At 41.0% G+C, this 144,179-nt stretch overlaps 2 protein-coding genes across 2 annotated transcripts; one reads left to right on the top strand and one right to left on the bottom strand.

Moving 5' to 3' along the window:
• Window positions 1–52,778: 52,778 nt before the first annotated feature.
• Window positions 52,779–89,524, top strand: TSPAN13 (tetraspanin 13; the record flags this gene model as incomplete). Its single annotated transcript, XM_080701950.1, has 6 exons — window positions 52,779–52,841; window positions 78,453–78,620; window positions 79,722–79,802; window positions 80,432–80,545; window positions 82,239–82,352; window positions 89,450–89,524. 6 exons carry the CDS (start codon window positions 52,779–52,781, stop codon window positions 89,522–89,524), a joined length of 615 nt encoding a protein of 204 aa, XP_080558076.1.
• An 8,433-nt stretch (window positions 89,525–97,957) lies between these two features.
• On the bottom strand, window positions 97,958–107,833 carry AGR2 (anterior gradient 2, protein disulphide isomerase family member; the record flags this gene model as incomplete). Its single annotated transcript, XM_080701100.1, has 7 exons — window positions 97,958–98,007; window positions 102,099–102,182; window positions 104,479–104,542; window positions 106,612–106,685; window positions 107,195–107,247; window positions 107,365–107,428; window positions 107,695–107,833. The coding sequence occupies 7 exons, from the start codon at window positions 107,831–107,833 to the stop codon at window positions 97,958–97,960; spliced, it is 528 nt and encodes a 175-aa protein (XP_080557226.1).
• Window positions 107,834–144,179: the final 36,346 nt, after the last annotated feature.

Raw genomic sequence — 144,179 nt, 5'->3', positions numbered from 1 at the left:
AGGAACAGTTAAAACTTACTGATTACAGGAATGTGTTGGGTATGTATTGTTGTTTCTTTGAATGTCCTTTTAAACTGTCTATCTTTAAAATGAACGTGTTAGCTAGGTGTGGTGGCACACAGCTGTAATCCCAGGACTTAAGAGGCTGAGACTGGAGATCACGGGTTCGAGAAAAGTCTCAGCAAGTAGTGAGACTCTCAGAAACCTAGCAAGACCCTGTTTCAAAATAAAAGTAAAATAGAGCTGGGGGTGTAGCTTGAAGTTAGACTGCCTCTGGGTTCAATCCCTAGGACCACAAAATACAAATTAATTAATTAAAATTAATGTGTTAAGTCAGTGATCCTGATACTTGGGAGGCAGACATAGGAGAATCCCCAGGTTCGAGGCAAGCATGCCTTAACTTAGCAAAACCTTGTTTGAAAGTTAAAAATAAAACATAGCTGGGGTAGATTGCCCCTGGGTTCAATCTCCAGTAAAACACACACACACACACACACACACACACACACACACACACACACACTTAACATGTTACTGGGGTTTTTTTTGTTTGTTTGTTTGTGTTTTGCATTGGTTAATCCATCTAACCTAATTGGCACATGCAGGAGGAACTCAGCTGTGTCTTCCAAGGCAGCTCAGACAGTTCAGTTCTGCCTTCCAGGGTTTCAGTAAGTTGCAGAGGGCCTAAATAGTAACCAAGGACATCAGTTGGTATCACACACACACACACACACACACACACACACACACACACACACACACAGCTAAATGCAATGCCCTGGCTAAATGTACAGACCCCACAAAGACGGTGAGTGACAGCCCATGTCAGAACAATTGCTGAATTCGCTTCCTATTGGCTCTGTAACAATCACCACAAGGGAAGGTGCACACAAATGTATTATTTTGCAATACTGGAAGTCAGAGGTCTGAAATAGGTCAACCAAGCTACATTCCCTCTGGAGGCCTAGGGAAGTCTAAGTCCTTGAATCTTCTACTTCTACTGGCTGCCTGCATCCCTTGACTCCTGGCCCTTTCTCCATTTTTCAAGCCATCAGCACAGCCTCTGCTTCCAATGGGATCATTCTCATTCTCTCTTTCTCTCCCACTATGATTACACTGGGCTCCCCAACAAATCTAGGGCACTCCCCACATCCCACAACCCTTAACAAATCATATCTGTGTAGCTCCTTTTGTCATGTAAGGTCACATTCCACAGGCTTCAGAGATCAGGACGAGGACATCTTTCGGGACCGCTATTCCATGTTTATTATAAAGGTTTATCAGACTATAACAAAGTCTGAGCTACATGTGATGGTACACGGCTATAATCCAAGTACTTAGGAGGCTGAGAGAGGAGGACTGCTGGTTTGTGAAACCAGCCTCAAAACTTTAGTGAGACCCTGTTTCAAATAAAAAATAAAAAGGGCTGGGGGTATAGTTTGGAGGTAGAGCACTCCTGAGTTCAATTCCTAGTTACCCCCCAAAAAGGAAAGAAAAATAATTAGTATATGGAAAGCTGATGATTCTTATAAGTTGATTTTGTATCTAGCTACTTTGCTGAATTTGTTTTATCAACCTAGAAGTCTTTTAGTTAATTTTTTTGGATCCTCTAAGTACAGGATCATGTCATCTGCAGAGATAATTTCAGTTCTTGTTTCTCTATTTGTGTTCCTTTGATTTTTTTCCACTTGTCTTATTTCTCTGGCTAGAATTTCCAGTACTATATTGAGTATGAGGGGTGATAGTGGGCATCCTTGTCTTGTTCCTGATTTTAAAGGAAAATCTTTTAGTTTTTCCTTATTCAGTATGATGTTGGCTTTGGGTTTATCATATATTGCCTTTATGATGTTGAGGTAAGTTCCATGTCTATTTTCTTAACATGAATAAGTGTTAGATTTTGTCAAATGCCTTTTTTTATCTACTGAGGTAATCATGTGATTTTTGTCTTTAATACAATTTGTGTAGTGAATTACGTTTATTGACGTACGTATCCCAAGCTAGTCTTGCATTGCTGAAATTAAACCAACTTGATCATAGAAATTGGGGGGGGGGGTCTTCTTGGAGGGGTGCCCTACCACTGAGCAATATCCTCAGCTTGTGTGTGGGGGGATACTAAGGCTTGAACCAGGGGAATTCTACATCTGAGCTACACCGCAGGCCTATCTTATTTTTTATTTTGAAACAGGATTTCACTAAGTTGCAGAGAGCCTCACTAAATTGTGGAGGGCCAAGCTAAATTGATGAGGATGGTTGAAGATCTGTGATCCTTCTGTCTCAGCCTCCCAAGTACTGGGATTACAGGAGTGTGAAACCACATCCAGTGGCCTCGAATTTATGATCCTCTTGCCTCAGTCTTCCAACTTGCTGAGATTACAGGTGTGTTTTTATACCCAGATACAAAATAACCCTGAATTTTAAATTATAATCTCATATTTTAGTCTGCCATCTTTAGAAAGACTACAATTTTTTAAATCAACATTTTTTCAAATATTTCCAAATATGTGCACAGAAATTTAAAGTCTTTTAAATAATGTTCTTTTTGTTTCTCTTTTTGGTGCTAGAGATTGAACCCAAGGGCTTTCTATCTCCAACCTACATCCCCAGTCCTTTTTGTTTAGTTTTATTTACTTATTTTATTTTTATTTATTTATTATTTTTTGCGGGTCTGGGGATGGAACCCAGGGGCATTCGACCTCCGAGCTACACCCCCTGCTCTATTTTTTATTCTTTATTTTGAAACCGGGTCTCAGTAAGTTGCAGAGGGCCTAAGTAGCTGAGGCTGTCCGCAAACTGTGATCCTCCGGTCTCAGCCTCCCAAATGCTGGGATTACAAGTGTGCGCCACCGCGCCCGGCCATTTTTTATTTTGAAACAAGCTCTCACTAAGTTGCTGAGAGTCTTGCTAAGATGCCTCAAACCTGCAATTCTCCTGTCTCAGCCTCCCAAGTGTCGGGGCCCACTCGGCAGGACCGAGGTGGCACCCAGGCTTGCTGCCAGCGTGGACTCAAGATGGCGCCTGGGCTTGCAGCCAAGTCACGAGGCTCACGAGGCTGGCGGTGCCCTGAGCCTGCGCAGTGAGCCCTATCAGGCGCCTTACGGATGATTAGTGACGCAGCGCCTCGTGCTACCACCTGCCCGCCCAGGAGAAGGTTAAAAAGCGCGCATGCCCTAGCGGGCGAGAGAAGAGGGTTGGTGGACAGGAAGAGCAGTTCCTTGGCGGACTGCTCCGGGCTCCGAGCTGGGACGGACATGTTCACAAAGCCACCACTGTGACCGGTGTGTGCTGCAGCAGAGACGTAGAGTGCCACGGAGGAGGGTTGGTGGAGTGATGAGGGAGGAGAGACTGATGTTGTTTTTACCTGAGAGGGCGTTGAGAGAGCATTAAAGAGGAAGGAGCTTCATCAACAGAGTCGGCGTTCGTGTGTTTCTTCCCTAGGCTCTGCTGGTCAGAGCCCTAGGGACGCGACACCCAAGTACTGCAATTACAGGCATGTACCACCATGTCCAGCTATGATGTTTAGTTTGCGTGTAGTGTCTATACTACTGAAGATATTAAAACTCCAAGCTGAGCTAAGATATTTTTTTTTTTACACTGTGCACATAAATCAGAGGTTTGGGTTTTGAGGTTGGAGGTGTACCTAGCCTGAGTCCCTAGTGGGCCACCGAGTTTCATGCCACCAACCACTCCCCACCTGCCACCCCCACAGCTACACCTGGAACTATTTGATTTGCCTCTGAGACACCTGGAATACAGCTCCTCCAACTCTCCCATGGGCTCCTTGTTCCTGCAATGTGCCCCTCTGTAGCTGTCCTAGAGTTGACACCAAGTGCAGAATACTTCTTAGATGCCCTCGGGGTATTAAAGAAGAGCACTGAGTGTCCCAGTGGCTTATTTACTCCTTGTTCTGGGGGCCATAGAGATGCCTTTAAGCTCTTCTCCCTCAGGAGTCCCCAGGGCAGCTGCCCAGGACTGGACTTTACTAGACTGGGGGCTCCAACACTCTCAGAGCCTGCCTGGTCACCAAGGAACTTCCAATGGCCAGTTACATTATATAACTACATGTCTTCTTTATTAGGCTATGATGATCACTTAGTTCTTAAAAAATTTGTATTATCAGCCTAACTGTGGGCTGGTTAAACTTTCAGAGCTTCAGATTTCTCTAGGCTTTAAAGTAAGTATTCAAAAATATCTCCAGCCTCTCTTTGACTTTTGGTCTCATCAGAGACTAGATTAGCCAGCAGCTTTCTCTAAAGGCTAATGGATGGCTAGAAACGCAAAGAAACAAAGTCCTAATGGCATTCTGCATTCACTCTGAGTTACTATATGCCAATGAGCCCAAATATGTAAAAGGTTACATTGCTAATTCTTTCTAAATCATTTGATTACCCTGAGTGGTACATAAATAATTAAGTAGTGACCTTTAATTAAGGCTCTGTAACTGAAAGCTGCTTTATGCAAAATTAAATGTTTTTCAACAGATAATATTAGGAAAAAAAATTTTTTAACCTGGAAGGACCATACCAAGAAACTGAGAAAATTGAAAATTTTATTTGAGAGGTTTGGATGAGGTCATGAGGGAGGGGCCTCCATCTTGGGATTAGAGTCCTCATAACAAGGAACACCTGAGAGCTGGCTGTCTGCAGAGACACAGCAAGAAGGCTGCTGCTGTAAGCCAGAAGAAAGTCCATGTTGGCAGCTGGGTCTTGACTTCCAGCCTCCAGAATGCTGGGAAAGAAACATCCATTGCTTAATCCACTGGTCTATGGTATTTTGTTGCAGCTGCCTGAGCTAAAGAACCAGTTAAGAAACTAGGAATTCCACATGTCTCACAGTTTAGCAGTGGTCACCAAGCTGGTTGCTGAGGTCCAGTTTATATTAAAATTTATTCTAAAATAGTTGAGATAGGTGGGAGTGGTGGCACACTCTTGTAACCCCAGTTCTTGGGAGGCTGAGATAGGAGAATTGCAGTGTTTGTACAGCCTCAGTAATTTAGGCCCTGAGCCACTTAGTGAGATTCTGTTTCAAAATAAAGAATGAAAAAAAAAAAAAAAGGATAGGGGGTGTACTTCAGAGGTAGAATGCCCCTGGGTTCAATTCTTAGTATCACAAAATAAATTAGTTAATTAAGTAGTTGATAGTTATGACAAAATGTAAAATTTGTAAACCTTCTAAACTTGATCACAAATTGCCTTTAAAGACAGGTAAATATTTAAAATGCTATTAAATATGTAGTGTTAATATTGCACTCAAGAATGTTTCGATATTGGGACTCTTTCCACTCAATATTTAAATATAGGCCAGATTATATCAATCAAATAAATGCACAGTCTTCTATAAGTGGGACGAGGCAGATATAATTGGCATTTCAGTAGTTATGTTTAATTCTCTATGGCAAAAAATTATCAGACTATTTTTTATCTTCAAGACAACCCTGTAGAGCCATTATTGATCAGACTTTACAGCTGATAAACCAGCTGAGCAAAGCTGAGTTACTCACCTTTTTTACAGATAATAAGTCATGGAATTCTGCTTCCAGGCACGGGTACTTCAGTACATGTTGTGCTACACTTAAAGAAAATGCATAACTTTCTAATACAAGTTCTGGGTTTGTTTTGCAGGTCTAACGTTGTTTTTATAAAATGCTGCAAATAGCCAGGCGTGGTGGCTCACGCTTTAATCCCAGCACTTGGGAGGCTGAGACGGGAGGATCGCACAGGTTCGAAGCCAGCCTCAGCTACTTAGTGAAGCTCTCAGCAACTTAGTGAGACCCTGTTTCCAAATAAAAAATAAAATAGGTCTGGGAGTATAGTTTGGAGGTAGAAAAGCCCCCTGGGTTCCACCCCCAGTACCACAAAAATATAATAAAATAAAATAAAAAGCTACAAATAAGAATTATCCTCGAAATTTAACATCTCTAAACGTTTAGGCTGACTCTTTGAGGCATGTGATTATATTAAAATATATTTAAGTTTCTGAGGCTGGCCTCAAATCTAGAATCCTCCTAAAATAAACCCATTATTATGATTTTTCTTTTGGTACTGGAGATTAAACCCAGGGGCATCCTACCTCCAACCTATACCCTCAGCCTTCTTAGTTTAATAATTTTGAGATAGGGTTTTACTAAGTTGCTGAGGCTGGCCTAAAACATGTGATCCTCCTGTCTCAGCCTCCCAAGTACTGGGATTATAGGCATATAATCACCATGCCTGGCTAAAATACATTCAAATATATTACCACAGTACATTTTCCCCCTCAAGTGTAAAGAAAATATTTAAACTCATTATTAATTGAATTTTTCTTGTAGTTTTAAAAAATGTTATTTATTTATTTATTTATTATTTATTTTTGTGGCATTGAGAAAGCCAGACAAGCAAATGTTGGCACTGTGAGGCTTTGCAGTTTTCTAGAGGGAGTATACCAGAGCAAGTGGAAGCACGGAGAACCTGGGTTAATTTGGAGATACCATAAAGGCATAATATGCACCTCTAATTTCACTGTTTCCCTTTTTTATTGGTGCATTGTAGTCATACAGCTTAAAGGGGTACAAGATGGTAGAGGCATACATGCACTCATCACTCATTTCGCTCTCTCTTAATTTCCACCCCATTTTCTCTCCCTTCCCTTCTTCTCATGTTTGGCTTAGTGATTTGACTTTGATATGTTTGTGAATGTACATCATGTCCATTCGGGAATTTCCCTCTTCCCCCCTCACATCACCCTCAGTTAGGTCACCTTATATGCTCACCTATGGTTTCTCCTTCCTCATCTAGAGTTCTGCCTATGACCCATTTTCTCCCTAGCTTCCGTATATTAGGGAGAGCGTCTGATTTTTTTACTTTTTGTACTGACTAATCTCACCTAGCAAAATGTTCTCCAGTTCCATCCATTTCCTTGCAAATGAAATAATTTTGTTCTTTTTTATGGCTGAGTAAAATTCCATTGTGTACATATCCCATAGTTTTGTAACCCATTCATCTAATGATGGACATCTTGGCTGGGTCCATAGTTTGGCAATTGTGAATTGTGTGGCTATGAACATAGATATGCAATCATTAGTTTGATAGTTCTTTTGGGTTTGTAGTTCCTTAAACATACTTTGTTCCTTAATTTTTCTGTCTAGTATTTGGAGAATTACATACACTGGAATTAAGGTGTGGTTTTGTAAATTATAAATTGCTATTTATTATGAATGGTACAATAGAATATGAATATTAATACAGAAGTCTTCAATCTTATGTTCTATTAAGATTTGTCTTGGAGACTTCCGGGAAGATGGCGACCGAGAAAAGCGGGGCTTAAGAGCCCCGCTAACAACAAATCTCCATTACCACAAAATCAGCGCCTTTCAAAGCCAGAAAACAACATCACCAGAGAAACAAAAAAAATCACCAGGCTCCAGAGAGAAAGCGGACTGAGAACAGAGCCACAGAGGAGATCCTCACGCCTGAGGATGCAGCTTCAGGCCCGAGGACGCGGCAGCAGCGCCATACTGCTGGCGGCACCGGCGAATTCACGGGACGGCCAAAGCAAGCCGAGGGGATCCGCTGCGGAACAGCCAGGCGGGATTTCTCGGCGCAGAGGGCATCTAAAGCTTCCAGTGGCTGAGCTCAGCACACGCTGCAGGGATTCAGAGTGGAAATCAAAACCAAGAAAAAAAAAAACGCCAGCCCCATAGCCGAGGGCGTAGCAGCGGCGCCATATTGCCACCGGCGGCAACAGCACCGAATTCACCGAATTCAGTAGAGCTACATCTGCGTACTCAAGAACAGTGAGTCAAATTGTGGGCCACAGCGGAGAAATCCCAGTACTGTACTCACTGGGACTTGACCCAGTGGGAGAGGGGCGGTGGCAGTGATATCACACCATAGGAGAACGTGCAACCTGGCACCCCCCACAGTCTAAAGCAGCCTCTATCGACTCTCTGGGTCGGAGACTCTGTGATACAACCCAGTAAAGGAGTAGTGGGGTCTGAGATACTACTGACTCGAGATCCAGAGCACCTTAAGTGAAGTCATAGTGACCCAAGGGAAGAACCCAGAAAAGGCACAAACTTCCGAAATCATGGGAAAGAGGAATAATACTGGAGCAATGAATGCTCACAACCCCACAACATCAGAACCCGATATACAGAAAATCAGAGATTTCTAGAAGATCAAATCAGGAAAATAACTGTAGAAATAATAGAGGTGCTTCGAAAAGAACTCAGAGAGAGCCAAAAAGAGATAAAGGATGCAATTAATGAAGTAAAGGCCTCAATTCAAAGCACAAACAACCGTTTAGAACACATGGAGAACAGAATCTCGCTCTTAGAAGATGATCATTCCAAAAATGAACGCATAGTTTCTAATCTAGAAAAAAATATCCGACAGCAGGAATCTGATATTGAAGAAATATGGGCCCATTTTAAGAGAGCTAACCTAAGAATAATTGGAATAGAGGAGGGAAAAGAAAGTGAAACCAAAGGGATCAACAATCTCTTCAAGGAAGTAATAGCAGAAAATTTTCCAGACATAGAGCAAGAGGTCGATACGCAGGTCCAGGAAACGTATAGAACTCCCTTTAGACAGGATCTGAGAAGAGGATCCCCACGCCACATAATTGTCAAAATGACCAATGTGGAAGCCAAGCAGAGAATCTTAAAGGCAACAAAAGCAAAGGGCCAAGTGACATTCAGAGACAAACCAATTAGAATCACTCCAGACTTCCCAAACCAAGTTATGAGAGCCAGAAGGGCTTGGAGTAACATATTCCCAATTTTGAAAGAAAACAACTTCCAGCCAAAAATTTCCTACCCAGCAAAACTTTCTATCAAATTAGATGGAGAAATAAGAAGCTTCCATGACAAACAGAAACTGAAGAAATTGATGTCTTCAAAACCAGCACTAGAGAAAATACTCAAAGAGATTAACTACAAAGAAGAAATAGGTAACACACATCAGAACTAGAGAAACAAGATTTTCCATCCAACAGACAACTAAGATTGGTTATCTGTGGAGATTCATTATTTATGTTAGTCTTTTACCTATCTCTAAAGGGTATTGTTTGCCTTTATTGTTGTTAATTTTTAGGATTTCTAGTTGGAATATTAATATACCTTCAGATATAGCATTTGGAAATATTTTCTCCCATTCTATTAGTAACTGTTAACTCTGTTTACATTGTTTTTGGATATACAATATGTTTTTTTATTTTTTAGGGAGTTTGTATACTCTTCTGTTGCCTGTGCCATTGAAATCATAACCAAGAAATCACTGCCAATTTCAGTGTTGTGAGGTTTTATGACCCAGATTTTCTCCTAAAAGTTTATAGTCTTAAGATTTATATTTAGGTCTTTTATCTATTTTGAGTTAATATTTGTATATGGGATTAGGTAAGGGTCTAATTTTATTCTTTTCCATGTAATTATTATTTTTCAACAATATTTAGTTAAAAGATTATTATTCCCACCACCAAATGTTCATGGAAACCTTGTCAAAAATAACTTGACAATATAGGGAAGAATTTAGCTCTAGGCTTTTATTTAACTCCAATGGTTTATATATCTGCCTTTAGAATAGTACTACACTGTTTCAATTATTGTAGCTTTATATGGTTTGAAATCAGAAAATATACATCTTCTAGCTTTGTTCTTTTTCAAGATCGTTGTGGGTACCTAGAGTCCATATTCCATATTAGGATAGATTTTTTCTCTGAAAAATAAATATATAAATATATGATAGTTTCACCTAAAAAATAGAAAAAATAGATTCTCTGGTAAGAAAGAAAGCAAAAAGAAATATTGAAATGTTATCTTTAAGTCATCAAAAGCTTGGTTTCAGACAAATGAAACTGTTATGTGAGATTATCATTTTTAATTTTTGATAAATTGCTATAATACTAGATGTCAATCACTAAGCCAAGCATGGGAGGGAGGGATAGGGAGAGAATGGGGTGGGGATCGGGTGGGGGCTGACTGGGCAATGTGTGCATGTATGTCTACAAAAGTATGTATCCCACTATGATGTATGAATACAGTGCACCAATTAAAAATAAAAAAAAAATGTAAAGATAAAAGATAAGATTTGTCTTTCTTTACCTGTTATACCGCAACAAATTCCTCTGCTCTCATTTGCCTAGGACTTTGCCACTTTATTACTTTTCCACAAGTGTTCCCCTCTACTCCTTTTATTAATATAGGTATAGTATTATTTCTTTAAAGGCTAATTAACCTCTCACAGTTTTTCCATCACAATTGAATGAGATGATTAAAGTTATTTCATAATACAAGTTATCTCATATGCCAGTTTACAGAAGTTGGTCTCTCACATAACTGGTCACAATGAGATAGTCTCATTCTCCAGGGTACCACCAGGACCAGAGGACTGGTCTCCAGACTGACTATGAATAGGCCCATCTGGTGACTGCCCTGAGATCATTTCCTCTGCACTCATTGCCAACTAGAAATGCTGAATAAGTTGAAACATCTATTTCTTATGAAGATGACTGAGCTCACAATATTGAAGGCCTAGAATATTTAGGATTATGAGAATTTATGCTGGATGGCACTTCAGAAGTCCCTAGCAATTTCCTTGCTGAGTTCTAGAGCCTAGTTAACATGTCAGACAGAGGCAAAAGGTGGAAGCCAGAAATATAGGAAGTTATGTCTGTGTAATCTTCTTTCATGGCGTTATCAGCATCCAAGGTTCATGCTGCTGCTCAAGGAAAACTTGGACACAGAAATTGGTGGAAGGAAACAGTTTTATTCAAAGCTGGCTTTGAAGAAGATATAGCTAACTTCTCCAACTCAAATTTCTTACGAGGCTATGGAGCATAAAGGGCTTCTTTAGGAGAAAAAGGACTATGGTGGGACAATGGGCAGGAAATCCACATGCTGGGCAGGGCCTTCCTCTCCATAGCGTACACCACCAAGTCTCCAGTCTGTCTCCTCTTCTTCCTTCCCAGAACATTTAAACAGACCTAAATCGCTTGGGGCCAGCATCCCATTTTCTTTTCTTATTGACACATTACATTCTGCAAGTCAGTTCACATGAGCTAAAGAAAGGGAAGGTGGTAGAGGGTAGGGAGTTCTCTTTTTAGAATAACAGGTGAAAGGGATGGGGCCTTAAAATATTAGGGAAAGCATTGGAAGAAGTAGAAATAATTCCATTGAAGATGGCTTCCAGAGGGAGCTGCTCTTTCACGAGAGCTCTGGGTACTATGATCTCACTATTTTTTTTCTTTTTTATTGATTATCATAAAAAATAGATTGGTAGCCAGGTGCAGTGGAGTACACTTGTAATCCCAGTAGTTAGGAGGCTGAGACAAAAGAATCATAGGTTCAGTGCGCAGTAACCCAGTGACACCCTGTTTCAAAATAAAAATTTAATAGAGAAGGGGTGTGACTCTGTGTGTGGGGTACTGGGTCAATCCCCAGGACCTCACACCCAGAGACAAAGTAGACTGTTCTTTTTGTTTATGAGTTGTTGGAAATTTAACGCAGGGCCTGGAACATGCTAGGCAAAGGCCTACCACTGAGCTGCTTTCCTAGCCAATAAGTTGTTTTCTTTTTACAGTGGCAATTAGATGATTAGGTGATTTCCATAAAGATCCCAGGCAAAACTTAAGGGTAGATTGATTGATTGTTGTTGTTGTTATTGGGGTTGAACCCTGGGGCATTCTACCTCCAACCTATATATCCTCAGCCCCTTTATTTTTGAAATAGGGTCTTGCAGGTTGCTGAGGCTGGCCTTGAATCTGTGGTTCTCCAGTGTCAGTCTTCTAAGTGCTGGGATTACAGGCAGCACCACCATGTCCTGAAAGGAATCGATTTCTCTTTGAAAGTTTTAATATCTGGCACACATCCTTGAGCCAAAACAAGACTGGCAGAAACATTTTAGATTTCTTTTTTTTTTTTTTTTTAAGGTGGTACTGGGGGTGGAACCCAGAGGCTTTCTACCTCCGGGCTATACTCCCAGACCTTTTTTAAAATAAATATTTTATTTGGAAACAGGGTCTCACTAAGTTGCTGAAAGCCTCACTAAGTAGCTAAGGCTGGCTTCGAACCCATGCGATCCTCCTGTCTCAGCCTTCCACGCGCGGGGATTACAAACGTGCACCACCATGCCCGGCTAGCATTTTAGATTTCTGTGAGTAGTCTCTGGAACAGAAAGGATTCAACTGGTGGAACTAAATAGAAATTTTGATGAAATAGAAATGTCCATGAGGTAGAGGTAACAATGACACTGGATTCTACAGTTCCTCAAGATGAGCTGTGGGAGCAGGGGAAAGGGTCAGAGCAGGTCAATGGTTTAACTGGAGTCTGCAAGTGACTCTGATGGAATTCTAAGCTGTCACATGTTTCCATTTCTCATGGCCCATGTTCTGCATCACACTCTCCAGGATAAATCTCTGCTTTAGAGACATTCTGCCTTAGCAATCATTTGGGATCCCTTGGATAAGCACATGCCTTCTCTCACCAAGGAAGACAATATATCACCTAGAGCCTGGATTCAAGGGCATAGTAGTTAACTAGGAAACTTGAGTGCTACAGCTTCCTAGTTAGCATCCTATCTAGAGTTCTTTACAAACTGATTTCCTCACCCTCAGCTCCTTGCTATGAGGGAAGCAGAGCCAAAATTCATGAGCACGTATCATTTTCCAGAGTTACACTAGTCCCATGGGTAGTGACAGCATAGGAAGGGGAAGATGTAATTTTAAAAAATTAATTATTCCAAGACCACGTGCCTGTATGTCATTGTCAACATGATTTATATTATGATGTGAGAGTATAATTTACTGATTAAAGCACAGAGGAAATTGATTATTATTTTTATTAGGTATTGAATTTATTTATTTATTTATTTATTTTGAGGGTCTGGGGATGTAACCCAGGACCATTTGACCTCCGAGCTACACCCCCTGCCCTATTTTTTATTCTTTATTTTGAAACAGGGTCTCACTAAGTTGCGGAGGGCCTCACTAAGTAGCTGAGGTTGTCCACGAACTGTGATCCTCCGGTCTCAGCCTCCCAAATGGTGGGATTACAAGCGTGCACCGCCATGCCCGGCTATTTATTTATTTATTCTGCAGAAGTCGGTATTGAACCCAGGAACATTCTACCTCCAAGCTGTACCCCCAGTCCTATTATTTTTCATTTTTTTATTAAAAAAATTTTTTTTGCAGTACTGGGGATTGAGTCCAGGGCATTCTACCTACGAACTATAACCCCAGCTCTATTTTTTATTCTTTACTTTTTTGAAACAGGGTCTCACTAAATTGTGGAGGACCTCACTAATTAGCTGAGGCTAGCCAAGAACCTGTGATCCTCCTGTTTTAGCCTCCTAAGTACTGGGATTACAAGCGTGCGCCACCACGCCTGGCTATTTTTCTTTACTTTGAAACAGGGTCTCACTAAGTTGCAGAGAGCCTCACCGAGTACCTGAGGCTGGCTGTCAACCTGCAATCCTCCTGTCTCTACCTCCCAATGAAGGGTCCAAGAATTGCCCACCAACCCAAATATCGAAGGACTCACAAGAGATGTAAGAATGCAAGCGAGGTTTATTGTCCCGGCTAGCCAGGGGTCAAAACCAAGACACTATGGCCGAGGTTCGACCCCTCCCCACTCCACGCTCTGAATTTTATAACCCTAGGAGGGAGTGGTTACACATGAGGGAGTGGTTACACACGTCAGAGTCCGCCAACCTTAGAATACAACCAATCAGATACAAGGACAAACAAGTACAACCAATCATTTTAAAACATGCATCCACACACGTCAGAGCCTGCTCTGCCTTTCCCACCCACCTTGGCTGGGCCAGGCTTATCTCTGCACTGAAGAACAGATTATCTCTGCACTGGAGAGCAGATTAGCCTGGCCTTGTTTGCTGATCTAGCTCAGAGATATGGGGATGGGGTCCCATTTACAAAGACCTTGGCCAGCAAGCTGGAGATTAGAGGCTTTGACCTTGTGGATCCCCTACCCTTGTCCTTGGATGGATCTTGATTTTATTTCCAATCCTACCCTACTTCTATCTTAACTATATTTTAATACCTTATTTCTAATCCTAATATGGGAGAAGACTTCTCTAGTTAACTTCTCATATAGGGGAGGAAAGTACTTCTTCCAGCCTGCTTTCCAGCACCCCTACACCAAGTACTGGGATTGCAAGTTTGTCCTATCACACCCAGCTCTAGCCCTTTATATTTTGAAATAGGGTCCTGCTAAGTTGCTGAGAGTCTCACTAAATTGCTAAGGCTGGCATTGAACCTGTGATTCCCCTGTCTTTATCTCGCTAGGACCCAGTACTAGAATTACAGGTGGGGCTAGAAATAAATTTCTCCAAAGTAAAAGCAACAGAACATAAATAACAGCTGATCCTAAGCAGGTGGAGAACAAGTGGTGAAACTTCAGGGGATTTTCACATGATACTGATGATGATGTTTAGTTGCAGTGATAGTGTTTACTTTGAGGAGAGAGAAGACATTGAAAAATGCTCACATAAAATAGTCTACCTAATTAAGAACAAAAACCATTATATTTATTTGGGGCTAATTAGAATTGGGATTGCAATGTGGGAAAACACAGATTCAAGCAATCCTAAAAATGTGGTCTTAAGTTTTACAAAATGTCAGCTGTGTTTATAGTGTTATGGTATGAGACAGGTGGAAATCACATTACTTGTTAGGAATTATGATTGGTGCTGGTGGAAATAAGCTGTCTTGTGAGGAAGGGCCTGGGTGTGGCCTTAATCTCTGGGTAGGTTGAGGGAAGAGCTCCATTGTGCAGAAGGTCAACAGAGGTTAACAGTGTTCCCAAGGCTACTTGCATGAGAGGGGGATGTCTGCAGCCTAATTCAAAGGTTCAGCTGTGGACATTTCTGACATCTGATTAACTAACAGTGGTCTCCCAATTCCATTTTGAGTGTCTCCAAAACTAATGCTACTCTTTTTTTCTTCCTTGATGAAAAGAAGGAAGTTGAATGTTGGGGGTGGGGGAAAGGATATAAAAATCAAGAGTTAAGTTTGAAATAAATCAACACATGAAATTAAAAGTGTGAAAGTCGCTGGGCGTGGTGGCACACACTTGTAATCCCAGCGCTTGGGAGGCTGAGACAGGAGGGTCACACAGATTCAAAGCCAGCTTCAGCCACTTAGTGAGGCTCTCAGCAACTTAGTGAGACCCTGTTTCCAAATAAAATATAAAATAGCTGGGCATGTGATAAGTTGGGTCCTGCACTCATGTGACTTTGTATCACATGACCTCTGCAGGGCAAGGGAGGGGCTGAACCTCCCCCCCCCCCCCAGAATTGGGCGTTCCCGCGAGTAAACCCTCCTCTTGCGAGATGCATACCTTGAAAAGGAGAGCCCGCGTCCTCAAGCTTTGGACAGGCGTGCGGGCCCCACGGTGCCTCGCCCTGATCACCGGGAGAGCCGTGCCATTAAAACTTTACATGCCACGTGTACCGGACCTCTCTCGTGTTTTTAACACTCCGCCGTACTCACATTATTTTTTATTTTACTCGCATTAATTTTTTATTTTACTTATCAGTGTGGTGGTGCATGCTTGTAATCCCAGCATTCGGGAGGCTGAGACTGGAGGATCATGATTCGCAGACAGCCTCAGCTACTTAGTGAGGCATTCTGTAACTTAGTGAGACCCAGTTTCAAAATAAAGAATAAAAAATAGGGCAGGGGGTGTAGCTCAAAGGTCGAATGCCTCTGGGTTCCATCCCCAGACCTGCAAAAAAAATAAATAAATAAAAATAAATAAATAAATAAATAAATAAATAAAATATATATTGTATAAAATATAAAATAGGTCTGGGAGTATAGCCTGGAAGTAGAAAGGCCCCTGGGTTCCACCCCCAGTAACACAAAAAATAAAAATAAATAAAATAAAGTGTGGAAGTCAAAACAAAATTTTGGTCATGTAGGCAACTGAAGACCATCTAGGGCAGAGGTACTTATTCTTGGATGACCAATAAAACCAGCTGGAAAGCTGGGCGCAGTGGCACAGGCTTGTAATCCTAGTAATTGGGAGGTCAAGTCAGTAAGATTGCAGGTTAGAAACCAGCTTCAGCAGGTTAGGCCATCTGCAAATTAGTGAGACCCTATTTCCAAATAAAATAATAAAATAGGTCTGGGAGTATAGCTCAGAGGTAGAATGCTCCTGGGTTCCATCCCCAGTACCACCAAAAAGAAAACAAGAAAAAATAAACTTCTACAAGTTGTACCAGTATTGGAATGGCCTAGGAAGATTTGGGAAAGCTCTGATTATTAATATATTTCAAAAGAAAATAATTGGTATATTTCAAAATATTTGTGTCAAAATGGCGGCAGACATGGGCAAAGAAAGAATTTGACTTCTGCCTAAAACAGGCAGCTATTCCAATGTAAATTAACCTAGCTCAAAGTAATTAACCAGTCAATAGGAGAGGAGAACTAGGCCTTTCTCTATCTAAAGACAGATCTTAAGAGAGGAGAACTAGGCCTTTATCTAAAGACAGATCTACACGATGATCTAGGGAGGATGGAGCAGGGTTTGACCTTGCCCTTTATGAAAGGAGACACCTTGCCACACCTTGCTGGGGGAGGTACCTTTCAGGGTTAAGGGGAGGTACCTTACAGGGACGTTCACTACGTCAGAGTCACGCAAACCAGTTGGAGGTCATTGGTATAAAAGGCCGAGTCCACGTGTAATCCCTTTGGTGTATTCATTTTGAGTCACCCCCTCATGCCATTTTGGCATGGGGCTGTATTTCTATTTTCTGTATTTCTATCTTTTAATAAACTTCTTTAAATCTTCAGCAACTGTCCAAGCTATGCATATTTATTCTTAGCTTAGGACAAGAATCCACGGGTTTTTTTCTTCTGTTTGGGGTCGTTTGGGGTTTTTGTTATGGGTTGGGGGAAGGTGTGTCCGGGACCCTAGCAGGGGTCCCTGGGGAACGGTTTCCGTAAACCATATTCTCCCAATCCGTAACAAAGTGATTATATAAATGATCAAGATTAAGTACTATTGCCAGGAGTGGTGGCGCATGCTTGTAATCCCAGCTCTTGGGAGGCTGAGACAGGAGGATCGCACAGGTTCGAAGCCAGCCTCAGCTACTTAGTGAGGTTCTCAGCAACATAGTGAGACCCTGTTTCCGAATAAAGTATTTAAAAAAAAATAAGTCTGGGATCATAGCCTGGAGGTAGGAAAGCCCTTGGGGTTCCACCCCCAGTACCACAAACAAACAAAAAGATTAACTACTATTAGCTAAGATGTGCGTGCGCGCGCGCGTGTGTGTGTGTGTGTGTGTGTGTTATTGGGGAATAAACCCAGGAGCATTCTACCTCTGACACCCCCATCCTGATTTTTTATTCTTTATTTTGTTATTTTATTTTATTTTTGTGGTACTGAGGGTGGAACCCAGGGGCTTTTCTACCTCCACGCTTTATTCCCAGACCTATTTTATACTTTATTTGTAAACAGGGTCTCACTAAGTTGCTGAGAGCCTCACTAAGTAGCTGAGGCTGGCTTCGAACCTGTGTGATCCTCCTGTCTCAGCCTCCCAAGCGCAGGGATTACAAGCATGCACCACCATGCTAGGCTCTTTATTCTTTATTTTGAAACAGGGTCTCACTAAGTTTGGGAGAACCTCACTAAGTAGCTGAGGCTGTTTGCAGATTCTTCTGTTTTAGCCTCCTAAGTACTGGGATTACAAGTGTGTGCTACCACTCCCACTAAGATTTCTTTTTTAAAGCTTAGATTATTGCTTTTCACTCTATTATCAAGTTTTCTTTTGTTCTCATGAATCTCAGTGCTCATACCACTTAACCAATGATTACTGATTAATGCCACTCCCTCTCCCTTTCTCCTTATACCCAGGTTCTTACTGTTCCTTATTACTGAGGAGATAGAAAGGAAATAAGCAGATAGGGAAAAGGCTTCGGTAGAAAAAAGTTAATTTCCCGAGTTTCCTGAGCTTCCTGAGGGGCAACAAATACCTGAAATTCCAAAGGCTCAGAGATAAGGCCAGAGCTTCACAAAGCCATCTGTTTACTAATCAACAAACCCACAGAGCAAGTCTTGCACTCCTGAAAGGAGACCCTTCAAAGGACTTGCAAATACCCTATGCAAATCCTGAGAGCTGCTTCCCAGAATTTCCAAAAGTCACCCTAACCAAAAGCGGACTTGCAAACGGTCAGGCCTTTGTCTGATCGGACAGCAAATTGGGACTTTCCCTCTTGAGACCCCCTCCTCTTTTGGGGAGCTGTTCTCTCTCTTGCAGGTCGTCTTCTTCTGAGAGAAGGCAGAGTGCATCTGAGGGCACATGGCTCGGCCGACTCTCAAGTAGTGACCTGAAGGCCTCTGCTGGATGTCATGGCTGACCAGGCCCCTAGGGGTGACCTGCACCTCTTTTCTCGCAGATTGCGTGGACTCTGGGAGAAAGTAGTTTGTAATTGATGGCACTTGGCTTGGGCGACACTCAGGTAGAGACCTGAAGACAACTACTGGACACCAGGAGACCTGACAGCCCAGAGTGGTGTTCTGCCTCTTTTCCTATTGCCTTCTGGCAGATCGTGTGGACTCTGCAAGAAAGCAGCCTGCACCTGAAGGCAATTCGGCTTGGGCTACTCTCAAGTATTGTCCTGAAGGCAGCTGCTGGACTCAGAGTTCCAGCCCCTTTGGGGTGTTCAGCCACCCTTCCCCATTCCCTGCTGTTTCCAATAAACCTTTTACTCCCCTTCCTGAGGTCTGCGGGTATCATTCTTTGCTCACCGTAGACAAGAACCTGGTAAGGAAACGTCGAGTTCCTTCTTAGGAAACTCCATTTCATCTCGAGGAAACGCCGGGTTTTCTCTCAAGAAACCCCCGTTTCATTACCAGGATAAAATCTCCAGAATTAGGACAAGAACTGTTATAGTACCAAAAAACGTTATGGTATGATGTATCATTACAAAGGCAGAAAAAAGGGACAGATTAAAGCCCTACACCAGAGGTAGCATAGGTGGGTGACTTGAAAAGAAGTTACCAAAGGTTTTTGGATACAGAACAGTTTTCTGACCTGTCTAGATCTGCCCCTTCTCCAGGGGCAGGTCTTTTGATGTGGGGATTCCTTCCTGTAGGCCTGCCCTGTCTGGAGCCCAAGCCTTTTGTTACACCCAAAATATGTTAATTGATTATTGGAGTGCTGGATCTCTTGAAGGCTCATGGCATCTCCCCAAATCCTTGGGGATGTTTGCTTGTCTTAGAAATGTAAAAGACCCTGGGCTTCCCCTATTTTCTTGCTAATCACTCTTGGTGGCTGGAATTCTGCAGGTTCTCTTCCCTGCCTATGTTGTCTCCAAGCTCTGGCTTTCTAATACTGTAGGGGTGCTGGAAAGCAGGCTGGAAGAAGCCCACCCCCCCCCCACCCCCAGCGTGAGAAGTTAACTAGAGAAGTCTTTTCCCATATTACGATTAGAAATAAGATATTAGAATATAGAGTTAAGATATAGAAGTAAGGTAGGATTAGAAACAGAATGAAGATCCGTAAGCCCAGCTGCCCAGGTTGCAGGATTCAAGGACCAGGGCAGGGGACCAACAAGGTCAAAGCCTCTAATCTCCAGCTTGCCGGCCAAGGTCTTTGAACTTGGGCCCCATCCCCATATCTCTGAGCCAGATCAGCAAACAAGGCCATGCTAATCTGCTTTCCAGGCAGAGTCCTCAGCACAGAGATAAGCCTGGCCCAGCTAAGGTGGGTGGGAAAGGCAGCCCTAGGGAACGAACACATACCATAAGGGAGATAAGCAGTCTTTAGCAGGCTCTGCCGTGTGTGGACGCATGTTTAAAAATTATTGGTTGTACTTGTTTGTCCTTGTATCTGATTGGTTGTATTCTAAGGTTGGCGGGCTCAGACTTTTGGCAGGCTCTGATGTTGTAACCACTCCCTCCTGGGGCTATAAATCCAGACTGTGGAGTGAGCCCTGGGTCGAAACTCGACCATAGTGTCTTGGTCTCGACCCCTGGCTAGCCGGGACAGAGCTTCAGCACAATAAATCTTGCTTGCATTTTACATCTCTTGTGAGTCCTTCGTTATTTGGGTTGGTGGGCGATTCTCGGACCCTTCAATACTAAAGTTATTTTCAAATACATTTTGAAACCATTTCCCAATACCGGCACAATAATACCAAAGCTATTTTCAAAAACATTTTGAAGCCATTTCACAATACTGGCACAAGAACAATAACATTTGGTAAGAAAAATCAAGAGGGGAGCCGGGCGTGGTGGCGCACGCTTGTAATCCCCGCGCTTGGGAGGCGGAGACAGGAGGATCGCGCAGGTTCGAAGCCAGCCCCGCGCGCTGGCTTAGGAGACCCTGTTTCCAAAAATAAAAATGTAAAAATAGGTCTGGGAGTGTAGCCCGGAGGTAGAAGGGCTTCCAGGAACCCCAGTACCACCAAAAAAAAAAAAAAAAATCAAGAGGGGAGACATCAGCAATGGAACAATTGAAGGTTCAGGTATCTCCTGAATAATTAATATGCAGAGGCCTCCTCTGAGAAGGCATTGCTGGATGACCTTATCAGAACAAAAGGAGCTGGAGGGAGCAGGGAGAACAATGCTGCTTCAATGCGCTGTGCATCTCTTTTCAAAGCTGGGGCATCTTTTACTTTTTCTACTGAAAGGACAAGGCCTCAGGCTTGGTAGGACCACCCGCCCTCCATCACCTCATCTTTCATTGTCAGTTCAACCAAAACAAGCCCCATGAATTGTGGCCAGGCTCTTCTAAGGTCTCTAAAATTTTGAGTATAAATAACTTGGGGGCAAGTCTTTAATCAATTAATTAGCATTTCAAAGATCAGAAATAATAGGCCTCCAGAAGTCTCTCTGGTCTCTACAGAAGTGTCAAAGTGCTCCTCAGATAATTTGGGTCTCTCTCTTCCCACTTTCTTCAAGTTTTAGAAATATGCTGTCTTGTTTCTTTTTCTTGGTGGTTATTTTAGGACTTGCTGTCTTTTTCCATTTTTTCCCTGCCTGTCCAGTTATTCTTCCTCTTGTATCTCTTCTGACAAAAATTAACTCAACTTCTACTTTGTTCTAGGTTCTGTACAAAATTCTGGATATTTAGCAGAAAAAAACCAAATATGATTGTTGTTTCTCATATGTATACATATCATATTGTGTTGCCACCCCCGCCCTTTCAGCCTTTACTTTTCCTTTCCCTTTTTCTACTTCTTTGACCTTGTTAAAATAATACATAAATATATGTATGCTGAAAAAAAAACTTGTTTTAGTATTGGGAATTGAACCTTGGGCACCCTATTCCTAAGTCACATACCCCTGGCCCTTTTTATTTTTTATTTTGGAATGGGATCTTGCTAAATTGCTGAGAATCTGGCTAAATTGTTGAGGTTAGCCTTTAACCTGCAATTCTACTCTATCGGCCTCTCTATATGTTGAATTTCATCTTCCCACCCTACATTTTAATGTTTTTTTTTTTTTTTACTTCAAAATTCAAAGTGAAAGAATAGCTAAAGCCAACTAAGCAGTCTGGGGTATTGTCCACATGTCACGGGGCTATAAGTTTCCCTCATTCTTATCTCCCCGAAAGAAAGCATTCTTTTTGGGGGTACAGATAAGGTAGGCATAAAAGGCTTTACTGGGTGGGTTTCACAGGAGAGTCCAGGAGTGGAAATGAGAAAGGAAGGGAAGGGCTAAGTCGTCCGCATGGTGTGTTTTAATACTGTGGTGTGTTTTAATACTGTCCAGAAATCCCACTTCTCCTCATGCATAGTAATTTGGGGCAGTGACTGCTTAGTGAGACTGCATTAAATTCTCATGCCAGATTTTCATCTGGAATCTAAAGCTGCACTGTAATGGCTCCAAGTCTGTGATCACAGCTGGGCGGGGCCATCCCCATCTCTTCTCAGGAAGGTTCCTCCCTGTCCCATTTCCTTCCCGGCCCTGCTTATAACTACCTAACACACATATTCAAGCACAGTGGTAATTTTCAGCAAAACGTATTAAGATTATTCACAAGTAGACTAAGGACTAAGTCTGGTGTCATTTAAGGCTCAAATTTGTAACCAAAAATCTCAGTGCTAGACTTATAAAAAAACTTTATAATTCTCAGAGCTTTTTGTACCCATATTGGGAATGGCCTAGGAAGATTTGAGAACGCTCTGATTATTATATTTCAAAAATCTTTGAAAGGACTTGGTTTCTGCCTAAAAGCAGGCAACTATTCCAATGTAAATTGACTTAGATAAAAGTAATTAACAAGTCAATAGGAGAGGGGAGCTAGGGCTTCCTCTTTCTAAAAGACAGATCTACACAATCTAGCTAGGATGGTAGGAGGGGTCGACCTTCATGAAAGGAGACACCTTGCCACACCTTGCTGGGGGAGGAACCTTACAGAGACGTTTACTACGTCAGAATTACATAAACAAGATGGAGGTCATGGGTATAAAAAGTCTGGTCCAAGTGCTGTATCTTGGGTGGGGCATTCACTTGAACCCACCCCCATGCCATTCTGGCATGGGGCTGTAACTATCTTCTGTATTTCTATCTTTTTAATAAACTTCTTTAAATCTTCAGCAAGAGTCCGGGCTAAAGTGTATTTACCCTTAGCTCAGGACAAAAACCCGTGGTTTTTCTGTTTTTTGGGTTTTGTTGTGGTTTGAGGGTAATTGTGTCTAGGACCCTAACAGGGGTTGCCAGGGACAGTTTTCCCAAAACCATAACATTCCCACACTGTAACACTTTATTTTTGAATGAGGATAAAATATTTTGACTTGCCAAGCACAAACCTGAAACATAGTAGGCAATCTTAGAAATATTAATTGTATGAAATTTCACCTACTATATTATCTTGGTATGCAAAATCAAATCAAAATATTAATGTGAATCATATAAGGACCAATATACTTTATTTTTTTGAAAAAGAGGTTTAATTTTTCCTTTTTTTAAAAAAATGTATTGGTGCATTGTAGTCATACATCTTAACGGAATACAAGATGGTAGATGTACCGGTATTGGGAAGAGGTTTCAAAATGTATTAATGTACCAGTATTGGGAAAAATTTCCAATTTTAAAAATATATCCTTTGTAGTGAAGAAAGCCGGGGGCTGTTGGGAGAAGGGCGGCAGAGGCAGATTTCTCCATGGATAATTAGCAAAAGAATAGAAGGAGCCTAAAGCCTTTTTACATTTCTGAAGAGAGGCAGAGTTGCTCAAGGATGGGAGGAAATCCCATATCCTCCCATTTGTTGGGGAACTTAACACATCTTTCTTTGGAGTGTAACAAAAGGTGTGGAGGTCTGTGCCTGCCTCGGAGGGGGTGGATCTGGCTGGGATGGAGACTATGATACCTGGGCTAGGGCAGCATATCTACATATCAAAGGACCTGCCGCAGACTTGGTCGGGATAAGAACACTGAGCATGCAGGGACTTTTGGTGTATTCGCTCGAAACACCCCCCTGTGCCATTCTTGAATGGCGTGGGGCTGTAACTATCTTCTGTACTTCTATCTTTTTAATAAACTTCTTTAAATCTTTAGCAAGAGTCCGGGTGAATGTGTATTTACCATTAGCTCAGGACAAGAACCTGCGCTTTTTAATCTTTGTGTGCTTTTGTCGGGGAATTATTTCTCCCCTCACACACACTGCAACATATTTCACCCTAACAGTAGAGGCATACATGCACACATCATTCATTTAGCTCCTCCCCAATTTCCTTTTGAAAATGGGAAAAGATTTCTTTCTTTCCCCTCATTTTGGAATGTCTTGGAACATTTGCTTGAGAAACTTGTAACTGGAAATATTTTTTTTTTCTGAAATGCATATAAGTCCTTTGAAAACTAGATTGCTCTGTCCTCTTTATGAACTAGGTATGCCTCTCTCAACGACCCAGGAGAGTGGGCATGGTGGTGACTCCCCATAATCCCAGGGACTCAGGCAGGAGGTTGAGGCAGGAAGATCATGAGTTTGAGGCCAGTCTGGGCAAAAATAGCGAGATCTTGTCTCAAGAAAAATAATTACTAATTTAAAAAATGAACCTTGAAGCCATGTTTATGAAGTACAATTATTATGAGAACAGTACTGCATACACCAGCTGTTATGTTGCCAACTTTAATGGAGGTCGTTTTGCAACTTGAGGTTGCAAAACTACCTCCTGTCATAAAGATAGGAGAAGTTTGTTTTTCCTCTGGATAAAGCCATTTGGCCAATGTAAATGGTCACTAATAGTTTCCCCCAACTGCCAGGTAAGGTTAGGATGAACTCTGCATGCAAGTGGTGTTATAGTGCTTGGGAACTGGCTATTGTTACTCTTGAGAACGTGTATGGAATGAATAGTACTGACTTAGCTGCTGTGGCCATTCAGATGTGGTCTATGTTCCCAGGGTTCCCTTGTGGGAAGTTTGGTCCTCAGTGTGGCAGAGTTGGGATGGTGAAAATTTTAAACAGCATGGGAAGTGGTCAGGTTACTGGAGGTGCTGCCCTCTGATCAAGGAAGGTCTGGTGGGACCTCCATTAATTTCTGTGAGAGTGAGTTGTTATGAAAGAGCAAGCTTTATCCCTGAATTTTGCTTTTGTTTCCTGTCTCACCATTAATTCCTCTCGTACAGGTTTCCACCATGACACTATTAGATATTATGCCCTCAACAGAGGTCAAATTAATGAGCCTGCCCCATCTTGAACTTCGAGCCTCTGAAACTGTAAATAAAATTTATTCTTTATATATAACCTAGCCTCAGGTATTTTGTTGTAGTAACATAAAATGTACCACTATAGTTAAATTTGGGGGTAATATTTCTTTCTGTTTTTGCAACCTCTTAGCAGATTGCCAGTAATGTATATTATATTCTGGTTTATTGCTTATTTAATAATAAAAAAGTTTTATTTTTCTACTACCACTATGGAGGTTTGAGAAATTTTGCTTTAAATTCTATTTTCTCATCAATTTACCTATGATATAGTAGCTACAATTTAAGGATAATATTCAAGAAGCTGGGTATGGTGGCTCATGCCTATAATCCCAGTACTTAGAAGACTGAGAAAGGAAGATTGCAGGTTTGAAGGCAGTGTACAGTAACTTAGCAAAAACTTATTTCAAAATAAAAAGGACTGGGGTGGGAAAGGGTGTACCTTAGAGGTAAGATGCCCCTGGGTTTAATCCCCAGTATCAACACACACACACACACACACACACACACACACACACACACGCACACCACACTATTCAGTTCATTTTAATTTTTTCCTGGTATAATTTTTTTTTTTTTTTTTTTTTTTTTTTTTTTTTTTTTTTTGCGGTACTGGGGATGGAACCCAGGGGCATTCTACCTCCAAGCTATATCCCAGCCTTATTTTTTTATTCTTCATTTTGAAACAGTGTCTCACTGAGTTGCAAATGGCCTTACTAAGTAACTGAGGCTATCCACGAACTGTGATCCTCCTGTCTCAGCCTCCCAAATGCTGGGATTACAATTTTGCACCACCACACCCGGCTCTTCCTAGTATAATTTTGATTTGCTTGTGATAATTTTCAGTTACTGTTAAATTAACTTTTGCTAATTATCTTTATTTACTATATGCCATATAGTAATATGATATGTATAGAGACCTTTTATATTCCATGGACTAAAAGTGATATGTTGGGCATCTTGACCTCAATTTACCATCATCAGGTGGTTAATAGATATCATTTGTAAAAGTAATATGTGGAGCATGGAGGCCCATGCCTGTACTTGGGAGCCTGAAGCAGAGGGTCACTTGATCCTGAGTCTGAAGCAACCTAGTGGGGCCAAATCTCAATCAATCAAACAATAAAGGAATATTGTAATTTGTGTGTGTGTGTGTGTATGTGTGAGTATATGTGTGTGCGTGTGTGTGTGTGTATGTGCATATGGTACTAGTGATGGAACCCAGAGGCATTCCATCTCCAAGCTACACCCCCAGCTCTATATTTTATTTTTATATTGAAACAAGATTTCATTAGTTGAAGAGAGAGTCCCACTACTTGTTGAGGCTGTCCTCAAACCTCCAATCCTCCTGTCTCAACCTCCCAAGGACTGGGATTATAAATGTGCACCACTATACCCAGTTTAGGTGTAACTTTTGCGTATTACTACATAAAATAGAAACTTTAGGCAAGAATAGTATTTCGTAAATTAAAAAATAAGGAAATATTCTAAAATCAATATCAAAAGCTATGGAGAAAAAGGAAATATTTCAGAGTTGAGAACTTTGAGAGATTCATTTATTTATTTACTAGGGACTAAACCCAGGATATTCTACCCTGAGCTACACCCCCAGCCCCTTTAAAAGCTTTTCTTTTTATTTTGAAACAGGCTCTCTCTAAGTTGCTGAGGGTCCTGTTAAGTTGCTGAGGCTGGCCTCAAACCTGTGATCCTCCTGTCTCAGTCTCCCAAGTACTGGGATTACAGGTGTGCACCACTGTGTCTGCCTGCAATCTTTTATTTAATAGCAACCACTACCATGCTCTAATAGAGTCACCGATTTCAACTCAGTTAAGATCACAAACACATGTGCTACCATGTAAGTCTGGTTTTATCCAGACCTTTGAGTAAGGTACCATTTGTCACTTCACAGCAGATAGTTGAACTCAATTGGAAAGTTGTACATCTGCAGGGGTCTTCAGGGTTTAGGTCTTTACTCAGTTAAAATGTTTTCAGCTGTCCATAACCATCTCATGCAGACATACTGACTCATCTATCTGCAAGTTTATAGGAAGGAGAGGGCATCATCATGATTGGCTAGATCCAGTAGCGTGAATCCTGCCCCTCTTTCCTCCCATTGGCTGAGCCTTCTTAGTGTCCCCTCATTCTCAGCTGGCTCTTTGGTTGCATGCCTCCTGCCTGACCTCTGTCTACTGTGAAGGGAAGGAAACCTTTCCAACACTCCAGGAGGGCTGGTGAGGTTCACCTTGATCAGGTCACTTGGTTTCCGCATCTCCCTTTGAATCAAAGCTGTCACCAAGGATAGGCCACTAAGCTGCCGCAGGCCCATCTTAGAGACAGAGTGGAATGGGCTTCTTCTGAGTTGCAAGTCCTCTGGGAAATGTTGTCTACTCTTAGCAAGTGAGAAGATGGTAGTGTGAGTAAATGAATATTAGGTAGGCACTAACCCTTAATGTGCAGCATAGGTCTGTGAAAATCACACAACATATAACTTGATAGCACACCTCAGTTGTTTCTAGTAGATGCTGGAGAACACGGCTTGTGCCTGCTTGGCATGTTTTCTCACAATGATGTTATGCTACCAGTGACAACTCGTTAGCATGTGAAGCATGGAATGGGTGGGGGGTGTGACTGGGGGGATGAATAGTGTTCTCAGAATTTGATCCTGAGAAAGACTTCACAGACCCTTGCCATAACCACTTCAGAAAATGAGCTGGCTGTGAGAGCTGGACTTGGTAGCACACCTGTAATCCCAGTATTCAGAAGGCCGGGATGGTTGTGAGAGCTGGACTTGGTAGCACACCTGTAATCCCAGTATTCAGAAGGCCGAGACAGGGGGATTGTAAGTTCAAGGCCAGCCTTGGAAATTTAGCAAGACTGTTTTAAATATATTAAAGAGTGCTAGGGGAATAGCTTGGAGGTAAAATGTCCCAGTACCACAGAAAAGGAAAGAGAAAGAAAGGAAGAAAAAAGGAAAGAGAGAGAGAGAGAAAAGAAAGAAAGAAATCCAGTGAATTGTGAGGAGTGACTCAGACATTTAAAAACAGGTGCAAGTTTTCTTTTTTTCTTTTTTCTTTTTTTTTTTTTTGGTGGTACTGGAGTTCCTGGAAGCCCTTCTACCTCCGGGCTACACTCCCAGACCTATTTTTACATTTTTATTTGGAAACAGGGTCTCCTAAGCCAGCGCGCATGGCTGGCTTCAAACCTGCGTGATCCTCCTGTCTCTGCCTCCCAAGCGCGGGGATTACAAGCGTGTGCCACCAGGCCCGGCAAGGTGAAAGTTTTCATGTTCCTTCTTTCTGTGATACAATAACCTTAGGAATCATACTGAGATATTGTCACTGGATGGTAGACCTGAACCTGGTGACAGTGTGGACAGAACATGCTGCCATCCCTGATGAAACAGTGTAACCAAGAAGTAAACTTTGGTTCTATTAATCCATGAGCTCTCTGGTTAATATTACCACATCATAACCTAGCCTACTCTGATCAGATTATTTTGGTCACATTATTATATCACATCTGGGGTTATTTGGGCACTATTGTAAGTCTTAAATTTTTTAATCTAATATTTATAAGATGGTACATTGGGGGAGGGAGGGAGTGATTGCTGATTTATTAAAACATTTTCCCTTCATGGTCCAAATGTTCAAATCTATAAATTGATATATAAAATATATCTTTCCTAACCCAGCCCTGCCACTAGACCTGTAGGTTAGCAACATAAATATATACTTCCATTATGAGTAAAATTTTTGGCTTATTAAGAAGTATCAGCCTTGTACCAGTATTGGGAAGAGGCTTCAAAATGTATTAATGTACATTTTCAATTTTCAAAATATATCTTTGGTAGTAAAAAAAAAAAAAAAGCTGGGAGCTTCAGGGGAAGGGGTACAGGATTCCAGGCACCAAGCAGGATTAGCAAGACAAAGGAGATAGTACCAGGCCCTTTTTTTCATTGTGAAGATAAGATTTCCCAAGGATGTGGAAGGATGCCACAAACCTTCAGGAGATCCCAAATGGGAGGAGGCCATAAACCTTCAAGAGATACCAAAATCCGATGATCAATTCACACATTTTGGGGTATAACAAAAGGCTTGAAGTATGTACCAGAAATAGGACAGACCTACAGGAAGGAATCCCCCACATCATAAGGCTGGCCCCAGAAGGGGGGGTACCTAGTTGGGTCAGAAGACTGATTATAAGAATACTCTGTGTCCAGGAATCTTCCGTGACTTTGTTCTGAGTCATCCCACTAGGTCACTCTGTGGCGTAGTGCTTTATTCTAAACTCTATCTTTCCCTCTTTCTAATGGTGCTATAACAGTTACATCCTATATTTTTTATCTTTGTAATAATAAACTCATTTAAATCTTCAGCAAGACTCCAGACTTAGTGCATATCTATCCTCAGTCTGGACAAGAACCCGCGGTTTAAGGGAATAATTTCCAGGAGCCTAACAGAGGTCCCCGGGAACAGTTCCCCCCAAACCATAATAGTTCAAACCGTAACAAGCCGTATGGTTAAATATTCAAGAAACTACTATAAACCAGGTGTGGTGGCGCACGCTTGTAATCCCAGCATTTGGGAGGCTGAGACCGGAGGATTGTGGTTCGCGGACAGGCTCAGCTACTTAGGCTCTCTGCAACTCAGTGAGGCCCGGTTTCAAAATAAAGAATAAAAATAGGGCAGGGGGTGAGGCTCGGAGGTCAAATGCCCCTGGGTTCCACCCCCAGACCCACAAAAAAAAAAAAAAAGAAAAAAAAGAAACTACTATAAAAAGGTTCACTTTAGTTCAGAATTTAGTAAAAGCACAGATAAGCTACATTGAAAATAAAGCTTTATTGAAACCAAATTAAGAATTTTTAATAGAATACCAGGCTTGGTACTATAATCCCAGTACTTGGAAGACTAAGACAGGAGAATCGCAGGGTTTGAGGCCACGCTCAGCAACTTAGCAAAACCCTATCTCAAAATTAAAAGATGAAGCCGGGCGTGGTGGCACACATTTGTAATTCCAGTACTTGAGAGGCTGGGACAAAAATATCACACAGATTCGAAACCAGCCTCAGCTATTTAGTGAGGCTCTCATCAACACAGTGAGACACTGTTTCCAAATAAAATAAAAAAATAGGCCTGGGAGTGTAGCCCAGCGGTAGAAGGCCCCTGGATTCCATTCCCACTACTACATACACAAAAATACAAACAAATTAAAAGATGAAATAAAATAAAGGGCTGGAGTGAGACTCCAGGGTAAAATGTCCCTGGGCTCAATCCCAGTACCTCCCCCCAAAAAAGAATTTTTAATAGTGTTTTGTGTTCACATGTGGCTTTAATGTTTCCCTATTTTTCATATCCCTTTTTCTCCTAACTCTGACATAATGAAATGTTAGAAAAGAGATTATCCCTGCAGGTTAGAGATGAGCAAGAGGAGGGTCAGCTTTACCCAGAGCCTCAGCGATTGCTAAGAGAAAGATTTACTGACTCCCAAATCAGATTTGTGTCATGATGCATGCCAGAACTGCTTTTCTGAATAAATATAATAGACCGCCCTGCTAAAGTTATGCCGTGTTTCCCATGATTTTCTAAAAAGATGAAAATATGATCACCCTGTCTTTTTGTAAAATAATAAATTATAAGCTGATTTTCTGCACTTTGCCTTAAGATAGTGTACTAGTATTGGGAAGAGGGTTTAAAATGTATTAATGTGTCAGTATTGGTAAAGATTTCCAATTTTATAATATATCTTCTTTACTAAGAAAGCCAGGGCTAGCTAGCAGGAAAGAAGGCTGGAACCAGGAGAAAAATGTGTCTTTGCATTCCTAAGAACAACTTCACACATTTTGGGGGGTAAAACAAAAGGTAAAAGCCTGTGTTTGGAGACAGAGATGCCTCCCCCTTCAGGCCATAAATGTGGCTGGAGAGATAACAGAAGCAGAGCTGGAGATAAGGGATAACATTATCTCCAAAATCACAGGGACCTGCTGGACTTTGACAGGATAAAAACTCAGTAAACTGGAGTTCTTTGGCATTTTCATTCGAATTGCCCCCCTGTGCCCCGCTCCGGGCACAGGGCTGTAACTATTCCTATATTTCTATCTTTTTAATAAACTTTAAATCCTCAGCAGCTGTCCTCAGCAGCGATGAATACTTATTCTTAGCTTAGGACAAGAATCCACGGTTTTTCTGTTCTGTCTGTGTGGTGGTGGGGGGATTACTTCTCCACACACACACACCACGCACATCCCCCCCCCCGCAACAATAGTAGGTCAGAGCTGGATATTAATTTGGTGCTTGTCAAGAAGCATGAGAATGCTTTAAAACTCTTGTGTCATTTAATAAGTTCTTTTAACCAACTATCAATCTAACACTATGTGTTTCTGGAAAATAGCATGGGAATATTTTGTTATAAAGAAGTTAAGGTGCTGGAGGGTACCTGAGGGGTAGATTTTTCTTTTAACTGAAAGCTTAAGTTTACAATGAATATACTTTGGAACCCAGAAAGGCAAGAAGCGTATTAGAGATTGTCCTTGGGAGTCCACAAGTCCACTCTCAGGCTTGCTGATTTAATAGGACTTACAGGACTCAGAAGAGCTGACACATGCTTGGTGACAGTTCATTTGAAAAGGTATAGATAAAAATCAGCATAAGAAAGGTGCACAGGAAGTGTCCAGATGTCACCAGGTCAAGTTTCTGTGCCCTCAAGGGGAGGCTTATGGGGTGAGCGTAATTCTCCTGGCAATCACACAAAATTATCAAGACTGGGAACATTCAGCCTGGCCTTGATGATATCCAAGGTTTTATTGGAGGTCAGTCATGGATCCTGGCAGGACCGATGTGACTGAACACAGCTGCTCAGATTCCTATCCCTTACCAGGGCAGATAGCATTCACCATAAACACAGCATGGTCCAAGGCATCAGATACACAAACACATTTAATAATTGTTTATGTAGAACACTCTGAGGACTCAGAGGTGACTACCTGGAAACTGGCCAGGAGCAGTCTTGCAGATTGGTCTTCTTTGGACTATGTGGGGTTTAAGCAATTCAGGTTGCTACATTTACCCATTTCTGCCCAAACATAAAATGAGATCCATTAAATTAAAAGAAAGCAACTTTGCTTCATAACTAGTAAGGAGTCCTCTGTAATCTCTAAGCTTCAACTTCACAATATTTAAAATGAAATTAATAATATAAGAAACCATAATGATCTCATAGGAGTATAATAAAATAAGTAAAGGCCGGGCGTGGTGGCGCACGCTTGTAATCTCTGTGCTTGAGAGGCAGAGACAGGAGGATCACACAGGTTCAAAGCCAGCCTCTCTGTCTTAAGAGAGACCCTGTTTTAAAAAAAAAAAAAAAAAAAAAAAAAAAAAAATATATATATATATATATATATATATATATATATATGTATGTATATGTATGTATGTATAGTAGGTCTGGGAGTGTAGCCAGAGTTCCATCTTCCAGTACCACCAAATAAATAAATAAATAAAATAAGTAAAGGAATGTATGTCAATGATTTCATAACTTATTGAGGTGATTATGGAAAGTTGTAGTTGAGCCTTGCAATTAACATTTGATAGCTTAAAATTTTTATTCCTTTATCCATTCATTAAACATTCATTGGCTGCCTGGAACGTGTTGGGTTTCAGGAAAAAACAAAATGTGTAGATAAATAAATATACTTCCTCATCTCACAAAACCTAGTATATATTAATAAAGGATAGATAGTAAAAAAGACGTAGGCAACAGGTGTGATAAAGGTGATGGCGGGGTTGGTAGAAGGTGTGATGAGAGTAGCTTAGATGGATAATGTGACCAGGTCTGTGGTGGTCACAAATTAGTCTACCCACTGGCTAAGGGATGGCGAGCAGAAGTTATAAAGAGTTTGTACCAGTATTGGGAATGGTCTAGGAAGATTTGAGAAAGCTATGATTATTAATATATTCCAAAAATTGGGTGAGGGGCAAATCTGTGAAAGGACTTGGTTTCTGCCTAGAAGCAGGCAATTATTCCAATGTAAATTATCCTAGCTAAAGGTAATTAGCAAGTCTATAGGAGAGGGGAACTAGGACTTCCTCATCCTCATTCTTAAAACAGGTTTACATAATAATTGGATAATGTAGCTAGGATGGGAGGAGGGGTCGACCTTCGTGAAAGGAGACACCTTGTCACACTTTGCTGGGGAGGAACCTTATAGGAATGTTTACTAGTCAGAATTACGTAAACAAGATGGAGTCATGGGTATAAAAAGTCCAGTCTATGTGTTGTATCTTTGATGGGTCATTCATTTGAACTACCCCCCCATGCCATTCTGGCATGGGGCTGTAACTATCTTCTGTATTTCTATCTTTTTAATAAACTTCTTTAAATCTTCAGCAAGAGTCCGGGATAATGTGTATTTACCCTTAGCTCAGGACAAGAGCCCGCATTTTTTTCCCCCTGTTTTTTGGGTTTGTTGTGGTTTGATGGAAATTGTGTCCAGGACCCTAACAGGGGTCCCCGGGGACAGTTTCCCCCAAACCATAACATTCCCAAATCATAACCAAGTTATTTTTTTTCTCAGTGCTGGGGCCTGAACCCAGGATCCAGGGCCTTGCACATGCTGGGCAAGTGCTCGACCTCTGAGCTACACTTTCAGTTCCTTGAGGTTAATTTTTTTCTTTCTTTTTTTTTTTTCTTTTTTTCCTATATTTTAGTACTGGGGATTGAACCAAGGAGCATTCTACCTCTGAGCTACTACTACTATTATTATTATTATTATTATTATTATTATTATTATTATTTCAAAGAGGGTCTTGCTAATTTGCTAAGACTTTCCTTGAACCTGCCATCCTCCTGTCTCAGCCTCTGAAGTACTAGTGATGTCATGCATCACTGTGCCTGGCTGTGATTCACTTTCTGTATGTATGTATGGGGTTGAGGGGTAGGGAACTGGAGATTGAACCCAGTGCCATTATACCTCTGAGCTACACACCAGCCCTTTTTTATATTTTATTTTGAAACAGGGTCTCACTGAGTTGTGGAGGCTGACCTCAAAGCTATGATTCTCCTGTCTCAGACTTCAAAGTCCTGGGATTTCTGGCATGTATCACTGTACCTGGCTGTGGTTCACTTTCCAGTGGGGGTTTTAGTTGTGTGTGTGTGTGTGTGTGTGTGTTCTCCAGGATCTTTCTCTCTAGTGTGATAAGACAGAAGCTGCTAGAGTTTCTGGGTCATCACTCAGAGGATAGCTGTTTGGACTCAATTTTGCATGTACATGAATTTACTTTTGTACCACTATAACTGTGACACTTGAGGGTCAACATTTATAGTTTAGTCTACCATAGGTGATTAACATAGTGCCTAACCTAGACCTAGGTGTTATAAAGGCCCAGACTGAAAAGAATATCAGGGAATTAAAAATAGTTAGGCATATTTGAATCAAAGAGCACTTCAAGGTTAATAGGAAAGATTAGTTTGAAAGATAATATGGTCCAAGCTTTGAAAAGCTTTGCAAATTACATTAAGGCACTTTTTTTAATGGCAAAAAGCTATTGAGATTTTTTTTTTTTTTTTGCGGTACTAGGGATGGAACCCAGGGTCTACTTCAGACCTATTTTTTATTCTTTATTTTGAAACAGGGTCTCACTGAGTTGCAAAGAGCCTCACTAAGTAGCTGAGGCTGTCTGCAAACCATGATCCTCCTATCTCAGCCTCCCAAATGCTGGGATTACAAGTGTCCACCACCACGCCCAGATGCCATTGAGAATTTTAAGCTGCCAAGCAGGTCCAATTTATGTTTTAGAATGATAACTCTTGACAGACATGGTGGTGCACACATGCCTGTAATCCCAGCATTCAGGAGGCTGAGACCAGAGGATCACAGTTCGCGGACAACCTCAACTACTTAGTGAGGCCCTCTGCAACTTAGTTAGACCCTGTTTCAAAAACAAAGAATTAAAAATAAGGCAAGGGGTGTAGCTCAGAGGTAAAATGTCCCTGGGTTCCATCCCCAGACCCTCAAAAAAAAAAAAAAAAAAAAAAAAAAAAAAAAAAAAAAGAAAGATGAAAGAAAGAAAGAGGAAAAGAACAAAGAAAAGAATGATAACTCTTTCAGGTTAAAAAACAGATGGAAGGAAACTAAAACCTGAGGTCAGCAAACTAGTCATAGGGGCTGTGATGAAAGTTCAAAGATCATTAACCTGGCATGAGGCAGAGATGGTAGGTAGAGTGCAGAAAGGGTTTGGAGCTGGGCGTGGTGGCACACACCTGTAATCCCCGCACTTGGGAGGCTGAGACAGGAGGATCTCACAGGTTCGAAGCCAGCCTCAGCTACTTAGTGAGGCTCTCAGCAACTTAGTGAGATCCTGTTTCTAAATAAATTATAAAATAGGTCTGGGACTATAGCCCGGAGGTAGAAAGCTTCTGGGTTCAGTTCACTTCCAAGGCCTGGGTGGGGGAGATTTTAGAAATGTATTTGCATTGCCCGGTGTTTATGTAAAACTTGCAAACATAAAAGATTGTAATCCCAATTAGTTAAGGCTCCCGATAAACCAACCTCCCCTCTCCTCTGCCACTTCTGCCAAGTGACCGTCAACATATTTGAGTTTAGTTCAGGGTAAATTGAGTTAGGGGCACAGTTTAGATTAAGTGTGTGTGATACAGCTATTTAGCCTGCAGTCATTTCCATATTTAGTTATGTTGTTGTGTTCCTGTGTATGAACAGCTTCCAGGAAAACTTGTATTACCTGAAACATGAAAGTGAGGTGCCAGAAATCCTGAAGAAGTTTCTTAGGGTGTGGTGGCTAGTTTCAAAGGTGGCCCCCAGTGTCTTCTGCTGGTAATATTGTGTGGAGTTTTTTCCCTCTTAAATCTATATTAGCTGTGTTACTGTGTGTGTGTGTGTGTGTGTGTGTGTGTGCATGCACGCTGGAAATTGAACCCAGGAGCATTCTTCCTCTGAGCTACACCCCCAGTCCTATTTTATTTTGAAACAGGATCTCAAAATTGCAGAGGGTTTTGCTAAGTTGCTGAGGCTAGTTTCAAACATGCAATCCTCCTATCTCAGCCTCTCAAGTACTGGGATTACAGGTGTATACCACTGTGTCCAGGTTATTACTGGGTATTGATCAGAAAAATATAGTAGAAGTGATTGGATGACCTCTGAAGCTAAGTCCTGAGACATCCTGGAGCTTCTTGAAACCCGCAGTCTAGGGGCAGCAAGACCTCATGTCCCTGAGTCTGCCATGCTAGGAGGAATCTTAACCCAGTCATGTGGAGAAGGCCAGCCTCTCCCAGATGTCTCAGCCATCCTAGTGGAGGCCCAGAGAGGTGGTGAGGAAGCTATCATGTATGCCCAACCCATGAGATCCTTCTGATGCCTCTGGCCCCAGCCTCCATCTGACTTCAACAGTATGAGGACCCTCAAGAGAGAGAGGCTGAGCTGAGTCCAGGCGATTTACAAAACCTACAGTGGTCATGAGACATTGCTGTTTAAAGCCCCAATGTTTAGGAAGTGGTTCATTGGGTAGCAATAGAAAACTGGAACAGAATCACTGGGGCCACGGAATCTTTGCTACATAAAATAGACCCCACAAAAGATTGGGCCTATTTTCTCTGAGTGCTCTGCCCAACAGAGTACAGCAGAGATGATACAATACCAGTGCTGAGCTCATCTTTAAGAATTCCACGAGCATGACAGCCCTGAGGATGTGAGGCGACGGGCCATGGCCGACCTGAGGTGCAACAGATCACGAGCGATCCAGCCATGCGCCTCGTCTTGGAGCAGATGCAGAAGGACCCCCAAGCACTCAGCGAACACTTGAAGAATCCTGTAATAGCGCAGAAGATCCTGAAGCTGATGGATGTGGGTCTGATGGCAATTCGGTGATGACTTGCTCACCCCCTCTTCCTTCACGCTTGTGTGGAAGACCGGCTGGGACTGCGGCGAGCAGCACGGTACAGAGGGAGAGGGAGAGAACAAACAGCTCATCTTTATATTTATACATGCCCACATGGAAGACAGACTCATACAGCGCCGCCCGGGGCTCAGCACACGCATGGTCTCCCCTGCTGCCCTTCCTCTGCCCTCAGTCACTGTCTTGTCTGCTCCCCCATAGTTGGTTATTTTTTATTTGGGGCAGTGGGCATAAATGGGGAGGGGAGGGCGTTCTTCCCACCCCGGGGTCCCAGCTGTCTTCACGTTGTTAACTCCACGACCCCTACTTCAATAAAACAAGCCCGTCGGGTGTGGGTTAAAAAAAAAAAAAAAAAAGAATTCCAGGAGCCAGGCTTGGTGGTGCACGCTTGTAATCCCAGCATTTGGGAGGCTGAGACCGGAGGATCGTGGTTTGCGCACAGCCTCAGCTACTTAGAGAGGCCCTTTGAAACTCAGTGAGACCCTGCTTCAAAATAAAGAATAAAAAATAGGCAGGGGGTGTAGCTTCAAGGTCAAATGCCTCTAGACCTGCAAAAAAAAAAAAAAAGAAAGAAAAAGAAAAAGAAAGAAAGAAAAAAAGAGAAAGAGAAAGAGAGAAAGAAAGAGAAAAAAATTAAAAAGAATTCCACCAGTTTAGCTGGTCATGGTGGCACACACCTAAATCCCAATACTTGTGAGGCTGAGAAAGGAGTATTGCAGGTTTGAGTCCAGCCTCAGCAATTTAGTCAAAGCATCAGGAACTTAGTGAGACTCTATTTTAAAATAAAATAGGAGTCGGGTGTGGTGGTGCACACTTGTAATCCCAGTACTTGGGAGGCTGAGACAGGAGGATTGAAGGTTTGCGGCCAGCTTCAGGTACTTAAGTGAGGCCCTTTGCAACTTGTGAGACCATGTTTCAAAATAAAGAATAAAAAATAGGACTGGAGGTGTATCTAGGAGGTAGAATACCCCTGGGTTCAATCCCAGTACCATAAATAAATAAATAAAGGAGACAAGAGATTTACTCAAATTTATATAGTATTACCAGTAAAGAATTGTGACTAGAAATCAATCATAAAGCAGAAAGAAAGAAAATAAGCTAAATTATTGATGAAAATTTATGCCAGGCACGGTGGCATACACATGTACTCTCAGTACTTACAAGGATAAGACAGGAGGATCACAGTTTGAGGCCAGCCTTAGCAGTACAGTGAGACTCTCAGCAACCCAGCAAGACCCTGTTTCTAAACAAAACACAAAGAAAGTGTTGGGAGTGGAGCTTGGAGGTAGAAAACCTCTTGATTCAATCCCACTACTGCATGCACATGAATGGGTACACACACATAAACATTTTTTTTGTTTAATTCACGTATTATTATTATCGTGTGCATGTAGTACTGGGGATTGAATCCAGGGACTCACACGTGCTAGTCAAGTGCTTTGCCACTGAGCTACTATACTCCCCAGACCCTAAAATAAATTTTAGTCAACTATGCTGTAGGTAAAACAACTGGATTGCCTTTCTAGTTGTGTGTGTGTGTGTGTGTGTGTGTGCATGTGTGTTTTAATAGGGGTTAAACCCAGGGCATTCTTCCTCTGAGATACACCCTCAGCTGTGTTTTATTCTTTATTTTGAAGCAGGGTTTTACTAAGTTGCTGAGGACCACACTAGGTTGCTGAGGCGAGCTCTAACCTGTGATTCTCTTACCTCAGCCTGTTATGTATTGGAATTACTGGTGTAAGCCACCATACTCAGCTCCTTTCTATTCTCTGTGTAGAAAATTTACAAAATTGTTGTCTTATGAAGAAGATATTAAAGAGTAAAAAGCTGCCGGGCATGGTGGCGCACACTTGTAATCCCTGCGCTTGGGAGGCTGAGACAGGAGGACCGCATGGGTTCAAAGCCAGCCTCAGTCTCCAAGGCCGGGATCGGAGCCTTCCGAGGGGTTAGGCCAATGCCGGGGCCAGCAAGGCTGGGATCGGAGCCTGCCGTGAGGCAAGGCTGGTGCTGGGGCTTCCAAGGCCGGGATCGGAGCCTGCTGAGGGGTTAGGCCGGTGCTGGGGCCAGTGAGGCTGGGATCGAAGCCTGCTATGAGGCAAGGCCAGTGCTGGGGCTTTCAAGGCTGGGATCGGAGTCTGCTGAGGGGATAGGCCCGTGCCAGGGCCAGCAAGGCCAGGATCGGAGCCTGCTGTGAGGCAAGGCCAGTGCTGGGGCCTCCGAGGCTGGGATCTGAGCCTGCCAAGGGGTTAGGCTGGTACCGGGGCCAGCGGCTGGCATCGGAGCCTGCGGTGAGGCAAGGCTGGTGCTGGAGCCTCCGAGGCCGGGATCGGAGCCTGCAGAGGGGTTTGGCTGGTGTGGGGGCCAGCGAGGCCAGAATCGGGGTCTCCCATGAGGCAAGGCCGCTGCTTGAGCCAGCGAGGTCTGGATCAGTCCACCAGGTAGCCAGGCCACTACTGGAGCCGTCAAGAGTGGGATCGGTACTTTCAACGCAGCATGCACAGAGAAATATCGCAGAAAATAAAAACCAGATGCTTCCCCAATCAGCAATAACTAGGAGGAAAGGGGCAAAAGGAAGAGGTCGAGTTATAGAAAGGGCCCTATAGTGAAGCAATTAAGGTGACCAATCAGAGGGTATGGAATAGGGGAGGATGGTGCCTCTTTAAAACGCAGGAGGTACATAAACAAATGTATCAAAGTTAATCACCAAACAAGCATGGGATCAAGGGAGGGGGAGGGAATGGGATGGGGACTGGATGAGGGCTAATTGGATGATGTGTGCTTGTATATCCTCTCAAGTCTTGTATTCCAATGTTATATATGATTACAATGTACCAATAAAAATAAATTAAAAAAATGAAAATTTCACTACTAGAAATATATTGTTTTAATCTAAATTGATCGACAGTTTCAGTTTTATCTCAATAAAAATCTCAGCATATAAAAAATTAAAAAAAAAAAGCCAGCCTCAGCTACTTAGTGAGGCTTTCAGAAACTTAGTGAGACCCTGTTTCCAAATAAAATATAATAAAGGTCTTTGAGTATAGCCCAGAGATAGAAAGCCTCTGGGTTCCACCCCCAGTACCACCAAAAAAATAAATAAAATAGAGTAAAAAGTAAAAAAAGCAGGAAAATGTATTAGTGAATTATTTACATATTATAAGATCATTAAAGCCCACTTATTAACTAAAAACTATGATATTCTTCAGGATTTGTATGGGAGATTTGTAGTATTTATCATTTGCTTGTAAAAATCTATAATGTGCTGGCCTTTTTTCATTTAAAATAAATATTTACCTTTTTACCTAATTTAATTTAATTTAATTATTTAATTAATTAATTAATTAATTAATTTTTTGGTGGTACTGGGAATGGAACCCAGGGGCCTTCTACCTCTGGGCCATAATCCCAGACCTATTTTATATTTTTATTTGGAGACAGGGTCTCTTAAACCAGCTGAGGCTGGCTTTGAACCTGCAAGATCCTACTGTCTCAGCCTCCCAAGCGCTGGGATTATAAGCGTGCACCACCACGCCCGGCTTTTACCTAATTTTATTTTTATAATCTGACAATCTTTTTTCTTAAAGGCAGTCTAAAAATTTTCAGAAGAGTGCAAAGAGAAAATTCTATAAATTTCCAAAGAGAAGAAAAAATTTGTCACATACAAACTGTCAGAAATCACAATTACTTTGAATTTTTAAACAGCACTAGACAAAATGTAATATAGAAAAACCTTTTAACGCCGGGAGTGGTGGCGCATGCTTATAATCCCCGCGCTTGGGAGGCTGAGACAGGAGGATGGCACAGGTTCGAAGCCAGCCTCAGCTACTGAGTGAGGCTCTCAGCAACTTAGTGAGACCCTGTTTCCAAATAAAATATAAAAAAGGTCTGGGAGTATAGCCCAGAGGTAGAAAGCCTCTGGGTTCCACCCCCAGTACCACCAAAAAAAAAAAAAAAAAAAAAATCCTTTTAACTTCCAATAGAAATAATTTCCAACCTAGAATCCAACATTCTGTGAAACTCTCAGTCAAATCAAAGAGAATAAAAGTATTTTTTGATCCGTGTCTAAAATTAAGGTTTTCTGATTTTTACCATGCACTTTATTTTAGGAAAGTGCAAAACAATGTGTTCCAGTATATTTGAAGTTGTGTAAACAGGATATAACTTAACTCTGACACACTTTAATTTCCAAAAATGATGTCTCTTTGTCCTAGATTTTACCTGGTAGGTTTTGCCAGAAATATCGCGAGACACAATTAGCACTTTTGGCAGTATCAGCCAATATACAATGTCCTGTAAAGTGACCTGACAAAAATCACCTTATCAGTGACATTCCCAAGAAACAGGTACTATTCTAAAGAAAAGTTTGCATATAAAATTGTTTGAAAAAATAGTCAAATGAGTGGGGCTTGGTGGTGCACACTTGTAATCCCAGTATCTGGGAGGCTGAAACAGGAGGATTGCAGATTCCCTACCATCCTTAGCTACTTAGGCCCTCTGCAACTTAGCGAGACCCCCCCATTTCAAAATAAAGAATAATAAATAGGGCTGGGTGTGTAGCTTGGAGGTAAAAAGCCCCTGGGTTCAATGGTTCAATCCCCAATACCAATAAAATAAAATAAAACCAACAACACTGAGATCATTTTACTATTTTTCCTAGAATAACATTATTATTATTATTATTATTATTATTATTATTATTATTATTATTATGTGATGTTGGAGATGGAACCCAGGGGCATTCTACCTCTGAGCTACACACTCAGCTTGATTTTTTTTTTATTCTTTATTTTTTATTTTTATTTTTATTTTTATTTTTTTTGGTGGTACTGGTGTTCTTGGAAGCCCTTCTACTTCCGGGCTACACTCCCAGACCTATTTTTACATTTTTTTAAAATTTAGAAACAGGGTCTCCTAAGCCAGCTCGCTTGGCTGGCTTCGAACCTGCGCGATCCTCCTGTCTCAGCCTCCCAAGCGCGGGGATTACAAGCATGCGCCACCACGCCCGGCTTTATTCTTTATTTTGAAACAGGGTCTCACTAGGTTGCAGAGGGCCTCACAAAGTAGATGATGCTGGCCCTGAACCCAGATCCTTCTATCTCAGCCTCCCAAGTACTGGGATTACAAGTGTGTACCACCACGCCCAGCTAAGCAGTATTATTTATATAATCTTAAAATCAGATTATTGGTACATCAGACTGTAAGTACTTATATCCTTCCCTACTTTTTTTTTTTTAATATTTGTATTGGCTTGGCGTGGTGGCACATGCTTGTAATCCCCGCACTTGGGAGGCAGAGACAGGAGAATTGTGCAGGTTCGAAGCCAGCTGCCCGCGCTGGCTTAAGAGACCCTGTTTCCAAATAAAAAATGTAAAAATAGGTCTGGGAGTGTAGCCCAGAGGTAGAAGGGCTTCCAGGAACCCCAGTACCACCAAAAAATATATATTTTTTTATTGGTACAAAGTACTTACACATTGGTGAGGTTCAATGTGATATACCCCTTCTCTCTCCCCATTTCCTCCCTCCCCATACATGTTAGTGAGACTGGAAGTTTCCATCTAAGTCCAGTTAGAATGGTAATCATCAATAACACAAACTGATAAAGGCTGGGAAGAATGTGGTGAAATAGGGACTCTTACACACTGTTGGTGGGATTGTAAATTAGTAAAACTGCTGTGGAGAAGGGTATGATGGTTTCTCCACCCCCCCCCCACACACACAACAAAAAATACTAAGAATGACTCAATCATGGTGGTGCACACCTGTAATCCTAGTCCTTGAGAGGCTGAGATAGGAGGATAGAAGAAGGTTTGAGGAACCCATCAATGCAGTGAGACTGGGGGTATAGCCTGGAGGTAGAATGCCCCTGAGTTCAATCCCCAGTAACACACACACACACACACACACACACACACACCACAAAACAAAAGCACCATATGGCCCAGTCATTCCACTCCTTGGTATCTTTCTAAAGGAATAAAAGTTGGAATACTATAATGACACATGCAGGCCCATGTTTATTGCAGCACAATTCACAATAGTCAAATTATGAAACCAACTTAGGTGTCCATCAATAGATAAATGAATAATGAAAATGTGGTCAGTACACAGAATGGAATTTTACTCAGCCGTAAAGGAGAACAAAATTACCTCGTTGGCAGGAAAACAGATGGAACTAGAGAATACTACTCTAAGTGAGATTAGCCGGTCTCAGAAAGTCAAGGGCCATATGTTTTCTCTTTTATGTGGAAGCTAGAACAAAAATAGGAAGCAAAAGAGACTTTAGTCAAATAAGGAGAAAATCTAATAGAATAGTGGAAGGGAATTGCTGGGGAAGGCGATGGGGAAGAAAAAACTAGGATTGAGGAAGGGAACAGTTCAAATAAGGTTATGTCTATGCCCCCCTCTCTACTCTACAGTCTAGTCACAAAGTAACCATGGAGTACATTACCACCACACCCCGGTCCCCTCTGGGCCTTCCCCAGTCACTTCCCCACCAAATTCCCTTCCCCACCAAAATGGGTGACTCATTCTTTCCTTTCCTTTTCCCTTCTTTCCTTTTTTCCATCCATTAGGAATTCAACCCAAGGGCATTCTAGCTCTGATTTATCCCCCAGCCCTATTTATTTTGTTTTTTTTGAAACAGGGTCTTGCTAAGTTGCTGAGGCTGGCTTCAAAACAAAAATCCCGTGTCAGCCTCGGATTACATGTGTGCGCCACCACACCTGAGTCTTCTGGCTTTAATGGTTACTAATCCCTCACTTTTATAGTTCATTCTTTTTTTAATGTTAATAGTCAACTTTTATTTTTCACTTTCTCTAGTCAGGATGGTACTATCATGTTGTTGAAAGCAGCCAAAAAAAGGTAAAATGATGTGATAAAGGAGTTGCTTAAATTCTTAACCACTCTAGGTGAGTGGGGCATGGTAGTGCAGACCTGTAAACCTAGTACTTGGGAGGCTGAGGCAGGGGGAGCTCAGGTTGGATGCAACCTAAATAATTAGTGAGATACTCCTCAACCTAGTGAGACCCTGTTTCAAAAACAAAAAAAATCCTAATAAGATAAAACAGAGTTGCCAGGCGTGGTGGCGCATGCTTGTAATCCCCGCGCTTGGGAGGCTGAGACAGGAGGATCACACAGGTTCGAAGCCAGCCTCAGCTACTTAGAGGCTCTGGGCAACTTAGTGAGACACTGTTTCCAAATAAAATATAAAATAGGTCTGGGAGTATAGCCCGGAGGCAGAAAACCTCTGGGTTCCACCCCTAGTACCACCAAAAAAAAAAAAAAAAAAAAAGATAAAACAAAACAGAGTTGAGGGTGTAGTTTGAAGGTAGAATTCCATTATGACATAATTCCATTATGGAAATTGTGTCATAGGGCACAATTCCATTATGACAAAAAATTAAATTAAAATTAAAAATAGAGCCAGGCGGTGGCGCACGCTTGTAATTCCAGCATTCGGGAGGCTGAGACCGGAGGATCGCAGTTCGCGGACAGCCTCAGCTACTTAGTGAGGCCCTCTGCAACTCATTGAGACCCAGTTTCAAAATAAAGAATAAAAAAAAAATTGGGTAGGGGGTGTGGCTCGGAGGTCGAATGCCCCTGGGTTCCATCCCTAGACCCGCAAAAAAAAAAATTAAATTAAATTAAATTAAATTAAAAAGAAAGGAGACAGATTAGAAACTAAGTCCTATTGAGCATTGCAGTAGAATTTGGGCATAAGACTGGTTAGTGGATTCTTGAAAAAACACCCATCCATCTTTTTGTTGCTGGAGAGCCATGGGCACTAGAAGAAATGGAAATAGTTTCACTCTTTAACGCTCATCCCTAAACACTGCCGTTCAGATGTATATGTCTTTGAGCCTTATATGTATGGAATCATACAATATACTTTTTGCATTTCTGGTTTCATTTCTTCAGCTCCTGTTTGTAGGACAGCCTGTTGAGATAGCTGTATTTTGTTTGTTTCTGGTATTGGGTAGCTCTTCATTATGTGGATGCACCATGATTTGTTATCTTTCTACTGTGGGTTGTGGGTGGATATGTGCACTGTTTCCAGTTTGGAGGATTACCAATGTACCAGGAGCCAAATCAGACTGTATCAATCCTACTTTTAGAACTCAAACACTGCTCATGGAAAAGAGGCAGAAAGATACGTATTTATGAAATGTAAAAAATATTTAGTCGCCCTTCTAAATGCGAGGCTTACTTCCATTTTCTCAGTCATAAGAACACCTTATGTAAATAAACTCAGCTGACTACCTTGATTGCACATCCTCTATTCATTCTTACCTATTGATGTCTGCCATGTGTATATAATTAAGACAATGCTATTTGCTTTCAGATAACAGGCTCCCATGTATTTGTTGAAGTAGTTATTGGATAATAAATATGTCAGATACTGATCTACAATATTAGAAATGGAAACAGATTCAGGCCTCGGAATCCAAATAAGGTAGTTTTGCAGTAAGTTCTTTAGGCATGATGGAATATCAAAAATAGTGTTAGTTCACTTTAAGTAGTAATCTCATGGGTGTATTGCTTGCATGAATAAAGAAGAGTGGGAAGGGAGGATGTGAAGGAAAAAAGAAGCAAAAATCAAGTGTGCTAGCAGCTAATTAATTGCCTCCCCCCATTAAAGACAGGTGATGAGTGGTCAGACTGGACCTGTCAGTCATCAAGCAGGATTTGCCCTTTGGGCTCTGAAATTGTATGTCATGATGCAATAGCTAAATATACCAATGTAAATAGTCACTTAAGGAAATGAAGAACTGAGATGTTGGTGCTAATACCCTAGAGCAAGAGAGTCATGCATATGTGTATGATTTAGTCCCACTAGCATGATATGGAGAGAGAAAAAAAGGGAAGCATTCACTTATGACCATTAGCTGGTAAAAACAACCACACTCCTTCTACGACAAACACACAAATACAACAACAACAAAAAACCAAACCTGTAAGTTTAATTTGTGGTTGGAAGAAATACATTTTTTTTTGGTACTGGGGATTGAACCCAGGGGTGTTCTGCCTCTGAACTACACCCTCAGCCCCACTTTTTGAAACCCTTCAGTTTTTATTTTGAAGTAGGGCCTCACTAAGTTGCTGAGCTTGGCCTACAACCTGCCATCCTCTGGTCTCAGCCTTCTAAGTAATGGTATCCCAGGCGTGCAGCACCATGCCTGTCATTTTTTGAAAATTGAGTCTGGTTTGGAGTTCTCTGGCACGAATAGTGAAACACACCACGTAGCAAAAGGGAGACTGAAAATTATAGCAGGAGTGATGAATGTGGTGCATTTAATTGCTAAAGTCTGGCAAAAGATGAAAAAGAATAGAATAGCAGGGAAAATAGAGCAGGAGACAGACAGGGAAGGAGAGACGGCTGTTAATCAGCTTACTCATCTCATTGAAAAGGAAGGAACTTCCTGCCCATGCCTCAGTCAGTCCTAAAGACTGGAAATCCTTACAAAGAGCAAAAGAAAGTTCTCTCCTTTGTTTGCTTAGGAGATAGAAGAATATCAGAGGATGATGGATCAAAAAAAATTGCAATTATTTTGCTTAGGATCTATTTTTTATTAGAATTTAACCTTCTGGTGCTCACTATGGCAGCACATATACTAAAATTGGAATGATATGGATATTAGCATGGCCCCTGCGCAAGGGTGACACAGAAATTAGGGAAGCTTTCCATATTTTTTGTAAACAAATATGGCTAAATAAAGTATCATTCACAGTAAAAAAAAAATTTCAATCTTGAGTCTACTTAAAACTACTTTGAAACTACTGACAGCCTGGCATAGTGGTGCATGCCTGTAACCCCAGTACCTGGGGGACTGAAACCAGATGACAAGATTAAGCCCACCTCAGCAACATTGTGAGACCCTGTTTCAAAACAAAAATAGAAAGCTGGAAGAGTAGTTCAGAGATAGAATTATTCTGGGTTCAATCCCCAACCCCTGCACCCCACCCCACACAAGCAAAAACAAATGAACAAAACACTGACATTTTAAAAATTAGTATTTCATTTATCCAGTAATAGTATTTATTGGCTAATGCAATGTTATACCTGGATTTAGCCATAGGTGAAACAATTGAAATTTATTTTATCATTGACATTTTATGTGACTATCAATTGTGTCTGAACAATTTTATGTTTATGTAATTTCATGTTCCTATTTCTGAGAGGTCTAGAAAGTAAAGTATTTTGGTAGAATAGTTAACAATATTTTAGGTATTTAGGAGTAATTATTTTGCTTAGGATTTGTTGAGCACAATCAAATCCTGATGTTGGATTATTTAAAAGGAAATGTTGACTTTAAGGTTGGATAACAAAGGTAAATAAAAAAATTGAAATAATATCATCTAAACTTAAGCATAAGGAGCTTTTTTCTTCTTTCTTGTACATGTGTTAAACTCAGGAGCATCATGCCTCTGAGCTTCATACCGAGCTTTAAAAAAAAAAACAAAAACAAAACATGGGATTCTAAATTGAGATTGGCAGGCAACTATTCGAATGTAAATTAACCTAGCTAAAGGTAATTAGCAAGTTGATAGGAGAGGGAACTAGGACTTCCTCATCCTCATTCTAAAGACAGGTTTACATAATTGGATAATCTAGCTAGGTAGGGAGGAGGGGGCTAACCTTCATGAAAGGAGACACCTTGGCAGAAAAGTAAGGGGAGGAACCTTACAGGGACTTTTACTACATCAGAATTACGTGAAACAATATGGAGGATGTCGTGTAAAAAAAGTCTGTTCCGTGTTTTGTACTTCGGTGATTTCATTCAAAGCACTCCCTCGTGTTACCCTGGGGTAACATGAGGCTGTAGCTGTCTTCTGTATTTCTTTTCCCTTTTTTTTTTTTTTTTGGTGGGTCTGGGGATGGAACTCAGGGGCATTTGACCTCCAAGTTATACCCTCTGCCCTATATTTTATTCTTTATTTTGAAACAGTGTAACACTAAGTTGCAGAGGGCCTCACTAAATAGCTGAGACTGTCTGCGAACCACGATCCTCCTGTCTCAGCCTCCCGAATGCTGGGATTACAAACATGCACCACCACACCCGGCTGTCTTCTGTATTTCTATCTTTTTAATAAACTTATCTAAATATTCAGCAAGAGTCTGATCTATTGCATATTTATCCTTAGCTCAGCACAGGAACCCGTGTTTTTTTTTGGGGGGGGATTATTCCCAGGTGTCTAACAAAGGTCCCTAGGCACAGTCACCCCCAAACGGTAACATCCATCTTTCACAACATCAACATCTTCTCCCAAAACCGTAACATGCGCCACAATGCCTGGCTCATGAAGAATTTTTTTTTTTTTTTGTGGTACTGGGATTCCTGGAAACCCCTCTACCTCTGTGCTACATTCCCAGACACCCGTTTTTTATATTTTTTATTTGGAAACAGGGTCTCTTAAGCCAGCAAGGCTGGCTTCGAACCTGCGCGATCCTCCTATCTCTGCCTCCCAAGAGCGGGGATTGTAAGCGTGCGCCACCACACCCAGCATGAAGAGTTTTTAAAGTCAGGATTGTTAAAACTTGAAATGGATTACCCAAAACTGAAGGACTGCAAAATTGAAAGATGGTTTAAAATGTAAATTTTTTTTTAAGAGAATGCACTTCTCAGCTCTACTGTTGCAAGCATAGTTGAGGCCAGTCCACCTGTTGAGCTATGAAATATAACACAGCCTGTGGTGATGGTTCCACCCAATGATGAAGTAAAAGGTCAGAAAGGACCATCCCAGGCAGGAGTGCCTATTTCTCCAACATTCAGACTCCCTGCTGGCCTTTGCCATCAGTCTGCTTTCTGTTGCCAGTATCACTATACCACAGACTACATAATGTTTAAGGAAAAGAGTTTTTTTGAGCTCTGGGCTCTGGACGCACAAGGTAGAGGAGCTGCATCTGGTGATGGCTTCTTGCTGGTAGAGTCCTGGGGCAGCTCAGTGTACCACACGGCAACAGCCCAAGCACGGCCATGTGTATCTGTCTCCTTTGGTCTTTCTCCTCTAATAAAGCTATTAGGATTCAATCATGGGGCTTTACCCAATGACCTTATGCACTCCTCATTCTCACCCCAAAGCCCCATCTCTAAATACCACGGTAAGATTGAGTTTCCACCCTCTTAATTCCTCACTGGGGGATTCAATTTTAATACATGTTGTTGTGGGGAGACAACCATGTTCAACCATAGTAGCCTTGTCAAATCTTAAAACTGCACTGCCATTTAGGCGCCACCCTCCATCCCTTTCTTCTTCCTGCCATCCTTCCTCGCTTAATCCTTTCTTCCTTTATCCTTCTCTTGTTTCTTCAGTTATTATGTTACACTGGCCATTTAATTCCGATAACTCCCTGTGCTCCTTCATAGACATTTTTTCCCAATAAATTCTCCACATATCTCACCTAATCTTAGCATCTGGTTCTCAGAAGATCTAACCTTATGCACAAGGATTTTTTTATTGCTTTGGCACAAAAAATATTGAAAGAGGAAAACGAAGAAAGAGGAGAGGAAGGAAGAAAAAGAAAAGGTCAGGGGAGAAGAAGGAAAATGAGAGGAAGGTGAGCAGAGGAACCCCCAGGCAGAGGAGGAGAGGGCTTAGCAATCTCCTAAATTGTTAGAAATTCTTCCTTTGATTCAAAGTTAAATTTTCTCCATCATTCAAGTCTCATAATTTTTATTGTACATCAGAGTGTACATAAGAGATGTATTGAAACTGAAGTAAATATTGAGATTGAGGTATTTACCCCACCCCCCAAAAATCATAGACTCCTGATTCTGTTAGGTTGCTGAGGCTGCTTCTGTCAATGTACACTGAAATTGAGCTGGGCCAGAATTTTTTTTACTTTTGGCACTGGGGATTGAACCAAGGACATTTGAATTCCGATCTACACCCTTAGCCTTTTGTATTTGAAGTAGGATCTTGCTACATTGCTAAGGCTGGCCTTGAACCTCCGATCCTCCTGTCTCAGCCTCCTGAGTACTGACTGGGATTCCAGGTATGTGCCACAGGTCAGTATGTTGTTTCAGGTTTAGTATATTCAGTCCATTGTTGGCTCCTAATGTTTTTGAAGGTTTGAGTAAGAGTTTCCTTTGACAGGAAGGAAGTCAGCATGCAGATCTCTTTGTGCTTTTACATCCTGGCCATTGGCTTTCTGAGCCTGGGGACACCTCTGCTTTGCCGCCTGCTGATGCCTTTTAGATAGCTGGAGAGTGCTCCCTGACCCCGTTATGGCCTTGGATTTCGTGCCTGGTGGAATCGCTCCCTATTCTGCTGTTCTGTACCAGTGACTGGGAGCCTCTTGCAGTGTACCATAGTGAGGTTTTCTTTTCTGTTACCACCTTAGTCTTAGATTAGGTAAAGGCCAAGAATGCTTTGTAGGAATTTTTTTTTCATTCTTCCTGCCCATATCAGTTTTAGCCACCTTGGAGTAGTTAGAGCCACCCTTATACTTGGGCATGGCCTGTTCACCTTGAAGCAGTTGGGGAGGATGTCCTTCAGTTCTCTTGCCTAACCACAGACTTTGGGGCTTGTACCCCCCTATTCTAGATAAAGTCCCATGGGGCAGAGTTGTAAGTAGTTGTACACTGACTCTGTGGTTGGGGCTCCTTGGTTTATATTCTGTCCCCCTAATCCACATAGATGGGCATTAAATGATGGTGAAATGCTCCTCTGGTGTCTTCTGATCTCTCTCTGAGACACAATCTTCCTTCTTAGTTAATCTACAGGGGATGAAAGCAATGGCGAGTTATTTCTTTCTAAGATTAGCTTATCACTTCCTGTATTTTAGTTCCTTGGATATATTTAGCTCTTCAGTTCTTTGATAGATTTTTATTTTTATTTTTTTAATGACTATGATTTTGTAGATTATCTGGCTTGTTCTTGTTAGGGTGGGAGCAAATGGTTTATTGCGACCCTCTGAAACAAGAAATGCCGCCATATCCACTTGTTTTCTTTTGCTACTTGTATTAGTCCATCTGCTTTTTCCCATGCAAAGCTGCAGCTTCAGATGAATCTTCCACAGCAATAGTTCTTGTTGGTGTCTGTGACTGCCCCCTTAAATTACCCCTAAGAAACTGAGTGTGTTGGCACAAGCCTGTAATCCCAGTTCTTGGGAAGCTAAGACAGGAGGATCACAGGTTAAAAACCAGCCTCAGTCCACAGAAAGATAGTGAAGTATATTATGAAGAAGCCAGAGAGAGGGTTCCCATAGTTGGTTCAATAATAGTTGAAGTTGGTAGTAATGATTATGATGTCCAAGGATAGAAAGAGGATGAATAGATTTCCCTGCCAATACCTCTTCTTTAGTAAGTGGCTGGCTTAAAAAAAAAAATCTGAGTATCAAAGTATTGTTTGGATTTGAAGGTCATTTTCCAGATTAATTTTTGGAATATTTCTGGGTATACATAAAAGGCTAATGTGGGTTACAAAAGAATCAATAAGGCTTTGGTGTGCTGATGTTGGGGGAGGTAAGAAGAGGCTGAAAAAGAGCAGAGTATTCAAAGAACACAAATTATTTTCAGCCCGGTGTGGCGGTGCACACCTGTAATCCCAGTACTTGGGAGGCTGAGACAAGAGGACTGTAGGTCCCAGGCCAGCCTCAGCAACTTAGTGAGACCTTCTGCAACTTAGCAAGACCTTGCCTCAAAATAAAAGATAAAGCAGGACTGGGGGTATAGTTCAGTGGTGGACACACAAACACACACACACACACACACACAATCAGCTAGTTTAAGTTTTATTTAACATATTTAGCATTTACATGCATACAGCTTACTCTACATGAACCTTTAAGTTCCACACAAACTTGAAAATCTCTATATTAAACCTCTTTTGGCAGAAGGTACTATATAAAATAACCAAACCTTTATTGGCTTAATATCTTGAGTACAGTAGGTTTTTAAATAATGTTAGATCTACTAATACTAGTATTTTTGTTTGTTTGGGTTTTTTTTTTTTTTTTTTTTTTTTTTTTTTTTTTTTTTTGTACTGAGGGTGGAACCCAAGGGCTTTTCTACCTCCAGGCTATACTCCCAGACCTATTTTCTATTTTATTTGGAAACAGGGTCTCACTAAGTTGCTGAGAGCCTCACTAGTAGCTGAGGCTGGCTTCTAACCTGTGCAATCCTCCTGTCTCAGCCTCTCAGGTGCTGGGATTACAAGTGTGTGTCACCACGCGCAGCAGGATACTAGTTTAAATTTATTGAGTTTTTATGACAGGCTCCATGAAAAAGGTGCTGGACATATTTTTCAATATTTGAATTACAGGTGAGAAATTGAGGATTCATGATATATTTCTCTAATATCAAGCAAAAAGGAAAGGTGAATTGAGACGAAGACTGTTATTTAAAGATTTTCACAGTTATTTGTGCAAAATTAAGCATATTGAAATTCCAGAATAGACTGCAAAATAACCAATCCTTCTTACTTTTCTTTTGATACATATAATCATAAAGGTTATGAGCACCTTGCAAATCCCTGTAGGGTAAGCCTTTCTGACCTGGCACGGGTCAAAATTACAGGCCACATTCCTTCCCGATTTTCTCAAAGAAATAGATTTTTTTTACACCTTCTCTTTAGTCTTTCATTTATTTCTTCCTTTCATTCGTCCCCTCTTCGTTCTGCCTTTTAATTCGTTCATATTCTTTCATTCCTGCCTTTCTTTCATTCAAAGAAGGCCAGGTGCTTTATCTTAAGATCTCATTCAAAATGGTGCCACGTCATCGGCCGGGTCCAAGAATCGAGAGGTGCCGTCATTTTTCTCCCTGCCAGCGTGGATCTCCGCGGAGCCCCACCCCTTGCTGCTCACCTGCTGGGGGATGGACACACAGCCGCCAGCTCGGCCTCTGGCTAGCTCGGGGACCGCCCCGGCCCCTGGTCCCGGCGCCCGGGCCGCCCCGCCCCTCCCGGATCCCGGCTGGCTGAGCGCATCGATTTGCATATTTCTACCTTTGTTCCCAGCTGGCGGCCAATCAGCGCGCGGGGAGAGGCGGGGCTGGGCGGGGCTTGGGTCTGGGCTGCGCTGCGGCGGCCGCAGGTTCCAGAGCGGGTGGGAGCCGCCGCGGGCGTGCCGCGCTCGGAGCCCCGGACCCCGGCCGCGACCCCGACCCGGTCCGCGCCGCCTCGCCTCGCCTCGCCTCGCCTCGCCAGGCCCAAGGCAGGGACAGAGCGGCCGCCCGGGAGGCCCGCTGGAGTCGGATCTACCTGCAGCCGCGGCGAACACAGGCTCCAAGATGGTTTGCGGGGGCTTCGCGTGTTCCAAGAACTGCCTGTGCGCCCTCAACCTGCTCTACACGGTGAGCACCGCGGCGCCCGCCCAGCCCGGGGCTCTGCACCTGCCGGCGCCCCCGGCCCCCAGCGCAGGCCCGGGACCCCGCCCTTCCTGCCGCGCCCCCTGCCCGTCTCCCACGCTCGGCGCGCCCCCGGCCTAGCCAGCGGGCGCCCGGGGACCCGAGCCGGCGCCCGGCGCGGTCTCTTCTGTCCCTCATTGTGCTCCACCCCGCCCCCTCACCCACCGCCTTGTTTTTCAGGCATTTCACCAGACCTCCCCACTTTCCATCCCGATCCCTTCTGCCGCCCGCCCCTGGCTTCCGCACCCTTCTGGGTGCGGGGAGGGGGAGGGCAGGGTCTTTGAGGACAGTTTTGCAGGGTAGCGTGGCCTGAAACTGACCAGGCTGCAGTGGATGGATGGCGCGCCTGCGGGTTAGCCCCGCGAGCCCTTGCAATTCGTATTGAGGCCACCGGGTAGGTTCTGAGGATATACGCAGCTTCCGAAGTTTGTTTGGTGCTTACATAAAGGGCTGTCTTTTCCTTGATGTTATTGCCGGTTTCGCTCCTACCAGATGCTTTTTCCATGTGTTTCCCACCTCTCCCCTGCTTATCGATATCCTAACTCCATTTTAAGCGAAGTCCTCCAGTAAATAAGCAAGCCTCCACCCAAGTCGTTTCTCCCCTGCGAACCAGCTTAGGCCTCTTGGTTTTTAACGCTGCAGGTTATCTTGTGATTTTTGAGGCGCAATTCTGGGGGAACTGGAGGAAGATTAGTTGACATTTATTGAATGCCAAACCTCTCCCTGGTTTTACATGCACCATATTTGTTGATCGTTCTGGTAACCATCTGGGGAGCAAGGGAAGTTATTTAAAATTTATAATAAGGCTTTAATAATTTCATAAAAAAGGGTGGTCTGGTCAGTTTTTATAGCTGGTAGTTGGTGGGTTAGGAGAGGAACCTATGCTGTGGAATCCAGATCTTTCTACAGGCTTCCTCCACTGGGTGGAAGAAACTTCCTCTTCTGTCATCATCTTTCCATGATAGTCTTGGTCCCTTCTAAAAATACACCTGGTGCTTCGGAGCACCCACCCTGAAAGCAAACCCAGGTCTCTTGCGTTAGCAGAGTGCTAGGCATCTGTGTTAGCTTAGGTTACGTCTTTGGAATTAAGAGGCTGTCTGTGGCCAGATACCAACATAGACGCTACATTTTCCATTATTGTTATCTGGATGTGAGCATGATGGCAAAAAAGCTTTGAAGGCAGGGCAGAATAGGCTAGAGCTTGCTTTTCTGATTAGTGAGTAGGAGTCTATCAACATGGTTACTAATGGTAGGCTTGGGGGGAGGAATCTAGAACACCTAGTGATACAGCTCCTCGAATTGATACAGGTCAAGTTTCAGATCAAAATCCACCTGTCTCACCCGAGGCATGCTTATCACATTATTTATTAAGTAAATGCTGATCAATTCTTCAGGTATTTCCTTTTGTCAACATGAATGGTCTGCATAGGACTTTAAATTTTTCTGTTTTGTGCCTTGATTGCTGTCATTTCCCCTCCCCCAATGATCTATTCATCGGACACTTAATCCTAAAGTGTTTGCTTACACCTTGTAGAATGCTTACTTTCCATACTTACTTGGCTGAGGAGTCATTAATTTTCAAAAGCAGGTTATTTTTGAGTCAAGATATATTGTTTCTATGTTTAAAGCATTTTAAGAAAGTGGGGAGAAATTTTAATTTTTTTTTTTTTTTTTTTGGTGGTGGTACTGGGTCTGGAACCCAGGAGCCCTCTACCTCTACACTCTGGGCTACACTCCCAGACCTGTTTTATATTTTATTTGGAGACAGGGTCTCTTAAGCCAGCTGAGGCTGGCTTCGATCCTCCTGTCTCAGCCTCCCAAGCGCGGGGATTACAAGCGTGCACCACCACGCCCGGCATAGAAATTTTAATTTTAAAGATACTTATTAAGACTAATATCTGTTTAAAATTATTTATCTTTAAAGTGTATTGTATTGATTTTATTTTATTTTTTGGTACTGGGGGGTTGAACTCAGAAGCATTCTGCCTCCGAGCTATAACCGCAGCTCTATTTTTTTTCTTAAATAATATTGAAACAGGGTCTTGCTAAGATGGTGAGTCTCACTACTTGCTGAGGCTGGTCTTGAACCTGTGATCCTCCTGTCTTAGCCTCCTTAATACTGTGATTACAGGCATGCACCACCATAACTGGCTGCATTCTATTGATTTTAATAGCTATGCAGTAAAACTCAATTAATTGGAAATTCCCAGTGGTTATAAAATTGCTTAGCCCTTTTAAATCCTAGAATTTTTAGATAGACAAAGGGACAGTTCTTACAATAAGTGGCTGCTTGCTTCCTATATTTTTGTGAATAGGCCAAAATAAGCTCAGTAGTTTAAACTGAAAGTAAATGATAGGTAAAATTTGGACTAGCTTTTGGGGAGATGTGGAAAATATTCTTCGACTATTATTTAGATTCTGTATTTTCCCTGATCTCTCCCTTGATATTTTAAGATGGAAAAAAAGTGAGGTGGTTAGGTGTAGGGTTGAGCCGAGGGACTTGGTAGACAGTTCTTTCTAAGGCATGAATAAAAGGACCCTTCGTAGGTTCTAATCTTACCCTGATCCTTGCCTCTAAAATACGGTCAAGGCTGCAGGTTTAGGTCTAAGGTCATTTCTAAAAGTATCTGTAAAACCAGAATTGCTTATGGGAGGGACAGGTGGAAAGACCTTGGCCTATCCTAAGCATCACTGTGTTGGAGTGTTTTTGTGAGGAACATAGGCCTCTACTAGTTTTACTGGCTGTATCCCCAGGTGGTCTTCTAATAAGCCTAAGATATGTGTATCCCCAGGTGTTATGTGCTGGATTCAGGATCAGTCCTGCAAGCATGTCACTATAAGATAGAAGAAACATCCCTACCCTTGTCATGGAAAACTGATGACTAATGGTTGATTTTTAAATTTTTTTTCTGTGTTTTAATTGAAGGGGATTCTTAGTACTGAGCCACTTGAATTTAGTATTGTAAACATTTGCATATATTGAAGAAATGGGGAAGCTACAGCCTCCTAACATAGCTTTATGGTTGTACCAGTATTGGGAATAGCTTAGGAAGATTTGAAAAAGCTCTGATTATTAATAGATATATTTCAGAAATAATTGTGTCAAAATGGCAGACCTGGAGAGAGAAAGGCTTGGCTTTGGTCAGGAAGCAAACATCTATTGAAATTTAGATTGACTTAGCTAAAAGTAATTAGCAAGTCAGTAGGAGAGGGGAACTAGGCCTTTCTCTGTTTAAAGACAGATCTACATGATTAGATAAGCTAGCTAGGATGGGAGGAGGGGTCCACCTTCCAGAAAAGAGACACCTTGCCACACCTTGCTGGGGGAGGTACCTTACAGGGTAAGGGGAGGTACCTTACAGGGACGTTTACTATGTCAGAATTATGTAAACAAGATGGAGGTCATGGGTATAAAAAGTCTGGTCCACATGCTGTATCTTTGGGGTGGTGAATTGGCTAGGACTGCCCCCCCCCCCAATTCCATTCATTCTGGCATGGGGCTGTAACTATCTTCTGTATTTCTATCTTTTTAATAAACTTCTTTAAATCTTCAGTAAGTGTCCGAGCTATGTATACTTATCCTTAGCTCAGGACAAGAACCCGCAGTTTTTCTGATTTTCTGTTTTTGGTTGTTTTGGGTTTGTTATGGTTTGACGGAAATTGTGCCTGGGACCCTAAAAGAGGTTCCTCAGGGACAGTTTCCCCAAAACCATAACATTCCCACACCATAACATATTATCTCACACCGAAACAGTGGTGTTGTAAGGAAATGACTTGCTTTAAAACTTTCTGAAAATGAAAATTTCTCTAGCAGATTTGGTTGAGTGCCTACTGTATGCCGTGCTCTATATTCAGTCTAGAATACAGCAGCAAATCAAATAGGCCTTAAAATCAATATGTTTTTATGAAGTGTCTGTTTTATTTACCATTTTGTCAGCACATGATCTCAAGAACTGCTTTCAGTCAATAAGCATTGGTCCACTGTGTGTACTCTACTGAAAACTGTGGGAAATAAATACATCCAAGGTTGAATACTTGTCCTGCGAAGATAGGATCTAGTTGGGGAAATTAAAGGCTTTAGGCATCATAACATTTAGAAGATCTTTGTGGGTTAGGAATAAAGAAAGTATGATTGAATGGAGGCAATGTAGAAATAGTGTGAAGGTCTCTTTGATATCATTTAAGATATGAATACAAATTAAAGCTAGCTTGGGGAAATGATTTATTTATTCACGGTCCTGGGGATTGAACTTAGAGGCATTTTCCTACATCTACACATTCAGTCCCATTTTGCTTTTATTTTGAAACAGGGTCTCGCTAGGTTGATGAGTGTCTTGCTAAGTTGCTGAGGCTGTCCTGCCATCCTCCTGTCTCAGCCTCCCAAGAACTGGTTCCCTTCCCCTGGGCAGGCATGTACCACTGTGCCTGGCTAATGACTTATTTTTAATAGTAAGTTTTTATATGAATATTTTAGATTGAAAATATTTTATAAAGAGTAAAAAACAACCTTTAAAACTATATGTAGTGATTTGTGAAGAATTTTTAGAACATATGAATGCATGTATGCATATTATAAGATTTTGAAGGATTTTTTTCTTTTTTTCTGGTGCTGGAGATCAAATCCTTAAACATGCAAGGCCAGTACTCAGCCACTCAACTCTATTCTTATATCTACATTTTGAATCTTATTGTTGAAGAAGTGTTATTTAAAGAAAAAAAAGTGTTATTTAAAGAAAAAAAAAAGAAAAGAAAAATTAATTGGGTAGTTGACATTGTTATGTAAAACTAAACTGAAAGATACAACCAAAAATGTATTTACTGCCCAGCACCTTTAAGAGTTGCACTGCCAAGTACATATATTATATAATGAGAATGGTTTAATATATGTGGGTTTTAGCTAAATGCAAGGAACGTATGAAGGAAATTTCAGAAGGAATCATGAAGGAAATTTCAGAAGTCATGTTTTTTGTGTTTATTTTTCTAAAATCTCTGCAAGTTTTTCTCCCTTTCCTTCCTCACTTTCTTTTCCTCCCTCTCTTCCTCTCCCTCCTCCTTTTTCTTTTAGTGAGATTTCCCCCCTATACCTTGGTTTGAGAAAAATATTCATGCAACATCAAAAAGTACTGGCTTATATCAATTCTCTATCTTTCTCTCTGTCTCTCTCTCTTTTGTGGTACTGGGGATGGAACCCAGGGGTGTTGGGATTAAAAGTGTGCACCACCACACGCGGCTCTATATCAATTCTAAGACACATATTGGTTTACATTTTATTTATTTTTGGTACTGAGGATTGAACCTAGGGGCATTCTACCTCTGAACGGCACCCCAGCCCAATTTTTCATTCTTTATTTTGAAACAGGGTATCACTAAGTTGCAAAGGGCAACACTAAGTAGCCGAGGCTGTCTGAGAACCTAGATCCTCTTCAGCCTCCCAGGTTTGGGGATTAGAAGCCTACAACAAGTGTGTGCCACACTCCCATCCCTATTTTGTTTTTTTTACTTTGAAACAAGATCTGGCTCAGTCGCTGAGGCTGTCTGTGAACTTGTGATCCTCCTGTCTCAGCCTCCCAAGTACTGGGATTACAGGTGTGTGCCACCATGTCCATGTCCAGCTACATTTTCTTTCTCTTTCTCTTTCCCTCCCTCCCTCCCTCCCTCCCTCCCTCCTTTTCTTTCTTTCTTCTTTCTTTCTTTCTTTCTTTCTTTCTTTCTTTCTTTCTTTCTTTCTTTCTTTCTTTCTTTCTTTCTTTTCTTTCACCGTAATGGGGATGAAACCCAGGGGTATTCTACCTTCAAACTACACTCCCAGCCCTATTTTTTTACTCTTTATTTTGAAACAGGATCTCACTGAGTTGCAAAGGGCCTCACTAAGTAGCTGAGGTTGTCCTCAAACCGTGACCCTCCTGTCTTAGCCTCCAAAATGCTGGGATTATGAGTGTGTGCCACTACGCCTGGCTGCCCAGCTACATTTTGACATCTCTGAAGTTGGGATGTATTTTATAATATATAAAATGTGCCATACTTGTCAGATAAAAACTATGTTCATGTAATTTATGGAGATAAAATCACTGAATTTATGAAGGAAACTCATCTTTTCTAATTCTACTCTTAGACAAACAGCATATTTTGTTTTATATTCAGTTTCTTTCTTTATTTATTTGGTACTGGGGATGGAACTCAGGGGCATTCTACCTCCGATCTATACCCCAGCCCTATTTTTTTCTTTATTTTGAAACAAGTTCTCAGTAAGTTGCAGAGGGCCTCACTAAGTAGCTGAGGTTGTCTGTGATCCTGCGATCTTCCTGTCTCAGCCTCCCAAGTACTGGGATTATAAGTGTGTGCCACCATACCCAGCACGAATTTCTTTATTTATATATTGGTGAAATTTTCCATTCTTCCACTATGAATTTGTAATGGAGTTAAAATAAGATATGTACAAAAGCTTTGGATGCACTACAGAAATAAAATTAATTGCTACTGCTTCAGGTGGAGAAAGTTGAATTATTTTTAACTTCTCAATCACAAACATGAATGCTGTAATGAAAAGATTTTTAAGCTAGTGGGTTTTTAACATGTATAGACTGCTGTTAAGTCAACAGGCTTCAGGAAGACAAGAGCTCATATTCTCAAAATAAAAATAATCTTTCAGTTGTAAGAAAAAGTGACTAAGGTGTGGTAAGTATAAATTTAGAATTGCAATTTTAGATTTAGCTGTACAGCTTTTTTGAGTCCTAATTTGGTGATTAGAATGATGGCAAATTTTAAGCCAGGTGTGGTGGCATGTGCCTGCAATCCCAGTACTGGGGAAGCTGAGACAGGAAGATCATGGGTTCTAAGACAACCTCAGCTACTTAGGCCCTCTGCAACTTAATGAGACCTTGTTTCAAAAAAAAGAATAAAAAATAGGGTTGGGGGTGTACCTCAGAGGTAGAATGCCAGTGGGTTTCATCTTCAGTAACACACACACACACACACACACACACACACACACAAATGATGGCAAATTTTAAATTTTGTTCAGGTACAAGTCTCAAATGAATGAAAAACAGCTAAAGAAAAAAAGTGCTTATTGTAATTGCTTTTGAATGATTGCATTTGACACTTTTCAAAACGGCAAGTCATTTTTAAGATTATTCTAGTTTAATATTTTAATGTGTGATTTGTAGTATTATCTCAACTGTCATTCAGGTTACTAAATGAATTTACTTAGTTACTAAATATTTACTTGCATTTTAAGTTAAAATGATTCACTATTTACCAAATGTAGAAATTTCAGAATACATTATGCTGGATTTATAATCTGATTTTGTGCTAAATATGTTCTTAAAAATTTCCAACTTTTGATTTAAAAATACCATAACAAAATGTCCTATTTGTGCCATTTTTAACTTGAAATGAACTTCCAAGGAAAGAAAAAGCGAACTTTCTGACTAGTGTTTATTTTAAATTTTAATTTAATTTTTATTTTTATTTATTTGGGGGGGTTACTGGGGATGGAACCCAGGGACTTTCTACCACCGCCACATTTCAAACTAAAAAATACACTAGGGCAGAGGGTGTACAGGCAGAATGCCTCTGGCTGTTCAATCCCTAAAACCACAAAAGACAAAAAAGGGAGATTTGAATATTTCGTTGTCCTTTTTTTTTTTTTTTTTTTTTTGTACTGGGGATTGGACTCAGGGCATTCTATTTCCGAGCTATACACCCAGCCCTATTTTTGTTTTTATTTTTGAAATAGGATCTCACTAGGTTGATGAGAGTCTCACTGCTTGCTGAGGCTGGCCTCCAACCTCCTATCTCAGCCTCCCAAGTACTGGGACTACAGGTGTGCCCTACCCTGCCCAACTGATTCCTCTTTCTTATCAAATTTCACCTGAATTCTCATTCACATCATTTGCATCATTTTATTACACCATAAAGGAAATAATCCAAACTCACACATAGTAATGTGTGAAAATTCTTGAGCATACGGTTCCAGATATTTCACCTCCCTCTAACTTCCTGTCCTCATTTCTTTATGTCTTTCACTTGTCTTGGATCACCTACACATTTTTATCCTCTCCTGTCTTGATATATTTGCTAATCCTGTACCTTTCTCAGTCTTTGAAAAGTTATTCAATAAAGCCTTCTCAAGAAGAAATCTTTACTTTACTTTTAAGTTTGATTCCTATTATCTTTTTTTTTTTTTTGCGGGTCTGGAGGTGGAACCCAGGGGCATTCGACCTCCGAGCCACACCCCATGCCCTATTTTTTATTATTTTGAAACCGGGTCTCACTGAGTTTCAGAGGGCCCCACTTAGTAGCTGAGGCTGTCCGCGAACCCTGATCCTCCGGTCTCAGTCTCCTGAATGCTGGGATTACAAGCATGCGCCGCCACGCCCGGCTCCTATCATCTTAATACCTGAGTGTCGTTCCAGACTAATTCAGGGAGGTGGAGGGTATGCGATTTTTTTTAAAGTTTCTTAGCTAATTTCTACTGTCATTCTAGCTTACACTGAGAGCTGAGAGATGGTGTTGTCAGACCATTTTACTATCTTTGCCTTTGACCACAGTAGTGCTATGTATTGTAGGTAGTTGTGAGCCTGTTTCCTCCCCTTCCAGACCATTAATGTCTTACTGGATGAGATCATAGCTTTCTCTCGGATGTGTTTTTTCCCTTTTGTTGCATTGTTAAGCTTCTAGTATTTTTATTTCTTGTAAACTAAGAGCTTATGTTCTCTAAATACTATTTATTTATTTATTTATTTATTTATTTATTGGATTTGGGGATGGAACCCAGGGGCATTTGACCTCCGAGCTGCACCCCCTGACCTATTTTTTTTTATTCTTTATTTTGAAACAGGGTCTCACTGAGTTGCAAAGGGCCTCACTAAGTAGCTGAGGCTATCCGTGAACTGAGATCCTCCAGTCTCAGCCTCCCAAATGCTGGGATTACAAGCGTGCGCCACCATGCCCGGCTTCTAAATACTTTTGAGTTGAATTTACAGAATTGGCTGCTCATTTTCCAGCTGTTCTCCACAGGTAAAGTTGGCATAGAAAAGTCTAGTGTAGTATCACAGGTTCCAGGCCAGCCTCAGTAATTTATGAGGCTGTTTCAAAATAAAAACATAAAGGGCTGGAGGTACATCTTAGAGGTAGAATGCTCCTGGATTCCATCCCCAGTACCAACACACACACACACACACACACACACACACACACACACACACACTGTTTCTTTTAGTATATAATGATAAATGTTAAAACCAACCAGTGGGTAGGAATGTAGCTCAGTGGTAAGTCCCATAACAAAACCAAAAAACAAGTTTAATAAAGTTAAACCCTGACCATAGCCAATTTATTAGTAAGTGGAAATTGCGTTCTTAAAATCCACTGTATAATGTAACCATTTTTTCCTTTCCTTTTTTTGGGGAACACAGTACTGGGGATTGAACCAAGAGACCTGTGGACATTCTATCTCCAAGATATAACCCAGCCAGCCAGCCAGCCTGCCTGCCTGCCTGCCTGCCTTCCTTCCTTCCTTCCTTCCTTTCTGTTTTGAAACAGGCTCTCACTAAGTTGCTACTAAGGGTCTTGCTAAAGTGCTGAGACTAATCTTGAACCTGCGGCTCTCCTGTCTTAGCCTCCCAAGTACTGGGATTACAGGTGTGCACCTCTATGCTACACATAAAATATAATGCTTCTTGAGACACTTTTTGTAATTTTTTTGAAAGGCCATTTTGACCAATATTTTAGGTCCCTCCAAGGGTTTCTTGTAGCTGTTCACATGAACAAATCTACATCTGGTAAAATTATAAATTGTGCTAAAATTGTAATTGACTAGAGTTCCTTCTTTATATTATGAATCTAATGTAAGTATATGAAGATGAGCCCAAGTCATTTTTTTCTTGTATTCATTTCAACCATAAATATTAATTGAGCAACAAAAGCTGTGAACAAACCAAAGTGCCTTGTGTTTGTGGAGCTTGTATTTAAGGGTCTAACAGTTGATAAGCAAATAAATAAATAAATAAATAAATAAATTATTCCTTCTATTGAAACATAAAAAAGGTCATGGAGAAAACCGAAGTAGAGCTGGGCGTGGTGGTGCAGACTTGTAATCCCAGCATTTGAGAGACTGAGACCAGAGGATCATGGTTTCTCGACAGCCTCAGCTACTTAGTGAGGTCCTCTGCAACTTAGTGAGACCCTGTTTCAAAATAAAGAATAAAAAGTAGGGCTGGAGGTGTAGCTCTGAAGTCGAATGGCCCTGGGTTCCATCCCCAGACCCGCAAAAAAAAAAAAAAAAAAAAAAAGAAAAAAGAAAAAGAAAAATGAAGTAGAATAAGAGGAAGGAGGAGTGGTGGGCAGTGGAGTTGGTCTGGAAGAATGGGCACACAGTTTTATGTCACAATTGGCCTGCTTGGGAAGACCACATTGGAAGAAAGGGTTGAAGGAGATGAAGGACAAATACGCGGGAAAACTGTTTCAAGTAGAGAGACCATCCTCTGAAAAAGTTCCTGAAGGAGGAATATTCATGGTTTATGTAAGGAATGCAAGAATGCAAGTGTCGCTCGTGGCTTGGATAAGCCACCAAACAGTGCAGTGGTAGGAATTGAGGTCAGAGAAGTTAAAGGACCCAGATTATAAATGGTCTTGAGAACATGATGAGGACTTGAGCTTTCTTCATACCAAATAAAATGGGGAGCTACTGGTAGGGTTGGTCAGAGGGGTGACATGGTGTAATTTTTGTATAAAAGATCATTTAGCTCTTATGTTGAGAATTGATTATAGATGGCACAGTCAGAAGCAGGAAAGCTAGTTAGAAGGCTGTTGTTGTAAACGAGGCATGAGATCATGGAGCCTTGCACTACTGTGGTAACAGTGAAAGTAAGAGCCAGATGCGGGGCCTCTTTTGAGGGTGAGACCAACATGATTTCCTGATAGATGGGAAGTGGGGTGTGAGAGAAAGCACCAAGTTACTGTTGACTCTCTGCTACTGTCCAAGCAAAAAACCAAAAATATATGGAAGAATGTTCAACATCATTAGCAATCAAGGAGATAAAAATTGGACTGGGTGTGGTGGTGCGCGCTTGTAATCCCAGCAGTGGGGAGACAGAGATGGGAGAATCACCATTTGCGGACAGCCTCAGTTACTTATTGGGGCCCTTCGCAACTCAATGAGACCCTGTTTCAAAATAAAGAATAAAAAATAGGTCTGTGGGTGTAATTCGGAGATAGACTTCTTCTGGATTCCATCCACAGTACTGCAATAAATAAATAAATAAAGATAAAAATCAAAACTACATGGAAATCCCATCTAACCTCAGTTAGAATGGCAAGCATCAAGAATATAAACAATAGTAAATGCTGGTGAGGATTGGAGCTTTTTTACATTGTTGGTGGGAATGCAAATCAGTGTAGCCACTGTAGGAGGAATCTCCACTGCAGTGTGGAGATTCCTCAGAAGACTGGGAATGAATCCACCACATGGCCCAGATATACCACTCCTGGGTATCTTTCCAAGGGAACTGAAGTCTGTATATTATAGTGATACATGCATATCCATGTTTATAGCAGCACAGCCAGATTATGGAATCAGCCTAAGTGTCTATTAGCAGGTGAATGGATTATGAAATTATGTGAAATACACACAATGAACTACTCACCCATAAAGAAAAACAAAATTATGTCATTTGCAGGAAAATGGATGATACTAGAGAGTATTAAATGCTTAGTGAGGTTAGCTAGTTACAGAAAGTGAAGGGTCGTATGTTTTCTCTCATACGTAGAAGCTAGAGATAAATCGAGATTACAAGAGGGACTCCAGATAAAGGAGGAAGAGCCCCATGGAGCGATGGAAGAGGTCTGTGGGGGGAGGTGGGGGAGGGGAAGGAAACACTCTAGTTGACACTATATGTACATATGACATTATCAATGCCAATCTCAATATTATGTCTAGTGAAGGGGAGGGAGTGCGGTGGGATCTGGGGGAAAGCTTCCGAGCGCTGGGTGCGTGCATTTCCCTATCACTCTGAACTCCATTTGCTACGTGATTACAGTGCATCAATAAAAGTATGTTTAAAAATAATGATAATAATCATAAGATTAAGATGTCTAAAATGGTAGATATGTTGACTCTTATAGCTTTGTGACAAATATACTCTTTATTAAAAAAAAAGATGTCTAAGAGAAAAGATAAATATGATGAAGGAGCCAAGGAAAGAATTGTTGGTCAGGTAAAAGGAAAGCTTGATAGAATTTGGTGAGTCAACAACAGATGCAAGCTGTGTCAAGGAGATGGAACTGTATGTATATGTCAGGTGATGCTGCTAAGGTAAGGACTAACACTTTGTTCTTTTGTTTAATTTTTATTTTTAGTATTAGGCTTGAATCCAGGGATGTTCTACCTCCTAGCTACACCTCAGCACTTTTTATTTTTTGTTTTGAAACAGGGTCTTTCTAAGTTTTTGAGACTGTCTTCAAACCTGCAATTCTCCTGTCTCAAGGCCTTTCAAGAAATTGGGATTACAGGTGTGTGCCACCACACCTGGCTAAGACTTAGCTAAGACTTGAATTAGCAATGAGGAAGTCACTGGAAAGAGAAGGTACCCTTCTGTTTTTCTTATGATAAACCATAAGCCCGTCAACACAAGGACTGTCCCAGTCATTCCTGCTTCCTGACTGCACAGCACAGCCATGGCATGTGGTTGGCATTTAGTTAATCCAACGCAGAATCACTTTAGGACTGTTCTGCCCATAATGCCACTTCTTGTCCTCAGAACTGCTCTAAAGAAGAATGGGGTAGAGGGGTTGGCTCTCTCTTAGCAGCTGTGGGTGCCATTTCAAACTAGTTTTCTTTGGAGAATGACAAGTCAATTTAGTTTCAATTCCCTCTCTTTTGAAGAGTTATAAGGAAGAAAAATATGTGCAAGAGTACTTGAGGCTTTTATATCATCTGAAGAATAAAAACAATCAACAAAAGAATTGAGGTTTGGCTTCAGTACTGAATGTCTAACTATTTAGCAATATCTAGATTATTTATAGCATTTTCACCCAGATGTTTGGCATCATAAAAACACATGGTCAATCTTCTCTGAATTGCTCTTCAGTTTTACACATTAAAAAACTCAGAAAAGAGTTCAGTCTTTAAGTATAATTCCTCTACAAACTTTACATATGGAAAGCGGTATGGGGCCTTTGTTTTCCATATATGTTCTAGTACAGTTTGGTGGGATAGTCCTTCTGTATCTTAGTAATGCTTTATTTATTTAGCTGTAAACTACCGTTTTAACTTTCTTCTTGTTGCTGACAAAACATTTTTGAATAATTACTTCTAATTCGGTTTTCTTCCCCATAAAATGTTCTAAGTCCGTTTTTGAGCCTCAAAGTAATTTATTTACCCTGGTAGAATTTTGATGCTTAAGAAAAGTAGCTGTTTTAGAAATAATCAAATCTATCTCTTTGTCTTGTTTTTGAATTGTGGTGAATATTCGGTGAAAGAAAGAAAATCTCCTTTATAGGTTTTTTTTTTTTTTTTTTTTTGGGTGGTACTGGGGTTCCTGGAAGCCCTTCTACCTCCGGGATACACTCCCACGGGCTACACTCCCAGACCTATTTTTTAACTTTATGTAGAAACAGGGTCTCTTAAGCCAGCAAGGCTGGCTCCGAACCAGCGCGATCCTCCTGTCTCTGCTTCCCAAGTGCGGGGATTACAAGCGTGCGTCACCACGCCCGGCTCCTTTATAGGTTTTAAAGAAATAATATGGAGCATCATTAGACTGAATTTCTTTCCCTGAATTTTGTAAAGATTGAAGAATAAGCATTTGCCTGTAAAGTGTAATGAGCAGTATCAAGAGCCTTTCCATTGAGTAGTATATTTTGAGTGCCTCTTCTGTGCTAGGCACTTGGCCAGGTGCTAGGAATATAAGATGAACATGTACCTTGATTGAATGGCATTTAAGTCTTCCCTGTAAGACTTAAAGCACAGAGGGCTCCTCAGAAGGATTCAAAATAAGGGTAGGGCCAGGAGCAAGAGTAGTGACTAATGAATTACCTCTAGAGGTAATACAGGCCTTTTACATTCTGGAATTTAGGAGCCTAGGATCATAGATTTTGTTTTAAGAATAAAGGGTAGCCCTCATGAGAATGATCCAATTGGACTGGCTTAAAAAAAAAAGAAAAAGCACTTTGAAGCTGGGTGTGGTGGCGCACACTTGTAATCCCAGTCCTTGGGAGGCTGAGACAGGAGGATCACTTAGGTTCAAAGCCAGCCTCAGCTACTTAGTGAGGTTCTCAGCAACTTAGTGAGATTCTGTTTCCAAATAAGATATGAAGTAGGTCTGGGAGTGTAGCCCAGTGTAGAAAGCTCCTGGTTCCATCCCTATTACCACACATACACACAAATTAAAAACAAAACAAACAAAACCCAAAAAAACTCTGTTTTCAGTGTCTTCGTCTGTTTGCTGTTCCTAGAACAGATTACCACAGATAGTAATTTGTAAAGGGGACATTTATTTCTCACAGTTCTGCAGGCTGGAAAGTCCAAGGTGGAGGGGCTACCTCTACTGCGTCTTCCTGCTGGGGCTGTAACATGGAGGAAGGCCTCCCAATCCAAGACACTGGGAGTGCACAAACTCAGGTCCTTCCCTCTTCTCTAGAGCATCTACATCCACCACAAGATCTCATCTAACCCTAATTCCTTCCCAAAGCCCTACCTCCAAATACCATCAACATGTGAATTTGAAGTTTCCAACACATGAACCTTTAGGGACACATTTAAGATACTGCACTTATGCAGTTAACTAATGGAAAGGTCATCTGGAAAGGGCTTTATTGTTCTTTTGCCCATTACTGTGCAACCAGGTCTCATAGGGAGCGAGTTAAAGAGATATTATTTAAATGTATTGATCTGGACACAAAGAGATAACTATAATTTCTTATTCATTGTAATGGTATCTGTACTTCTACACCACTTTAAAATTATTTAAATTTATTTCACACAGAAAGAAGTGAAGAAGTAGGAAACTCAGACCAGATACACAATTCAAGCATGTTGTCCTGGATCCAGTCTCCATCTGTTTCTTATCCAGTCTCTGTGATATGGTCTTATGGGGAGGGGAAAAATGCACCAAGCAGAAAGTTTGCTACGACTCTGCCACTGTTTCATCTGTCATATAGCCTGGTTGCACTGATGACCTTAACTCTAAAATGAAAGGAGTCAGCAGGTGCCTTTGTGCCTTGGTGTTCTCTGTCTTGTGACCCTTGTTTGGGGATCTCTGTGTCCCTTGTGTAACACCCTCCAATGTATTCACCTTGATCAGAATCTACTTTGGTCTACACTGGTAGCTTTGCTGCCGCCAGCTCCTTGGGATTCTCTTGGGGAAACTGCCAATTTGAGACACTTAACAGCTGGCTGCAGTGTGTCTTTTCCATTACAGCTCTTTAAGCTCTCTTTTAAATCTCTTTTTATGTGGTCAACTTTTCTTTGTTTTAAAGAGAAAACAGGAAAGGTTGGTGCTTCCTGCTCATAAAAACATCGCTACCAAGGAGTTAACAGATCCATAATCTGTTTTTATCAGCATTCTGCCTCCCGAAGGAAGGAAACTATTTGTCATAGGTCTAAATTTACTATTACAATTGGTTTCATAAGAAAACTGTTATTAAAATTGAACAAAGGATTCTTGCAGTTCCTTTATCTACTAAGTTATAGTGACAAGCTTAGAGTTCTTAATTATCCAGTTAGAATTCACTTCATTTGAATCAATAATTTTTAGATTACTAGTTTGGAACACTTAGTATAATCTCATTCTCCTCAAAGCTACAAACTAATGATAACACATAATTATCACTACTCAGAAATAAATTGTTTTATTATTACCGTTAAAAGGCTCCTTTTTAGTAAAAGTTAAAGAAACACTGATAATTAAATGTTAGAGGCATACTTACATATTATAAATCTTCAGGTTTTTTGGTGGTACTGGGTCCCTGGAAACCTACCTCTGGGCTACACTCCCAGACCTATTTTTATACTCTTCTTATTTGGAAACAGGGTCTTTTAAGCCAGCACAGCTGGCTTTGAACCAGCGCGATCCTCCTGTCTCCACCTCCCAAACACAGGGATTACAAGCGTGCACCACCACACCCGGCTTTAGATGTTATTTCTAACTTAAAAAGTTAATTATGACTATTTGGGGGATTTTTGTTATGATGTGTTAGGAACAGTTATACACAAGTTAAACACATGCTTTTTTAAGTTTCTTAATTAAAAAATAATTTGGAGTTTAATCAGAAATTTACCTCAAAAGTTCATGTTCATGTAGTTTCACTGTTGTAGTAATAGATGTAAATTTGGTTTGGATTAGATACTTTAGTATTGTTGTCTTCCCCTTTGGAATCCATAAAAATGATAATATGTGTGCGTGCGTGCGTGTGTGTGTGTGTGTGTGTGTGTGTGTCTGTGTGTACCTGTCTGTCTGAGAAGAGAATAGTGTGGTCTGGTTCATCCTCGAGATCATTCAAGTGTGATGGACCCAGAGAATTGCTTTTTGTTATACATGTGTGGAGAAAATGCGTATCACCTACTGCCTTCAGGTATGCAGCATGTTCATTTGAAGACTTTCCTTTTTTCCCTAAGTGGAAGCAAATTACAGAAGAGGATGTGAACCACACTTGAGGATGCCACTTTACAGTTAACACAAAATACATGAAAGACAAACAATGTCATCATTCAAATTGCTGGGCTTGGGAAATAGTAGGAAAGGGCTAGGTGAGGACAGTTGGACTAATTTATTGAAAAAAGTAGAGCAGAAGAATTTAGAATTGTTGCATCTTTAAAAGATGCAGCTTTTAAAGTTTTCTATTTTTAATTAGGAAATATTTCAGATGCACATAAAACAATGCAGAAGAGCCATGCGATCCCTCCAGCTAGATTTCACAGATACTGGTATTCTGCCATGTCTCCCTTCCCTTAAGAAGTTAAAGTTTGAGCCGGGCGTGGTGGCGCATGCTTGTAATCCCAGCATTCGGGAGTCTGAGACAGGAGGATCTTGGTTCAAGGACAGCCTCAGCTACTTAGTGAGGCCCTCTGCAACTCAGTGAGACCCTGTTTCAAAATAAAGAATAAAAAATAGGGCTGGGGATGGAGCTTGGAGGAGGTAGCATGCCCCTGGGTTCCATCCCCAGTACCACACACACACAAAAAAAAAGTTAAAGTTTTGATGGACTACAGGCCCCTCTCCTGCCTTTCCCATTTCCTTGTGCTCCTAAGTATTTGTCACTATCCTGAATTCAGCACCTGTCATTTTCATGACATTTGTGACAATCCCATGTAGTAATCATCCACAGACAATAGTGGTTTTTGTGTTTGAAAATTTACACAAATGAGATGCTTCATTTGTATTTATATGAACTAGCTGATCTATGTTTTTGAACTTTATTGATTTTGTAGGAATAGATAAAAATCATATATATTCTAGTGTGTGATTGCAGCAGAGTTTGTCAGTTCCCTTGTTATGTGTTTGAGGTTGATTTCAATTTACTTTTTACTGTTATAAGCAAGGCCACAGAAGAACACTGGTACTTTGTGTAGTTGGTGAAATGGGTATTTCTCTTGAGGATTTGCTTAGAAACAGAATTGCTGCATTAGTAAGGGATACACGTCTTGGCTGCCAAATGGCTCTGTAAAGTAATGATGACAGCTTATACATCTGCTTGCAAATAATTTGTAGATTGCCCACACTCTTGGAGTCATTGGGCCTAATTTTTGACTACCTAGTGCCTGTGAGATTGTAGCTTATTCTCTTTTAATTTTCTGATTTTTAAATGAGATTTAGCATGCTTCATGTGTGGATGGGCGCTTTGGACCCTTCTTCAGTAAATTATCTCTTCTTACCCTTGACCACTTTTCAGTGTGCTTTTTGTCTTTTAAACTGATTTTTAAGGTGCCCTTTAATATATATATGTGTTGGAAATATTTTCTCCTGGTCCTAGGCTAATCCATACTTGTATTTTTCATTGTATCAATTTTAAAATTTTCAGCATATAGTGTAGTAGGTAATAACACAGAATCTACAGCCCCAAAGCCTGGGTTCATATCCCAGTTCTACCACTTACTTGCTGTGTAACCTTGGACAAATTGCTTAATGCAATAGTACTTATGTATCTTTTAAGGTTTTTTTTCTTTGTGGTACTGGGGATTGAAACCAGAGTCATTCTACCTCTAAGCTACACCCCTAGATCTATTATTATATTTTTATTTTTGAAACAGGATCTTACCAGGTCAATGAGAGTCTTGTTACCTGCTAATGCTGTCCTCAAACCTGTGATCCTATCTCAGCCTTCCAAGCACTGGGATTTCAGGTGTGTGCCACCATACCTGGCTCCCTTCTAGGTTTTTTGTAAAGGTTAAATTGGTTAATAAATGTAAAATGCTTAGTACACTTAGTCTAGCATATACTGACCTTTTTCCTTACTCTTCTTCAAAATGTCCCAGGTTCTTCTATGATATTTATTCTTCCACATGAATTAAAACCCTTCTGAGATTTTTTTCTGGAATTACTTTGAATTTGTTGGTTAAATTATGGACGAACTGGTGCTTTATTACCATGAGCGTTTCCTCATCCATAAACATGATCTCTCTTACCGTGGATCTTTATTGTGTTCTTCAGTCCACTCGCATTTTTGCCATGAGGGTCTTTTATTGTTAGAGTTATTCATATATACCTTCTGTATGTATCTTAAGAAATTATTAAAAATATTTTTTGGAGTATTGGGGATGGAACCCAAGGGCAGTGTACCTCCAAGCTACACCCCCAGCCCTATTTTTTAGTCTTTTTGTTTTGAAACAGGATCTTACTGAGTTGTGAAGGGCCTCACTGAATAGCTGGGGCTGTCCGTGAACCACAATCCTCCTGTCTTAGCCTCCCAAATGCTGGGATTACAAGCCATTGCCACCACGCCCGACTTTAAAAAATACTTTTAATGTGCTATGGGGTTGGCTCTGGAATGTCTTCCAAAGTCTCATGTGGGACTGGATAATGAGGGCTACAAACTTTTCAGTGGATTAATCCATTTGGTGGAACAATAATTGAAATGGATTGCTAGAAGGTGGTAGAAACTGTAGGAGGTGGGGCCTACCTGGAGAAGGTGGGTCCCTTAGGTTGTGTCCTGCAAACATGTCTTTTCTCAGGCCTCCCCTTCTGTCTACCTGCTCCCTGGCTGCCATGAGCTGAACTGTTTCCCTCTGCATTAATATCAGCTCAGGCCCAGAGCAATGGAGCCAGCCCACCATGGACTGGAGCCTCAGAAACCATGAACCAGAATAAGCCTTTCAAGTTGTATATTTTAAGTAACACAGTGACAAGAAGTTGACTAATGCACCGTGTTCAGCATGCTATTGATTTTTGCATATTAGTCCAATTCTAGCAATTTTTCTGGTTCTTTACTAGTTTTGATAATTGGTGAATGTTTTGGATTTTCTTGGTACATACACTTACTAATTTGTGAATACGATCAGTTGTGTCCCCCTTCCCCCACCCATCTTTGTTGTGCGTTCACTCTTATTCAGTTGTCTAAGACCTCTAATAACAACTATACATAAAAGAGGTGATCTTAATTCTAATGAACCCAGGTGTGTAAGGATGGTCTACCTCTGAGTTACACCCCCAGCTGTATTTGATTTTTTATTTTGAATCAGTGTCTCTCAAGTTGCCAAGCAACTTGCTCATTTGCTGAGGCTGGCCTTGAGAACCTTTGATTCTCCCGTCTGAGCTTCCCAAGTACTGGGATTACAGGCATGTAATCCCACTATGTTTATGCCTGAATCCAAATCTTAAATTTTGAAAGAACTGTTTCTCATGTTTTGTCAATGTATGATTTTTCCTCTGAGATTTTGATAAGCATTATCAGTTAGGGAAATTTTGTACTTTTTCTTAAAAACTTAATTTTCCTGGAGGGCCATTATTTTTTCCTTTTTAATTTTTTGTGGTGCTGAGGATAGAACCCAAGGGCCTTCTCCTTTTGGGATAAAACCTCAGTCTTATTTTTTATTTGGAAACAGGGTGTCTCATTAAGTTACTGAGAGCCTTACTAGATTGCTGGGGCTAACTTTGAACCTTGAGAGGCCTGTCTCAGCCTCTCAAGTACTGGGATTACATGAACTACCACACCGGGCTACTTTTTTTTTCTTCCTAGAGTATGCTTTGTCTTTTCTATTACATTTATTTTCTTTCTGCTAGCATTCCTTCTCTTTTTATGTGAATTTTCTTTTCTTTTTCTTTTTTTAATGATACGGGTGATTGAACCCAGGGACATTTTATCCTCTGAGCTAAATCTTCAGCCCTTTTTATTTTGAAACTGGGTCTTGCTAAGTTGCTGATTCTCCTTGCTAAGCCTCCCAAAGACTGGTATTACAGGTGCTTGCCACCATCCCTGGCTGTGTGGCTTTTATTTTAAGTCTGCATTTTGAAATATGGTTTTGCTTTTTCCATGCTGTGTCTGTTTCTTTTTGTCTTTTAGTTGGTTTAAATGTGTTGATTTTAGTCCTGTTTAGTTTTATTATCTCAACTTCTTGGGAGCTCTGATCCTTCTTTGTATGTTACATCTCTTTTATGGTGGACTTAGTTTTTCTTGTGTGCTTTGTGACCTTTGATAGCAAAGTTTCTTTGTTTATTTTATTTATTTATTTGGGGGCCTGGGATTTGAGAGTGTCTCTTCTGAGTTAGTTTGGATTTTCTTCTGTGAGTTTTGCTTTCCAAAGTGCCATCTAAGCCTGTGATCAGCTTTATTTAAATTGCGTGCAGGAAGGTTCCCGAATGCCTGCGTGGGGAAGTGCATATTTAAATGCCCAGTACAGGCATGGCGGGCTCGTTGTTCCTCTTTCTTGCTGAGGAATTGGTGGAGAGTCCCCAAAAATCTTTGCCGTCTTCCTGGATGCATAGTTGTGTTTCTCTTATACCTTACATTGAAAAAGTAGGTTTTGGGAGTTCCTAGCTATGCAAGGGTCTCAGTTTCACCTTCTAGTTCTGCCTGACTCAACACTAAAACTAAAGTCTTTCTCCTTCAGGACTGTTTTGATTCAGGGGTGCCTTCCATACCCCCTTGTGGACCCCACTCACCAATGGGATTCTTACAGTATGGGCTTTCATTTCTTCTTTTATTTCTGGTTTATGGGAATCTCCCATAATCTCCTTATGAATATGTATGTGATAAATATATATCACATACATATTCATAAACATACACACATATATCTGAGCATGTAAAAAACATTACATATATATGTGTGTGTGTGTGTGTATATATATATATATATATATATATATATATATATATATATTGTTTGGAATGATGATGGATGCCTATAATCCTAAGGAGGCTGAGACGGGTTTGGCAGCTTGGTGAGGTCCTCTGCAAATAAGTGAGACCCTGTTTCAAAATAAAAAATAAAATAAAAATAAAGTGGGGCTGTATATGTAGCTCAAAGGCAGAATGCCAAATCCATCCCATTGCCCATTTTTGTTTTATAGCATGCTTCCAAAGAATGGTTTAACATTTTTAAATGATTGTGAAAAGAATCAAGGGACCTGTGCCTGGTGGCATAAGTTTGTAATCCCAATATTTAGGAAGCTGACACAGGAGGATCCCAGGTTCAAGGCCAACCTCAGCAACTTAGTGAGGCTCACTGCAGTTTAGTGAGACATTGTTTCAAAATAAAATATAAAATAGGGTTGGGAATGTAGCTCAGAGGTAGGGTTCCCCCAGGTTCAAACCCCAGTATTGCAAAAAAAATAAAGTCAAAGGAAGAATAGTATTTTATGATTCTATGAATTTAAATATCAGTGTTTAAAAGTTATTGGAACACAGCCCTGCCAGTTCATTTATGTGTCACCTCTCTCTGCTTTCGTATTAAACAGCAGATTGAACAGTTGGGGCAGGTGCTATGTGATCTGTAAAACCACACAGTAAACATCTGGTCCTTTAGGAAGAAACTGCCAACTTCTATACTATTAAAGATACCTTGTCTCTGGCTTTTAGTGCATAGTTGATATCCACTATTTGTTGATGGATAATTTATAATTTAGTATTTAAAATACTTCACTCTTAATATTTTGTTTTACTAACATGGTCAGGATTTGCTTTGATTCCCTAAAGAAATCTTTAAAATCATGGAGTTAGAAGATATTTTTAAAAATCAAATTCATGCGTCTGATCTTTTTCTTTTTCCTCCAAGACTCAAAGGATGAAATATAGAGTGGGCATTCTATGAAATAGAAAGTTGTAGCCCATGAATTTAATTGAATTAGTAAAAGCGATTGCACACAGGACTTAGTGTCAGTTAGGATAATTAACTTTATATATCAACTTGGAGATAGGCTATGGTGCTCACTTGTTTGGTCAAACACTAGATATCGATCTGAAGATATTTTGTAGATATGATTGACATTTACAGTTGACTAAGTAAATCAGATTACTGTCTGCAATGTGGGTAGGCTTCATCCAATTGGTGGGGACTCTGAAGAGCAACCCCTGAAGGTTTCCTGAATAAGAAAAAATTCTTCCTGTTTTCAGCCTAATGGCCCACCCTACACATTTCCGACTTGCCAATCACAACAGTGTGGGAACCAATTCTTTTTTTTTTTTTTTTTTTTCTTTGGTGGTACTGGGGTTCCTGGAAGCCCTTCTACCTCTGGGCTACATACCCAGACCTATTTTATGCTTTTTTATTTTTGGAAACAGGGTCTTTTAAGCCAGCCAGGCTGGCTTCGAACCTGCGCAATCTTCCTGTCTCCGCCTCCCAAGCGCGGGGATTACAAGCGTGCGCCACCACACCCGGCAAACCAAGTCTTTAAAATGACTCTTACTATCCTCTTTCCCTCCCTCCCTTCCTTCCTACCCCCTATTATATATATATTTACATATAATTTTTTGTGGTTTCATTTTTTGGAGATCCGTAAGTGATTATAGCAAGCCACTGTGATGTGTATAAGTGTGTACCATCTCTAGCATTTGGTACCCAGATGCCACAAGGATGCTAAACCTATTCCTCTCACCTCCTGGGGGCGAGGCCCTTCCTGGCATCATCCAGCCCTTCTTACTTCGCACCTCCTTCAGGTTTCTGCTTTTTACAGCTCCTGAAAGGAAATATGTTATATTTGGATGCCACAAAGTGAGAAATAAGCTCACTTGTGAAGGGGCAGAGGACTCTTTCTCAGTCCAAATTTGGTTCAAGTGGTAAGAAGACTGTGAGGATGATAAAGAGGAAACAGGAGCAAATGGCCCTGCTGATAAGGTGAGAAAAGGAGAGGCACTAGACAGATTTCTGGGTGGCAGCAAAATTCACGAGAACCTTTTCTTCTCTTCCCTTTGAAAATGAAAGCTTTGTGTGTGTACCACCTGCAATGAGGCCAGCACGTCTGGATAACTCCATAATTCAGCTCTTTCAGGCTACAGATGGCTGCTTTTATTCCCTTGTTTTGTTTGGCAAAAATACAAAACTGTTTTGGGTAAAAATACAAATAGATCCACACTATTTGGCTGTTGTCTTGTATCTCTGTGCATGTACATAACTTTATATACCAAAAGTTCATTTTTTTTTCTGATAAGCTATTGTTGTACAGAAAGGAAAATTGCATATTTGAGCAGAAGACCCATTGCATTTTATATTTCTAAGCAGACTTTATAAGGCCTTTAAGGTGCTAGGAAATATATTCTCTACACTCTGATTCCTCCAAACTGGATATTACACCATTGGATTGCTACAGAAATACTTGAAGGAGTTCGTTTTCCTATCCCACAGCCCTCCCTCCCTCCCCTCTCTGACTCCTGCTAAGCTCCATTGCATCCGTTAGTTATAATCTTTGTGTGGCATGCTATTTGTGGTATTTATTTATTATTTCTTTAGTATTGTGGATTGAACCCATGGGCATTCTGCCCTGGAGCTAAATTTCCAGCCCTTTTTATTTTGAAGCAGGTTCTTGCTATGCTGCTGGGGCTGGCCTCAAACCTGCAGTCCTCCCGTCTCAACCTTCCTCGTACTGGAATTACAAGAGTGCACCAGCACCTAATATTTGGTGTTATTTTAGAGAAGTAATTGTAACTGTGATTTTTACAGGTTGTAACCATTAGATATGTATTCTACCCCTTCACCTGGTGGTATTTGGTAAAAAGTACACATAAAATGATTGGACTATATATTCCTTTATTTTGGTACAGGTTCCTTGATCAGAAAGCCATTTCATTCCAAATAGCCAAACTCTCTTACCCTCTTCTACTTGTGCTAGAAGTTTTAGTAGTTGTTTTCTCTCTCTGAAATCTAGTGATGGCATCTCAGGCAATTCATTTCAGAACAGTTCTGTGAGATACTTTTGAATGTTCCCCTGGGCCAGGGCCTGTGATAGGTTCTGGGGATCAGGGAAATAAGAAGATGTGGGTCCTTGTTTTTAGGTGGAAGATGGAAATAGTCTAGTCACTCAAGGAAGACAAATTGTAAGAGAAGGGAGGGAGTAAGTATTTTGGGGACTGGGAAGGCAGAGGGCTACAGTAAAATTGGGCTTTGAAGGAAATAAGTAACTTCCAAATGAAGACATGACTATGTTAGACTGAGATATATTTATATCTAGAAGTGTTATGTACGCTGTTACTTCACGATCTTAGGTAGCATTAGTTTAGGCTTTAAATCAGAGGCTATCAGACTCCATGTCATTTTTATAGGTTATCTTTAATATTTCTTTTAAACGTATGACTGAAGACTTAGATAATTTACTAAAACAATACTGTCCCCTGAGACCCTCTGTGTTCTTGCATTGATGGATTCAACTGACTGTGAATCAGAAAGCTGGAAGTGGCAGCACACACATAATCCCAACAACTCGACATGCTGATGCAGGAGGATCATAAGTTCAAGGACAAGCTGAGCAACCTAGCGAGACCTGTCTCAAAACAAGAACTTCAAAAAAGAATAGGGAAATGTAGCACTCCTCCCCCATGCCAGGCATTGGTGATGCCTGCTTGTAATCCCCGTACTTGGGAGACTGAGGCAGAAGGATTAGAGGTTCCAGGCTAGCCTTAACAATTTAGCAAGATCCTATTTCAAGATAAAAATGAAAACGTCTGCAGGTTGGGGATGTAGTTCAGAGGTAGAATTCCCCTGGATTTAATTCCTACTACTAATAAAAAGGAAGGAAAGGGAGAAGGGAAGAAGGGAGGGAGGGGGAGAGACAGAAAGGAAGGGAGAAAGAGAATTGGAAATAATATGTCTTAGACAGACATTTTTTCTTGTCATTATTTTCTTAATAATATACAGTTATTTGCATAGCATTTATACTGTATTAGGCATTATACTGACTCTGGAGATGATTTAAAATATATGAGAGAATGTACTGAGCTTATGCAAATATTATACTATCTTGTGTGAATCCCGAACACGCTTTGCTTTTGGTATCTGTAGGAAGTTCTGGTACTGAGGGATTGAGGGATAGTTGTATTGACTAATAACAATTATTTGAAAGATGCTAATATCTAAACATCCTAAAAGATGTTAATATCATATAAACTGACCCTCCCCACATTTTTTTGCAGCTGGTTAGCCTCTTGCTGATCGGAATCGCAGCCTGGGGCATTGGCTTTGGGCTGATTTCCAGTTTCCGCGTGGTTGGTGTGGTCATCGCCGTGGGCATCTTCTTGTTCCTGATCGCATTAGTGGGGCTGATTGGAGCTGTAAAACACCATCAAGTGTTGCTGTTTTTTGTATCCTTTTTAAAGGTTGGGATTTTTTACCCCCACAGGTTGAGCTATTACTCATGATTAATTGCCGTTTTGATGACTCTAACAAATTTAATGTTATTAGGAAATTAATTTCCAGAGAGTAGTGCCCAGAAAGCTCCGTGCACCAATATTAGGAGTATTTCTGAGGTCAGAGTTACTGTTTGTTTATGTATTCTCACCCATTCCTTGTCATGTTATCAAGTATTCTGCAAGTTCAGTGTAGTCTCGAGTATGTATTGCGAATTCAGGGTAAAATTGAACTAATTCAGTGACTTTGGGCCCTTACCAACATATTAATATTTGGTTGAGAATTTAACAGTGTGGTTTTTATTATTTACTTATTCATTCATTTATTTTGGTACTGGGGAATTAACCCAGGGGAATTCTACCTCTGAGCTACACTCCCTACCCCTACTTTTATGTTTATTTTGAAACAGGGTCTCGCTAGGTTGATGAGATGCTCACTACTAACTAAGGCTGTCCTTGAACCTGCAATCCTCCTGTCTCAGCATTCCACGAACTGGGATTACAGGTGTGCACCACCATGCCTGACTCTTATTTTATTTCATTGGGTATTGGAGAGGGAACTCCTAGACATTATACTTTTGAATTATATCCCCAGTCCTACCTTATTTTATTTATTTATTTTTTTGAAACAGGGTCTCTCTAAGTTGAGAATCTCACTAGCCTCCCAAATACTGGGTTTATAGGCATATGCCATCAAACCTGGCAACAGTTTGAGTTCTAGTAATATTAAGAAAGTATATATACATTTGTCTATACTTATTTCCTATTTTATACATTTTCTATTTTATACATATAAGAATTCTTATTTTATTCATGAAATTCTAAGAGATATGCTTTTATTTTTATACTTGTAATTAATTTCCATGTGAATTCATGCTATACTGTATTACCAATTACCAAAATAATAATTAAGAATATATTTTCTGAACTTTTCCCAAGGGCCATTTGTTTTATTTTCTGTGTGAATTACCCCTAGTGCATCTAAAGTTGTCTCGGTATTTCTGCTTTATGCCATTTTAAGAGTATTTAAAAATGTCCTTAACTTTGAACTTTCAGTATATGATTATCCTCTTGCTTGTGTTTATTGTTCAATTTTCTGTATCTTGTGCTTGTTTAGCCCTGAATCAGGACCAGCAGGTAAGCAAAGACTTTTCCCTACTATGTTCTTATACCACATGGTTTGAGTATGAAAAAAGGGGAGAAATAATTGGAGTAAAAAACAGTTTCTGTGCAGAATGCAATTGTGCTCTAAAGAGCTAAACTGTCTGGTTCCTGAGTGTGTTAGTGGAACAGATTGGAGCTGAAGACACCATCAGATTGCCTAAGCTGAGTCCTTAGCTCTTGCGGGGTAATATTTGGCGCTGCCAAGAGATGTGTATCTGAGCTTTTTCCACCATTATGCAGTGAAACATTTGTTCCACAGTGTTTGTGGTTTCATTCTAGTGGCTGTTATTTTCATGCTCTTAGTTTGTACAGAAATACGAGTTTTTCTCGTGGGACAACAGAAACTTTGTCTTGTTATGTTTAGAGAATTACACCTTTGAAACAAGTGCCTGTTTTAATTTGCATGCAAACATTTAGACTCTTCCATTCTTAGTACATCAATTTCTGTTGCAGATGGAGGAATAAGCCTTTGAAAAGTTTTAGTGATCTCTTAAACAGTATTTATTTCACGTACACTCAGTACCACAAGCTCCAGGCTCTAGCTTTAAACATCTCATGCAGGGATGACACATTTTCATGTACATATTAAATGTTTTTCTCAGAGTCACCTTCTGGAGGTTGGCTGGAACAATACAGCAAGTGCTCGCAACGACATCCAGAGAAATCTAAACTGCTGTGGGTTCCGAAGGTTTAACCAAAGTGAAACCTGTCTGGCTGTAAGTCCAAAGTTTCAAGTATTTCTTTAAAAAAATATTTTGCATACAGCTGAATAATGATAAAATGAAAGAAATGGACTTTCTGATGAGAATTGCATTTCAAAATTGTCTTATGTAGCCGAGTGTGGTGGCGCATACTTGTAATCCCCACGCTTGGGAGGCAGAGACAGGAGGATCATGTAGGTTCGAAGCCAGCCTCAGCTACTTAGTGAGGCTCTCGGCAACTTAAGTGAGACCCTGTTTCCAAATAAAATATAAAATGGGTCTGGGAGTATAGCCTGGAGGTATAAAGCCCTCTGGGTTTCACCTCCAGTACCACCAAAAAAAAAAAATTGTCTTATGTGTACCTCTATTATATGTTCATATACATTATTGTTGCATTTGCTTGTTCTCAAGTAATCCTGAGGGTGCTGAATACGATGAGGCTCAGTCAGACACGTGGTTTTGATTTATTGCACCTAGAGCACGTTGTAAAAGAGAACTGATAGCCAGGCGTGGTGGCGCACACTTGTAATCTCCGCGCTTGGGAGGTAGAGACAGGAGGATCATGCAGGTTCGAAGCCAGGCTTGCTGGCTTAAGAGACCCTGTTTCCAAATAAAAATATAAAAAATAAATAGGTGTCAGGGAATGTAGCCTGGAGGTATGGAGGTAGAAGGGTTTCCAGGAACCCCAGAACCACCAAAAAAAAAAAAAAAAAGGAAAATAAAAGAACTGAGTCTTAGAGATGTAGGGGAGGTATGTAAGTATCTTGGTTTTTGGAGCATTTTATGGCAGAAGGAGGAGAATGATTTATACTAAATTGGAGTTCTTACCCAGCTAAACACCTCCAAGGTAGAAGACAAACAGAACTACCCTCTTTCCTCTCTTCCTTCCTCCCCATCACAATCCTGCACCCTTTCTATCTGGAGTTGAGCTGTGGATGGACCAAGTAGAGCCATCCCTGTGTTTTTAGCCAGACCCTGACCACCAAGCTCCAACCCCAATTCTCTGTGAAAAAGAGCCGAAGGCTCAGCTCACCTAGGAAGTTCACTGTGTTTATATTTTGGGAAAGTTCCTATTACCACCTCTCGACCTCTGAGGCCTGAATGAGGCTCTTTAGTGGGAACCTTTCTTTGCAGGATTCTATACTAATTTTCTGTATCTGTATAACATATTATCACAAATGTGTCGGCCCCAAACAATACTCATTTATTATCTTATATTTTCTATGGGTCAGCAGTCTAGGTATGTTAGCCGTGTCCTCTGCTCAGAGTCTCAGGAGGCTGAAATCAAGTATTGGCAGAGGCTACAGTTAACTGAGGCATAGAGTCCTCGCCCTAGCTCAGTGGTTGTTAGTAGAATTCAGTTGTAGTTATAGGACTAAGGCCCTGTTTTCTGGATGTCTGTCAGCTGTGCTTCTTGGGTCACAACAAACCCAGCAGCATCAAAGTTAGGAGAGTCTCTCCATTTGGCTAAGAAGGAGATATATACCAAGTTTCCTGAACACGGGGGACTACCCATCATATTCATAAGCCACAAGGGGAAAGATGTTGTAGGGCCTGTGTACTGGGGCCTATCTTTTGCACACCACTAAAAAACCAGCTCCCCAATTGGATGTCATATTACCAGATTCCAGTTTTGCATTTGTGCCATTTTTATGTGCTTTTTATAAATGTACCTTGGAATAGAAGGTCTTTTCTCTCATTGATGCAGAGCTGTTTTAAAAGCGAACACCAGTGCCCACTGTGTGCTCCAATAATAGGAGAGTATGCTGGAGAGGTTTTGAGATTTGTTGGTGGCATCGGCCTCTTCTTCAGTTTTACGGAGGTATGTATGCGTTGCTCAGCGTTTTCCCCTCTTTGTCACAGGGAGTCCTGTTTTGTATAGCAAGAGGGCATAGCATCAAACAGCAGTGAGGCACATAATTTTGGAGGGCATCAGTGAATATTTTTCTTTGAGAACTATCAGTGTAACAGGAGAACCCTGGCTTGGAATCATAGCCTTAACTTTATGACAGTGTGAAATGTCTGATCTGTTTCCCATTATGTAAAATGGAATTAAAAAAAAAAAAGAAACGAGGCTAGGGTTATCTCTTGGTTCTCATCTTTAGATTTGTATGATAAATTGTAACTTTAATTTTGGAGTAGGTGGAACATTTATGTTATTTAATGTGTTAAGATGTACACATGTATATGTATATAAAGGTATGCTTTGAAAAGTTGCCTCTCAGCTCCATCCCTCATTCCCCTGTTCCTAGCCTTCTAAAACCTACCGATAACCACTATTATTTTATTATACACAAAATAGATGTTTATACTGTCTTAATACAGCTATACTAATTATATATTTTATATAATACATATATATGAGAGGAATCTTACAAATATTATTTGGTAATTTTAAAGAATGCTCACTCTTCCTTGTGTTTATTTTTAAAATTTTTATTATTTATTTATTCCTTAGAAAGGGATTTTGTTATATTGCTTGTCCTTGCTGGCATTGAACTCCTAGATTCTAGCCACCTTCCTGTCTCAGTCTCCCAAGGGACTGAGAATAGCTGGGACTCCAATCACATGCTCATTGTCCTTATTAAACCCCCAATATCTGTGGACATTTTTTTATTTGTTTGTTTATTTTGCAGACTTGGGAAATTGGGCCTGGCACATGCTAGGTAAATTGCTTTACCACTGAGCTATATCCCTAGCTTTGTGGAGTGGGCAGTGTATAGCAAGATTACATTTCACTTGTAGTCTTTATTTCATGGAAAAAAGTTGTACAGCCTTATAAAATGAAAACACAAGGTGCTCATTGTTGATAGAAGCAAACCTTTGGCCAGCTTTCAGTCCTCAGCAGCAGGCTGGTTAGTTTGGGTGTGTCACACAGGGGCAGGTGGCTAAGGAGTGCACTCAGGTGCTGCATGGTCTGGGCTGAAGCTCCTGCGGCTTCTGCAGCTGTTTATTAGTTGTGTCAGTCTGGGGAAGTTACTTCACTGTTCTCTGCTTCTGTTCCCTCGTCTTTAAACATGGAGATAATTGAGAGCCCCTACTTCAGAAGGTTGTTGTGATGATTACAGGAGTGGGTGCATATAAGACTTGTGGTACTTAGAATAGTACCTGGTACAAGGCAGGCACTGTAAAGTGTTAGATGTCATTTTGTAGCCATGAATACATTGTTGATATGTAAGTCACTATATTATGCCCTAGTTAAGAAAAAAAAGTCAATCGGTCCCTATTACTGCCATGGTGAGATAATTATATCACACTCCTGTTTTTAAGTAGATAACAGAGTAACAGGCATTCAGTGGTCCTTTGACTTAATGTTTATATAGCTATAGAAATACATGGCAAGCTCTTTGTAAGAGTTAGCATGGTATCTTTAAAAGGAAATCAGAAGAATTGTAAGTCTTTTGTATGGCTGCAGTTTAATGGGTTCATTTAAAAGTCATTTAGTTTCTCTTTTAAATTTTCACTATAATAAATAATTTGGTCAATTTTTTGTACAGAAAGTTTTATCTTAATCCCCCAGCTTTCACTCTGAGAATGTTTCTTGACAAAATATGACACAATGTGAGAACATTTTTAAGATTTTCAATGAATACTATACTTGTTAAATTGCATTCTTGAAAAGAGGCTACCATTTGGTTTGAACACTAACTCTAGACATTATTATTATAAAATTTTTGACAGTTTTTTTTTTTTTTTTTGCAGGTCTGGGGATGGAACCCAGAGGTATTTGACCTCCTAGCTACATCCCCTGCCCAATTTTTTATTCTTTATTTTGAAACAGGGTCTCACTGAGTTGCAGAGAGCCTCACTAAGAAGCTGAGGCTGTCCGCGAACCGCAATCCTCTGGTCTCAGCCTCACAAATGCTGGGATTACAAGCGTGCGCCACCACGCCCGGCTTAAATTTTTGACAATTTGATAGGTCAAAAAATAATTCTTGCCGGGCGTGGTGGCGCACGCTTGTAATCCCTGCGCTTGGGAGGCAGAGACAGGAGGATCGCGCAGGTTCGAAGCCAGCCGCGCGCACGCTGGCTTAAGAGACCTTGTTTCCAAAATGAAAATGTAAAAAATAGGTCTGGGAGTGTAGCCCGGAGGTAGAGGGGCTTCCAGGAACCCCAGTACCACCAAAAAAAAAATAAATAATAATAATAATAATAATTCTTGTTGCTGTTTTGAAAAAGTGGCTAATGAATTTGACCATATATCCATATGTCTCTGACCATTTATATTTATTCTTTTGTGAGTTGGAAGTTTTCCTATGTCTCAGTTGAGGCTGTTTGGATTGCATGTAACAAACTCAAAATAGCTTGTCCAAAATGGGGATTCGAAGAACAACAGGCCGTGGGTTGGAATGCGAGTGAGAAGCACTGCATGCAGCTGGGCCTTTTGGGGTGGGCCTGGAAAAGAGCCTCCGCCCACTCCGCCCCTCTGCCCTCCCCTTCCCCTGCTGTCATTCCTACCACTTTTACTTTTTTCTGTGTACTTTGTTCTGCTCTCAATTTTTTTTTTTTTTTTGGCATCTACTCCCTTTTTTTTTATGACTTGTTTCTTTAAATTTAGAGAATATTTTACCTTTATTGTAGTCAAATCTATTGCTTTTCCCATATGGCTTATCATTGATTTTATACTTTGTCCATCAGTCCTTTCTCTCTCTCCCTTTCTCTTAGATTGAACCCAGGGCCATCCTACCTCCAAACTATACTCCTAGCCCTTTTATGTTTTTTTTATTTTGAAGCAGTCTAAGTTGCTGAGGGTGGCCTTGAACCTGAGACCCTCTTGTTTTATCCTCTCAGGTATAGGCATGGGCCACCACAATTGGCTTTAGAAAGACCTTTGTCATTTTGATACTTTGTGTGAATATATGTATAAAATATACAAATAATATATGGATTGGATTTGTGTATATGTATATAGTATATATGGAATATATGTATTTAATATACAATTAATGCAAATATGTTATATGTCTGTGTGCATTTTTATACAGTTTATTTTAACTTTGTTTCTTTTCTTCCTCAAGAAAGAAAAATCTGCATTTGTTATTATTAAGGAAATGAGGAAGACAGCTCAAGCTTAGTGTTCTGCCTTCAGGGTCAGCTTTGTACCATCTGCTCTCTCTGACGGTTTCCTCATTCTTCCAGCATATTGCCTTCTTTCTGTTTCTACCTTCATCCTTCCTGCCTCCCTCTTATAAGGATCCCTGAGTTGACATCACTAAGCTCACCCAGATATCTTTGACTTAGCCATACCTGCAAAGTCCCTGTTAGCTGTAAAGGATATTGATAAGTAAAATAAAAAATTAAATGCGAGTAAAATAAAAATAATTGAGTACGGCGGAGTGTGAAAAACACGAGAGAGGTCCGGTACACATGGCATGTAAAGTTTTAATGGCACGGCTCTCCCGGGGATCAGGGCGAGGCACCGTGGGGCCCGCGCGCCTGTCCGAAGCTTGAGGACGCGGGCTCTCCTTTTAAAGGCATGCATCTCGCGAGATGAGGGTTTACTCGCGGGAATGCCCAATTCTCGCGGGGGTTTCAGCCCCTCCCTTGCCCTGCAGAGGTCATGTGACACAAAGTCACATGAGTGCAGGACCCAACTTAACATTCCGGCCTTTTGATGGTAGGGATAATGGATGACGATTGGACCCTCTAGCTTCTTCCTGCTGTCAAGGGGCGTCGTCAGGGGCCCCAGGCCGGGAGGAGTCGGGAGTTCAGTCCCCCAGAAGGGGGTGCAGGTGGGTGCATAGCTGCAGTGCGAATTGGAGGTTACCCTGGACAGCTTAGTGATGTGCGCTTGAGGAGGCTTGAACAGGCAAGGGCTATTAAAGAAAAAAACAAATCATGAGATTGAGCAGGCGACCAAAAAGGAGACTGGCTTACTCAGTACCTGGAGAGCTACCCTGAGCTGGCAAAGAGGATGGAGGTTGAGGGATCCAGGAGCCAGGCTGAGTAGGGCCAGCGGCGGGGCCTGGTCTGGAAAGGTGCTCCCCCTGTGTTGAGGCACCTGGGGCTCACCCTTTTCCAAGGGCACTGTTCCAGTGGCCCTCCTGGCCACACGCCGAGCAGTCTGATTGGTAGGCGTGGCTTTGCCCCACTTGAGGCAGGCTCCTGGAGGTAGTTGTTGTTGCAGTCCTCCACACCTAGGTGGTGCTCCAGGGGGCTGAGCCGCCACCGCCAGCCAAAGGGCAGCTACCAGGGATCTGCTTTTTGGCAAAGTCGGAGTGTATGCTCCATTTCCGCCTGATTCTCTCTGGAATTAAAACTTAGATGCTATGTTAAGGTTCTGTCAGCTGTGACGGACCTATACTCACAAAGAGCGCGTCCCGGGGCTGGTGTCCGGCAAGAATGGCAACGCAGACTCCCCACGGGCAGAGGGTGTCGCCCCAGCCCCGGCGTTTCCCACAGCACCTAGGGCGCGCCCACGCGGGCCGCCCAGCAAAATTGCAGTCTGGCGCGGGCCAAGATGGCGACTGTGACATCACCAGGCAGTGACTACGCGCCATCACAAAATGGCAGCTGGCGGGAAAATAAATGGAAGCTGATGGGGGAGAGCATTTGGAAGGATACCAGACCGCTTATAAAAGTTCCTAACTATTCCTGGGCCACCGCAACCCATTTCCCAACTCGTATCAAGGCAGACAGGCTCTCAGGGCATCTGCTAGTATAAAGGTTCGACTCCCCATAATTGGTTCGCGGGCGGAAACGAAGAACAGGAAATGGGCGTCCCCGATTTCCCTGCTCAATCGTTCGGAAACAGAGGTTAAGAGATAGGGAAGAACGTCTTCATTCCTTCTCAAAACCGGAGGATGACCTGGTCATCCACAGCGTGGTCCCAGTGGACCGGGGGACAATGGGTCACCAAGCGCTTGGATTTTAAGGTCCCAGTGGACCGGAAGACCCAAGTCCGGAACCCGCTAACCAAGGGAAGGAGGCAGTTTACCGGAGTATAGTGATGTCGGCCAGCGCTGGCTGTGACAGAAGCGCTGAGAAGCTGCTGGGGGCGCGGTGGAGCCAGGGCGCGCGGATGCCAGTGGCTGGTGTGGACGGCACTGGCGGCTGGCGCAGGTGGGATCAGTGGGGGTGCGCAGGCGGCATGGCTTGCCGGGCCCGCGGCGTGGAGACAAAATGGCTTCCAGGCACGCGCCAGATGCTGAGGCTGGGCCCCGAGGAGCACCGCCAGTGAGCCTGGCTCGGGGCGGGTGGGGCAAACCGGCCAGAGGTCCCGGCGGTGACCGGAGAACCAAGCTGGAACTGTGCTTTAGGAGGTCCAAGCGGCAGGCAGAGGTCCTGACCCGTGCAGGCGGTTGGCAGGCAGAGCAAGTGCCAAGCTGCCTGGCTCGGGCCGGAAAGATGGCCGCCGACTCCTAGGATTGGTTAGGAGTGGAAAGTGGGAGGGATTAAAGATTGTGAGGCCTCCAGTGAGGCCATGAGGTGGGAGGGGTTAAGGATGGCAAGGCCTCCAGTGAGACCATGAGGTGGGAGGGGTTAAGGATGGCGAGGCCTCCAGTGAGGCCATGAGGTGGGAGGGGTTAAGGATGGCGAGGCCTCCAGTGAGGCCATGAGGTGGGAGGGGTTAAAGATGGTGAGGCCTCCAGTGAGGCCATGAGGTGGGAGGGGTTAAGGATGGTGAGGCCTCCAGTGAGGCCATGAGGTGGGAGGGGTTAAGGATGGCGAGGCCTCCAGTGAGGCCATGAGGTGGGAGGGGTTAAAGATGGTGGGGCCAAGATGGCGGCCCCCCAGTGATTCCACGTGTCCAAGATGGCGGGCCAAAGCTGGCGACCCCCCCACCCAGTAATTCCATGTGGCTGCTTACCGGAATGGCCAGGCCCAGGCAGCAGGGGTGGGCAGGCACAGGGTGAAGGGCGCCAGGGCGCGAGTCCGAGTGGAGGAACCAGCTGGAGCGCGGGCTGGACTTGGCGGGCTGGGGGCTGTTTAGCAGAGTGGCGGCCGCCTAGATGGAGGAGGCAGGTGGCCCCGGCAGGCGGGTCTAAGCAACGCCAGGCGCGGAGAAGACATAGGCGCGCAGTGTGGCGCAGTCTGCGGGCAGCGCGGTCCCATTCCAGCGGCGGGCAGCGTGGGCAGGCGGGAACGGCGGTTTTAGGAGGTCCAAGCGGCAGGCAGAGGTCCTGGCCCGTGCAGGAGGTAGTCCACGCAGGCACGGGGCGGCAGCGGCGGCAGCGGTGGGAGCAACGCCTGCAAGCAGAGCGCTGCTGTGGGACCTCGCAGTCGAGCTGCTGGCGGGTTGGAGAGTCCGGGGCTCAAAAAGAGAGTAAAAATAAAAAGAGAAAACAGAAAAAAAAAAAAGGAAAAAAAATGGGGAGGGACCCAAGAGTTCTCCCGGTTCGGCACCAAATGATAAGTAAAATAAAAAATTAAATGCGAGTAAAATAAAAATAATTGAGTACGGCGGAGTGTGAAAAACACGAGAGAGGTCCGGTACACATGGCATGTAAAGTTTTAATGGCACGGCTCTCCCGGGGATCAGGGCGAGGCACCGTGGGGCCCGCGCGCCTGTCCGAAGCTTGAGGACGCGGGCTCTCCTTTTAAAGGCATGCATCTCGCGAGATGAGGGTTTACTCGCGGGAATGCCCAATTCTCGCGGGGGTTTCAGCCCCTCCCTTGCCCTGCAGAGGTCATGTGACACAAAGTCACATGAGTGCAGGACCCAACTTAACAGATATATCTCCAGCTTCTGGAGTGTACAATGAACATTCTTGGGGGCAACCATGCAGCCTATCACAGTGTTCATATTTGAATTATTTTAAGGGTCACCCATGTGTTTTACTTATTTCAAAAGAAAAGGAAATATCTACTTTTAGGACAAACAAAAATCAAGCAAAATGGTTGAGAGGTTTCAGAGTCATCTCATTGATAAACTGAAATAATTATATGAAAAAAGTATTTTTTTTTTTTAAATTCCAGATCCTGGGTGTTTGGCTGACCTACAGATACAGGAATCAGAAAGATCCTCGCGCCAACCCTAGCGCATTCCTTTGATGAGAAAGCGAGGAAAATCCTACCATCTGTGTTCTCCGCTCTCTAATTTTAAGTTAAGCTAATTTGCCCATTTAGCAAAGAAAGCAGTACCTGGAAATTTACATTATCAACAGTGGAATTACAAATTATATTTTTACTCTTATGTTTCTCTAAATGCTTTCCTTTTTCCATTACTGAAAAAAAAAATAGAAATTGGTGGTCTCCTCAGACGCTCAGTGGTACCTGTAATCTACTGTCCTCACGGTGTCCGGCACTGTCCACTGTGGCCTTCCTTAGCATTTTTACCTGCAGAAAAACTTTGTATGGCACTACTGTGTTGATTATATTGTGAAACTAAATATATATCTCATTGGAGTATGTGGCTGTGTGCTCTGTAGATAGTTCCTACTGGAAAGAGTTGAAGTTTATTAAAACCAGATAATAAGAGATTCTATCATGTCCAGTTTAATAAGGGGAATCTAAATTCCCAATACTACTTGTCTTCTTAGGAAAGATGTGTTGTGCTGAAGTGTTACTATAAAAGTGATAATTTAGTTTTAATAGTCTTTTATGATTACACCAATGTATTCTAGAAATAACTGTGTGTTTAGGGAATTGTGATTTTGTTTTTGACTTTTATAGATAAGTGTAAAGGAGAAATGGTCTCATGAAATGTTTAATGTATACCCTTTAGCTTTCAAAATGGAATGAGTTCGACTAATTCAGAATGTCTATCTATATACTCTTGATATTCTTTTATAATAATTTGAAGTCCAAAAGACTGCATTTTTAAACAAGTTACCATTAATGCATTGGCCCATGTAGCAAAAAGATATTTGATTATCTTAAAAATTGTTAAATAACTTTTTCATGAAATTTCTCACTATTGTAATAGTAACTTGTCAAATCAAAGTATATTTGAATGTAATATCTCCCATCCTTTGAAATTGAAATAGTATTGTGCTGTATATTATGTTAAAACATTAAAAGATGGAAACCTTTCTTTGTGTATGCATGTTTTTATTAAAGATAATGGAAGAATTAACAAATGAATTAAGTTAGGTGGAATTCTTTTCTATCTGCTTTAGATTCTTTTTGGAAAGCTTAGAGCTGGGTATTACGTTTTATTTTATTTTGTTTATTTTATTTTATTTGTATTGGAAATTGAACCCCAGGGTTATTTTACCTCTGAGCTACACTTCTAGTCTGATTGATTGATTGATTGATTGATTGATTGATTGTGGTACTGGGGATTGAACCCAAGGGCAGTCTACTTCTAAGCTACTACTCTCCCTAGTCCTATTTTAATTTTTTTTTTTTTTTTTGAAACGTGCTTGCTTGCTAAATTGCTGACACTGGCTCTAACCTATAATCCTCTTATCTCAGCCTCCTAAGTACAGGGATTAGAGGTGTGTGCCACCATGTTTGGTGGGTATTGCTATTTTACTGTATAATGAAGCCATAATAAATAACTTCATTTCAAATGCCTGTTGCTAGTTATCCCCAAGTTCTTACTTGAGATATTCAGTGGTTAGTATTATCTGCATAGTAAAAAAGGGTTTTTTTTTTGTTTCTCTAGAGAATTTATTCATATTTACTTGGGAAAAATATGTTAAGTTCATTCCCATTACTAAAAAATCACTATTTTCTTGGCTTGCATTCTGGAATCACATGATGCTTTATTGGTAATTGTCTTGGTAAGTTTTAGACCAAGAAAGAGGGTAAATAGTTTTATTTAATAGGCATGTTCTTTCCATGACTCTGCAACTTCAAGGAAATTTCCAAGGAGACAGAACTGCTATTTCTGTAACATCATGTTGAGCTGTGAGCAATTGTGACATGTTCCTACATATATTGTAAGCTAAGATCTTAAGTGACACATGAAGAGACTTTTTAATTCTGTCTTCCTTGAAGACATTCTGTATTTTTTTTTTTAAATTACATTTTAAAATCTTGTATGGTGCTGGAATCTCCTAATATAGTACTTGGGACAAATGACCATATGTGGAAAGGGTTCTCTTGCCCTCTCACTACATGCATGCACACATGGACTGGAGATTGAAACCTCTGAATTACACCCCCACCCCTTTTTAGTTTAGTGGGTTTTTTTTTGGGGGGGGGGGTTGGGGATGGAACCCAGGGGCATTTGACCTCTGAGCTACACCCTCTGCCCTATTTTTTATTCTTTATTTTGAACCAGGGTCTCATTAAGTAGCTGAGGCTGTCAGTGAACTGCGATCCTCCGGTCTCAGCCTCCTGAATGCTGGGATTACAAGCATGCACCACCATGTCCGGCTTCCCTTTTTAGTTTTAAATAAGATTTCACTAAGTTGCAGAGGCTATCCTTGAATTTAGGAGGATTGCACCACTTTACCCTATTGGAAAAGGATGTTGCAGAGAGAACTAGCCTATACCTTGCTTTGTGCTCTAACTGCAATGGCTTTATTTGGGTCAACCCAGTTAAAAATCAGGATCTGGGCAGGATGAATCCTTAGGACTACTTAAATACAGGATTATAAGAGTGGCTAAATGGCAGATGATTAGCCATTCCAGAAATGCACTTTTTTTTTTTTGTGGTACTGGGGTTCCTGGAAGCCCTTCTACCTCCGGGCTATGCTCCCAGACCTATTTTACATTTTTTAAATTTGGAAACAGGGTCTCTTAAGCCAGTACGGCTGGCTCCGAACCAGCGTGATCCTCCTGTCTCTGCCTCCCAAGTGCGGGGATTACAAGTGTGCACCACCATGCCCGGCTAGAAATGCACATTTTTAAGTGTCCAGGGTTTCTCTTCTCTCAGGCAGATGTGAAGACGATGGGCTACCAAACTCCTTCTGTGATGTCTCCTGTGACCTGTTTGTGTCTAGATGTAGCAACACTGTTCTCATTCTGTTGAGTATCACTGTGCCTATTAGAAAGTCCTCTGAACATCAGTCACAATCTGTAGTGGTCCTGCTGTGAACCTGAGGAGGCCAGGCTGATCCCAGGACTCCAGAAGGGCCACTGCCTGTGTGTACAAAAGCCCCAGGAACAGATGCAGTGTCAGAATTGTGACAGATGACTCGAAGGCAGACCCCAAACCGTAAATCTCCCTTCTTCCAAACCTCATATTTCTTCATAAAGGAACTCAGTCCTTTTAAAAAATTCGGATTCTCTGTTTACATATTCTACTTAGAGAAAAGCTCCTTAGAACATTTGCCCAGACTGCCTGGATGTTAAAAGTGAAATTTTAGCCAGAGAAAATAATGCTAATACCAAAGAAAAAAGGTTTGGCTGTAATTTCTAAAATCTGAGCTCATTGTGGCTCACACTCATCTTAGATACTGTTATCTGAGAAACACTGTTTGGTATGAAAACCAGTTCTGCATGTTTGACCTTAATCAAATATGCTGCTGAATGGACCCTTTCAGAGAGGGAAGGGACTCGGCAGTGTGGCATTTAGGTCTTAGTTTCCTTGAGCCCAAACCTCCTCCTAGAATTTTTCTAACTATTTGTTTAACCTTGTTTAAATTTGTTGTCTTTTGAAAATACACTGCATACATGAAATCCTTTTTACTTTTTAGCTGTAAAAGCTACAGTCACATTCTTACATAGTATTTCACAGGTAAAAAGTGTGTCATGATTGTATAAACGTGATTATTCACATGTGAATTGCTTTATTAGAGAAGAAAGTAAAAGACTAACTTTTCTAGGTTTCTGAATAGCGAAGGGGATCTGTGTAGGGATGTATGTGGGATGTATGTTTCAGCCTGGTGGAGGATTTTTATATCAGACTCTCCATGCTAAATGATATAATGTGTTGGTGAATGTGTTCTAAACAATTTTAAGTGAGCAAGCAGCCTTCTACCCCATATTTCTCAGAGAAACAAATTGTAAAAAGGGGGAGTAGCTGCGCGCACTGGCTTAGGAGACCCTGTTTCCAAATAAAAATATAAAATAGGTCTGGGAGTGTAGCCCAGAGGTTGAAGGGCTTCCAGGAACCCCAGTACCACCCCCCCCCCAAAAAAAAAGTAGGGGGAGTAGGAGGAGAGGACAGGGCCTGTCACGACACCACCCTCCATCAATCACAACTGGGTGATGGTGGTCATTGAAATATTCCTTGTGGCAACGGGAAAGAAGACCAGGCAATGTAAGAAGACCCTACAACATGCCAAGCCACTTCCCATCATTCTCCGTAGAAAACCAGCTTCTGGAATTCATCTTCAAATGAGGGCTGGAGGGAGTTACCTGTAAGCTGAGATGTATGTCATATATGGACTTTGATACCTCTTGCATGTTGAAACTTTGCTTACTTTTAATATATCCCTTTTACAAACAGGTGAGATCATAACGTGACAGGTGGCATTTTCATACTTTCAGTTGACTTGGACTTTGACTACAAGAAAAAACCAAGTAAGACGTAATCATAGCTGATCATTTAAAGAATACCATAGTTGTAAAATAGGTGAAGATGTCTTAGGCATGTGACCATGTGTAAATGACTTTTATGGATGATTTTATTGCCAACCTTTTTTTTTTTTTTTTTTTTGGCAGTACTGGGGATTGAACCCAGGATATTCTGGCTCTGACCTACATTCCCAGACCTATTTAATTTTTTATTTTGAAACAGGATCTCACTTAGTTGCTGAGGCTGAATTCAAATCTGTTATCCTCCTGTCTCAACCTCCCAAGTACTGGAATTACCAGCATGCACCATCACACCCAGCTTTAACCAAAAATTTTTAAAAGTTAATTTCTCTCTTTTTTCCCAAGGACTTCACATGAAACTGAAGGGGAAAAAATAAAATATAAAATTTATCATTTTAACTATTTTCAAGTGTACAGGTTGGTAGTACTAAGTACGTTTATATTCTTGTACAATAGTCACCACCACCATTTCTAGAACATTTTATTTCTCTAATGGAAACTCCACAACCATTAAATGACAACTTCCTATTTCTCTTCTCCAGCCCACAACCATCATTTTCCTCCCTTCCTCACTGACGACTATTCTATATACCTCATATAAGTGGGATTTTCTAGTATTTGCCCTTTTGTGTCTTATTTTATTTATTATAAACAATGTCTTCAAAGTTCATACACACTGTAATACATGCAAGGATTTCCTTCTTTTTAAAGATTGAATAATATTCCATTGTATATCTGCACTATATTTTTGTGTATCCACTCACCCATTGAGGTTGCTTTCATCTTCTAGCTATTATGAGTAATGCTGCTATGAGCCTGAGTGTGTAAATACCTGTATTCTGCTTGCAGTTCTTTGGGGTAGTTACTCAAAAGTGGAATTGCTGGTAATTTTCTGTTTAATATTTTGGGAAACCACCATGTATGTGTGTGTGTGTGTGTGTGTGTGTGTGTGTGTGTGTGTGTAACTGGAGGTGGAACCTAGGGTTTTTTCTACCTCCAGGCTATACTCCCAGACTTGTTTTATACTTTATTTGGAAACAGGGTCTCACTCAGTTGCTGAGAGCCTCACTAAGTAGCTGAGGCTGGCTTCGAACCTGTGCAGTCCTCCTGTCTCAGCCTCCCAAGCACTGGGATTACAAGCATGTACCACAATAGGAGAATTTAGTAGAACAGGCATTGCTAACATTTCCATGGGCTTAGAATAACTTGTCATGTTTGAATCTTCAGCTATTTTTAATCTTGCTTTGTATACATTTCTTCTTGTTGTAAATATAGCATAGAAATTCTTAAAACTATTTTCACTTACGTCTTTTTGTTTCTCCATACTGGTTAACTTATAGATGACAACGTGGTGCATTTGATGTTAATGTACTATTTAACCATTGTATTTGGAAGTTGCTATTTAAATTATGTTTAAATTATATTGCTGTGACGTCTTCATGGAACTTTGTTTTTCTGTGTATGTTTGTGTGTTATTAGCGAGTCCACCCAGGGGCATTCCACCACTGAGCTGTAACATCACCCTGCTTTATTTTTCTATTTTGAACCAGGGCTTTGCTCAGTTACTGCACCCTGGCCTCAAACCTGTGATCTTTTTGTCTCAGCCTCCTAACAACTGGGAGTACAGTCATACGCTGCCGTGTTTGGCTCAGAACTCTTTTTTTGAATGATTTCCTTGGGACAAATTCTCAAGTAGAGGAGACTGGGTTACAGTCAACCAATGCTTTTCATGACTCTTGCTCTGTTTCTTTAATGTTTTTCTAAGGACTCATTTTCCTACAACTTTGACATTTGATCTCTTATTTATATGCATATCTTTTCTTGCATTTTTGTACACTCTTACTGCTACATTGTAGTCCCACGTCATGATGAAGTTCAGAGTGATAGAGACATACATGCACTACTTACTTATATTTTAAAAATTGTGTTTATATCTTGTCACTAAATAATTTTTGTGTGTGTGGTACTGGGGTTCCTGGAAGCCCTTTTACCTCCGAGCTACACTCCCAGACCTATTTTATATTTTTATTTGGAAACAGGGTCTCCTAAGCCAGCGTGGCTGGCTTCGAACCTGCGCGATCCTCTTGTTTCTCCCTCCTAAGCGCGGGGATTACAAGTGTGCACCACGACGCCCAGCTGTCACTGAATAAATTTTTAAATATTATTTTATAGCAGCCCAGTGAAAACAACCAACATTATTTTACTGCCCAATAGAAGAAATGTGAATCATGTATAAGTTGTCATCCAAAGGATAGCTTAATGGAAGTGAAAACTCATTTTGTCTTCCTGTTAACACTCAGGTAACTTTCTAAGTAGAATCTAAGTTCATAAGCACATGTAGGTTACCTACTTATGAGAAGGGAACTGATTCCCCTGAGTGTGTGTGTGTGTGTGTGTGTGTGTGTGTGTGTGTGTATAGTTTGGAGATTGAGCCCAGGGGTATTTTACCTCCAAGCTATATCCCCATCCCTATTTTATTTTTATATTGAAACAGGGTCTCACTGGCTGTCCTAGAACCTGTGATCTTCCAAGTACTAGAATATTTTATTTACTTATTTATTTATTTATTTATTTATTTATTTACTTACTCACTTACTTACTTACTTACTTACTTACTTACTTACTTACTTACTTACTTACTTGTTCTGGGGACTGAACCCAGGCCTGCCTTCAAGCTATACCCCTGGCACTATTTTATATTTATTTGGAGACAGGGTCTCCCTAGGTTGATGAGAGTCTCACTGCTTGTCCTCAAACCTGCAATCCTCCTGTCTCAGCCTCTTATGTATTGGGATTACAGGCATGTGCCATGTTACCCAGCTTAATTTAGTCATGAAAGCAACAATGTACACTCAAAAGCTCCTTGTGACAGGCATCACTATGTGTGAGAGAAAAGCACAGAAAATATATCATTTACCTAGGAGAACTAATAATGCCAAAGGATCTGTTCAGAAAAAGATCCATCCAATAAAGTCAATCAAGATAAGTAATATATACTCAGTATGCAAAGCATTATACAGACCACCACAGTCCAGGAGCCAAAGAAGTCAGTGGGGGCTGGGTGGTGGAGGAATCCCACGTGATAATGAGCCTGAGAATAAATTATGTGGTGAAGAAATGAACACGCAGTGCTAGTTCTTGGTAGGCAGAACACAGGGTTAAGGTAGGTAATGCTGCTTCCCTACTGATGGCACGCCCTGCCACTACTTTTTCCAAACATCTGTGACCTCTGATCTCAGTCGGCCTCAGTGACACACCACCACTGCCCTTTGCCCTTCTTGCAGACAGACACGTGTTGGCAAAGAAGATGAAGCAACTCAAGCTGAGTTTATTCCAGGCTGGTTTCTCTAGAACCTTGGGAGAGCCAGGCTGTTTTGAGGCCAAGTCTCAGGATTTCTTTAGGCTGTGTTTGGGGTACAGATGTTCAGTGGGTGACCTTTTTGCTTAGATAGTTATCTGGAGGAGAAAGCTACCAGCCAGGCTTTCCCTGAGACCACTAGGTCAAAGCTGACTACAACTGAATCACTGAATTCAAGTGTGTACCTAGAAGTCCGGTCAGGGCAGGGAGGGGCCTCTCTGAAGTGGGAGCCTGGTTTTCTTGGGAGGCCTTTCTACATAGTCGTTCACAGTAAACCATTTGCTGTTTCTCTTACGTTCGTGCCTTCCTTCAGTCACTGAGCTAAAACTTGATCATTGTTTGAATCACTTTTGTCATCCCCTCCATGAGCATTTTGTATCCAAAAGTCTTGTTGGTGAATGAACCAAATACCTCAAAGATCAATTTGGAAATAATAAATAAATCCAGTTTGAGTACCTCCAGAAGGATTTATTTTTTAGAAAATCATGGCTAACTATGGTAGATAACAATATTGTTTTCATACATGTATACCTGAAACCATTTTTTAAAAATAGCGGTTATAACATTAAACCATAATCAAATTTGAAGTCCACCAGCACATCCGCATTCTCCAGCCTTCTAAAGCCTCTGCTTCCAAGTCTCAAGGACCATCGCAAAGCCAAGAGCTGGCAGATTGTGTGTGTGTGTTTTCTCTACAATTCAGTCTTCAGCAACTTGAGTGCTTTCTTCATGTTGTCAATCACTAATGAGGGAAAAAGAATAACCAAGATGTTATCAGAAATTATATCCATAGCTGGACATGGTGGCGCATGCTTGTAATACCAGTACTTGAGAGGCTGAGACAGGAGGATCCAGGCTCGCAGCCAACCTCAGCTACTTAGTAGGGCACTCCACAACTTTGTTAGACCCTGTTTCAAAATAAATAATAAAAAATAGAGCTGGCAGTATAAGTTGGAGATAGAATGTCCCTGGGTTCAATACCCAGTACTGAAAAAAAAGAAATATCAATAGGTATAATAAATTCCCCAAACGTAAGTACTCTAATAGTGTGCTTTTAGTCAGAAGCTGAATAGTTGGTAAACTTTTGTAATTTTTTATCTAAAAATATGTGAAGTGGCTTTTATAACAATCTAACTCTCTAGTATATTCATTCCTTCTCAGATCTTTCTCAAGTTCACCCTCGCAAAAATATTTACTCTATCAGAAGAAAATTATTATTAAGTAGTAGTAGTAGTATGGCAGAACCCAGCTTTCTTCCAAATTATGCTCCAGCTCTATTTTCTTATATTTTTTTAGAAGTTTGAAACAAGGTCCAAAGCTAATACTGAGGGTCTCACTAAGTTACTGAGGCTGGCCTTGAACCTTCAGTCTTCTTGTCTCAGCCTCCCAAGTACTGGGATTGACGTGCACCCTCACACTTGGCTCAGAAGCAAATGATTTTGACCAATTTAGAAGTACATTTTACATCCTCTTTGTTCATAAGAAATACTTAGATGTGTGTAGCTACTGTAAATTATTTTAGAAGTAGAAATTATTTTAGAAGTAGGTGAAATATAAATAATAAACAATAATAAACCAAGTGTCTGACACAGATGAATTTCTCTAATCCTCATAAAAATTTGATTAAAACTCTGTTTTTAGATGATGAGCCAGGCTTAGAGAGGCTGAGCCATTTGGTCAAGGTCCCACAGCTACAAGTGCTGGAGCTACCACTCCAGAGCCCACTCTTCTAGATGCTCCAGCAGTGATCCATGAAAATGAGGCGTGAGATCTAGTGAAATAAGATGTCTACATGATTGGCACTGAGGAGCTGCTTATGCACTCTTAAAAATATCAAATGTCTGTCGTACAGGGCGCTATGATATCTGCCTTTAAGAAGTTTAGTCTTAGGGATACATGCTGTTGTCTCAGAATGGCCAGTACTTGGGATGTGCTTCCCCTTGTCCTCCCAGCTCCCCCTGGAGACACTGCAAAGGCTCCACAAGGAGCTTTCCTGCTGACCGGGCACAACCTCTGCTTTCCAACATACTAGCATTCTTTTTTATTTATTTATTTTTTGTGGTACTAGGCTGGAACCCAGGGGCATTCTACCTCTGAGTTATACTCCAGCCCTTTGAAACAGGGTTTCCCTGAATAGCAAAGGGCCTCACTAAGTAGCTGAGGCTGTGCATGGTCTGCGATCTTCCTGTCTCAGCCTTCCAAATGCTGGGATTACAGGCGTGCACCACCTGGCTCCAACATAATAGTATTCTAAGCCAGGGCTGTCCAGTAGAAAATTCTGCAATGATGAAAATACTCAGTGTTGGTTCACTGAGCAATTGGACTGGGGCTCGTGTGACTTGAAAATCAAGTTGTTAATTTTTTATTTAAAAATAGCAACATGTGGTGGCTAGGTGCCGTGGTGCATGCCTGTAATTCCAGCCACTCAGGAGGCTGAGACTGGAGGATCCCAAGTTCAAGGCCAGTCATGGCAACTTGGCAAGACCCTGTGTCAAAATAAGAAATAAAAGCCAGGCGTGGTGGTGCACACATGTAATCCCAGCATTCAGGAGACTGAGACAGGAGGATTGCAGTTTGCGGCCAGCCTCAGCTACTTAGGCCCCTTGCAACCCAATGAGACCCTGTTTCAAAATAAAGGATAAAAAATAGGGTTGGGAGTGTTGCTCGGAGATGAAATGCCCCTGGGTTTCATCCCCAGTACCGAAAAAAAGATGAAAGAAGAAAGAAAGAAAGAAAGAAAGAAAGAAAGAAAGAAAGAAAGGAAGGAAGGAAGAAGGAAGGAAGGAAAGAGGAAAAGAAAAAAGTAATTAAAAGGACTAAGGATGTATCTCAAGCATTGAGTGCTCCTGGGTTCAATCCTCAGGGCCACAAAAGGCAAAAGTAGAGCAATAGCGAGTGGCTAATGACTGGCACAGCACAGTGAGATTCTAGCAGTTACTACAGTTGATTAGAACTGGTTTTCAGGATAGAACCCAGTTTTCTTCCAGAAGGAATAATCAGATGTCACAGCTAGGCACATTCTCCATATGCTCTAATTTAGTCAATCAGTCAGTCATTCAGTCTGTCTGTCTCTCATTTGTAGCAATTGATAGGAAAGTGAGGATCTCAGCAACCCTTTGAATCATCTTGCTATTGATTTTTGTTTTTCTTTTTTTGTAGTACTGGAGATGGAACCCAGGGGCCTTCTACCTCCAGGTTACAGTCCCAGACCTATTTTGTATTTTATTTGGAAATAGGGTCTCGCTAAGTTGCGGAGAGCCTCACTAAGTAGCTGAGGCTGGCTTTGAACCTGCGTGATCCTCCTGTCTCAGCCTCCCAAGCGCGGGGATTATAAGTGTGCGCCACCACACCTCTCTTGCTATTGATTTTAATTGAACACAAAATCAACTTCAACAAGTGGGACTGTACTATTTCACTTTTGTTATTTGGCAAAAAAAAATTAAAGTTTGCAGATTATTACAACTAGTGTGCTGAGTTCTGTGGCAGAAAGGGCTTGTGTGTTAGTGTATCTGACTAACACAATCTTCTTTCTTTGGTGTGTGCTGAGGACTGAACCCACGGGTACTCTACCTCTAAGCTACATCCTCAGCCCTATTTTATTCTTTTTTTGTAACAGGGTTTCACTAGGAGCCTAACAAGAAGCTGAGGTTGGCCACGAAACTGCCATCTTCCAGTCTTAACCTCTTAAGTACTGGGTTTACAAGCATGGAGATACAAACCATGATCCTTCTGTCTCAGCCTCCCAAATGCTGGGTGCTGGGATTAAACACCTGATTCTTTTTTTTTTTTTTTTGGTACTGGGGATTGAACCCAGGGGAATTCTACCTTCAAGCTATACCCCCAGCCCTATTTTTTATTCATTTTATTTTATTTATTTTTTTGGTGGCACTGAGGTTCCTGGAAACCTTTCTACCTCCGGGCTACACTCTCAGACCTATTTTATATATTTTTTAAAATTTGAAAACAGGGTCTTTGAAGCCAGCGAGACTGGCTTCAAACCTGTGTGATCCTCCTGTCTCTGCCTCCCAAGCGCGGGGATTACAAGCATGCGTCACCACACCCGGCCTATTCTTTACTTTTATTTTTATTTGTTTATTTATTATTATTATTATTATTATTATTTATTTTTTGGTGGTACTGGGGTTCCTGGAAACCCTTCTACCGCTGGGCTATACTCCCAGACCTATTTTATATATATTTTTTGGAAACAGGGTCTTTTACACCAGTGAGGTCTCCTGTCTCCGCCTCCCAAGCGAGGTGATTACAAGCGTACACCACAACGCCCGGCCTATTCTTTATTCTTTTGAAACAGGATATTACTAAATTGTCGAGGGCCTTACTAGGTAGCTGAGGCTGGCTGCAAACCTGGATCCTCCTGTCTCAGCCTCCCATGTACTGAGATTACAAGCTGCCACTATACCTGGTTCATATTTTTTGTCTTGAAATAGGCTCTCACGAAGCTCTTGAGGGGTCTCGCTGAGTTGCTGAGGCTGCCTTCAGACTTGAGACCTCCTATCTCACTTTCCTGAGTACTGGCATGAGCTGCTATAACCGACTGAAGATACCTAATCTTAATGATTCATCATCAATTTCCAGTACCAAGCAATTAAAAAGTAAAATAAAATAAAAAAAGCAAAACAGCAACAGCAAACAATAAACAATAAAAAGCAAACAATCTGAGATGAAAAGAGTGTGATTTGTATGAGGACACAAGGTTGCTTCTCCCGGTCCCTGAACAGAGCTCGCTCTCACCCCACCCTGGCCTCTCATCGCGCCCCTGCGGCACCAGAGATGTTAGACATTAGACAAATCTGGGACGGAAGTTGCACTTACACAGAGCTGTGTCCGAAGGTTCATAGGCGTAGAGACGGTTTGAGTATCTTCCGGTGATGTCGGCTCTGACTGTCAGGGATGGGTCTGCAGAGATGAACCAAGAGGGGATGGGATGTTTTGTTTTCAAGTGGCCTCTTTTGAGACCAACCCTACACACCCATGTCAGTGAGAAAAACATAGTGTGTCTCTCTGGATGGAGACCCACTCCATCCCCTCTGCTAGCCAGCCTCCTGCAAGGAGAAACAGCACAGGGCTGGGAGCATTCAATAGCCGTGCAGGGCTATTTGTGGAAAAGGCTGTGACCCTGGTGTCCTATCTAAAGTGACCTAAAAAAATGTACAGTGTATATTTTGGGGTAAGTGGCTGTTTTTGTTTTGTTTTTGTGAAATCTCTACTACAAAATTATTGTAAGCTTTTGAAATGTTGTAGTTGACATATCTTACCAAGAGCAACCTAGATAATTAGAAACTGATATCCAAAGCTAGTGTGCTTTCTTTCTCCTCCTCCTTTTCCTGGCTCTGAGGATTGATCCCAAGAGCATTGTACCTCTGAGCTGCACCTCTGCTCTTTTGTTTGTTTTGTTTTGAAATAGGGTCTCCTTAGGTTACTGAGAGTTTCCCTAAGTTGTTGAGGCTGAGCATGAATCTGCACTTCTGTCTAAGCCTCTCAAGTACTGGGATCATAGGCATGCACCACCACGCCCAGCTTCTTTTTATTAAACAAGAAGAATGCAGGCCTGAAGAAGAACAGCAAGGTCACAAAAAGCATAAAGTGCCCTTCTATTATTTATTGGCTGTGTGTGTGTGTGTGTGTGTGTGTGTGTGTGTGTGATATTCTGAGGATTGAACCTAATTCACTTGGAGCTATACTCCCATCCTCATTTTTTTTTTTTTATTTTGAAACAGGGCCTCACTAAGTTGCAGAAAGCCTTGCTAAGTTGCTGAGGCTGACCTCAAACCTGTGATCCTCTTGTCTCAGCCTCCCAAGTACTGGGATTATGGGTGTGCACCACTATGATCCTGCAATTAGCTGCATTTTAAAAATAGTTTTAGGTCTTCTCTTATGTGTCTCTGTGTTACATGCATACGCACACACCTTAAGTTTAAAACCATTTTATCATGTTCTGTGTGTAACTTGAAGTCATATAATTAATGAGAAAAAAGGGTATATTAAAAATATGGTACATCCACAAGGAAGTAGGAAGATACAGAAAGGTCCAGAAACCTTGCATCGAGAGGGCTCATTCAAGGGACCTGAGACACTGTTCTGAGTCAGGGCGAGGAGGACATGCGAGGACCATCTGCGCATGTGCAAAGTCGGCCACGGGAGCTGGTGTGGATTGTGTCTGTCAATCAGAATGTTGGACTAGGACCAACAGACACAGATGACCAGAGGTGGACATTCTAAAACTACCAGTTTAGCAGACTCGAGGACTAGACATGTGCTTGGTGTGGAGGATGCAAAGATATGATCTCACCTTTGTAATAAATTAACCTGCAAAACATGTTCTAAACACCTGTGGAGGCTCACCACCCAGGCTGGTGATTAGGAACCATGGACACTGGCATCCCTTCCCCGGGGATGCTGAGGAAGCCGTTGGGGGTGTGGCCTGCACAGGTAGTCTCTACATCCTCCAGGCAGTTTTCAGTTGCAGCAGGAGCTGGCTGCCCTGGAGCTCCTCCTCCCCTAAGACAGGGAGACTGTAAAAAGAACTCCCATGCCAGCTTTCACCAGACCACTACATGTTCCTTGTCAATGTTAAGGTTTGAAATGGTCCAAATCATGACAAAATTCAACCCATGCCATCGGTGCCCTTTCTCCTCATCACTTTTTTCTCTACCTTGTTTTTTTCCCATTTAATGCAAACTTTGTTGAATTACCCAGACAAATCACTTGATTAGAGTGAGCTCTGCTATGTGATGGATTGGATTATAGGTTTTCTATAAATTGATGACTGTGATCAAAGCTAAACTCAATATAGTCATTCAGTCATTCAATAAGCACTTAATGAGAGCTGACTACAGGGTGGTTGGTGCTGGGGCTATGATGGTGACGGGTACAGCCACTGCCACATTTATTAAACTGTCACCCAGTGAATGAAAGAAATTATGTCCAGGGAATACATTAACAATGAGGGAAGCATGGTATGGCCTTCTCTTACATGTTTGTGGCAGAAGGTCAAAAATTGAAATTAGCAAATGAGAAAAGAAGTCATCTGTGGAATTAGGCAGGATCTTATATTTTCTAATGATGATATATTGTGAAACTTTCAAGAATGTCGTTCAGTAGTGGCCTTGGCCATGGTGAGGTGGTAGGAGAGAGTGGGGAGGGAGGAAGGGACATGGCTCACCTGCATGATTTCACTGTCACCTTCACTTACCTACAAACATGATCCTGGGGACGTACTGGCCGTCAGGAGAAAGGTGTTTGTCAGTCGTTTCATACTAGGATGAGAGAGAGAGAGAGAGAGAGAGAGAGAGAGAGAAGCATTTCATTGGTGTACTCTTCAGTAAATAGTTTGGAACTTGCTAACACAAGACCCAGTCATGGGACTGGGCCAGGGACCTCAGCTACGCGGTAGGATATCCCTTCCACAGAGAGTTTCCAGTACAGCTGGGGAGATAAGGGGTGTGGCAGGACTGACTAAGAGCAGAATGAGATGCAGGCCCTGAGGGAGGAAGCTGAATGCATGTGGTACTGGAAGAGCAAAACTATTCAAGAAGGAAGGACTTGGAGTTATGATGCTTGGGGAAGACATCTTGAATGAGGCAGAAGGAGAAAGATTAGAGAAAGAAAAGCAGAAAACTGGGAAAGGTTAAAAGAAATGAACAGGATTTTCTTGAGCATCTATCGGTTTTTAATTAGACTTTTGTTGATTTAGCAAGACACAGTGGTTATCTTTAAGGAAGGTTTGATCTACTGAGAGATAGGGAAAGGAAAATGAATGCTAAGAATGCCACGGGGACAGGGACATGTCAGGCTCCGCTGAGACTTTCTGGAGAGCGGATAAGGAGGAATCTTTAAACATGAATAGGAGTCAGTTATGGGGAAAGCAGTCTATTTCACAAAGGGGCCTGGGCATTTCACTTTCTTTTTGACCATGTGCTTGGGAAGGGTCGAAGTTCTAAGGACACTTTAGGGTGGTGTTGAGAGAAGACGTTAGCTGCTTCCGGGGCAGCTCATGAGTAGCCTTGCTCACCAAGCCACGGTGTTTTCATTTGTTCAGAAATAGTTAAAATCCACAGAGGATGCTTGTGAGGCACCAGGGACCCAGTGTTTGGTCTTTAGAATGATTACCCTGACAGCCACGTGGGGTCAGATGGGTCAATCCTGTAGGCAGGGAGCCATTTAGTCTGCGGAAAGCTAGGCAAAGGGAAAAAACCACACACATCAAAGTCATCCCCTGAGTTCATAAAGAAGCACCAATGGCAGGAGTATTTAGGGTTTAGAAGCACAAAGCTTGACTGCTATATTCAAGTGAGAAAGTGCATTTAAGTGAAGTACCACTTTCACTGAAATAGAGAATAAAGGAGCTTTTTTTTTTTTTTTTTTGGTACTGAGGTGGAACCCAGGGACCTTCTATCTCTGGGCTATACTCCAGACCTATTTTTATATTTTATTTGGAAACAGGTCTCACTAAGTTGCCGAGAGCCTCACCAAGCTGCTGAGGCTGGCTTTGAAATAAAGGGGCTATTTGAAAACCCTGAAGCAAAGTGATTAATTCAATGTGCAACATACTGAGTTTAAGTGAATTATAGCTGGAACATGGTTGGACACAGAAGTTGGAAGTCTTTGTATGTTTGGGTATGAGATAGGAATTAATGTATAGGAATGAATGGGATACAAATGTAGATGCTGCTGTCTATAGTAAAAATGTGAAAAATCGTGGATCACCACTGAGTGACCAGTGAGTCACTGATATCAAGGGAAGAAGAGGAGGCGGGCCATGAAAGGGAGGGGAGAGGGATTGCTGGTGTGGATTGCTCTTTGAAGCTGATCTGTGAAGAGGAGGGATGTGAGAGGGGCTCAAGGGGAAAGGTGCTTCGCTAGAATTGTTTTTGTCTGTTTACTTTTAGAAGGAAATAGATCCCATCTATCTGCTGGGGGGTGAGGGTGATGATGGAGTGAAATGAGCTGTATCTGGCTAAAGCACAGAGGTGTGGGTAGATTTAGCCAGCCAGAGAGTGATCTCTTTCAGAAAAGAGACAGAAATTGAGAAGATAGGACTGTGGGGGGGATCGACACAGGAAATAATTCGAGAAATGCAAAAACCTTCCAATTATTACGGCAGAGAATTTTCTCACCAGAGGAGAGTGGTTTTTTTGGACAAGCATTTTTAATTACTAAGTATAAATATATATGTGCCAGCTAGGTTATTAATAAAACAGAATATCTTTCCAATCCATGAAGAGATCCCAGTTAGTGTGGTATGGCTAAGTGGTATAGGGAAAGTGAATCATCCTTTAGATAATGAACGACAGGGGCATATAGCGATGAGGAAAAGTCAACTTACAACCAGATTGATGAGGACAAACTGCTCGGCCAGTTTCTGGATTTCTTTATTTTCAGCAAACGCTTTCTTTAAAGCTGCAATGTAAAGGGGAATCATCAAGCATTCATCTCAACATTGGTTAAAATCTATTTTCTATTTTAAGTCATTTGTGTTCAAAATATAATAATTTGCAGCTGGGCGTGGTGTTGCATGCCCATAATCCCAATAATCCCAGTGTTTTGTTGTTGCTTTTTGTTGTTGTTTTTTTAAGGGTTGGGTGTGTAGCTCAGAGGTACAATGTCCCTGGATTCAACCCCTAGTACAAACAACAACAAAACAACAACAACCACAATAACAACAACAACAACAACAACAACAACAACAACAACAATAAATCCTTCAGCCAGCACAAGCTTCATGGCATACAGCCTGCACCATCATGCAGGGCCTTAGAAGGTTCTCGTATTGTTTTAGTATTTCGCTGTCAGTGTCTCTTATTCAACTCTGCTAGATTCTAGGGATACAGGGATACAGAGATGAGGGATCAAACCCTACTCTTGCCTAAAAGCCCATGAAGTAAATAATATTTGGAAGAATGAAGTACCTTGACTGTGCGGGCATTCATCCAAGTGATGAATAATCATCAAGGGCTTGTTGCTGTAAGGCAAATGGAGTTTGGGTGATTTTTCTCCGGTAGGAGTTTGTGCAGAGCTGGCGTCACTAGATGGCGCTCCTGAGAGCCGCGGGAGGGCTCCCTGTGACCCTTGCCCTTACCTTGTCTTGGATTTGTATAAAGCTTCTTCATAGGTTTGAGTCCAGATAAGTTGATCGCCCCAACCTAGAACGAAATGAACCAGCACATTTAAAACTATTATAATATTAGGCCCAAACCCGTTGAAAATCAAGGTAAAAACTGATGTAAATATATACTCAATACTAAAAAAAAAAAAAAAAAGCTAGAGAAAGTAGAAGTAACTATGAACTATGATAAGTCTAAAAGGAACAGCTAGAAAACTATGCTCAGCACACACATCTCAGCACCAAGAGTTAGAAAACCCTTTCCCATTTGAGTAGCAACTGTAAGGAAACAAGAAGCTGACTCGCCTCTGGAGAGGGTCTGGGGCAGTTTGGGGCGAGAGTCCTTCGCGTCCTTTTTAGCTCCAGCTTTGACTGTGGTGTCTTTGGCCAGAGTGTAGGAGAGGAACACAAGGAGCAAGAAGGCTGACACGGACATTTTCTCCATGGCAGATCTGCATGTTTGGAAAAAAAGAATTAGTATTCCTCAAGCTCTGCAGATTGAATCACAGTCGTGAAATACAACGGAAACTGAGGCTCTGCTGAGATTGGATGCGTGAAATCAGAGTGGAAAGCTACCTCCCAGGGGACTTTCATAAGGATGTGTGGTATGGGCGTCTGTATTTTTGTCTGTCTCCTTCCCTATCAATCTCTTCCCCTACACGTCAATCATTATAGATCCACAAGAAAAATAGATACATATAGGTATAATTTAAGAAAATAGATAACTAATTAGATGTATAAACTCTCTCTCCTTTCTGTTTTTCTCAGTGCTAGGGATTGAACTCGGGGCATTACGCAGGCTAGGCAGACACATTACCACTGAGCTATATTCCCACTCCTAGTTGTATGTACTCTTTAAGAAAATTTACACTTAAATTTTATAGTTAGCCAGGCATGGTGGCAAATGCCTCTAATCTCAGTATGTGGGAGGTGGAGACAAGAGGATCACAGGTGTGAGACCAGGCTCTGAACTTAGAGATAACCTATTTAAAAAGGGGGGGAGGGTGACTGAGAGTATAGTTCGTAGATAGAACGTCCCTGGCTTCAATCTTTAAGAATATACACAAGCAAAAGTTATATTTAAAAGTATAGAGCCAGTTGTGGTGGTGCACCTTATAATCTCAGCATTTGGGAGGCTGAGACGGGGGATTGTGGTTTGCAAACAGCCTCAGCTACTTAGTGAGGCTCTCTGCAACTCAGTGAGACCCTGTTTCAAAATAAAAAATAAAAAATAGGGCTGGAAGTGTCACTTTGAGGTAAAAGGCCCCTGGGTTCCAGGTTCTATCCCCAGTACTGCAATAAATAAATAAATAAATAAATAAATAAATAAATAAATAAATGTTTAGTACACACAGGGCATGGTGACACACACTTATAATTCCAATACTTGGGAGGCTGAGACAGGAGGATCACAGGTTCAAAGCCAGCCTCAGCAACTTAGTGAGGCCCCCTGCAACTTAGGGAGACCCTGTTTCAAAAAATAAAATAAAATGGGGCTGGGGGTGTAGTTTGGAGGTAGAATGCCCCTGGATTCAGTCTCCAGCATCACACTCATAAAAATATACATATAGTACTGGAGGTTACCTTCAGGGTTACCTCTTTTTTTCCCACCTGCTCAATGCCTCATTATATAGATAAAGAATCTAAAGTTTAGAGAGAGAGAAAATGATTTATGAGGTAGGTCTAGGAAACAGACTTTTGGATCTTATAGTGCTGGCTCCTGTCCTCCCTCCTTGAAACAATTACCCTGAACACACAGTTCTGAAACGTTCAGTTAAAAGGACATCATCATTGAAGAATGAAATATGACTGAAATAATTGATTCTTCATTTCATTGAGAACCTGCCAGCTTCAGCACTTAACCTAAGACCTGCACCCATGCAGCTTTCTCCCTAGTGTAACATGTACTCACTTCTATCAGCTCTGAGTTGACTAAGATTTGCCAAAGCTAAGTTCCTTCCAGTGAAATGTTCTTGACACTAAGTCTTGGCCTTTATAGGTAGGAGGGTATGGGCATGTACTTCACTGCACAAAAGTGTTCTGTGAGATTCCTAACAGAGTAATAAGCTCCAGGCTGTCTCTTTTAAAAATTCCTCTTTCCTATGCTACTCCATAGTTTATTACTGAGAAAAACTGAAGCAGATGCCCCTGCACAGGAGTGAGCCCAACCAGTGCACCTGTCTCTCAGGTCATCCAGGGCCTGGATGCAGAGAGTTGGAGACTTGGGATTCTGCTAAAGACAAACACTAATATTTCTTAAAAAGACATATGAAACCAGGGCATCTAACTCTAAAATTGGTATAGGCTTGGATTAAGTCAAACTCTGCAAACGAAGCAAGATGGACTATGACTGCTTAGTGTGTATAAGAGTGAAGTTTCTTATGATGGGATAGTTGGAATGGAAACCTTTGCAAGGCATTGGATGATTAAAAATGGCGCTAAGTCATCAAACTCTAGTGATGCCTTCTATCATCTGACCATTTGTTATGACTTATTAGGTAGCTGCTCTATATCTTCCTCAGAAACAGCATAAGTAACATGTAATAGTATAATTTCTTCATTTTATTTCCCTTTTATGGCAGTGATGGGGACCAAACTCAGGGAGGGCCTCGTGCATGCCAGGCAAGTGCTCTGCCACTCAGCTACCTCCCCAGCTCTTTTTATTTTACTATAAGAGAGAGTCTTACTAAATTTTCTGTGCTGGCTTCACACTTATGGTTCTACAGTCTCAGCCTCCTCTGTAGCTGGGATTACAGCTATGCACCACTGTGCCTGGTTTAACTTCTTTATTTTCTGTATTCTTAAAGATGCAGAAATGCCGATAACAATTTTTGTCTTCTAAAGTTTTGAAATGACCACCCAAGAGTATTATAGGTCAAATATACCTAGGCTTTTCAGTATAAGGACTTCTTTTTAATATTAAAAATCGAAAGCTTTTATGTGAGAATTATTATAATTTTAGAATATGGGTTCAGAAATATATCATAGATTAACTACTTATAAGTTCTCAATAAGCATTTAATTTTGTATATCATTTTAATAGCATCGATAATATTTGAAAAAATAATAGTAAATTGGCAGCACAGCATCTTAGTTCATTGACAGTTTGCTGTACAAATAGTTCTCCAGCCCCCTTTCAATAGCTTCATAAATTAGAGTCTGGAACTATTGATGTTACATGTGTTTTATGGCAGGATTGTCAATGAAAAGCTAATGTACCTCCTGCTGTACAAACATCCTGCTGTGGGTGACTTTCTGAGATTCACTCTACTGAGTTTTCATAATATAAAGAGCCTCTGCTTTGCAAACTTCCTGCATAAACTCCTCAGAAAACCATACTAACTTTGGAAGAGACTAATAATTTGCTTGCGCGCGCGCACACACACACACACACACACACACACACACACACACACACTTTGTGAAACCAGAACTTTTTTACCGGTCACTCTTTTCCTGTCTTTTTATCTTCAGCAAGCAAAAAATTTATAAGAAGTTTCTGTCTCTCCGTTCCTATATACTTCAGGAAAGCAACTAGCTTTCTCCTTCAACAGCCTAGCTATAAATTTAAAGATTGGGGAAAAAAATAACAAGACTATCTTTATGACAGAGAAAGAAAAATACTTCCTGATTTGTAATAATATATCCCGCAGGGGAGCCACATTTTTACAGTGCACAAACCTGAGGACCTTTGCTTGAACCAGTGGGAGAGAAGCAAAGCAAAACTAAGACAGAAATCCATGGGCCTCTCAGAGTTCACCCATACTTAAACCTCTGGTTTCTTAATGGAGAAAGCATCACTTGAAACCTGCCCAGGAGTGGAACACCGCCAGTTCTAGCCAAAACAGGGCCCCAGTGAACTTTTGGTGGAGATTCTATTATTCTCTCTCGAAACCCTACTTCATTGCCCTGGGAAACTTGCATTTCTCCTGTTGATTGCCTGCAACTTTACACAGCAATCAAGGGCCAGGCCTCACTGCGGCAAGAGCCATTCCAAAGTTATTGACAAGAATCTTACCTGGACTTCCCCACACACCTGTCTCCTGCGAGCCGTTCAGGATGTGTCTAAGCTTCTGCGAGTGCCAGGGCTGCTCGCAGCCTCTATTTATGCAAGGGAGCACATCTCAATCCCACCCACTAATCCTGTATTTACATGGGGCTAACTCAGAAGCAAACTTTCCTTTCCCCAAACAATTGTCTTTCCTGTGTTAGAGAGTATCTTGTTTTAAAAACAATCGAACAAACAAAAACCAGTGTTGCAAAAGGCATGCTTTTCAGTGTGCATGTTTTTAGCTGTTTGTAAAAATATATTGTTAAAGAGGTTTGGAAAAGATGGGCAGAGTGCCAATTCCAGGTAAGCTTTAAATGAAGATATTTGATTTGCCAGAAGGCTGATTTGTCTTTATGTGATTGGATGGAGTTTGTGGTTTTTAGATTTGTTTCTTCTCCCCCCTGGGCAGATTGCCTTTATTTAGCTAAAACACACACAGGAGATGATTCACAATTCTAGGCTTATAACCTGCCATGCACTATCACCATACAAACTATTCTCCATAATACAGTTCTTTCCTCTTGGGAGAGGGAAAAGCACATTAACTACAGGCATAAAAAAAAAAAATCAAGTACCCATAGAATATTTTGAAACTGAGGAAGTTATTGGAAAAAATAATCTGACACTATACATTTATAATAATTACCTTCCTGATGAATATATGCAACAACTTCCCTCCAAAGAATGAGTTCAAAGGTATTTCACAGATAGTTTCTTACTTAATGGCAAACTTTTCTGTTCAAACTTCAAGAACCACTTATCTCATTTTTCATATCTAGAAACTAATTTATACCACTTTTTTTTTAAAAAAAACCTCAAGGTTATTTAATTACTCATTGAGGATTTTAAGACTGAAACTCAAATTTTCTGTTAAAAATTTTAACCTCATGTTTTGTTTATGAAGCTATATACAATTCTAATATGCTCAGATTGGAGAAATCCTTAACAGAAAATGAATTAATGGGATTCAAGCTCTATAAAAATAGTTTTCTAAATGAGTTAAGATCACTATATTTCAAAACATTCACAGGTATGCATATATTTTTCAACAGAGGATTGAATTCTGTGGTCTAAGTAATGATTTTCAAAATACTGAATTTTCTTGCAATTCTGAAGGACTTTATAGAGATTTCTTTAGGAGTCTGAACACAATGAATTGAGCGATTTTTTTTTTTTTTTTTTTCAGGTCTGGGGATGGAACCCAGGGGCATTCCACCTCCAAGTTATAGCCTCTGCCCTATTTTTTATCCTTTATTTTGAAACTGGGTCTCACTGAGTTGCGGAGGACCTCCCTAAGTAGCTGAGGCTGTCTGCGAACCGCGATCCTCCAGGTCTCAGCCTCCTGAATGCTGGGATTACAAGCGTGCGCCACCACGTCCGGCCGAGCTAAAACTAGAATTGTTCTTACACAGAGTCTTATTATATTTAGTCAGAATATTCAATTCACCTCTTTCATTGTGCAGATGAAAAAAAAAAATTGAACACATTAAAAAAAAAAACAAAAACAGAAAACCTAATGACTTTCTGAAGTTCCCACAATTAGTTTAGGACCAAGCTGGGACCAAAGCCCAGGGGTCCTCTCGTCTATTGTCTGCAGAAAGTGGAAAGTAAATGGAATTTGGGGTGACAAGCTCAGCCAGCATCCTGCTTCCTGTCCCCTGGAAGACAGCAGAGATGTCACTCAACATCTGAAACCTCAGTTCCCCTAGGTCTAGAAAATGGATATCATGTACATGACTGGGGGTATCGCATTAATTAAGGAAGAGAAAATATTTGGTGGCTCCTCTGTCAGGACTGCCATCAAAAGTATCACAGCCCAGGAAGCTTAAACAACAGAACTTTGCTTTGTTACAATTCTGGGGGCCAGGAATTCAAGGTTAGTGTGCCAGCAGGGGTAGTGTCTGCTGAGGCCTTTCTCCTTGGTTTGAGAACGGCCTTTTCTTTCCTGTGTCTTTACCCGATCTTCTCTTTTAGACCTATTTCTTTCCTAATTTCTTTTTCTTGTAAGAGTACCAGTCATATGGAATGAGGGCCTAGCCTAATCAACTGTTTTAACTTAATGACTCCTTAAAGCCCTAGCTCCATAGACAGAGATTTTAATGTGTGAATTTTTCTTGGGGGGGGGCAAAATTCACCCATAATACTTGGTAATTAAAACCATCTCTGATTTATTATAAGGATGTGATAATTATCCCACTATATGCCTGCACTTGGTCTCACAGTAGTTAAAAAAACCAAAACCCTGTATCTCAAGTACAGTAAAGGAAGAAATAATTAATTAGGACATGTCCTGCACAAGCTATGGTGGCCGTGGCATCTTGGCATATCTATGGGGTTTTGTTGGTGATCTGAGTATCTACAGTTGTTTTGAGATAAGCTAAAAAGAGATTTTTCTTGTATGCTATTAGAGTTCTTCACGTGACTGACTAGTCATTTGGATTTGCCTGATATTGTAAAATGATATTATTATTATTATTATTATTTTTATTTTTATTTTTATTGCAGTACTGGAGATGGAACCTAGGGACATTGTACCTCTGAGCTATACCCCAAGCTCTATTTTTTGCGGTACTGGGGATGGAACCCAGGGGCATTCTACCTACGAGCTACACCCCAGCCCTATTTTTTATTTTTTATTTTGAAACAGGGTCTCACTAAGTTGCAAGGGGCCTCACTAAGTAGCCGAGGCTGGCCGCAAACCCAGATCTTCCTGTTTCAGCCTCCCAAATGCTGGGATTACAAGCATGCTCCACCATGCCTGGCTTAGTCTTTTTATTTTTGAAACAGGGTCTCACTGAATTGCAAAGGGCCTCGCTTCGTAGCTGAAGCTGTACGTGAACCTCGATCCTCTGGTCTCTGACTCCCGAGTGCTGTGATTACAAGCTTGTGCCACCATGCCTGGCTAAAATGATGTTATTGATAAATAAAATTCTTATAATATCTGCATAGAATTTTTTTCTTTTCTTTTTTTTTTTTTTGCGGGTCTAGGGATGGAACCCAGGGACATTTGACCTCTGAACTACACCCCCCTGCCCTATTTTTTATTCTTTATTTTGAAACAGGGTCCCACTAAGTTTCAGAGAGCCTCACTGAGTACCTGAGGCTGCCCGCAAACTGCGATTCTCCGGTCTCAGCCTCCCAAATAGTGGGATTACAAGCGTGCGCCACCACGCCCAGCTTCTGCATAGAATTTCTCTGAATAGTATCTGGCAATTCAACACATAATATTTGGTAAGTAAGACAAAGGTTGGCACCAATGATCTTAGCAGTAATCATAATTAAGACATTTGTGTTTTAAATGTTTGTGTCATAATTTTAAAGGATTTTACTCAAAAGTATTTTAAAGTAGGTTATTTTCTGTTATTGTTATTATCTTTATTTTGAGGTACTGGAGATGGAAAACAGAGGCCTTCTACCTCCAGGGTACACCCCCAGACTTATTTTATTTCATACTTGGAAACAGAGTGTCATGAAGTCACTGAGGCTGTATTCAAACCCGCACCCCCCTTGTCTCACTCTCCCAAGTACTGGGATTACAAGCGTGAGACACCATGGCCAGCTATTTCCTATTTTTGAATAAATCTAGAGGCTAATAGTAACTAGCAATTATTGAGTATCCAATATGCACTGGACACTTGACTATTCATTCATTTTTTTTTACCAAATGCTAAGCTATTTTATGTAGCAAAATTTATGCTAGATTAAAAATAGATAAAAAAAGATATGTTAGTTATTGAGGTAGCTAGGCACATGATTGATAATTGTAATTGAGGGTGATGAGACATGCTATGGGGAAAAGCATGGAGAAATTTTGGTGTTTCTCCTGCCTTAAGGTCACATAATCTGATTGAAGAATTAAGATAGAATCATACTAAAAATAAGACATCCTTGGCCGGGCGTGGTGGCACACGCTTGTAATCCCCACGCTTGGGAGGTGGAGACAGGAGGATCGCGCAGGTTCGAAGCCAGCCACGCACGCTGGCTTAGGAGACCCTGTTTCTAAATAAAAATATAAAATAGGTCTGGGAGTGTAGCCCGGAGGTAGAAGGACTTCCAGGAACCCTGGTACCATCAAAATAAATAAATAAATAAATAAATAAATAAATAAATAAATAAATAAAGACATCCCTGGGAGAACAGAATGCATTAAGACACACAAGTGGCATTAGACATCAGGTGTTACTGCTTTCCAAAGGAGGTAGAGATTTTATTCCACTAGAATGTTTAAATTAGTGATAGGAAGCCAAATGCCACATGAAGACAGTGACAGAGAATTTGCAAATGCATTTGTGGGACATTTAATGGACTAGCCTAAAGGAAGTGAGATCCATAGAGGTAACTCATAGGCAACAGGATTGGAAAGGTCTTTTGAGGATTTCTGCCTGGGGCCTTTACTGTTATTCTCAGTTCAAAGGACTTAGCACATACTATGTACTCACAAATATTAGATATTGATACATGATGTATCACTTGCTTCTCTGTATTATGATCACTGAGGTCTCAGACTATTACTCCATGGAACATCGTTTTTGATTACTCTGTCACAAAGCCTAAATTTCCAATATATAATCTTGGAAAAATTAATTTATATAACAAAATCAACGGACTTCATTGTTTTATTTTAAAGCTCAGATGATAGATACAAGTAGCCCCAAATCACCAAACCAATTACTAGAGGACCAAATTTCCCTTAATTGCTGATCATCAATAATTCTTTTGATCCACGGAGCTGCTTTCTAGGGTCAGGAAGTAATGAGATGAACCTGTGAATACATGTCCATCCCACAAAATCCAGTTATGATGAGCTTTATCCAGGGGGGAGCAAATGAGTTCTTGTACTCAAAGGTTTTATCTCAAAGGAGACGTATTGAAAACATATACCTAACTGAAGATCAAATTGCTGAATAAATAAGCTTCTTCCATACTCTAACTTAAAAGAAATAGACTCACAAAAACTTGCGTTTTGACATATGGGAAGAATTTGTTGTCCTTTGAATTTATCTTAATGTCTGAGGGGAGTTTTGGGCCCAAAAATAATTGTTTCTACTTTCCTAGGCTTTAACTGATATTCAGTGTATTAAAGTTAAACTTTAAAAGTTTTTTGGAATCTGCAAGTTTAAGTTTAAAATCTATAAGTTTAAGTTTAAGTTTCTATATTTGTAAAAAGTATGCAAAGATACATTTTTTTTGTGTGTGTGGTACTGTTGGTAGAACCCAGGGGCTTTCTACCTCCGGGCTATACTCCCAGACCTATTTTATACTTTATTTGGAAACAGGGTCTCACTAAGTTGCTGAGAGCCTCACTAAGTAGCTGAGGCTGGCTTCGAACCTGTGCGATCCTCTTGTCTCAGCCTCCTAAGCGCTGTGACTACAAGCATGTGTCACCAGCTCGGGCTTGCAAAGATACATTTTATTTATAAAAAGAATAAACTGGTACTAAAATTAAAGCCCTTTACTTTTCTACTTCTTTGTGATTTCTTTGATTTTAATAGATGAAATTAACCTAAATAATCTAGATGAAATTTTAATGGCTTAAGTTCAATGGATTAAATAATAAGGTTGATAAATAAATTCAATTTTACAAACTTCATAAAATTTCTTTAAGTATTTTAAAATATAATTTTAATACTATCATATCTAATTCCCTTACATGCAAACCAGAGCAATTTTGCAAACATAATTAGCAAAAAATTTCTAAGCATTTCAGCAATACTTCTAAATATCATTAATAAAAACTGCTGAGCAGTAAATCTAGTTATATTTATCATTTTAGTATTGTTTCAGAAACAATTATTTTATACATTTCAAACTGAAACCCTAATTTTAGGCTCATCTCTTAAGTGATAGAGTACTGAAAATATGTTTCTTTTATATCTTGCAAATACTTAAGTGATAAATATATCAAGGTTATTATAATATTTTCAAAATTTAATATAAAAGTTTCACATCACGAATTTGAATAACTTCATCATCTCTTTTAAATTAATTATTTTTTGTGGTGCTGGGGATCCAACCTGTGCCTCCTGCAAGCTAGGCCAACAGTCTACCAGGGAGTTATATCTCCAGCCCAGCTCTCTTATTTTTATTCTTCCCACTGGTAACAGATTTACTGCTTGGGTGAACCGAGGTTCTTAGGTCTAAATTTTTGGACCACGACATGGGTCAACAGCTGAGAAGCAGTCATTGATGTGCTATAGTTAATGTCATGCAACTAGGTCTGTTTCTTGTGGAAAAGTATGGAGCAGAAAGCTCAGCTTCAAAGTCTGATAATAACCATCTATTTTTGAGATTGAGAAAAAGAGACATGTGCAACGCATAAAAGGGAGAGAGAGAGAGAGAGAGAGAGAGAGAGAGAGAGTGAGTATGAGGACACCCAGAACCATGCTGTGGCCCTGAGTCAAGCTTACAAGACCAGTGAGTCATAAAGCAGTAACAGTGTCAACTGAAGGTGAGACTTGTAGAGCCAGGCACTTGGAGGATACAACCGCTTGTGTAAAAATCAGTTGCCTTAAATGAGAACTCTTGAATAGTACCTGGGCTAAAGTAATGGAAAGCCACACGCTCTGGTGCAGTAGTATTGTGCCTTTTGTGGGCAATGTAAGCATGCATTTCCCAGCTTGCCCAAAACAACCCAGGTTAAGCCTGTTGCTGGGTAATATAAGTGCAAACATTGCCTTTTATTCTCAAAAATGTCATGAACTGAACAATACATTATATAGTCATGATGATAAATCTATTGACTTTTTTGTAGAAAAATGCACATACTTTTAAATATACATAATTTTACAGTTATCTTAGAAGGCTTACTTAAATACCCTAATCCAAGGTTCTCTCTGTGGGATCCATAGATTCCAGGATAAAACTCCTGCTCTAATGTTCTAGTTTCTATGCTTAGCCATTTTCATGGAGCCAACAGTTTACAAATTTGACAGTTAAGCCAGGCGTGGTGATGCAAGCTTGTAATCCCATCATGGGAGGCTGAGACAGGTAGATTGCACAGGTTCAAAGCCATCCTCAGCTACTTAAGTGAGGCTCTCAGCAACTTAGTGAGACCCTGTTTCCAAATAAAGTATAAAATAGGTCTGGAAGTATAGCCCGGAGGTAGAAAAGCCCCTGGGTTCCACCCCCAATACCATAAAAAAAAAAATGACAGCTCTTCACATTTGTTTTATAGCACAAACTAATATATCTCTTGGCTATCAGAAATTTTATACAGTGTACTAACCTGAAAAAATTCTAGTCTCATGGCTTGTTTTCCTTGAATAAATGCCTACTACTTGAAATTGTTTTTGTTTTGTTTTTTGTCATTGAAGATTAAATCCAGAGAAATTCTACCTATGAATTATGCCCTTGCCTTTGGCCCTTTTTATGATTATACATTGAGCAGGGTTTTGCTAAATTGCTGGAGGTCTTGCTAAGTTGCTAAAGCCGTCCTTGAACCTGCAATTTTCTTGTCTTAGTCTTCCAAGTGCTGGAGTGACAGGTGTGTGTCACCCGATCCAGCTCTGAAATTATTTTAAGTTATGTTGGAGGTTCACTTTATAAGGAAGGAATAAAAAAGAACTTTAAACGAATGATCATCCCAGGTGGTGGAGTGATTTCCCCATTAACTCTAAGCTTCTTGAAGATGGGCATTTATAAGAGACATTAACATCATTCGTTTGGAATTTGAAACAAATAATCTCAGTAAATAGCATTTCCCATCAAAGTGAAATGCTACTAAGGGAGAGAAATAGGCTGGAAACAGAGGCCCCTTTTTAAAAAGGACTAGTCATGGGTCTAGTAATGACTTCAGCCATATGTTAAAGGGAGTTCTCAGTCTGACCTTGGAGCTGATATTTAGATAATAAACACACTCCCTGGGGCAGAGCTCTGAGCAAGCAGAGGTGCTGTCAGAAGCTGTCACCCTGAAGCATGGAAGTGACTTTTTGAAGAGTCTGATACTTTTTCCCACATTGCTTCTTTAAAAGCTATTATATCTTCTTTATTTCATGTACTATAATAATCCCAAACTTTCAAGTTTTCTTTAACAAGTCCAAACCATAATTTTTTTTATTTTTTTAGTTCATGGTAAAAAATTATTTCAAATTAAACCACTGGGCTCAAAAGGAAAGTACTACTGTGCTTCTTATATTTTGCTAATCTGTCAAATAGTAATACGCAATTTTCCAATACCTCAATTTTTATGCATATGACTGAGTATATTTCTTAGAGGATCAAAATAATGTTTCTGCAATCTATAATTCCAAATCTTCCTTCAGTGTGTGTGCTTGTGTCTTTAATGCCAATTGATTCTTTTATACTGATTCTTCATATGAAGCATTGGTTTTGGGAATGGAGATTCAGCTCAGGGATAGAACATGTACTTAGCACATTTGAGGACCTGGTTTCAATCCCTAGCCCGGGGGGGGGGGAGGGAGAGAGAGAAAGAGAGAGGGAAATATTGGATAAAATAGAGTTTTCCAGGCATAATGCACATTTGTAATCCCAGTACTTGGGAGACTGAGAAAGGAGGATCTTCAAATTAGAGGCCAGCTTCAGCAGCTAAGGGAGACTCACATTACTGTAGTGCGACCCTGTTTCAACGCCAGTGGAGCCAGGGAGGTGGTCTAGCAAAGGGCGGGTGGCAGGGAGAAGAATTAATAAAAGAATAACTTCCACCGACATTATGTATACATGTGAGAACACCAGAGCCAATTTCAATATCTTGTATGGAGAAGGTGGAAAGTGGGGAGGGAAATTGGCAAAAGCTCCCCATACATGCTGCATGCATTATGTGACTATTCCTGTGAACAGCATTATGATGTGAGACTATAATGCACCAATAAAAGTAAAACAAAAATAAAACAAAAAAAAATAGACTGGGGGTGTGGCTCAGAGGTAGAGTGCCCGAGTTCAGCCCCTAGCACCTCACGCCCAAGGAAACACATGCACGCACATGCTCACGTTACAGTGTGGATAATTTGGGGATTTTAAAGAAACTTCTATGATTTTGTTACTTAATATAAGGTTGATCAACAGTCACTAAGCTGCAATGAGGAGTAAGAACTGCTGGCGTCCACAGGGCCATGACTGTAGATAATGATTGCAGCCCATATATCTCAAAAAGCTAGAAGAAAGGATTTTGAATGTTTTCTCCATAACGTGGTCATAAACTGTTTAACCTGGTTATACAATATCTATATGTATCAAAGCATCCCATGGCACATCATTAATACTTTTATATGTCAGCTAAAACTGATTGAAAAGGAATACAGTCACTTTTTTTTTTATCATAAGTTGATCTTTTGGTAACACTTTGTGCTGTCTGCTTTTCATGTTATATCCTTGAAGTCGAGTACCAGTGAGGGAATAACACGTACCTTATTCCCAGAGCACTCCAGTCCGCTGTGTTTTCCATGACTCATTCTGTAATAGCTTTATTCTCATAGTCCCCAGTACCAGGTCAGCCCAGAAAGCAAACACAGAAGAAACCTGCCACACTTACTTTCTTCCTGATTTCTTTAAGGCCTCGTCATCATTTCAAGGCTAAGCTTTGCTAAGTTCACTGCATAGCATTTTCTCTAATCTGTGCTTACGGGAAAAGATCACACTTGTACATTATGTGTAAGCCTTTAGATTCTACCTGATGGAAGAAAGTGGGTTTCAGTTCAGTGACTATTGAGGATGTAATCCTAGAAGTGTATCTCCATTACAGTTAAACCAGTTTTTCTATTATTCTCATTTTATGTTGTGTTGTCAGATAAAAGGTTCTTCTCGCACAAGTAATTCAAGCCACTAATTACTCTAAGCGTTGAACTATTTGGTGAGTTTCCTGAGGCTGACTATATGGTTTGGGGGGTACCTGATTGTATCCAGGGCACAAAATTCATACATTCTACAAAGAGATATCCATATGGTGACTTTGTTTAAAATACCAGAATGAGCACTGGGATAATTCTTTTTAAGTAGTACATTCTGAATAGGAGAAAAAGTTTTAAATTTCAAATGAAAATATTCATCTGTTTCATTTCACTGGGCCAACTCTGCTCCTTGATCCTGCTCTTAAGTGAAAATATTTCCTTAGAGTGCTTTCAAAAGACTTGTATATGATATGTTCACAGTGTAACATAATCTGCAGCTCAAATTAGTTTAGGAAACTGGGGTTCATGACTCTCAGAAGACAGGGAAAGGCAACAAAGCAGATGAGTCATGGAATTTGTGCAGAAATTCTCAAAGCACATATTAGTTTATGTCTTAATTGTTACTAAAACATATACCTATGGTTTCTAAAGTGTTTTGTTTTTTGCAGGACTGGGGATTGAAACCAGGAGCATCTTACCTCCAAGCTACACCCTCAGACCTACTTCTTATTCTTTATTTTGAAACAATTTCTCATTAAGTTGCAGAGGGCCTCACTGAATAGTTGAGGCTGGCTGAGAACCTGCGATCCTTCTTTCTCAGTGTCCCAAGTACTGGGATTACAAGTGTGTACCACCATGCTGGGAGTGGTTTCTGAGGTTTTACGATGGTACTTATTTATTAGAAATAATATCTCCAAAATATAATTGGTACTCACATTTTACATTCTCTTCAGTGTGTGTGTGTGCGTGTGTGTGTGTGTGTGTGTTACTGGGGAAACCAAGGGATGTTGTCTCTCCCATTTCTTTTTATTTGTTATTTTGTGGTACTGGGTGTGGAACCCAGGGGCTTTTCTATCTCCAGGCTATCCTCCCAGATCTATTTTATATTTTATTTGGAAACAGGGTCTCACTAATTGCTGAGAGCCTAAGTAGCTGAGGTTGGCTTTGAACCTGTGCGATCCTCCTGCCTCAGCCTTCCAAGAGCTGGGATTACAAGCATGCGCCATCATGTCTAGCTTTTTATTTGTTATTTTGAAACAGGATCTCACTAAATTACTATGCAGTAGCCTCACACCTGTAAGCTAACTAGTTAATTTAAGGACAAAACCTTTTTTCATAAAATTTCTATTAAAAGTAAAATGAAATTTACAATTTGCAGGGTATGAGTACAACTTTTATAACCATTTCAAACAGTATACGTTACTGAATTTTGGCAAAATTTCTGCCCTTTGTTGATTAACTACATGTTCTCAGCTAGAGTAAACCAATGGCAATGTATGAATATAGTATTTATTTTGGCATATGTGATCCAAGAAAGATTAACCTTAAAAAATGAATCCTCAAAACATATTGTACCAGCAACAATAGACATCCTGTGGAATCTTGCCACCTAGAAATATCATGAGTTCAGTGGGACTAAAGATCCAGACAAGTACACAACTGTAGAAACTGACATTGTCCATGGGAGGTTTTCACAACATACTGAAGTTCTGAATTTGTGGCCATTTGGTGTGTGTGTGTGTGTAAGTTCAGGGGATTGAACCCAGTTGCACTCTACCTCTAAGTGACCTAGCCCTATTTTATTTTGAAAGAGTCTTGTTAAATTACTATGCACTGGCCTTGAACCTGTGATCCTCCTGTCTCAGCTCTCAAGTATTGCTTTCCCTTTTGTATGATACTCTGGAGAAACATTTTGGGTCAGGCAATAGCCCCACAAAGATTTATTAAGCTCAGAAGAAGGAAGTTGTCAATGTAAAAGTGGTGCCCAGGGAGCCAAGTTGTGCTAGCTAATTACCAAAGGACTGGGGTGCTGGAGAAGTACAGAGTCATATTATTTTATTTCTAACCACAAGTCGGTGTCAAAGATATGAGCACAGAAGTGCATTGTTCAATCTGTCTTGTTATCGCAAGACCAAGAAAGAAGTAGTTTTAGGACTTTACCTGAACTCAGGGCACAATGCAAATGCAGAAGAAATAAGACAGTGCTTCTCCGCCTAGCAGCGTGACCTGGGAGATGCTTCAGCTCTCTTGTGGCTCACGATCTGTCTCAGCAGCTAGACTTTGTGTGCTCAAATATTCTATCTTTTGAATGCCTGTGTAGTCACCAAGCAGAATGCTGCCCTATAACAAGAAATCACCTAACGGGCGTGGTGGCACACGCTAGTAATCTCAGCATTTGGGAGGCTGAGACAGGAGGACTGTGGTTCCTGGACAGCCTCAGCTACTTAGTGAGGCCCTTTACAACTCAGTGAGACCCTGTTTCAAAAGAAATAATAAAAAATAGGGCTGGGGGTGTAGCTCAGAGGTAGAATGCCCCTGGGTTTCATCCCCAGTACAGAAGAAAGAAAGAAAGAAAGAAAGAAAGAAAGAAAGAAAGAAAGAAAGGAAGAAAGAAAGAGAAAGAAAGAAAGAAAGAGAGAAAGAAAGAAAGAAAGAAAGAAAGAAAGAAAGAAAGAAAGAAAGAAAAAAGATAAAAGAAAAAAAATCACCTAATCCAGGACTGAGTCAGGACCCTTTCATGCCAGCCATCTATTAGCATGATGCCACTGGAGCTCTTGTGATAATTATGTCTTCTTGTTACTAGAATTATGGCAGAGTGCAGTCCTTTGGACATTCCAGAAGTTTCTCTCCTCCTTGATACTGGGGATTGAACCCACGTTCTTCTACCTCTGAACCACATCTCAGCCCTATTTTATTTTTTATTTGGAAACAAGGTCTTGCTGAATTACTGTGCACAGGCCTCGAGCCCATGATCCTCCCGTCCCAGCCTCCCAAGTACTGGGATTATAGACGTGCTCCACCATCCAGGCTAAGGTTTCCTTTCTATAGAATGCAAATGGACTCAGTTAATGTCTTCCCAGAGAGTATTCGTATAATTTTCCACATTAACCACCACATAGTATGAACTGCATTCATTCTAAACATAGGTTAATGGGCTTATTTTTCATTTCTAGAAGTTGTATTTGTTTTTTTGTTTTCAATCTACCTGTTTTTAAAATAACATTCTATCTTTATTGTTTCCTTCCTGTTAAATATTCCCTTAATAAGTTTAAACATATTTGATTTAAAGTGTTATATATATTTGTTTTGCTTGTTGACTTATGCTTAGGGGAACAGATTTTCTTGCAGTTGTCTATGTTTTATATTAGTGAACTCATCTTTCCTGGGGATTATCATCTTGTTGGAGACTAGTGCACTAGGGTGTAGACAGGTTTCTGTTGAGCCTTTCTGAGTTAGTGCTTGGCAGATACCTGAATGATGTCTGGCCTACCTCTTTCTCCCCTCTAGTGGGGATTGAACTCAGTACTAAGCTGTTTCCCCAAATCTTTTTCTTTTTTATTGGAGACAAGTTCTCCCTAAGTTTCCCATGTTGGCCTCAAACTTAAAATTCTCCTGCCTAAGGCTCCCTAGTAGCTGGGATTATTGGCCTGAGTCAGAGATGCCAGCCCCATGACCATTTCTTCTTCTTTTCATTTTTTATTTTATTTTATTTTTTATTTTTTGGTGGTACTGGGATTCCTAGAAGCCCTTCTACCTCTGGGCTACACTCCTAGACCTATTTTATATTTTTGAAACAGGGTCTCTTTCACCAGCGCGGCTGGCTTTGAACCTGCGCGGTCTTCCTGTCTCTGGCCTCCCAAGCGTGGGGATTACAAGCGTGCGCCACCATGCCCAGTTTATTCTTCTTTCTAATCTTAGTTGTTGTTCCTTTGAAGGTTCCACTACAAAGAAGAGGGTGGAAACTTCATTTTCATTCTCACACCTAGGGCCGACTTAGAATTTTGCTGTTTTACAAGGGTATGTCTTAGATTATATTGATTTTTTTTTCTTGGTTTTTGGAAAGGACAAACTTCTTCCCTGGTTTCTTGATCACTAGGTACATTGAACATCCCAGAAAGTCTACACCTCTCCTGTGTGTGTGTGTGTGTGTGTGTGTGTGTGTGTGTGTGTGTGTGTGTGTATCTGGGGATGGAACCCAGGAGCATTCAAACTCTGAGCTATATCCCCTGCCCTATTTTTATTCTTTATTTTGAAACAGGGTCTCACTAAGTTGTAGAGAGCCTCACTATTAGCTGAGGCTGCCCGTGAACTGCGATCCTCCGATCTCAGCCTCCTGAATGCTGGGATTACAAGCGTGCGCCACCATGCCCAGCATGATTTTTAAGTTACATGTTTCAGCCAAGCTCTCAGTTTTTGCACCAAAGTCATTTTATTAGAATGCATTTAACCACCTTTCCTTCCCCTCCCCTTCCCTTTCTCCATTTTCCCCTTCTCCTCTTCTTCTCCTTCCTCCTCCTCCTCCCCATCCCCTTATTTTGGGTGGTGCTAGGGATCAAACCCAAGGCCTTACTCATGCTAAGCAAGTTTTGTACCACTGAGCACCCACCACTGCACTGCTTGACATTTCTGAAGTTTTTGTAGAGTTGTCAGTTTGGAGTGGAGTCGGGGATAAAAGCAAATCGGTCTCCTGGTGTTAACACCAGCTCTTGTGATTAATTTAACTGAGTATTGGTTCCCTGGAAAAGAGGATGCAGAAGCCGAGTATAAAGTGTTGTTCCAGGAGTGATTATTACCATGGCAGCTTGGGAGTGGCTTTATTTAAAGTCTTGGTGGAGCCAGCCCTGCCTGGGCTTTACGCCTGTTGACTGGGGAGAGGGGGTCAAAGGAAGGAAGTAGGTGAGGGGGGTGTTGGGGAGAGATTCAAGTCAGGTGGTGACTGGACTGAACAGCAGATGGGTGCCCGGTAGAGGCCCGCTGCAGGGCAGTTGGAAGCCAGAGGCACCCAGTTCTCTCTGAGTAAATGGAAGAAGGCCTCTATTTCCTGCTTATATCTATTTATCCTTGGAATAAGAAATGATAACCATCAGGATATTTGTGCCCTCGTGCAAACATTTAAGAATGTAAGCTGACGTGGTGGTACATGCCTGCGATTGCTTGGGAGGCTGAGGTAGGGGAGTGAAGATTCAAGGCCAGCCTCAGAAATTTAGAAAGCCCCTCAGCAACTTGGAGAGAAACTGTGTTTTTGATGTTGTTGTTTTTGGTTTTTGTTTTGTGCGGGTCTGGGGATGGAACCCAGGGGCATTTGACCTCCGAGCTACCCCCCTGCCCTATTTTTTATTCTTTATTTTGAAACAGGGTCTCACTGAGTTGCAGAGGGCCTCACTAAGTAGCCGAGGTTGTCCACGAACCGCGATCCTCCTTTCTCAGCCTCCCAAATGCTGGTATAGCAAGCGTGGGCCACCACGCCCAGCTGAGAAATTGTTTTTTAAAAAAACAAACAAACAAAAACAACAACTAATAGGGCTGGGGATGTGGGGCTTGGAGTTAGAGTTCAATCTTCAGTAACACACAAAAGAAAAAAGAAAGTTAGCTGAGGGGAGAGAGGGTAAATTGGGAGATTTCTCAGCCTATGTTATTTTTTTATTCGGAGAAAGCTCAGTATTTAATACTTAACATGTTTTAAATATACCTAATGTACCATCCGTGTGTGTGTGTGTGTGTGTGTGTGTGTGTGTGTGTGTGTAGTATTTTGGGTGATGATAATTCTTTAGTATGGGCAAGGGCATTCCATTTCATCAGAAAATACCTGGGACGTGCCTGCTTTTTCCAGGCATTTTTATATGCACAGAAGATTCAGCAGTGAATACAACACAGCCTTGTGGAATTTATATTGTGGTACGGAGAGGCAGACAATGAAATACCTTAGTAAAATAAATAACATGTATTAGAAAGAGGTAAGCAGATGGAGAAAAATAAAGTAAGGGGGACGTGGAGCTTTGGTGGTGGGCACCTGTAGTCTTAAATCTGTGCTTAGAGCTGGCTTTATGCAGAAGGTGGTAGGGGATTCAGCCAGGCAGAGGAGAGAGTGAGTGCAGAGGCACTGGGGAGTGCTTGGGGTGGGGAAGTCCTTTGTCTGGAGCCACATGAGCTGTGGGGAAAGAGGGGAGGAGATGCAGTCAGAGAGACACTGAAGGGCCATGTAGACACCAGGGTGTAGCAGAAGCCAAGCAGTGTAAATTCTGTGGGACTGAGCCAAAGCTGCGCTGTGTGGATGCACTGCTATTTGGGATGGAAGAAGAGAATAAAATTATAGGTAGGTGTCAGAGGGGGCTTCTTTTCTTCTCAGTGTCAGCTCTGGGAATGACAGAGCCTACAAAGTTTTCCTTTGAAGCTCATCTCACTTCCAACTTCAGCAGGCTCAGCCTGTCCTGCATCCCCATAGCATCCTCACAGCATCCTTTGCTTAGCTGTGATGCTTCCCAGATCATTCGATAAATTTGTTTTGGTCCAGAAGCTGGCTGATACTGATGTATGATAGTTGCCCACTTTGCCTCTTCAAGATACTTGAAGATAAGCTTTTTTTTTAAGACTCAGAGATGATTTAATTTGATTCCTTGCACACAGAAAATTGCATTTGCACTTACCTGCATGTATGCACTGTGTTAAGTCCCTCAAAGCAGAGAGAGACATGACGCCTGATTCCAGGAAACGCAATCCCTAAGACAGGGACGAGGTGGGAACTGCCTGGCACAGTCATAAAATATCATGGGTAGAATTTCAGACATAGTTACTGACAGTATGGGAAACATTTTTCTGGAGGAAGTACCTACCAATAATTTTTGAAACCTAGGGACAATTTTGAAACCACTGTGTTGTGTTCAGCGGTCGTCACCAGTTCCCTGTGTTAGACCGGGAAGTCCATAGCACTGTGGGGCCATGTGATCCAGTGTTGACTTTGGGCCACAGGACTGTGCCCGAGTTTAAGCCTGGTTACTGGCTGAGGGTCTTTAGGTCCCTTTCTTAATCTCTCTATAGCTCAGTTTTCTCATGGGTAAACTCAAGATACAAAAGTCGCTGCTGCTCAAGGTGTTTTAGAAGAACAAATGTGTTAACATCTCTAGGTACTAAGAATGGTGCCTGGAACCCACTCCGGCCTCTGCCAATGTTCCCGTCGTCCCAAGCAGCAGCCTCACAAGTCCTTTCCTTCATCAGTCGCCTCTCCCTACTAGTTCCACTACCTCAGCGGACAATTGCTGCTTGTATAAACAGCACAGCTTCTTCCCCAATTGCCAACAAGCAGAGATTTTCAAAAAGTAAATATATATAGAGAGAGATCCTGTAAACTAGGAGGGAGCAGGGGTCTTAATCTCCAAACTGTTAAGTGCAACAAAGGTGATTGAACCCAGGGCATTCTACTCCTGAGCTACACTCCCAGCCCTATTTTATTGTTTATTTTGAAACAGGATCTGGTTAAGTTGCTGAGGGTTTTGTTTTTTTGTTTTTGTTTTTTTGTTTTTTGGTGGTACTGGAGTTCCTGGAAACACTTCTACCTCCGGGCTACACTCCCAGACCTATTTTTTATACTTTTTAAATTTGGAAACAGAGTCTTTTAAGCCAGGGCAGCTGGCTTCGAACCTGAGCAATCCTCCTGTCCCCGCCTCCCAAGCACGAGGATTACAAGCGTGCGCCACCACGCCCAGCCTGAGGGTCTTGTTAAGTTGCTTGAATTTGAATCACCCTGTCTCAACTTCCCAAGTACTGGGATTACAGGCATGCACTACTATGCCCAGCATTATAGCAAATATTTTAGTAAATAAAAATAAAACCAAGAATATAAGTATATCAACTAAAATATCTTGTGTGCTTTACAGGCATTTGCAAATTAGAATTTAGGATTTGTACCCGTATTTCACTTGCATCTATACAGAATTTTAAGAGAGTCTTCCTTGGGCCTTAGAATCTATACTGTATATCATACCAGGAAGCTAAAAAAATGCTTGGTTTATTCAGAAACTATGGAACCATTGTAGGCTTGTCCACTCACCCTTCATATCTGTAATCTGAGAATTTGCTAGGCTACTTGCCTGGAAGCTGACTCACTGCTCAACCAACTCATCCTAAAAAAACCCCAAAAAACAAAAAAAAAAAACACCACTAACAAAAAAAAACCCCAAAATCCACCTTGTGGTACAGCAGCTACCAAATGAAATTTAGGTTAGAGCTTGCATGAAGAAGTATTCAACTGAGGAAGGGAAAAGCACAAAAAGTATTGACAAAAATTAGGAACATTTATGGTCTTCCATGAGAAGTGTGTGTGTGTGTGTGTGTGTGTGTGTGTGTGTGTGTGTGGTGTTTCAATTCATAACACAGCAGGCCCTCTGTATCCATCCATCCCCATTCAACCAATCACAGCTAGAAAATATCTGAAAGTAAAAGTAAGTCTGTATTGAGCATATCTAGATGTTTTCCCTTGTAAGTATTCTTAAAACAACATAAACATAGTGTAACAACTCCCTTCATAGTATTTACATTGTATTAAGTACTATAAGTAACTCAGATATTTTAAAGTGCAAGGGAAGGAGGTTGTAAATAGGTTATATGCAGACGCAAATGGTGTACCATTCTTTATAAGGGACTTGAGCATCTGTGGATTTGGGAAGTGCATATTAAATTAAATAAGCAGAAGGGCATTAACCCAAGACTGTCTCTGTACTTAGAGTTCCTGTTTAACAACTGCAACCTAACTTAAAACGTAAACTGAAACCCAATTTAGGAGCATATTTTTTAAAATACAAATAGCTAGATTTAAAAAAAAAACCAAAAACAAATAGCCAGTCAAGCACAAAGAACCAAGCTTCAGCCAATCAGAGGCAGACAACTCACCACATCATGGCCAAATAGGGCAGCTGCCTAGCTTTAGCCAATCAGTGACTTCTCTATTCATGTATGTGTATGTGTGGTACTGGGGGTAGAACTCAGGGGCTTTTCTACCTCAGGGCTATACTCCCAGACCTTTTTTTAAAATATTTTATTTGGAAACAGGGTCTCACTAAGTTGCTGAGAACCTCACTAAGTAGCTGAGGCTGGCTTCGAACCTGTGCAATCCTCTTGTTTAAAAAGGAGAATTAACCAGGCGTGGTGGCACACGCTTGTAATACCAGCATTCGGGAGGCTGAGACCGGAGGATCACAGTTTGCGGACAGCCTCAGCTATTTAGTGAGGTCTTCTGCAACTGTGTGAGACCCTGTTTCAAAATAAAGAATAAAAAATAGGTCTGGGGTTGTAGCTCGGAGGTCGAATGTCCCTGGGTTCCATCCCCAAATCTGCCAAAAAAAAAAAAAAAATTATATTATCTGAGCTGGGTTTTTAAGCAAAAAAAAAAAAAAAAAAAAGCATTTTATTATTTTAAATACAGGTAAAAGGTAGTGCATAAGACTATGTGGAATTTTAGAAGCAGGTGTGGGGGTGCATGCTTTTAATCCCAGTACTTGGGAGGCTGAGACAGGAGGATCATGGGTTTGCGGCCAGCCTCAGGTACTTAGTGAGGCCCTCTGTAATTTAGCGAGACCCCGTTTCAAAATAAAAACTAAAATAGCCTGGGAGTGTAGCTTCAGGGTAAATGCCCTTGGGTTCCATCTCTGATAACACACACACACACACACACACACACACACACACACACACACACACTTCTAAATTAGATTTAATGGTAGACTAAGAGAAAAAAACAAAAAAAAGGACAGAGGAGAAATTAAGAGACGGAATTAGCAGTAAATTTGCTGTAAAAAATGGGAGAGATGTATTTTACTTCCAGATTTTTAGAGTGAAAGGTGAAAGAATAAATATAGGATAGACATTACACCTGAGGGGTAGTGGATAATGAAGCCTGAAAACCAGAATAGGAGAAATGGCAACAAGGAGACCTTTGATTTCATGTTTGAAAAAACAGTTTAAAAAATATGAACTTTTCTAGTGTTTACTCTCTGCAAAACAAATATCTCAGATCTCAAGCCTTACAAGTTATCCCAATTTTGGTAGATGCATTTCTGAGTTATTTCCTATGGTTAAGTCTTTATATCAGTCCCTATGACTAAGGTTCATCTCCTGAGGTTTTTTTGTTTTGTTTTGTTTTGATTTTTTTTAAAAAAGGGCTTCATCCTCACTCTTCTAGAAAGTTCTTGGGACTGGCATTCAGTGACTGAAACTTGCTATCTGCTCACAGACTCCCGTCATGCTTGTTTGTCAGACTTTCTCAGTTCTCTCTGTTTCTGGGCAGTCCCATGCTCTGTTTTCCTTGGAGGAAGAGAACCCTGTCCTTCATAATGAACCTCTCTCCTGGAAATGTCTGAATGAATATTGCCACTTCCAGATTGTGTTTTCTGCCTGCCTTGCATTTTCTACTAACATTAGCATCAGAGTCTGAACATTGAGAGGCTGCTTGACTCTGGTTTTTATTTTATGCCCTGTTTGGTGAATTGAATCATTCCTCAAATGCACAACACACTTTCGTAACTCAGGCCTTCACAGATGTAATCCCTCTGATCTGAAGGTCACTTTATGTTTGTAATGTTGAAATTGAGCGAGGGAGTCACAAAGGAGATAAACACCAGCTAAGTTATCAAAAGCTGCTTTAATCAACCAGCTCCTTAGGGCGATATCTACGGACCATGGGGGAAGGGACCAATGAGCCACAGGGTCAGCAAAGTCACTTGTTGGAGCGAAGTAGGGGGTTGGGGTGGGGCTAGAAGTGTGAGAATGGAGATTCTGTCACGACATCCGGAGTCTCGCGGCATCTGGAGTCTGTCTCGGGATGTCTGGAGTCTCACAACAACTCTGCTCTGGCTTTCAGAGTTCTGCCTCCTGTCCTCGCTGCCGGGTCCCGTGGGGGAAGGGAGGGACCCAACCTATCAATGTTCTTCTTGGAACAGCCGATTATTTTCTACCATAATTTCAGAAAAGCCTCCCTGACCGCCACTTCCAAGTGGGCTGGCTTCCCTTGCTGTCATCTGTCATTTTATCTGTTTATTTCTTTTATAATATGCCTTCACATGTATAAGCATCTTTAAAATTTTTTATTTGTTTCTTAGCTGTCTTCCCCATTAGATTCCAAACTCTAAGTCACTGTTATATTTCCAGCAATAAGTATGATATATGTTTCAAAAGTACTGACTTAATTAATAAATGTGTCCTTATATGCGAAGTGAAAATAGACCATTGAGAGAAAAAACCAGTTTTTAGAGTCTCATGCTATGGTTGGATGAAGAATAATTTGTAGGGCACTAAATACTAGCAACTCAAGAAATTGGTGGTGGGAGAGGGGATGATGTTTTGAGGGAGTAGAAGAGCTGGTGAAAGTAGAGCCCATATGAGCTGGTTAGAGAAAAACAAGAAAAGCATCCCAAAGGACTGCAGGAATGGAAGAAAAACAAGGAGTCATAGTGAAGCAGAGGAGGAATTTTGTAGGGAAGGATTTCCTCATCATGAAGATAGACTAGCTCTTTTTCAATGGCAAGGAGAAATTGGCAGAGGGTGGGGTGGGCTGATGGAGTTCAGTGTGGTTGAGTATAATCTCCTTTGTAAATAGGAATTGGTTTTGTCTTCTTACATAAAATTGTGTATTGGAGAAAGAGAAGATCCAAAGAAGCAGGTGTGTACAATTACTGTCAGACAGTAAGGGTACTACTGAGGTCAGATAGCATGACTTCAGAGTGTCCTGATAGCCAGGGTTTGTGATCTTTCTTGAAAACCAGCTCAATTTTGAATTGGAAAATGGTCTAGCTGAGGCTGTGGAGTTGCCATTCACTCGTGACTTTTTAAATTTGTATAATCTAATGTTTTTAGTTGCCTGGGTAACCTATTTGTTTTTCAATTGCCTGTTAGTATGAAATAAACTAACAAAATATTATGTGCATAATTTAACAGATTATTGGTATATGGGGGAAGGGATATTGAAGCAAGGAGAGCTTTTTCATATTAAATAATTTTTTTGTGTGTTGATCTAGGGATGGAACCCAGAGGCATTCAATCTCTGAGCTACACCCCCTGCCCTATTTTTTATTCTTTATTTGGAACAGGGCCTCATTGAATAGCTGAGGCTGTCCTCAAACTGCAATCCTCCAGTTTGCAGCCTCCCTCAAACTCAGCCTCCCATAAGCTGGGATTGCAAGCGTGCGCAACCATGCCTGGTTTAAATAATATTTTAAAAAATTTTTTTATGGCACTGAGTACATGTTCTGTCTGCATCTCTCTTTTATTACTTCTGGGATTAAATATATGAATGGTCAATTATACTTATGGGTTTTTTTTAAATAAGGTAAAAAAAGATTATTCAAAGTAATGATTTAACTCTCACTTGTCTAAAAGTCTGAGGATAACATTGTTGGTTGCATTTGATAAGTTATCTATGCATTGGGGCCTTCGCTTCTTCATTTCTAGAAACGTAGGATGGTAATGAACTACTTGGGTTGCTAAGAAGAAAAATAAACAAAATAAATAGTGAGATTGTAGAGGGTTGGCTAAATATTAAATGCTTTACAAATACCTTTGGTGCTGTTATACAGGAAGGGCTCATGACCTTTCAGATAACGTTTATTAAATTTCCGAGGAAAGAAAATGAGCAAGCAAGCAATGCCATTGGTATTGGCCCTCTGATACATTACTGATAAGTAGCCTGGTTTTCAGTTAGACTTTCCTTTTGAGGAAATACAAATACTTTAGTAACACAATCTTACAAATAGTCCTAGTCTCATGGAGTTGGGGAGACATTTTTACAAAGAAAGGAAGTTGACCAAAGATTCTAAGTGACTTAATAAGGATAAGCCACCTGGCAAGTAAGAAGGGAAATGTACATTAACCTCTGGCTCTGTAGGTAATGAATTACCTGCTTCAGGATTTAACCACACTTGCACAAACAAACAGGGCTGGGAGTGTAGCTTGGAGGTAGAATGTCCCTGGGTTCCATCCCCAGTACCACAAAAAACAAAACAAAAAACCAAATGAAAACAAACAACAACAACCAGATCCTGGTGCGTAGTAAGTGCTCAATAAACGTTGGTTGCCTCAATGACAATTGTTTCTAATATGTTGTATTGTATAAACATGGGTCCACTAATCAGAGTGAAAATATGCTCTGACTTCCTTTGAAAAATTGAAATGGTTCATGACTTTAAGTTTCTTATGAGTTTTAGGGTTAGAACTGTAAATTTGAAGCTATTTTCTACAAATAGAATGAGAAGTGACCCAAAAGGAGTGACAAGCAGCATCTTTTTTTCAAGTGTTTTAGGTTACCATTTATAGAGCGTTTTCATAGCCATTTCTGTTGCTGAAGGGTGTTTGTTGCACTTTTATGAAAAGTAAACTAAGTTTCAAGAGGTTGTTTTCCTGCCTAATGTGTTACCATTAGTGCTTTGCAAAGTAGAGATAGAAATGTGGTCTCCTGGTTTACATCCTCATGTTCTTTTTTATTCCTAAAAAAAACAATCCTCTGGCAAAAACAAACAAATGAATACGTAAATAAAAATTGAAGGTTAGTCCTTTAATAGAACTGTGGGTTAAAATATCAAGAGCCTGTGTCTAATAAAAATAAATTTTGTAGAAGAGGTCTATTATTAATATTTGTTATGGAATATTGTATCAAAATTGGTGGGACTTATACAAATAGTAAATACAAACTGTGTGCCAGATACTCTCATATGAGCTTAACTAATTTAAGCCTTTAACAACTCTGGGATTAGGGACCACAAACTTTGCTTATCATCAAATCTATTTAGTTACTGAATTTGATAACAAAATTGGAAAATGATGAATATCATACTATACAAATAAAGTTGGTTCTTGATTTTCAGGTACCCATTACTAGAAGTTCAAAGAGCAAGGAATTTATTCAAACCTATTTAGTTCCAAAATTGAGATAGTGATGATACCTGTATTTATATTTTACTTATTATGAAGGAAACCAAAGCCCATGGAAGAAGTAACTTTCCTGAGGCTACACAGCTAGTAGACGATGGATTCTAATCCTCAAGCTTTAATCCAGGCAGTCTAGCTCCTAAATTCTTATTTTCTATGCTATTCCGTCTTTCACTAGGATCCCCCATTAGGTACCAGAATGTTTCAGACCTACTTTTGAAATAGATGCAAAATATAAGCTGCAAGAATATAGGGGTGAGGGCGAGAAGGGAGATGTCTGACAAATGAATTTATTTATTTATTTATTTATTTATTTATTTATTTGTTTATTGTGGTAGAAAGCCTCTGGGTTCCATCCCCAGCACCACAATAAACAAACAAACAAACAAATAAATCAATAAATAAATTCATTTGTCAGACATCTCCCTTCTCGCCCTCACCCCCATATTCTTGCAGCTTATATTTTGCATCTATTCCAAAAGTAGGTCTAAAAGAGGCTTTCTACCTTTGGGCTACATTCCCAGACCTATTTTCTATTTTATTTGAAAACAGAGTCTCACTAAGTTGCAGAGAGCCTCATTAAGTAGCTGAGGCTGGCTTCAAATCTGCGCAACCCTCCTGTCTCAGCCTCCCAAGTACTGGGATTACAAGTGTGTGCCACCACACCCAGTTTTGACAAGTGAATTTAGACCAAATGACATCTACTCCTTTGTGGTTTTACTTGAAAACCCAAGGATCCAAAGATATTTTATTTCTAAAATATCTGCTTCTGACAGGCATGGTGGCACATGCTTGTAATCCCAGTATTTGGGAGGCTGAGACAGGAGGATCGCGTTCATGGCCAGCCTCAGCTACTTAGTGAGGCTTTCCACAACTTAGCCAGACCTGATTTCAAAAAATAAAGAATTTGAGAAAGATAACAAAGAACTGAATATTATCAAATATTATTAATATTAAATATGATTAAGTCATAGTTACTTAAAAGTATTATATATTATTATTATCAAAATAATAATAATAACATTTCTCCCATCTATTGAGAGCCAACAACCATTGTTCCCAGTCCCCATACTACCACTATAAGCAGCAATTCATATTTTAATTTTGTAGATGAATTAAATACAATCATAGAGGTTAGTAATATGCCCTAGGTTTTATGACTATTAGATGTTGGAGCCAAGAATTAAACCCCAGTCCGATTCTGAACATTGAGCATTTACTGCTATATAAACTATAAAAGTGAGGGAGCATGGAGGTCAAGCCTGTACACAGAAAGGAAAGTAACTGTTCCTAAATTTCAAGGTACTTGCATAAGGATACAAATGTACCAATGTGAATACTCTAAGATGCCTTGCATGCAGCCAGTATATGCTAGACATGTTCAAGCTGTAACAAAATATTCCTATGGAACCAGCCAAGATGTCCATCAACAGATGAATGGACAAAACTATGGGATATGTACACAATGGAATTGTACTCAGCCATTTACAAAAAACCAATTACATCATTTTCAGGGAAATGGATGGAACTGGAGGACAGTATGCTAAGCGAGATTAGTCAGTCACAAAAATTAAGAAATCAGATGCTTTCCCTAATATGTGAAAGCTAAGGAGAAATGGGTCATAGGAGGAACTCTAGATGAAAAAGGAAATCCTATAGAGGAGCAAACAAGACAACCTAAATGAGGGGATGGGAGGGAGAGAGAGGGAAATTCTCTAAAACACACAATGTACTTAAACATATCAAAGTCAACCACTAAGCCAAGCATGGGAAGGAGAGATGGGGAAGGAATGGGGTGGGAATTGGGTAGGAGCTAAATGGGTGATGTGTACACCTATGTCCACACAAGGTTTTACCCCAATACTATGTATGAATATAATGCACCAATAAATTTTTTTTAAATATAAAATAGGTCTGGGGGTGTAAAAAAAAAAGAAAAGAAAATATTCCTATTAGTGGTTAGAGCAATATTCTCTCTTTTTATATTCATATTATTAAAGACCTCATACTATACAAAGATTAGAGTGAGATTCAGTTTCACCCTTTAATTCAAGATTTTTGAAGCTCATGATGGTAATACTGGGTAAATAAATATATACATTTAAATTTACATTTATATATATTTAAATATATATTTATTTGTACTGGAGGTTGAACCCAGAGGCATTCTACCTTTGTGCTACACCCCTAGCCCTATTCTATTTTTTATTTTGAAACAGGGTGTTTCTAAGTGGCTTAAAGATCTCTCTAAGTTGATGAGGCTGGCCGTGAACCTGCAATACGCCTGTCTCAGTCTCCCAAGTACTAGGACTACAGGCATGAGACACCACACCTAGCAGGAAGATATTTATTAAATGAATGATTAACATTTATAAAGCACGTGTTAGGCCTTAAGCTGGCTGCTTTGCTATATTATTCCTCTTCTTTACAGCATTTTGCCAAGTAGTTATGATTATTGTTGTTGTTATCATTATTTTTTGGAGTCAGGGTCTTGCTATATTGCCCAGGCTGCCTCAAACTTCTTGGGTCAAAGGATCCTCCTGCCTCAGCCTCCTGAAAAGGATTGTAGGTGCGTATCACTGCACCTGGCTTTGAATAGATATTATTATAGTTTTTAACATAAAGAAGCAGATGCTTTGAGACAAATTAGGCAGCTCAAGTAAACTGCCATAGATGAAAAAGTGGCTGAACAGAAAGTTGAATCCAGCTTTTTGTAAAATCTTGGTTCTTGAACATGACTCTCACCGCTAAGAAGTACTAAAAGAAATGTGCCTCACAGGTAGGTCAAGCCAGGCAGTGAGTCAAATTCTTGAAATGGTCCTTTTGTCAAGCCAAAATCAGAATCTTTGGTTAATTAGAACTTACTAGTTAGGGCCACTTAGGAAAGCACCTAAAATTTCCTCTTTTAGAGAAGAGTTTTTGTTTTGTTTTGTTTTGGTACTGCAAATTGAGTCAAAGGGCATTTGACCTCTGAGCTACATCGCTAGCACTTTTAATTTTTTTTTTAAATTTTGAAATAAGGTCTCACTAAGTTGCTGGGTATCTTGCTAAATTGCTAAGGCTAGTCTTGAACCTGTGGTCCTCCTGTCTCAGTCTTGCAAGTATTGGGATTATAGATTAGAGGGGGATGATTTGTTTTGATGCTAAGATCTAATGACATTTACCTCCAATTTATTCTTGTGTTCTATCTGAAAAGCTCTGCAGTAACTTCCTAACTCCTGAGGAGAGGGTACCATTATTATATATCATCTCATATATACATCTTTTCTTTTTCTGGTCCCCTTACTGGTGATGACTCTGAGCATCTAGGTACTGCAAAGGAAAAAGAAAAATAATTTTGAGTTGAACACTTTTACTAATGTGGTCATTAAATGCTTCGTGCCACCTCAGAACAGTGTCTTTTGTAGTGCCTTGAAGCTGTATTGTCAATTATCATTAATTCAGACTTTATGATAATACATATCTGGCTAGTTGGTGTTAAACTTTAATATGCCTTTGGAAAAGTGGGTCTATGCCAAAAATCGTGTGAATGAGATTTTAAATAGGAACATTTAACTTTTTAAGACAACAGCCTAATTATAAACTTGACCAGCTTAGTGTAAAAGTAAATGCCATTAGGCTAAAGTATATATGTCTCATGCAGTTTATCTTACGTATTAAACACAGACTATAGATAAACAGAACATGAATGGGTAAATTCACTCAAGTGAAGCCTTTAATAGCAGTTGGATAAGGTAAATCAGGCTGTTGTCTGATTTTGAAAATAGACTATATTTTTTAAGTTGTCTATTTTATATTGTTTCCTACAATATGAACGAGGCATTCACTGGGGATTTTGGAGAAGTTCCAAATCTGTTGACCAGTTTAACAGTCTACATGTTTGATGGGCATCTGTGAAACTCTGGGAACCTCGAAAGCAACAAACAACACACCAGCAACTACTCATAAGGGATGCATTGGAAATCCCAGGGGCGTTTCTAACTCAAGGGACTTTCTATATTTTTTTGGTGTCTGAAAATTTCATAGTCTTTTCTAAAGTTATCCCCAGCAGATGATAGTGGGGCCTTGATAACTAATGAGTTACCTTCCTCTGGTGTCCCACTTATAGATTCAAACCAGAGCTTGAAAAAATGGCTCAAATAATCTCCTACTCAACTGATTTGAATTGAGATTCTTAGGTACAAATGGTTAAAAATCATTTCTAAACAATGCCATTTTCTCTCTTTTTATTTATTCATTTTTATGTGGATCATATTGAAATTAGCATACATTCAGACTGTGCTTGGTGCCCTCTCCCATTCCCAACAATGAGTGTCCAGGTTGACCAAGCTACACTCATACATTTACACATATTCGGATGCAGCTCCCTCCATTAATCAACCTCAGCCTTCTTCGTCTCCTACCCTTCTATTTCAGCTTTGCTGAGGTTTCCCCTCCATTATCTGGAGTTCCTCTGGCATTCCTAATAGTCCCTAGTTTGGACATATTAGAGAAAACATATGTCTCTTTCCTTTCTGTGCTTGGCTGATCTCACTTAACATAATTTTCTCCAGGTCTTTCCATCTTCTTGCGAATGACATGATTTTGTTCTTTAAGTTGAAGATGGCAAAGATGGATCTTTGAGTAGTCATCATTTACAGGAGAGTGAATATTTATCAAGGATGAGAGGCTGAAATGATGATTTCTCTTTTCAATGCATTTAATAAACCAGGCAGCACATATTGGTCTCTTTGGTTTTGTTAAAGCCCATCCATCCCGAGTGAGCTTACAGAGGTGAACTGCTGAGACAGACCTCCTGGTGATGCTTGGCCAGCTGCAGAAACATTTAACTGCTGTTTCCCTCTATATGATAATTCTTATTCCATGATTAAAAACTGCAAAGAACACACTCCTTTTTTTTTTGTACTGGGGATTGAACCCAGGAACATCCTACCTCTAAACTACACCCACAGCCCTTATTAATTTTCATTTTGAAACAGGGTCTTGCTAAGTTGCAAAGGCTGGCCTCAAACCTACCATCCTCTTATTTTAGCCCTCCAAGTACTGAAATTATAGGCATGTGCCACCACACCTGGCAAAGAATGTACTCTAAATTGCTCATTCTAAAATTTGACCCTAAATCTTGAAAGTTCAGTGTCACAGATATAGATACTTTTTGGGGGAGGGAGAGGTTGGTACTGGAGAATGAACCCAGGGGCATTCTATATCTGAGTTACACTCCCACGCTTATTTTATTTTATATTTTTAAATTTTGAAACAGGGTCTCCCTAAGTTGTGGAGGGTCTTGCTAAATTGTTGAAGCTGGCCTCAAAATTGCAATCCTCCTGTCTCAATCCTGCATACTAGGTTTACAGGTGTATACCATTATGCTGGTTAGAAACTTTTTGAAGAAGGAAGGGCTTAAACCAAGTAACTAGCTTTAGGTAATCAAGATACTTCAAACAAACAAACAAACAAACAAATAAACAAAATATACTCCCTACATCCTTTTATTTCTTGGCTCACTGAACTTTGTGTGGTTATACTTGGATGCATTTAAGATTACTCTCATCTGGATCAGTGGTGCTCGCTTATAATCCCAGTACTTGGGAGGCTGAGACAAGAGGATTGCAGTCTGTGGCCAGCCTCAGCTACTTAGTGAGGCCCTTTGCAACTTAGACCCTGTTTCAAAATAACGAATAAAACATAGGGCTGGGGTACTCGGAGGTAGAATGTTCCTTGGTTCAATTCCTAGTAACTAAAAAAATAAAATTACTCTCATGTGGAAGCTCCCCAAATTAATAACTTCATTTCTAAAATCAGAAAGGGATTTGTCATTTTTTATGAGAGCATTACATAAACTCTTTCAGGGAGAGTTTTTAAAGAACTAGTTTACTTGAAGAAATAGTTTAATATTCTTAGTTTTCTGGGCAGTAATACTTTTATTGATGTGTTCTAATTATGCATCATACTGAAGTTCAAAATGATAGAGACATACATGCACACAGGACCTGGTGTGTTTCCCTTCAGATCCCATTCTGCTAGCCTTAATTTGCTTTGGTATTTTCTGTTATAATCTGTACATTGAGAGTTGATTGTGCTTCCTTTTGGGTAGAGAGGAGGAGTTGGAAATTGAATTCAGGGATGCTCTACTTCTGAGCTATCCCCACAACTCTATTTTATTTTACTTATTAATGGTACTGGGGATTGAACCCAGGAGGGTTCTACCTGTGAGCTACACCTCAGTCCTATTTTATTTATTTATTTATTTGTTTGTTGTTTGTTTGTTTTTATTTTTTACAGTACTGGGGATGGAACCTAGGGGCATTCTACCTCTGAGCTACACCCCCATCCCTATTTTTTATTCTTTATTTTGAAACAGGGTCTCACTGTGAAATGGGGGTTTCTTGCGAGAAAACCCCGGCGAGTTCTTGTCTACGGAGAGCGAAGAATGACACCCGCAGACCTCAGGAAGGGGAGTAAAAGGTTTATTGGAAGCAGCAGGGAATGGGGCAAGGGTGGCTGAACACCCCCAAAGGGGCTGGGACTCTGGGTCCAGCAGCTGCCTTCAGGACAATACTTGAGAGTAGCCCAAGCCGAATTGCCTTCTGGTGCAGGCTGCTTTCTTCCGGAGTCCGCACGATCTGCCAGAAGGGAATAGAGAAAAGTGGCCGAACACCCCATAGGGGCGGTCGGAACTCCGGGGTCCAATAGCTGCCTTCAGGGTCACTACCCGAGTGTCGCCCGAGCCAAGTGCCCATCAGTTGCAAACTACTTTCTCCCAGAGTCCACGCGATCTGCCAGAAAAGAGGTGCAGGTCACCCCTAGGGGCCTGGTCAGCCATGATGTCCAGCAGAGGCCTTCAGGTCACCACTCGAGAGTCGCCCGAGCCACGTGCCTTCAGATGCACTCTGCCTTCTCTCAGGGCCAACATGACCTGAGAGAGAGAGAACAGCTCCCCAGAAGGGGAGGGGGTCCCGTGCAGGAAGTCCCCACTTTTGCCATCTGACTGGCTGATGCCTGACCGCTTGCAAGTCCGTTTGTGGTTAGGGTGACTCCAAGGAGAATTTGCATAGGACATTTGCAAGTTCTTTGAAGGGTCTCCTTTCAGGAATGCCAGACTTGCTCGGTGGGTTTGTTGATTAGGAAACTCAGGATGGCCTTGTGAAGCTTTGACCTTCTTATCTCTGAACCTTTAGAGTTTCAGGTATCTGTTGTCTCTCAGGAAACTCAGGATGGCTTTGTGAAGCTCTGGTCTTCTTATCTCTGAGCCTTTGGAGTTTCAGGCATTTGTTGCCCCTCAGGGAACTCAGGAAATTAACTTTTTTCTACCAAGGCCTTTTCCCTATCTGCCTATTTCCTTTCTACCTCCTCAACTGAGCTGCAAAGGGCCTCATGAAGTAGGTGTGGCTGTCTTCGAACTTGGATCCTCCTGTCTCAGCCTCCCGATTGCTGGGATTACAAGTGTGTGCCACCACGCCTGACTACAATTTTATTTTTTATTATGAAACAGAATCTTACTAAGTTCCTGAGTGACGGGTCCAGCCTGTCCGCAGCGGGGCTGGCGAGATAATTAGTACAGATGGCCCCGATCACCACATGGTCCTGGGAGATTTGTCAAGCAAGATCTCGTTTATTTTCCTTCAGGCAACCCAATTTAAAGCAAAAAGGCAAGGGGGGATTTTCCGGTCAGAAAACTATTTTAACCTATCAAACTAAAGGTAGTGGGGGCAAGGAGACGCCCCCTTGCATCCGCTCGGAGCTATTTGTTGCAGGTGTACTCATCAGAAGTTGCGGCAGTTGTGCAGACCTGTGTTCACTACATGTAGCCCATTTATCGGAAGTTTTGACAGGCGGCCAACGCGCTTGGCGCTACCTGTCATCTGGCGGTTGAGCAGACCCCAATATCTCCCCCTTTCTTTTTATGTATAAGGACGAAATGTATGCCCCCTGTCTTAGGTTGTCCTCTTTCGAGGATCTTACCCATCATTGGATACTCATGCTTGATAGCCGCTCATAAGCTACCCCAGCCCCTGTCTTAGGTTGTCCTCCTCTGAGGATCTTACCCATCATTGGGTGCATGGGGGGAGAGGAGGGACATTTATGGTCAGAATGCCAGTCATATTGGATCTCTGCTTAACTGCCTATAAAGTGAACTAATCTATTGAGGATATAGGGGCTCAGGGTACAAACAATCAGGAGAGATCTTGTCCATAGTGGGTTGTTTTGCAGATTTTGTTGGCGTTGTCTTTTTGGAATTGCTTCATCTTGTCCTGGACTAGGCCTGATAAAAACAGCATCTTTCCTGTAAAAATAAGCAGATGCCTCCCTTTTCGGCTGTTAATAAATCCAATCCCTGTCTTTTTTGTAATATCACATTGGCCAGAGAATCTAATTGAGCTTGTAAGTCTAGGGTGGTTTTTGAGATGGCCTTAATATTATTGATCACTTGGAGGGAGAGTTTCCTATGTAACTCAAAGGAACTCAGGGTATTGGGAAAGGATAATTTGTTTGTTTGGGGATCGAACCCAGGGCCATTTGCATGCCAGGCAAGTGCTGTACCAGCCCAACCATCATTTTTCAGTTCTTATGGAATTAACTTTTAGGAGTGAAATTGCTAAAATTATTTTTTGATATATAAAATGCGCACTGTTACACTATGTTTAGGACCAATAAACTTGATATTTCAAATCTGTACAATGTTTCCAAGGATATGAGTTGTATGTTTTCTCATAAATCTACATACTTGAAGATTTTTATAGCTATGAGTTGTCTTTAGTACATTATCAGAAGCAATTTTCCTTGACAGGATAACCAAGACTATAACAATAGCAAATAATGATAATAATAATGGCACAGGTCACAGTCACCGACACCATAAGGCCCACACTATACTGAGTATAACACATGGCAGCACTTACTACAATTTGCATTTGCCAAAGAGAAAATCGTGCAGCATTTGTAAGAAACTAGTATTTATGTTTAGTCTGGTCTCAAGCCATGTATTTAGACTTCATTCAGAGACCATTGCCATGTGAAAGGTAAACCTAGGACTCCTAAACTTGAGATTCTACCTGCAACATAGTCGATCTTACATGTCCCCTTTAGCAGTTGTGTGTGTTTAACGTTTGTCATCATTATGAAGCCATAAGCTCCAGCAGAGTAGAATCTATCCCACCACAAAACCACCGGCTCATGCACGATGTCCAGCACCTTGTATGCATTCACTA

This window comes from Muscardinus avellanarius, assembly GCF_963383645.1.
Source record: "Muscardinus avellanarius genome assembly, chromosome: 9".
Classification (NCBI taxonomy): Eukaryota; Metazoa; Chordata; class Mammalia; order Rodentia; family Gliridae; genus Muscardinus; species Muscardinus avellanarius.
The sequence above is the reverse complement of the archived record's forward strand: the minus strand, read 5'-3'. Positions and strand labels throughout refer to the sequence as shown.